At 37.9% G+C, this 144,179-nt stretch overlaps 1 protein-coding gene across 1 annotated transcript; it reads left to right on the top strand.

Annotated features, from left to right (window-relative positions):
- The first annotated feature begins 47,597 nt into the window (after positions 1 to 47,597).
- Positions 47,598 to 93,823, top strand: TMEM161B (transmembrane protein 161B). The gene is made up of 12 exons (XM_081319348.1): positions 47,598 to 47,744; positions 61,215 to 61,318; positions 62,967 to 63,050; positions 65,489 to 65,586; positions 67,866 to 68,022; positions 76,017 to 76,168; positions 76,511 to 76,571; positions 78,194 to 78,334; positions 84,949 to 85,062; positions 85,426 to 85,600; positions 86,896 to 86,992; positions 89,755 to 93,823. Exons 1-12 carry the CDS (start codon positions 47,742 to 47,744, stop codon positions 90,018 to 90,020), a joined length of 1,452 nt encoding a protein of 483 aa, XP_081175474.1. The 5' UTR covers positions 47,598 to 47,741; the 3' UTR covers positions 90,021 to 93,823.
- The last annotated feature ends 50,356 nt before the right edge of the window (positions 93,824 to 144,179 follow it).

Genomic DNA, 144,179 nt, shown 5'->3' with positions numbered 1-144,179 from the left:
TTGCAGTATGTGCCTACACATGATCAGATTGCTGATATGCTGAACAAGCCACTTCCTGCAGCCCAGCACGAGTATCTGCGTAAGAAAATGTGTCTTATCTGAGTTCTGCCTTACTGACAAAAGTAGGGGATGTCACTGCGTTCTTTAGTTTTTGTCAGTAAGCTCCTTGCAGTCTGTTTCTTTGCAAGGGAATTATCTTATCATTGTAACCAGGGTGAGTGTCACGTGGTCAGCCATGTATTTTGTTTGGTTTTTTATTTATTACTGTGTGCGCAAGTCCAAAGCAAAAAGTTACTTTTTTCCCTTTCCTTTGTGCTTTCTGGGGAGATAGACATGTAGCCATGAGTCTTTCTGTGTTTTTACAAGTTTCTTTGTAATTAAAAGGTTAATAGTAGAATATATGCTTCGGGTTTTCTTTGTTTCTCATGCATCAAAACGAACCACGATTCATCACCCTCTGATAGGGTTTGTTTACTCTTTTTGTCATCCAGAAGCTATGGAAGAGCATTCTCTGAATCTGCTTCAAGAATGAAATCCTCATGTGACGCAGAGCAGTTTCCGGTAGGCTGCAGAGGCCTGTTAGCAGAAAAAGAAAACTACCTGAAGGTCAGTATTGGGTGGCAGATTCTGTGAAGTGCTGGGCTATGGGAGTAATTGCAACATTCCCCCACTGCTTGTGTATATTCTGAATAGATAGAAACCTAGGGGGTAACAATTATCATGTGAACAAAAAAGAATTTTTATTCCAGTCTTTGACCAATAAAAATACATTCTACAAACAAAATTTCCTAACATTAATAACTGTTCTGTTCTGATTTACATGTGTTATTCTTGCATGTTCAAATTCCTTCCATTGGAATTTTATGGGGCCATGGTATTAATTTTCCTAAATATATTTACATTAAAACAAATCTCATTAATGCAGGATTTACTTCCAAGTAATACATTTGGGGAAAAACTGAACTGATGTGGGTGATCAATCAGCCTGCATGTCTTTTTCTTCAGATTAATGCATGTTGCTAAGGTTTGTTTCTTAGGGGTGTTTTTATTAGCAGTAAGCAAAGGGACAAGTGCTATCATAATTTAAATCTTAGTTCCCACTGAAAATAAGTTAGTATAGATTTCAGCATCTAGTTCATCAGTAAAACATGCTTGCTGGATAGGGCCACCAGGGCTGTTTATCTAGTTTTCATCCATTAATGCTGGGTGACCTTGTACTTACTCTACACTCAGCATGATGAAACCCTTCACTGTATTTTCCATGTATGTTATGAAGTAGAAAGATACTGCTATGGTCAGGGTCCTAAAACATTGCCAACAGGGATGCATGTTGATGAAATTACAATATGGCACCTTGAATTGCACTTCTGCTTCACATCCACATATGTCAACTCCCCTATGTACATTTAACATCTGCTACAGAAGTGCATTGCAGATGTGCATTTTATTTTCATATAATAGCCATATCATCACTGATTTAAAAAAATATTGCAACAAGGTTGTCTCAGTACACATTACTAAAATATACAATGTTTCAGCTGAACTTTAATATATACTAATATATCATTTATTATTATTGAAAAGCAAAAATATTTGAAGTAATAAACAAGAGGACATTCATTACAAAATCTGATAAAACTAGAGGGTAAGTGGATTTTTTATTTACAGTAGAAATGAATAAAAATGCATAGAATCGAGTGCATAGAATTAAGCAATAAACCCAGTTTGGCTGGGATAATAAATCTATAGAATAAGAGTTACTCACTAGTTATTCCATCAAGAATTCTGATTTAAATAAATACTGTAACTCCATTAACACTGGAATGGCTAAAAATATTGTCTACAGACCATTATTCCAGATGGATGTATATATTTGATGTAAATAGTATTGCATATAAGAAAAGATGGATCCTGTATTTTGAAAGGAAGCACCTCCTCTTTAGCTTGTGTGTAAATGCCATAGGCTCAATGCTTTTGTAGCTCCAGGCAGGAATAAAAAATCAGCCACCTAGAAAAAAAATGGTATTGTTGCTTGTTAATGTTGGGTAAATGGACCACCATTAATACAAATTATTTTATTTTTATGTATCATATTCCAGTGGTGGTTTTATCAAAATATCTATTCCGATTACAGTAGGCGTAAACAAAATATGATCTTTTTTGGAAAACTGCTTAAAAGTGAGTCCAGCTATAAACCCATGAAAACATGGTACTGGTAGAAGTTTTTGATTTTCCCGAGAATTGTGACATTTTATTTTGCTTTGAGAGTATCTTATGATCTCAGGGCCAGTTCTCAAGTGGCTTTCAGCAAGTCGTTTCCAAAGCATAGGTCAAAATCCACAATAGAATGGCATTCAAACTCTATGTCAGGCAACAAGGTACTATGGACCACAAAACGAATGTTTTATTTCTATGAATGTTTTAAGCATAATCTTCTAATGGAATAAAACCTGATGCGGTGATACATCCAAATAAATTCCATATGAAATATATTACATCTTTGGACAGCTACACTGACATTTATCTTAAAGTCAGATCCAAACTGCTTATAGATTGTAACATAATCATAATCATAACAGTAAAGTTGGAAGGGACCTTGGAGGTCATCTAGTCCAACCCCCCCGCTCAGGCAGGAAACCCTATATCATTTCAGGCAAATGGCTGTCCAGTCTCTTCTTTAAAACTTCCAGTGTTGGAGCATTCACAGCTTCTGGAGGCAGATTGTTCTACTGGTTAATTGTTCTTAACTGTCAGGAAGTTTCTCCTTAATTCTAGGTAGCTTCTCTCCTTGACTAGTTTCCATCCATTGCTTCTTGTCCTGCTTTCAGGTGCTTTGGAGAATAGCTTGGCTCCCTCTGCTTTGTGGCAGCCCCTGAGATATTGGATCACTGCTATCATGTCACCCCTAGTCCTTCTCTTCATTAAACTAGACATACCCAATTCCAGCAGCCTTTCCTTATATGTTTTAGCCTCCAGACCTCTAATCATCTTTGTTACTATTCTCTGTACTCATACTATACAAGCTAATGGATAATGGCTAAGCAAATACATAAAAATGATGGGGAGCCAACCTCTGACAGCAATGGAAAGTGGACAGCAACATTTTATATCAATGTTACATTCTACAAATGTGAAAGAAATACAGAGACTAAAATTGAAGGTTTCACCAATCCCCAACTTCACTTCAATAGACAGATATAGGAAACCTGGACTTTGTCACAGATAGGGGTTTTTTTCTCTCTACTAAACAAAATATGAAATATATACAATAGGGACAGACAGAGAATAGGTTTTGCTTATTTTCATTTGCTAGTTAGCTAACCCCCTTCATGGATTACTGCCTTGTCGTGGCGAAGGGGCTTGCGTAATTCAATGAAGCTATGAGCTATGCCGTGCAGGGCCACCCAAGATGGACAGGTCATAGCAGAGAGTTCTGACAAAACGTGATCCACTGGAGAAGGAAATGGCAACCCACTCCAGTATCTTTGCCATGAAAACCCTATGGACAGTACCAAAAGGCAAAACGATATGACGCTGGAAGATGAGCCCCTCACGTCGGAAGGCGTCCAATATGCTACTGGGGAAGAGCAGACGGCTAGTACTAGTAGCACCAGAAAGAATGAAGCGACTGGGCCAAAGCCGAAAGGACGCTCAGCTGTGGATGTGTCTGGTGGTGAAAGGAAAGTCCGATGCTGTAAAGATTTTTTCTCCATAGGAACCTGGAATGTAAGATCCATGAATCAAGGAAAGCTGGACGTGGTCAAACAAGAGATGACAAGACTGAACATCGACATCTTAGGTATCAGCGAACTAAAATGGACAGAAATGGGTGAATTTAATTCAGATGACCATCAGGTATACTACTGCGGGCAAGAATCCCTCAGAAGAAATGGAGTAGCCTTCATAGTCAATAAAAGAATAGGAAAAGCAATACTGGGATACAATCCTCAAAATGACAGAATGATCTCTGTTCGAATCCAAGGCAAACCATTCAATATCACAGTAGTCCAAGTCTATGCCCCAACCACCAGTGCTGAAGAGGATGAAATTGACCGGTTCTATGAAGCCCTACAGCACCTTATAGAACTAATACCAAAAAATGATGTCCTTATCATAATGGGGGATTGGAATGCTAAAGTAGGAAGCCAAAAGATAACCGAAATAACAGGCAAGTTTGGCCTTGGAGTGCAAAATGAAGCAGGGCACAGGCTCATAGAATTCTGTCAAGAGAATATGATGGTCATAGCAAAAGCTCTTTTCCAACAACCCAAGAGACGGCTCTACACAAGGACATCACCAGATGGTCAACACAGAAATCAGATTGACTATATGCTCTGCAGCCAAAGATGGAGAAGCTCTATACAGTCAGTAAAAACAAGACCAGGAGCTGACTGTGGCTCAGACCATGAGCTTCTCGTTGCAAAGTTTAGGCTTAAACTGAAGAAAGTAGGGAAAAGCGCTAGGCCACTCAGGTATGAATTAAATCATATCCCACTTGAATATACAGTAGAGGTGACAAATAGATTTAAGGAATTAAATCTGATAGACAGAGTGCCTGAAGAACTATGGACAGAGGTTCGCAACATTGTACAACAGGTAGCAACTAAAACCATCCCAAAGAAAAAGAAATGCAAGAAAGCAAAATGGCTGTCTGAGGAAGCTTTGCAAATAGCTGAGGAAAGGAGAGAAGCGAAAGGCAAGGGAGAAAAAGAAAGATACACCCAATTGAATGCAGAATTCCAGAGAACAGCTAGAAGAGATAAAAATGCCTTCTTAAATGAACAGTGCAAAGAAATAGAAGAAAACAATAGAATAGGGAGGACTAGAGATCTTTTCAAAAAAATTGGAGAGATGAAGGGAACGTTTAATGCAAAAATGGGCATGATAAAGGACCAAGATGGCAGGGACCTAACAGAGGCAGAAGAGATTAAGAAGAGGTGGCAAAATTACACAGAGAAACTATACAAGAATGAGCTTAATGTCCCTGATAATCACAATGAGGTGGTCACTGACCTCGAGCCAGACATCCTAGAATGTGAAGTGAAGTGGGCCTTAGAAAAACTGAGCAACAACAAAGCTAGTGGAGGTTACAGTATTCCAGCTGAGCTATTCAAAATCTTAAAAGATGATGCAGTAAAAGTGCTACACTCAATTTGCCAGCAAATTTGGAAAACTCAACAGTGGCCACAGGATTGGAAAAGATCAGTTTACATTCCAATTCCAAAGAAAGGCAGTGCCAAAGAATGTTCAAACTATCGCACCATTGCACTCATTTCTCATGCTAGTAAAGTCATGCTTAAAATCCTACAAGCTAGACTCCAGCAGTATGTGGATCGAGAACTACCAGAAGTACAGGCAGGATTTCAAAGAGGCAGAAGAACTAAAGATCAAATTGCCAACATATGCTGGATCATAGAGAAAGCTAGGGAGTTCCAGAAAAACATCTACTTCTGCTTCATTGACTATGCTAAAGCCTTTGATTGTGTGGATCACAACAAACTGTGGCAAGTTCTTAAAGAGATAGGAGTACCAGACCATCTTATTTGTCTCTTGAGAAACCTATATGTGGGCCAAGAAGCAACAGTGAGAACTGGACACGGAACCACTGATTGGTTCAAAATTGGGAAAGGAGTCCGGCAAGGCTGTATACTGTCACCCTGCCTATTTAACTTATATGCAGAGCACATCATGAGAAAGGCAGGGCTAGATGAATCAAAAGTTGGAATTAAGATTGCCGGAAGAAATATCAACAACCTAAGATATGCAGATGATACCACTCTAATGGCAGAAAGTGAAGAAGAACTAAAGAGCCTCTTGTTGCGGGTGAAGAAGGAGAGTGCAAAAGTTGGGTTGAAACTTAACATTAAGAAAACCAAGATCATGGCATCCGGCCCTCTCAATTCCTGGCAAATAGATGGGGAAGAAATGGAGGTAGTGACAGATTTTATTTTCCTGGGCTCCAAGATCACTGCAGATGGGGACTGTAGCCAAGAAATTAAAAGACGCTTGCTCCTTAGGAGGAAAGCCATGGCAAATCTAGACAGCACACTAAAAAGCAGAGACATCACCCTGTCAACAAAGGTGCGTATAGTCAAGGCTATGGTCTTCCCAGTTGCAATGTATGGCAGTGAAAGTTGGACCATAAGAAAGGCTGAGCGCCAAAGAATTGAGGCCTTTGAACTATGGTGCTGGAGAAGACTCCTGCGAGTCCCTTGGACAGCAAGGCGATCAAACCGGTCAGTCCTAGAGGAGATCAACCCTGACTGCTCTTTAGAAGGCCAGATCCTGAAGCTAAAACTCAAATACTTTGGCCACCTAATGAGAAGGAAGGACTCACTGGAGAAGAGCCTAATGCTGGGAAAGATTGAGGGCAATAGAAGAAGGGGACGACAGAGAATGAGGTGGCTGGATGGAGTCACTGAAGCAGTAGGCGTGAGCTTAAATGGACTCCAGAAGATGGTAGAGGACAGGAAGGCCTGGAGGAACGTTGTCCATAGGGTCGCGACGGGTTGGACACGACTTCGCAGCTAACAACAACAAAGTTAGCTAACAGATTTTGCAAACTTTTTTTTAAACAAAAGACTCATTTCAACCTATTTGTGTATCACTTTGTCAAGTTTTACTTTTAAAGGATGTATGAAAATTTATAAGCCATTTAATATATTTCCATATCACACACGTTTATATCTACTTCTTCGTAATATATGCTTTTTGTGCACTTTTCCCATGTTTTTTACACATTTTCATATGCAATTTTTTAATTGCAAAATGCAATATAAAATCTAGACATGGCATGTAACTTTTATTTCATATACCTATCTATGGAGTGCAAATTGGATGAATTTACATTCCAATATGAACTGAACAAATTTTACCACCAGCACTTCTTCTTTACCTTTCTTCCTGCCTGCCTGCCTGCCTGCCTGCCTCCTTCCACATTTGAGCTATTGTTTTTTCCAAATTGAGGAAAAAAAGTCTATTGCTGGTTAGGTGACCAGGTACACTATATTATACCGGTATTATAAATTATTCTTCCAGTTCATATGTCTTTTTGAATTCTGGCCAAATAAAATGAATTTTCTTTCCTATTGCATCAAAATGAATAACATTCTAATTGTCCACTAATTGTCCACCAGAAGAGGGCAAAATGGGAAATCATAATTTTAAAACACACAGGTCAAATGTGTGCCCACAGATCCAATATAATGCAGAAAATCAAAATTTCCACACTGTTTTATATTTAGGAAACTTTATTCCCAATTAAACTGGTATTGTAATCTCAATGCTAATCTACAGGAGGCAATCTCTGTCAACTTAAAAAGCAAGGTTTGTTGTTTCATTTTTTCTCTTCTTACTATTGTTAGCAAATGATTAAATGAATGTGGGAATGGGATGGTCTTCAAGGAATGATGTTCCCCTGAGTTTGAATTGTTACTCCCTAATAGAAAATCTATCTGTATTTGGTTGAGACATATGGAAATTTGTTCATGTTTGAACTATTTTTAGACTAATTCCTAATAGATATCATAGTATGATAGTCGTAATTTCAGATGTGAGACCTCAGATATCCTTCCTCCTCCAAAGAGATGTTAACTAGCATGATGCTACTACTACACTATAGTTACTTTCTTATCACTGTAAAGTCAAGGAAGGAGAATTAAAGTAATGCTGCAGATGGAGCAATTGATGGGCCAAAGGCTCTGAATTCCAGTCTTCACTCATCCATGAAACCCACTACAGAACTTTTGGCATATTGTTGTCTATCAGCCTAATCTATTTTTCCAGACTGTTGTGAAGACCACACTTAGTGGTATTATTCCATGACACTAGCAAAATCCATTTCTTAACTAAAAACATTCCAGTCTTCTGCCTCAAAGTAATGTAAGAAGTACTACTTAAATCTAGGAATAGCTAAACTGGCATTGGTTGAGAAATAGCAGTGCTTCTGCTTGCTATAGCTCTATAACTTATCTGCTTAGCTTATATATTTCTAAGTGAACAGATTATTATAATCATGATTAGTTTAATGTGCTCTTTAAAAAAAAAGTCTGGCCTTGTCCTGAATAACTGGAGTTCTTGGTCAAATGGATCACTGCAGTATAGAAAACAAAATGACAAATAAGGCCATAAATGAATTAGTCATTCTTTGAAACACAAATAAATAAAAGCATGTTTCTGCTCAAGAAAGGAAGTGACAAGTAGAAAAATAAAATAGAGTTTTCCTTATTTTTCTCCAGTATGTATGACTCTCCCCCTTGTGCTTTCCATTTCCTGCCTAGAGATGTCATAGCATAATTTTTAAGAGTTTCATATTATGCAATGTAATTATTTTACACACTTTGTATTTTGGCATTGTCCACCTCTTTCAAAACAGATCGTCACATGGATGCGGGCCCTCTGTCTCTACACTCATTCTATATATACTATATTCATTTAAGCAGTGGAAAGAGAAACATTTGACCTGAATATACACTTTTTACTGTAAAAAAATCATCAAAAACCCAAGCAACTTTAATGGTCAGCCAGACCCCCTCATTCATCACTCTTATGACTATGGTATCTAAATCTAGCAAATCACATTTTAATTAATTAGAGAAAAAGAACCAGTCTTATCTTGCATATTATTTGTATGCTAAGTGCATAATATCAGAACATGCAATGTTGTCAGAACAGGATGGTCTTTTTATACTTGCTGCCAATGAAGATTTATAAAAGCAGACCATGGTTGTAAGGATGGCTACAGTGAGAATTCATATGCAGTTTTTATGTCATACATTAAATAAAGCAGCTGATACACAAAAGGGGCTGTCTAGACAGTACCCCATCAGTCTGGCTAAATTTGGTGTTGGCATTCCCAAAGGGATTGTAATATAATTGTTCTGGTGTCTGCATCCATTTCCCCTGTCAAACACCATCACAAACAATAAATATACATCCCCTTTCACAGAAAACAGGCCCAAATCATACAGCTGAGTATGGTTTAGAGCTTAGAGCACAACAATATGGAAGCAGTATTTAAAACAAGTAACAATAAAAGATAAAAAGCAAAGGATAGATAAGCACTTGAATAATTTCAGGGTTTAAAATCACATTGGTTTAAAATTAAACTAAATGGTTTAATTGACTTACAGAAAATATAAACTATTCAAAACTGATTTTTTTTTCAAACCTCATACTTTTAAAAAGGACTTCATACCTATCCCCATCCCATGCACATTTTATGTTTATTAACCTCCCAAAGAAAATTTAACACAAACTCAGAGATGTGAAAGTGTAATGATGGACATGGATCATAAATTCTAATGAAGGGGGAAAAATGAAGGAAAAGGAAAATGTGATAATAAGTGAAAGCGTGGCAAAAATGTAAATGTCATTTCATAGTTAAAATTACACTTTCCACCTTTCCTGAATTCCTTTTTTAAAAAAAACTACACTCATGTACAGAGCCTTACATAAATGTTAAAGAGGCAATACTTGGAAAAATAATACTAGGATCATGGAACAGAATGTTTTCAACAGCAGCACTGTACTAAATGAGAGTATTCCTCATTACTTAAAAACAAGAGATTCTAAATTAATCAGACTGTTTCAAATAGTAACATTTCTCATAACATTTGCATTAATATGTTTGCATATAGAAAGGACCACATTAAAAATAAGGAAATACAGCAGTAATGTAAAGATATTATTTGTATATCATGGTTCTAAGCATGAAATCATATTCCAATGATATAAGGAAAACTTATTTGGAAATTAGTAATCCTGACTGATTGATTTTTATGGCACCTAAATAATTATTCATTTTTTAAAACAATTCAACAGAAACAATTGAGTATAGACCTTTCTTTCAAAGTACTGGAAACAGTACTATTGATTATTTGTCAATAGATACAGCCTCTAATATATTTTATGATCGAAGTAAAAACAATTTAAAATTTGCTTTTGTAAACCTTTAAACAAACAACTTCCAACCATTATCTAAATTGGATCTTAAACAGGCAGTTTGAAATTCAGTTAAACCTAAAGTGATTTGGCTAGCTTTTCAGACTGGAGTGACTATGTCTCAGATTCTAAAAGAAGTAAAATGAGAACAATGTTGAGCAATGTTTAGGAAATTACCAAGCCATTTCACTCTATTTGGCTCAAATAATACAAGAAAACAACACTCAAAATCCAGTAAATTAAAGAGACATATATTACATTACAGATCTTAATAAAATGATAAACTAAAAGATGTCTGATTAAAATGTTCATTTCTATAACTTGGCCAGCCTTGAGCTTCTTCTGAAAGTTTGCCAGATTATGACACTATACGGTATTCCAAAACAGTTGCCTGGGGAACCATAACAGAAAATAAGTGTGTCAGGCCTTCTCCCAACCCCAATTAATTTGACTACTATACTAAGCAAGGTGGCTGGTGGGCTTTCTTTGCACAAGAAACAGAAACAAAGCCCTCCACACATTATTATGAACAGTAAGATATTCATATGAATTGGTAGCTTATTCTGCTATGACTGCCTTAATCTGTGAGTTAGGCCCACTGAATTCAGTAATGGTTCGGTGTGTTTAAAATAACTTAGAATAAATGGAGTTATAGTAAGGTCACTTTAGATTAAAATCTAAGGTATTAATGAAAAGAAGTGAGTTATAATTCTGTGTAGTATTGGACTCTATAAATCAGTGTTCAAATCCTTGCTGAATCACAGAGCTTCCTATATGGCCTTGTGAAAATGGATCCTATATAACCTCACGTCACAAACTTCAGGAGCACATAAAGAATGCAATAATCTTTTAGAAAAATGTGTTAGCATACTGAAAGAATTGCATCTTTTAAACAGTTATGTATTTTAGTTTGCTACTGAGATTTTCAAAAGTTACACGCAGTCCCCTTTTCATATGTTCTTGCCACAGCCAGATATTAAAATGCCTATTTAATTTAAAAAAATAATTTAAATAATGTCTTCCCACAAAACACAGAGAAATCACATATTTTCCAAATCTGGAGGGAAGACAGAAAAAGATCTCAGTGATTTCTGAAGGGAAATAGCTATCCTGTTTTTATCTATATTCCACCTATGGATGGGTTTTTTTTAAAAAAAACCTCAGTATCTTCAGTGGTCTCCATTTGAAATCAGTTCAAATCAGCTTTATGAAAATGGAATGTCTGAATTGTAATTTTAAAAAGCAGAAATAACATAATCTGCACATATGTGAAAAAGATTGATTTCCTCTGAGATCATTCAAGGCTGGATAAATCAAAGGATCACACTTGTCCACTTTCTATAGGAAAGGCAAGTCCTCAGAGGAATAGTATATTTAAAAATTAGAGAGAAGAGGAAGATAACTGATGCTTGGGACAGAACTGTTCTCACCTATCAATTATCCCTTTGTACTGACAGATTATGGATGAAAAAGAAAAAAGGTGGATTTTGTGATGGTGTTTAGAAGGAGGAGTGACATCTGAGGTTATTGCCTCAGTAGAATTGCATTCTTTTATTTTTTGTTTCCTTTTGTTTTGTTTTGTTTTGGCTGCCTGGGAGAAACATGTGTTGGGGTGGGGTAACCAGTCTGAAATTTCAGGTTCATGTTAGAGCACAAGAAAAAGGATTGTTGCTCTGTGTGTATGCATTTTGTAGACTTTCACTCTGGATGTTGCTCTTGAACACTGCAGTCAGGAGGGGGGTACAGGGTGGGGAGGGGGTCCTGTCTGCAGCTGCCCTTCTCACACTTGAATTTTAAAAAGAAGAGGGAGGAGAGTAAATCTGTGAATACTTCTCCCCAATAAGAGATGAGGCATATTGAAAACTATATTAAATTACCCTGATTAACAATTTAACCACGAAGAGGGGAGCTTTGGGTGATCTCTATAGGAAGGGCTGAGGGCTATTCAAGACTGCAGCTAAGAGGTCGAAAGGGTTCTGAAGTTCACAGGCTCGGAGCTTTTGTTATGCTAACAGACAATCTCAAATCAGCTGCCTAGTGGAGTGTGAAATATAAATGATTCCTTGAGAACTTCCAATAAGTTGTCATTCTTGCTCTTGCCAAATACCAGAACTGCCTGCAAATTCTAAATCGGCCCCTTTGGCAACGTCCCGATTCGCCCGGTGAACGAATGAATGAAGGCCTTTGTAGGCCTTCCCGCCTCCCTCCCCAAACCTGGCCTTGACACGATCCCCAGTGAAATTGGGCTTGGTCTGCTTCGCCGCGGGGTTGGGGACGGGAGGGAAGGCAGGCACGTTTCTCAGGCTTAACACGCCTCGCCTTTCCTCTGGTCTCCGCAACCTTAAATTAGCAAAATCTGCGGGAAATGGAGTAGCTCCGTGATATTAGAAGCAAGCGGCCCAAATCCGTTAACGACTAACCGGAGCCCCTCATCCCAGAACTGGAGAAATCCCGAGCGAGCGAAGGTGTAAGCGAGTTGAAAGTGTCTCTCCCCGCGCAGCCCCAGTTGGCGCACCCACCGCGACCTGCTGTAGGGCCACCTTGAAGCGAAGGAAAGTCGAAGCCAGCCCTGGCACTTCGTTCTTGCCGTGCAGCAGCCTAGCCTCCTTTTTTGGCTTCCCTCCTGGCCGTCTAAGTCAGGACTTTTTGGAAGAAAAGAAATCGGCGAGGCGAGGGGGGAGGCGACTTTGCATTCAGTTTACACAAGCTATTCGGTCTCCATTAAGGAGGATTAAGAAAAACCAGTAGACAACAATAACATATGGGAAGGGGAGTGAGCAAGTGAGCGGGAAAACGTGAAATAAAGAGACAGGTAACGAGTTAATTATCTTTCCAGAGAAGGGAATTAATCCGTGCTTGGGTGTGATCTCTCACACAAAGGTAGGAACGGGAGGAAAGCTTGACACGGGAATTAGCAAAGTAGCATGGATGAATGACACAGGCACCCAGGGTGCCAAGAAACACCTGTAAACCCAGAGCTTTGTTTCCCAGAGCTGAAACGCGTATAAACATTTTTTTTTAAAAAAAAGGGTGGAGTGGGAAGGTCGCCCTCTTTCCTGTATCTTCCATAGCTTCACCCAAACTAATACTGGAAAGAGGCAGGGAACAGAAGGCTGCCTTTGAAATGATAAAACCAATTGTGACCTACGAAGTTTGAGTGAATAAAAGGTAGAACTATGCCCAGCTTTGGCTTAAGTCTTTAAGGTTCAAATATGACTAGAGAAAAAAGGCTGAGTTTAAAAGATTATAAATGCCAATACTGTATGCATACAATACAGTATTACAATACAGAGTCGCTTTGGAACAAGATGGGCAGAAAATAATAATAAATCTAAACAAAATTCACAATTCCCTCTATTTCAATTGGTCAACTTTTCTCATTATTAGAGGAGAAAATTCTTTTCAAGCCAATAAACATGTTTTTAAATGTGTTCCTCAGACAATACACACATTTCCCTGTCTAATCAGTTATTCATAAAGATATTTTAATATGAAAAATATTCATTTTAATTAGCAGCCTATTTGATTATCAATTAGAAAAAAAATTAGATATGAATCCTTTTAAAAAGGGGGGAGAACTCTTTAAAATTATTATTTAGCATAGAGAAAAAATAGCTTCACTTTGTATAATTATACATTTTACCTAATAAAATACCATTTCAAATTTATTTAGAAATATCTGTCAAATATGCCCTTATCAATACCTAAACCACTATGCTCTTATATTTCATCCCAACATGTCTCTATATAATAATTATTCCATAATATTTGCTGATACAAGTTTGAGGCCTCCATTCCAGAATTTTAGCATGTGTAAAAATAATGGTCTAACACTAACCCTAACCCTTGAAATCTTTAAAAAACAGTACTGATAATTTCTTTTGCAAAGCTGTTGTGATGATATTTCCTCTTTAATCATTTCCAAACCAAGAGCGTGGACAATTGCTAGGAAGGATAAAACAGATATTCAGGCTTCATCTGCTAGGGAAGGAGTTCTACTAAACTTACATGCATCTTACAAATACATGTGTAAAGAAAGGTAATTCTGAGCAATTCATGTATTTATTTCACTTCTTCTCTAGAGAAACATAACCATACCAGTATATAAAGCATGGTGGAATAGCAGACAGCCCAAACTTTATTTGGAAGGAAAATGCATCCATGGGGAAAGGGTCATTGTGACTTATCTGAATTGGGGAATCCCCATATTTATGTAAGTAATATCCCGTGTTTATATAAGTAAGTAATAGGCCTTAGTATGCATCAGTTACAGCTTTTGTATTAACATTTTTGACAGGAACAGGAAGAAGCAAATACTTGCAAGAGAATATAAAAGGGCAAGTGACAGTGCCAAATGCAGTCTAATACCTCAAGGACTAGATGTTCTTAGGAAAGTCACAATGAAGAAAAAGCATTAGACAGATTCAGAGGAATAATGAGACACCCACAAGATGGCTACCTTTTCAAGCTCTTTCTCTAATTGTTCCTAAATTTTACATTTGAATTAATGTAAAGAAATCAATCAGAAAATTAAATGGAAGGGGGGAAGTGAGGTTATCTACTCTTATATCTGTTTCTGCTTGAGTAGAAAATATGTATTTTACATTATCATAACTGTATAATAAAAGATGCAATGCTACATATAGTACTGAATCTGTTAGCCTCTATCAATTTCTCTTGTCTGATGTTTATAGTGCCAAACTAGCAATAGAAGTACAAGTCTTATGTAGAACAGCAGGGCTTTAGGAAAGGAGCTTGAATAAAAGAAGATAGCAGGAAGATTACATCACCTCCCTCTTTTTGAAAGGGGAGGGAAAAAAGAGGGTTAATAGTACCACTTGGCTCTTTTGTTAAATATATATTTGCATATCTGATTTGAGGAACCCATCTCATCCTTGCTCAAACCTACAATTATGAAACATGCCTCTCCCCCATTTCTTTATTTCTTTCTTCTAAACTGCAGGAGTATCAAGCTACCGGCCCGTGGGCCGGTTGCATCATGCAGAGGCCGCGCCCAACCAGCTCTAGCAATTCAAAAAAAGTCAGGATACATCGCAACACATTAGGTGATGCAGTGAGTTTGACACCTGTGTTCTAAAGTATTCTGAGGTTTGTTGGTGGTGAATCTTTCCATAATACATTTTCCAAGCCAGGATAAGGGCTAAATACAAATGGATACATTTCAATGACTTCATATTAATCATCATCCACTCAAGAGCCATAGGTAACAACAGTAAATTGTGTGTGAGAGGAGAAGAGACAGAGATCACACATGTTCATAAAAACCTTTTCAAAAAAAGGTGAAAAGGTTACTCTCTGAGTTGACACTGCAAAGGAAAACAAAGGGAACAGTTTAGTTCCAATAGGAAATATAATAAAACCGCCTTTATCTAAAAGCCATCAGGGACAAGCACCCAATGCAAGTTAACAAGCAGGAACCGATAAGATAACATTTATATGAGGTCAGGAGTCAAATGCCAGTCAAAGGCGTTTAACCTCTTAGGTCATCAACAGGAAGAATTAAAACACAAAGATGGTTATTTATCGTGTTTTCAAAGTACCTGATTGTTGTCACAAGCTTAACAGGATGATTCAGCTGATGGGGATTTATACAAGGTGGATTTTGAGGTCACATAACAGTCAAACCCCATGCCTACAGTTCATCTTTAAAAATAGAGTTCTTTCTGACAGCTATAAATCTTAACTCCCAAGCAGGCAAATCGAATGACCAAAATGTTAAGGATTGTTTTAAGCCTACATTAGAGCACCATCATGATTTTAGGCTTTCTTAAAACTTAATGACTTGACCAATTTTACAAGAGACAATATGTGATTTTCAGAACAGCAGCCTTTTTTCTGCTGAAGAGTATGCAAAAACACATTTTCAAAAACAAAATTAAACAAAATCTTGCTACGCAGTAGCAATTATGGACAGTTCTAGCCAATAATCCTTTTCCATGCAAGTGTGACAAATTATTTAACATATTATTTAATAACTCGCCCTCCACATCTCAAAAGCCATTATTTTATATATCTTGTTCAAAGAATACAGTACTGGAACTCTTATCAGCATGAATAAATTTACTGTATGTTTAAACTAGTATTTGATCTCATTGGAAAATCAAACAAACAGGATATAGTCCATTTATCTCAGAGAAGGGCAGAATGAAAACAGGTTGCAGGACCTTTTTAAGGCCTTCTCTGAACCAAGGTTCTCACAGAACATCCTAGGTTGATTTCCAATGCTTTTAAATATTTATCAGAATTATCTTCTCACCAGATTCAAATGACACCTGAAGTGCACTCACCTTTATTGACAATTTCAGTTCTGGAAGTCCATTTTCCTCCTAAAAGCCCCCCAAGCAGAACAAAGGCTACAACCTGTTTTTATTCAGTTAATGTTTAGTGGGGGGAAGGGGGAGAAGAGAACCCACAGCAACCTTAATCAGCATGCTGATTGCATCGTCAACTAACAAATAATTTACTACTCTGAGCAATGCATTCCATTAAAAGCTCATTAAATTTCCTGTTCTCCAATGGGAGCTTTCGCTTCCTCAACTGCATCCTTTGGCTTGGAATTAGCACTTATTCAATTTTCACCAGAATCTCTCTCCCCTTCCAATTCCATCCCCCACCCCCAAATAAATGAACATTTCAGAACCTATAACTATCCAAGGCAGAACAGGAGTTGAGGGAAGTTGAGAATTTTATTTATTTATTTTATTTCCATTTATATCCCGCCCTTCTCCGAAAACTCAGGGCGGCTTACAAGAATGGTCTGAGCTGTACCATTTCTTAACAGACATAAGCAGTAACGTAAAAACTTCAAGGACAAAGAAGATGTAATCATGAGTGGAGCATTAGTTTGGTTGCATATGACTTCAAGGTCCTTTCTAAAGCTGGATTTTTTTTTTATTTTTTTCAAAACTGTTCTTGCATTTCACTGTTGGGAAGGCACCAGCATAGCCTACCTCCCACAATTTGAGCAAGAAAAAGGAGACCTTATGTCTGCAGGGATAAAGAGACAGGCATCCATATTTTACCCCCTCTAGTAAACTGCACGTAATAATTATATTTAATAAATGAAAGGCAAGGCAATGTCAGCTCCTAAATTAACACGCACTTGGGCCTTGCTAATTGTGCCGGTTGCAAATGTGGGTCATTTTGCATGAATGACTCTAATATAGGCTACGCTTGCCATTGAGCCGGGTGGATTCCTGATTCCCTTTGCTAATCTTGAAGTCCCTGATTGTGTCAGGTGCAGCCCTGAACGCTCCAGCAGCTGTCTCTTCCTCATCAATGCAAATAAGGCAACTCCTACAATCAAAGCCTCGGGAGCTGAAAGCCTGATTGCTGAGGTGAGCCGAAGGCGAGTAACACAGAGCGCGCGCGCCGGCGCGCGCGCAATCCCGCCAGCCAATCAGGCTAAATGACAGGGCCACGAGAATGTCCCGCCAGTTCAAAATTAACCCAAACAAAGGCAACAGAGCTTGGCTTATTGTGGCTGCGGAGATACGTACGCACGCTCTTGCCTTCATACAAGTGCGAACGTGTGGAAATACAGAGCCTGAACTTTTATGTTCACCGGGAGTGGGGAGCGGAAAAAGAGAATCTCCTACGTTTGGTGCCCCCTTTTCACCCCCTTTTCAGGCGCGCGCAGCCAGCAAGACCCTCTATGCAGAGGGAGACTTAAATGACCTCCTTCATTGGGTTTACCTCCCCCCACCCACCCCCGCTGCCGCTTTTCCTCCAAAATAAAAAAAAATCAAAACCAACCTTTATTGTCAAAGTACAACACGTGTACAATGAGATTGGCTGAGCCACAGAAAGCAAGCTTACACCTGCTGCTGAACAGGTGATTCAACTTCACTTGAGGACTCCGGCGGCATCAAAAAAGCTTACCAGAAAGCATTACGCTATCGGGGGCTGCGTGACAGACAGCAGAAGAGAACCTTATTCCCCGTAGAAGGGAAGCGAGATTCTTTGAGGAGCAAGGCCAGGCCAAAGCTATGCTATTCTGTCGGCGTGGAGTGTTTGAATAATTCTCATTAGGGCTCGTCCCCACCTCAGAGCAAAAGATTCTCTTTACTTGGGGACGCTGGCGCGCGTTGTTCCATCAGGCCACAAGCGCAACTTGCTTTCGTTTCCAAGCCCCGGAGCTTCTAAAAGGGGAGCAGCTCTCAGCTGCAGCGATTCCGCGAGCTCCCCTCGAAGGCGTTTCCGAAGGGCAGACTATGATGGGGCTCCTCACCCCTTCCCACGGCTTCCTTAACTATGGGTGACTCGGTCCATTTTTATGGTTTCTTACAACACACTAAATCATGCATGATCTGGCTCTTTTAACTGAGTTTGCATAACCCGCCGGGGTGAAAACATTGACAGTTCGACTATAGCTCAGTGTGTCGGTGGGATACGGCGGTTCGCTGTCTTTGTATAGAATCCCAGATGTTTGTTTTCTGCAGGAACAGACAGAACTACTGTCATAGTTCCATATTTTTCATTGGACAGAGATGCTTTGTTTTTAGTAGTACTTTCAGGCAGTAATTCGACAGATTCCACTTTCTCTTGTCTTGAGGGTGAGAAAAATACATTTGTTACATTTTTCTCCCAACTAATCCTAGCGCTCTTAAAATGCAGGAGCCCCAGGAGAGATTAAAGTACAAAACGTTCCCCTACACATACTAATCTCTTTGAAGTCTAATTCAGAATCCTTAGTGTGTTAGTAAAAAATAATTTAAGTGTTCCAATCTTCAGCAGAAATATAATTGCTATTGGTACTAAGCATCAGTAACAGTATGCTTGCAAAACACTGTGTAATATTTGCAAATAAGTTTTATGTTGATTCTGTAACACCAGTTCTTTATATTGGGCAACCAAACCACCAAATAAAAGGATGTAAACAAAGTGTACTGTATTCTGCTTTCTGTGGTTTGAAATGGCAGAGTTATTTTCTGAAATACGCAGTTCTCTGCTCGATACCTAAAGTTATGTAAACTTTCACCTCTACATTTTTTAAAAAAACAGGTGAGAGAATAAATGAGATTTCTGGGATTCTAATATGCCCACAACTCCCAGCAATTCTATTGTATTGAACAGGCTGCATTGTATGATAAGTAGTTATACTATTTGGGCTGCAAAATTTGGTCAATTAAAGAGTAATTTATTACCCTTTCATGATGAATTAGAAAAGTGTCTCCAATGTTCTTTAATATAATTTTACATATAAATATTTAGTAAAGATCTTAATTGACAGTTAAATGACTAATTGCATAGAATTTGCAAGATTTCAGTGAGTAATTGATTAATCTTTAGAAATAAAGTTGTGAAAAAATAAATGTTCTGATGGATGGAGTAAAAAATGAAAGTCTGTTTCCAGATTTTTAGAAAGATTATGCTAGGTAACATACAACAGGAGGACATTATAATTTTCAACAACTGAAATCAAGAGCAATGCAGTAGCACAAAGTAAGAATACTCCAAGTTAAAAAAAAACTACCTCTGATCATATGGTACAGACCAAGAACCTGTTTGTAGTGCCAGAAAATGATTCACAATGTTTTCATATGAGAATACATTCTCAATTCCTCCTAAGCTTCCTTCCTTTTTAGCACCACAAAAAAGATTTCATTACAGTATTGTTGCTTTTAAACTACTGGAAAGTATTCAAAGATTAGTTCCTAAGTTCTGGTCTATCTTATGTCCATCCAGCATCTTGTTTTAATACAAATTACCATAGGTTGGCATTCAGATAAGAAAGCAGTTTGTTTAGATTTTTCTCCAAAAAGGCAGAGTAGAAAAATAAGCCAATTTAGAAATGCTTATGCTGGTAATGATATCCAATAAGTTAAGCTTATTGTTGTGATTAAATGGTTGGGTTTGCACAGTATAGGCTATAATGGGACTGAATTGTGGCTCAGTGTGTTTAGCAAAACAGCTATTGTCTCAACACATTATGTAAGATATGTTCCAAATATCTAGACTATACCACTTATGAAGCCCTATCAATTTGATTTGGAATTGTCTTCCCTTCACTCTCTGCCCCTTCTTTAAAACTGGAGAAAATTCCTGGTCTCACAATATATGTATGAGTAACATCTGATTCATACAGACTATGTAAATAGTCTAGAGTTAACTTTGTTGTCCAGCTTCAGCTATTTGAGTTAATAGGTAATATATACTACTTTCTTTGACAGTTTTTATGTCTCATATTTGACAAAAATACTTAACAAAAATTGCATAAAATTGCCCCAGTCCACCTCAACAACAATAATTATAGCTGGACAGCACTTGGAATGTATTAAAGAAAATGCTGTGATAGAACAAACTGCATCACCTCAGACTGCAGGTGCAGAATCTCTTTTTCAAATGCTTCCATGGAAGGGCTTGTTCAGCTCTTTTGTAAGTAAAAGGAATTTTTGTTTCCATGGGAGAACATTAAAAAAAATGTTAAATATCAGCTGCAGTTTGAAATGGTCTATTCCATATTTTTTTTAAAAAAAATCATTGGTGCATAAAGTAGAAATTAGGTCTATACCAAGTGTTTGACATCTATTTGACATCTATTGTCATATGACTTATTCTAAATAGATATTAAAAACAGACCTTTGGTTTGACTTGATTTTTGACATTCATTACAACATTTATAAGCTGTGACTGGATCATATCATGATATGATATGTAATATTTCCTCAACCTTCTTTTTTGAATAAGAGACAAGTGGCTTTAGTCATAAAATGGGCTAAGCCATAAGGTGAATAATAAGCCACAATGGCTAACGTCATATGCAATTCCATGCTATGCTAGAATGTCAGAAGCAAATACATTGGATTATGATTTAGGGAAAAGTTGCACAACCTGAAGTCCACACATAGCTGCTGAAAACATGTGTTGAAGCCCCTAGAGACTTCCAAAAGCTGTTCCTAAATTGTCATTTTAAATTATGACAGAAAGAGAAAATGATTAAATATATGATTAGAGAATAATAATTTCAGTTATATTTAATTTTTTTAAAGTAAATTAAATCAAAAATATAGTTTTGTCCTTACCCTGTCCACTGCTTTGTGGAAGGCAGCTCCTAGAACACTAGTCAAAGATCGGCTTGTGTGCTATGCCTCAGCTTTTAAAAAAAATGCATTTTGTGGTATTCTCCATTGAATGTGCAAATACAGCCAGTATTGCCTTTCAGTACTATCCATAGTATCCATACTCCAAAAACACAGGTGTCAAGACAAACATTCCAACTTTGTTAAAGCAGGATAACAGAAGGAAGTACTGCAAGAAAGGCAATGATTATTAATACAGGAAAATGGCACATTTTTTCCAGCTTCCGAATGGTGGCATAGTGAGGGTGGAGAAGTGAGCAAGTGATGAGTACCGATGTAAAGGTAAAAATGGGGAAAAAATGGATATTCACCATATATTTTATCTTTTGGAAAGGAATGACATTTTTATTACGGTAAATTGAAATGTTTAAGATGAGCTACATATTAGAGAATTGGGTAATGTTCAGTGTTTCTGATATTTAAAATTACTGTAAATTTATTAAAATATGTTGCTAGACTTTAATCTGCAATTATTAGAACTGATTTTGTCTAAATAATGCAACTTTATTACATTTTTGTTTTTTATTTCAGCTTTTCCTTCTTATATTACAACATGAGATTGTATACTTAAGTAAAAAGTTCATAAAATGCAACTGTTGTCAACAATAATATATTCATAAATTTCCTTGTACACTATTAATAAGACATTCTATTGACATTGCAATAACATACATACTTTTCTGGAGGGAGTGTATCTTAGTATTGACTAAATATACATAGAATGGTTGTATGGGAAGTGAAATAGTCATGTGACATAGGGCTAGAAAAAAATTAAAATTTATAGATAAATTGCTAAGTTGCTATAATTCATCTTACATAATTGCAGTTATAAAATGAGTGTAAATTAGGAAAAAGAGTGGTATAGATTGAGGTGTTTTTTTTAAAAAAAATAGAAAGTACTGAGAAAGTTAAGACATATTTATATTTCCTCTTGTTGTTAGCCGCCCTGAGTCCTTCGGGAGATAGGGCGGCATATAAGTCCCAATAATAAATAAATAAATAATTTTTTCACCCTTTCCAGTATATATGTGTTTAAATAAACACACATGCACCACACACACACATACACACACAGTTTTCATTGTCAAAGTTCTGGAAATTTTATTCTTTTGCATATGACATTGTGGAAAATGAAGAGGAACTGGGCAAGAAAATTATGCTTTTAATAGTGACTAAAGGGTCTTAAGGAAGAAATATGGAAAATGTGAAATGTTGGGGGGAGGAGGGGGAAAATCCTATGGATAATTGATTAAAATGTACTTCAGATATCAACTCTTCTATGGAGAGAATTTTGTAGAAAAATTAACATATGATTGTTAATCCTGCATGGCCATCAATCAATTAAAAACAAACTGTAAGAATTTCTTCAAACTGTATTTTTTGTCTTTTTCACATGCATGACAGTAACTGAAGAAAGATTCAGAAGCATTTCTGGTTGCACATTTGATACAGTTCCAAACTGTTCCCCCTCTAGCTTCTTGGCAATAGCATCTGATGAAAATAACTTTACCTTTGGAAGGAAATCTTTTGCCTTGTAGATATTAATGAACTTCAGCTAACTCATTACAATATTAGCATGTTATCTAGAGATAGAAGGTATAGCAGTTCTGCAACATCTGGAGGGCAAAAAGTTTTACACCCCAATGTGAATTTTCAGTAATCTAAATGTCTGGTTCACAAGATACTTGAATTTTGAAAAGCTTTCTGAAATGCTAATTGCAACTGTTTAAATCCTAATGAATATTCCATATTTTTATCTTTTATTCTTCAAAATTTTACTAGATTATTTTAAAGCAAAACAAAGCTGACCGACTCTTATGGCTGATTAAACTGAATTGTGCTGGGGTTTTTTTTTGCTTCATCTTCATTTTAAAAGTGTTTTCAGTGATTGCAATTAAAAAGTTTTAAATTGTCTAGGTGAGGATTTTACATAAATTAAATAGATATAGTAATTTATTAAATTGAGAAATGAAAACATTATAATGTATACTGATCTGAAGTGCCAACTGGTACAAAAACATATTTTGCTCAAGTTCTGTGGTGTACAAGCTTTTCAAAAGTGAAAGTTTCTGCATAAGCAGAGAATCCTCTCCTAATAGGAAATACCACATTTCATTCTTTCAACCCTTGTGGGATGTTGGAAAGAAATTAAACAGGTTCCAGATTCTCATTATTTTTCAGCAGCAAAAATATCTAAAAAAATAGAAAGAGGCCAAGTTTACTATGGCAAGAGAAACCAACCAAAGGACTGAGTTCAATAATAAGTCAGACCCAACCAGTTTGTGAGAGAAAAACAATCCACTGTGTACCTATGAAAAGAGGCAGTTGGATAGTGACTTGCAATGATGCTGACTGCTCACTCAGGGTCTAGAACAGGGGTAGGCAACCTCGGCTCTTTTATGACTCATGGACTTCAACTCCCAGAATTCCTGAGCCAGCTGGCAAGGCACCGGGAGCTGAAAGTTACAGAGACTGTTTAAGCAGGTTGCTAAGCAACCTGTTCACACTCGGCCCTTCTTACCCTCCCACTTTTAAATTAGCCTGTACGGATCGCATTTCCTTCGATTTGAGCCATCTGAAGGCCTGTCGCTGCGATGCATTCTGCTGCTCTGCAACCTGGCTGCCTGAGGAGAATTTGGCTCTCCAGAACAGTTTCCTTCAGCTTTTTGTGTGTGTGTGTGTGTGTGTGTGCAAAAAAAAGGTGCTGGAATGTCATTCTGAGCATTCTATAGGAAAAAAAGCCCTGGATATATCACATATAATTGAAGATTGTAATTAGTTGCGTGTGCAAGTTCAGCAAGTGTGATGTATTTGTGCTGGCATTTCTAGGCCTCTTTCCGACCACATCCAGAAAAATTTGTAACAAGGCCATCTTTGGTATTTCCCAGCAATCTGTTACTGGAAGGAAAAAGCAATCCCTCCTGCGTTACTAATCCCAGAGAAGCATTTGCATGTATGCAGGTATCCTTAGGCTGCCATAGTTATGGATGAGAAATATTGGTTGCAAAGTTGGCATTTCTGGATGTAATACAGATATTTTGGACTTATTTTTGTTTCTTTGCATGTTTGATATTTTTAAAAAGGCATATGCTACTGACTACACTTATGCACATATGTAACATCTTTTGCTAGGATACATGACCACTGCTTTTCCAGAATGTGAAAAGTGAAAGATTGTGACTAAACAAAATTTTAATGTACAGATAATACCACCAGAAATTATTTTAGCCTTTTTAATAAATGTTGTTATTGATGTTAAGCTCACCATGGAAAACATCATATATTGTTATGTATATGCTAGGTTAATTATTTAAAGACTGAAGTGCAACATAACTAGATTCTAAATAATCTATTTTTCAAAACACACAACAGTCCAAACAGTAAAAGTAAATTCCAAATTAAGAATATTTCATTCTTAAGAATTGTTTAATTTAAAGTGGTTTAGTTGTAATAGATGGTTAGATTCAAAATAGTTTTCAAGAGTATGTACAAAAGATACTATTTTTTTCTAGCATCAGCTAAATTAGACATATTACATTGAGAAAAATGTTTCTCATTTCTTTCCTGTTACCTTTATTGATTTCATTGCAGAGATGTTAACATAGGAAATAGATTATTTTGTTATCTAATTTTACCTTCCAAAAGACAGAAGCAGATGAAAAATGTAAGGTTCTTTCCTGTTGGCTTTTTTGAATTAGCTGTTTTAGATTCTAAAAGTTTAGTTCCTAAAGAAGTAACCCTGTAAATAATTTTAATGTCCTCCTCTAGTGCAGTCTCTTTTATGACTCAAGGACTTCAACTCCCAGAATTCCTGAGCCAGCTTGGCTCAGCTTGGAAACCTTTGCCTTTCCCCTCAGCATGGCTGGCTCAGGATTTCTGGCAGTTGAAGTCCACGAGTCATAAAAAAGGTCCAAGATTGCCTAGCCCTGCAATAGGCTTTCAGAGGGAGCATTTTTTTTGTGCAAAAAAGAAAAGGTGCCGGAACACCGTTCTGAGTGCTCTATGAGAAAAAAAGCCCTGACTATACCTGGAGGGACATGACCTAGAACTCGGGTGGCATGCCCTTCTATGGTATGCGAATAATAAAATACACAGATACCTTCAATATCATTATATAAGAAATGCACTTTTTTAGAATGGGAAAAACTAAAAGCAAAAATTTACATGAAAATACCTGGATGGCTCTCAACAATGGAAGTGTTTGTTCACCCAAACCTAACTATGAGAAAATTGTGACTTATAAAGACATTTTGAATAATGAAGGAAAATTAAAACACAGACAAGAATTAGAAAAATGGGGTATTGACCTACCATGGTGGCCATGTCTGCAAATCCAAACAAGATATGAAAATGATGTTAAAACATCTGGATTTTATAAAGAACAGACAGAATTTGACAAGATACTGCTGACATCAGATGAAAAAATGATTAAGAAACTTTATAAATACAGTATATGTTAAGTTTAAAGATGGAAGAGGAACAAGTTAAAGAAATGATAACATGGGCAAAGAGTTTTGAACATAACATACAACTGGAAACTGGCAAAGGCTTTGGGAAAGAAAGTCTAAAATAACAAAAGTGGTGGCGTACAAAGAAAATCTATACAAAATGTTCTATGGATGGCATTTAACACCGGTGAGGTTAGCAAAAATATATAAAAACATATCTAGCAACTGTTAGAAATGTAGACAAGAACCAGGCACTAATTACCATCTTTGGTGGACATGCCCCAAAGCCAAAAGATTCTGGTGAAGAATACACATATGGTTAGAGAAAATGACTAAAAACATAGATTTTAAGCCAGAATTATTTTTGTTAGGCATAATTGTAGACAATTATGAGAAAGAGTGTATATATCTAATTTTACATGTATTAACTGCAGTGAGAATTGTGTTCGCTCAACATTGGAAAAATGAGGATTTACCAATGGAAGAAGAGTTAATTAAAATTTTTTTAAATTGTGCAGAAATGGATAGATTGACATTGAAAATGAAAGAGAAAGAAGATTCAGTATTCTTTAGAACGTGGGATACCTTTTATCAATAGTTAGAAAAATGAGGTAGAGAGAAAAGAATTTAACATGTATTAGTAAGCTAAATGTTGGAACCCAGACAATGTGTTGCTGATAAAATATTAAGCATTTGTGATTATAAAAAAATAATAAAAATATATGTAATTTTTTTTCCATCATAGCTTGCTCTAATTTAGTTTTCTGTATTCATCTTTCATCTGTTTATTTATTAATATAAATATATGGACTACATAGCAATCACCTAGCTACAAATTTCTCTCTTGTGTATTCACACACATACACACAAACACACACACACAAGCAACAATATAATGATACTGGTTGGGAGTTCCTCTGACACTGTGAATTAATAGATGGAAAATAGAGATATCGTTTTGTATTTATCTATATGGTGACACTGCAAGAAAATTTTGGATGGCTTTTCCCAGTGGTTTTAGGCAAATTCTAAATAATATTGGATATTGTGCACATCTCATAAACTTCTGACTCAAGAAATCTATGTATCACCATGTTTTTTTGTAAGTGATATGAATTGTGGTTGGTTGCCAGGCAGCCAGATGTTTACACCGGGCTTAGCATTTTTGTCCACCTATGGAGTCCTTCCCAAAAGGACTGTGACCTGAGATTGGCATATGTTGTTTAATAATATTAAATATCATTTCAGGATGTAAGCTGTTCTAAATAAAGCTCCTCTTTGCAATTGACGGATGGTTTATTATTATGTTTTGTTGCACAGTCAGCCACATGTTCAGACTGGATTTGCCATTTTATGCACCTTTTAAGTCCTTCCCAAGGACCAAGGATATGCAGATATGAATGTTTGCTGTTAAAAGTATTGTCATTGCAGGATGTAAGCTGTTCCAAGTAAAGCTGCCTTTTGCAATCCCACTGTGATTTTGTCTATGCCAATGGTATTCAAGTGATGCTCCAGTTGTTTTGGGATTGCACCTAAGGTACCTATTACTATATATACAACAATGCAAATCACAGCTGTCAGTTCTTTAGCTAGGATAACAGGCAGATGTTGTTTGATGGTGTTAAAGGTATTAGCATGGGATGTATGCTGTTCCAAATAAAGCTGTCTTTTGCAAGTGACCGGTAGTGATTTTGTAAATGTCAGGAGTGTTCAAGTGGTGCTCCAGATGTTTTGTGACTGTGCTCAAGGCATCTATGACTATTGGTACCATCCTTGCTTTCTTTTGCCACAATTGTTCTACAATATTTGTAGATCCCCCTTGTCATGGTGAAGGGGCTTGCGTAATTCAATGAAGCTATGAGTTATGCCATGCAGGGCCACCCAAGACGGACAGGTCATAACAGAGAGTTCTGACAAAATGTGATCCATTGGAGAAGAAAATGGCAACCCATGCCAGTATCTTTGCCATGAAAACCCCATGGACAGTATCAAAAGGAAAAAAGATATGACGCTGGAAGATGAGCCCCTCAGGTCGGAAGGCGTCCAATATGCTACTGGGGAAGAGCAGAGGGCTAGTACTAGTAGCGCCAGAAATGAAGCGACTGGGCCAAAGCCGAAAGGACGCTCAGCTGTGGATGTGTCTGGTGGTGAAAGGAAAGTCCAATGCTGTAAAGATTTTTTTCTCCATAGGAACTTGGAATGTAAGAGCTATGAATCAAGGAAAGCTGGACGTGGTCAAGCAAGATGACAAGACTGAACATCAACATCTTAGGAATCAGTGAACTAAAATGGACAGAAATGGGTGAATTTAATTCAGATGACCATCAGGTATACTACTGCGGGCAAGAATCCCTCAGAAGAAATGGAGTAGCCTTCATAGTCAATAAAAGAGTAGGAAAATCAATAATGGGATACAATCCCCAAAATGACAGAATGATCTCAGTTCGAATCCAAGGCAAACCATTCAATATCACAGTAGTCCAAGTCTATGCCCCAACCACCTGTGCTGAAGAGGATGAAATTGACCGGTTCTATGAAGCCCTACAGCACCTTATAGAACTAACACCAAAAAATGATTTCTTTATCATCAGGGGGATTGGAATGCTAAAGTAGGAAACCAAAAGATAACCGGAATAACAGGCAAGTTTGGCCTTGGAGTACAAAATGAAGCAGGGCACAGGCTGACAGAATTTTGTCAAAAGAATACAATGGTCATAGCAAACACTCTTTTTCAACAACCCAAGAGACGGCTCTACACATGGACATCACCAGATGGTTAACACAGAAATCAGATTGACTATGTGCTCTGCAGCCAAAGATGGAGAAGCTCTATGCAGTCAGTAAAAATAAGACCATGAGCTTCTCATTGCAAAATTTAGGCTTAAACTGAAGAAAGTAGGGAAAAGCACTAGGCCACTCAGGTAAATCATATCCCTGATGAATATACAGTAGAGGTGACAAATAGATTTAAGGAATTAGATCTGATAGACAGAGTGCCTGAAGAACTATGGACGGAGGTTCACAACATTGTACAAGAGGTAGCAACTAAAACCATCCCAAAGAAAAAGAAATGCAAGAAAGCAAAATAGCTGTCTGAGGAAGCTTTGCAAATAGCTGAGGAAAGGAGGGAAGCGAAAGGCAAGGGAGAAAAAGAAAGATACACCCAATTGAATGCAGAATTCCAGAGAATCGCTAGAAGAGATAAGAATGCCTTCTTAAATGAACAGTGCAAAGAAATAGAAGAAAACAATAGAATAGGGAGGACCAGAGATCTCTTCAAGAAAATTGGAGAGATGCAGGGAACGTTTCATGCAAAAATGGGCATGATAAAGGACCAAAATGGCAGGGACCTAACAGAGGCAGAAGAGATTAAGAAGAGGTGGCAAAATTACACAGAAGAACTGTACAAGAACAAGCTTAATGTCCCTGATAAACACGATGAGGTTGTTACTGACCTTGAGCCAGACATCCTAAAATGTGAAGTGAAGTGGGCCTTAGGAAAGCTGAGCAACAACAAAGCTAGTGGAGGTGACAATATTCCAGCTGAGCTATTCAAAATCTTAAAAGATGATGCAGTAAAAGTGATACACTCAATTTGTAGCAAAGAAAGGCAGTGCCAAAGAATGTTCAAACTATTGCACCATTGCACTCATTTCACATGCTAGTAAAGTTATGCTTAAAATCCTACAAGCAGACTCTAGCAGTATGTGGATCAAGAAATACCAGAAGTACAGGCAGGATTTCGAAGAGGCAAAGGAACTAGAGATCAAATTGCCAACATACGCGGGATCATGGAGAAAGCTAGGGACTTCCAGAAAAACATCTACTGCTTCATTGATTATGCTAAAGCATTTGATTGTGTGGATCACAACAAACTGTGGCAAGTTCTTAAAGAGATAGGAGTAACAGACCATCTTATTTATCTCTTGAGAAACCTATATGCGGGTCAAGAAGCAACAGTGAGAACTGGACCCGGACCACTGATTGGTTCAAAATTGGGAAAGGAGTCCGGCAAGGCTGTACACTGCCGCCCTGCCTATTTAACTTATATGCAGAGCACACCATGAGAAAGGCAGGGCTAGATGAATCAAAAGTTGGAATTAAGATTGCTGGGAGAAATATCAACAACCTAAGATATACAGATGATACCTGTTCTGTACCAGCCTGCTACCGGCCCTGCAGAAAAGGCAGGGACAACCCCTTTTACAAGAAGGCAAGAGGCTGGAATTACGCCTGCCAAATTTATTGCTACAAAAACAAATAGAACAAGACACGAACCAAGAAACAGGAACTTTTCAAGCAGTTGCCTTCAGCAAACCAGCCCTCCCACGCATTCCCCCTTAAATACAGTTCAGGGCGTGGCTTCTCTCTGCCTCCTTCCGAGGAGCCCCATTGCCTTCCTCTGTTTACTCCTGATTGACTGCCTCCTGCGTCGGGCGTCCTTGAACAGGGCCAGCTGTGGGTCATTTTCATCCACGCTGTCAGGCTCACACAGCTGGGTCTGCGTCGTGACCAGATGAGAGGGGCCTGGCTGAGGGCTCTCATCAAACTGTCCAACCCCCTCAGCAAGCTCTTCAACACCCCCCTCCTCCTCCTCCTCTGAGTCGTCTGACCCAACTGCCGAACCCACAGGCTGACCCTGAATCACAACACTACCATCTAATGACAGAAAGTGAAGAGGAAGTAAAGAGCCTCTTGTTGCGGGTGAAGAAGGAGAGTGCAAAAGTTGGCTTGAAACTTAACATTAAGAAAACCAAGATCATGGCATCCGGCCCTCTCAATTCCTGGCAAATAGATGGGGGAGAAATGGAGGTAGTGACATATTTTATTTTCCTGGGCTCCAAGATCACCGCAGATGGGGACTGCAGCCAAGAAATTAAAAGACGCTTGCTCCTGGGGAGGAAAGCCATGGGAAATCTAGACAGCACACTAAAAAGCAGAGACATCACCCTGCCAACAAAAGTGCGTATAGTCAAGGCTATGGTCTTCCCAGTTGCAATGTATGGCAGTGAAAGTTGGACCATAAGAAAGGCTGAGTGCCAAAGAATTGAGGCCTTTGAACTATGGTGCTGGAGAAGACTCCTGTGAGTCCCTTGGACTGCAAGGCGATCAAACTGGTCAGTCCTAGAGGAGATCAACCCTGACTGCTCTTTTTAAAAGGCCAGATCCCACAACTCACAGTGACAACAAACCCACCATCTTGTTACACCATGTGAGCTAATTGCACAACACCAACCTCACAAGTTAATCATACACAGAGTTAGTTCCTGTTCAGGAGCCTAACAGCCCATGGATAGAAGCTGTTCTTCAGCAGCTGGCTATACTTCTATATCTCCTACCCGATGGTAGGAGAGTAAAGAGGTACCAACCAGGGTGTGAGTCGTCCCTGAGAATTTTCCTCACTCTTCCAAGGTAGCGAGCCCTGGCGATGTCATCCAGTGGTGTCAGGGGACAGCCCACGATGTTTTGTGCTGTGTTCACCACCCTCTGTAATATCTTCCTATCCGTGGCTGCCAGGCCAGCATACCAAACTACAATACAATGCAAGAGGACGCTCTCTATAGTAGACTGGTAGAAGAAGGTCATTAGTCGTTGTTCTACCCTGTTCTTCTGCAAGACCCTGAGGAAGTGGAGTCTCTGTTGGGCCTTTCTGGCCACCTGGGTTGTATTGACTTTCCAGGTAAGATCTTCACAGATGTACACTCCCAGGAATTTAAAGGAGGAGACTCTCTCCACACAGCCCCCCTCCCCGTGCAAAGTGGGGCAGGTTCCTCTTTTCCTCTGAAAGTCTAGCACCATCTCCTTTGTCTTGCCGATGTTCAGGTGCAAGTTGTTCTCTAAACATCATAAGGATAGTTCTTGCACCTCCCCCCCCGTACACTGTTTCATCTCCACCTGTAATAAGACCCACTATGGTGGTATCATCTGTGAACTTAATGATCGCAGTGGATGGGTCGGACGATACACAATCGTATGTGTACAGTGAATACAGGTAGGGGCTAAGCACGCAGCCCTGTGGCGCGCCAGTGCAAAGCTTCAGGGGGTGGTGGATGAAACAGACCCGACCCTCACTGTTTGTAGCCGGTCCCGCAGAAAATCTTTAATCCAATCACAGATGGAAGGGGGAAAATTCAAGTCAGTCAGCTTTTCAATAAAGATGCTCGGCAGAATAGTGTCGAAAGCCGAGCTATAATCAATGAAAAGCATCCTGACATAACTTCCAGGTTTCTCCAGATGGCTTGCTACAGAACGTAAAGCAGTAGCTATGGTATCGTCTGTCGACCTATTCCCCCTGTAGGCAAACTGATGTTTGTCGAAGTCCGGTGGGAGGCATGTCCTAAGATGTTGGAGAACCAGTCTTTTGAAGCATTTCATCACTACAGACGTTAATGCAATAGGCCTGTAGTCATTTAGGCACTCGACTGTTGTTTTCTTCAGCACTGGGATAATGGTAGCTGCTTTCAAACTGCTTTTATTAGGAGCTGATCTTTTGTTCTCCTATTGTTTAGGCAGTTTCCTTTCTGTTCAGGTGAAAAAAAGCTTGTTTTCAATCAGCTGCTGTTGGACTGCATCAGCTTCCACACCAGTTAGCAATTTGAAAGTGGTTGGTTGTTATTGTTATTTCTACTATTTTCAACATTACAAAATAATTATTTTCAGTTATTATTACAAACAAAAGATTTTGGTAATGCCTACATGTACTGGTTATCATTCCTCAGTTGGACTGCTATCATATACCTTTTGTGGGTTTGCCTTTGGCAATTATATGGAAGTGCTCCAAAATGCAGCAGGTCAACTCTTGTTGGGATAGTGCTGTAAGGATAGAATAACACTCAATATCATTGCATTGTTGCAAAGAGGTTTCCAGGCACAATTTAAAGTGCTGGTCAATACTTTTAAATTCTTGTACAGTGCACCACTGATATATTGTACAGTGCACCACTGATATATTGTATCAGGCAATGGAGCATGGACCAAGTAATAGGAATTCTTAGTAGCAAGCCCCATTCCATAGAATACTCTAATCAAGAAGTAAAAGTGACTGGGCATTTTGCAAGCTAGTCAATGCAATGTTGTTTCAGAGGAATTCGGTTCTTAGGATAATTCCTTTGTGTCTAAGAGGTTTTTTTTATTGTTTATTGGCATTTTTAATAATGGTACTTTTCTCTTTTTGTGTATGACTTTGTTTATTCTGTCTGGAATCCTTACCAAATGGAGCATGTTATAAATACTGTTAAGTCAATATATTGTGTTTGTGTTGCAAGTATAGTTTTGCAGAGATTTTACCATTTCTTAATACTTTGGAAAATGGGAAAGAACTATACGTATTTTAATTTTAGACATCATCCTGATAATGAAATTTTCTCAGGCTCTGAAATGACTCTTCCCACCTGAATTGACCAATTAGCTGGCCTTAGTAGCAGCTGTGAATAAATTTTCTTAGAGCAGGGGTGTCAAACTGCCGGCCCGCAGGCCGGATGCGTCATGGAAAAAAAAGTCGCAACACGTTGCAACACGTCATGTGACGTTGCAAGTTTGACACCCCTGTCTTAGAGTGAAGATGCAGTGCTATTTTTAAAAAAAAATCAGCAGTAAAAGTGAATTAAATCTGCTGGACTTAGTTCATGTATTTTTTTTTCAACCACTCCCAGCCAAATCAAGCTGAAAATTTCAGACACACCCACTTCAGTATAACCTCCAGAGACTCTTGGAAACAAGATATTTTGTGGACTCCAGCTACAAAGTATTGTTCTTGGGGAAAAATACATTTGAGAGTTCCAATAACTGAATTCACATGATAGCCTAATAGTAAAAACAGAAATGATACATCAGTGCTGAAATTTCTGTTTCAGCTATTTAGCATTTTTGCAGTGCTAAAATGTTATTGATAAAGAAATGTAATACAGTACTGATATAAGTGTTATTATATTTGTCTCCTTTCCAAAGAATTGATGTAATCCATTGCAGTTCTAATATTACAAACATGTGGATTTTCAGAAATGGGGCTGTTTTCCAACATATAAACTTCTCAATTCTTAGGGAAGGCCATATTTTTCCTTTCCTTTATATATTTTAAATTGCTTAAGTATAACATCTAGTCACCTTCCACTTTTATTGGTACTTTTTCAATTGCCTTCAGTTTTTCTAAGCATCAGAATCTTCTCCAATGATTCATGCCTTCACATGATGTATCCAAAATATTTAAGCTGTAACTTAATTATTGGTACTTCTGCTGAACAGGCTGGTTTTATTTATTCTAGTACTGAATGATTTGTTCTCATAGCTCAAGATATTTTGAACTGTTTTCTCCAGGACAGTTCAAAGGCATTTTTTTCATTCAAACTTGATATTTCTCTTTTAGTATGAATGATTAATTACGGTAACAAATGTGCAGCTGCTAGGCCATCAAAAATACTATTTGCTTTGCAGTTTGCTTTTACCAGATCCTCAGCTTAGGTCAGAGTCATATATAGTTATATGGGAAGGAAGGTGCTAAAAATGGTGGAAGAATTTCTCAGAAAATCAGTGCTATTAGTCAAGGTGGCCATATGATATCTATTAAGAGACTAACAATTGCCATTATCCTTTTCTCCTATCCTACTTATACTGCATACTGTACTTAGCAATTGTAAACAATAAGATATTGGGCTAGAGTTTAGGTCAGGGGTGTCAAACTCAATTTCATTGAGGGCCGCATCAGCATTGCGGTTGCCCTCAGGGGGCCGGGTGGGTGTGGCCAGGGTGGGCATGGCCTACTGGGTGGGCGTGGCTGGAGTGCGTGTGGCTTACTGGGTGGACATGGCCAGCTCTACATCATTTGTGTCAAGGGTACCTATGGGGGCCTGGGCAGGAGTGGGATAGATCTGAAGGTCTCTGGCAGAAGGAGATGGGACCAAGGCAAGTGCCAAGGCATGGTCCACTGGAGGAGCCTCACTGTTCCTCTCAGACCATGCGGAGGGGGGCCTGGACAGTGGCACGGAGGTCAAATGCCCAGCCCAACCCTCAAGCACCCGCGGCACTAAGCCCAGCCCCAATTCCCCAAGGGGGCACCCAGCTGCACTTACCTCAAGGCTGCTGTTGCTGTGCTTGCTCTCCTTAGCCAGCTTGCTTATGATGGGTATGAGGGCAAAGTCAAGAGGGAGGCCCACTCCCTCTCCATGTTTGTAGACCTGGCTTTGTATCCAAAACTTCCTTAGCAATAGGATGGGAGACCCCCCAGGATAGGCCAGGAGGAGGGGGCAAGGGGCTGATGAAAGGGCAGCAGGGAAGGACTAAGGCAGGACTTCCCTCAGACCCTCCCTCCTTCCTTCCTTCCTTCCTTCCTTCCTTCCTTCCTTCCTTCCTTCCTTCCTTCCTTCCTTCCTTCCTTCCTTCCCAAGAGTGGTGGGAAAATATTTGAGATGAGGGAGAAAAACAGGCAAGAAACGCAGCTGGGGAACTGGCATCCTTCGTGAGGAATGAGGAAATGCACCATTGCCTGGAAGTGGCCAGGACATGGCCCTCGCCTACTTCACATATCCGGCTTGGTGGGCTCTGGGTGTTGTGATTCAGGGTCAGCCTGTGGGTTCGGCAGTTGGGTCGGACGATGAGGAGGAGGGGTTTGGAGAGCCTGCAGAGGACAGTTCTGAGGCTTCACAGAGCTCTCAGCCAGGCCCCTCCCATCTGGTTACTATGCAGACCCAGCTGTGTGAGCCTGACAGTGTGGATGAAGATGACCCACAGCTGGCCCTGTTCAAGGACGCCCGACGCAGGAGGCAGTCAATCAGGAGTAAACAGAGGAAGGCAATGGAGCACCTCGGAAGGAGGCAGAGAGAAGCCATACCTTGAACTGTTTAAAAGGGGAATGTGTGGGAGGGCTGGTTTGCTGAAGGTAACCGTTTGAATAGCTCCTGTTTTAGTGGTTTGTGTTTTGCTCAGTTTGCTCTGTTTTGGATCTGTTTTGTGTAAATAAATTTGGCGGGTTTACTTCCAGCCTTTTGTAAAGGGGTTGTCCCTGCCTTTTCTGCAGGGCCGGTAGTAGGCTGGAACAGAACACTGGGGGAGGGGATGCCATGAGCAGCATGAGAGTCAATGTTACCTGCGCAGTGCTGCCCAGCCCCCAGCCTGCCCGGTTTTGGCAGTCAGCGGAGTGCTCTCCTCACAGTGCAGTGAGGCTGAGCCGGGTGGCATGAATCTAAAGAGAAGCGCAATGCTGCCCAGCCCCTAGCCTGTTTGAAGTAGGGAGGGCCATGTGCTCGCCGCTTCCAGGCAATGGTGCCTTTCTTCATTCCTCACAAAGGATGATACCTCCCCAGCGTGCACCCAGTGGGCGGGGCTGACACAGCAGGGGCTGGACCCTCGCTGTTTCCAGATGGCCTTATGGAGCTAAGACTGAATGTGTTTCAGCATAGATGGCCACCACGAAATTGTACACTGGCTTCTGGCCAGCCTGGGCCAAGGCCAAGGCAGTGGGGGCCGTTCCCTCACTGTTTCCAAGATGGGTTCATGGGCCACATGAAACCACTCCGTGGGCCGCATCCGGCCCCCGGGCCTTGTTTTTGACATGTCTGGTTTAGGTGATCTTTTAGTCTGATCCAGCATAACCTTTTCATTTTTTTCTTCAGTATATTTGTATAGGATTGCACTGTCAGTGAATTAACTGGTTGGATTACTTTTAAAAATGTGGATGTTTTTCTGCATTTCAAAATTATTCCAATTCCTGTTGCATTAATATTTAATACATAAATTGATTTTGCAAATTAATCAACAAATATTTAATAAGCCTCATTTGAAGAAATGAGCTTTTAGAGCCTATAAATTTTGAAATTTCAAGAATTATTGGAATACTGTCATAGCATATGTTACAAAACGTTAACTGAAAAATCAAAACCAATTGCTATTATAATCTTAGATACACAGAAATTTTATGCAAAAAAATTCATGGATAAATTAATATTTTGAGACTGATTTGAATTATGATTAATTTGTACTAATCTCCATAACCCAAAGGGCTCTGGATGTCGCTTGAGACAGGTCTAAAAATGGAGAAGAGATGTACTGCTTGAATAATGGTTAAACTTTAGGCCACACGGTTGTTCTGCTAACAATGGTCATCAGCAGTAAGGCCAAGTAGCACCTGTTAGCACCTATTACGAAATATCTTAAAGAAACGATGTACAGTACAGTGCAGTATAGGAAAGCTTAAGGTATTTCTGATAATCCTACTTGCCCATTTAAATGTCCACGAACTATCTTTTCAATCTACATTTCTACATAGCCCTTCTATAGTATTTATGTGTTGAGTAATGTAAGCCAACAGGGCTTAATAAATGGTAATAGGTTTGCCATGCCTCTCTTCCAATTTGAGGTTTCAACTCAAAGCTCATTAAATTAAAATGATAGCTTAAACCACTACTACCACCACCAGAAAATCCCAGTCACATATCCCTGTGGTCTTAGCCCGAGCTATGGTTTATGGTTCTGAAAAGTTGGGTTTAATATATATTTAATACCTGTAAAGGAGTGTTGTGCTGCCAGATGACTTGTATTCAAGGAGGATCTATGTGAAGTAACAATTGCAGAATAAGAAATCACACATTTTGCTATGTGCAGATGTGCCACTTTAAAAGCATACTTAATTGCAAGTGCCAATTCAGTGACCCCATTGGAATCCCACTGGATTACACAATCATTGTTAATATTATACATTCCTGCAGGTAGCCTAACCTCTCAGCCAGTTTAGAAAAGTACTTAAAACCTATGAGATCTCTATTCACCTCTCTAACTACTGAGTTACCTCCAGAATTGTAATCATCAGTACAATAGTAATTTGCCATTAAAAACTTTTTTCTCCCTAATACATCAGTCATTACTGTATTGCACATTTCATCTAATTTTCTTAAAGTCCTAGTTGTTTGAAAATCTTTGTTCAAACAATCGACTTCATTATCTTTTTATTCAAAGTTTTCCTCATTTAAGAGGGCCAATGAACCTAAGGCTGAAAAACTAGATGGGTGGTATTAACTTCATCCTCAAATAATATATTACGCTATCTTCAATTAACCACTAGTTTTGTGTATTCTATATGTTAAATTTTAAAATTATTTTCATTCTCTTATGCATATATTATTTAATAGATCTTTTCTGGAGTCCTAATTCATGGGAATATTCCATAATTCAATTTTTTTCTATCTTCCGTGTATAGTATTACATAGAACTAAACAGATGAGATTATATTTAGAAAGCAACTTAACTGGGTCTATGCCAAAATAAACAAAAATATTAAGATTGTTTTTAAAATCAGTTTATTCAAAAAGTAATAGTTCTGTTAAATGCCACTGAAAACTTAAATCAGCTGCATATATCTATTCTCTCTATATAAATGCTGTGCCTGATATGTAGAGCACAGATACTCAGTGTTTTACCTAAGTTTTACTTTTGACTCAACTTAAGGAACATCAAAGGTAAAGGGACGCGGTGGCTCAGTGGGTTAGGATGCTGAGCCTGTCGATCAGAAGGTTGGCAGTTTGGCGGGTCGAATCCCGAGTGCCGCGTAACAGAGTGAGCGCCTGTTACTCGTCCCAGCTTCTGCCAACCTAGCAGTTCGAAAGCATGTAAAAAATGCAAGTAGAAAAATAGGGACCACTACGGTGGGAAGGTAACAGCATTCCGTGCGCCTGTGGCGTCCAGTCATGCCGGCCACATGACCACGGAGACGTCCTCAGACAAACGCTGGCTCTTCGGCTTTGAAACGGACATGAGCACCGGCCCCTAGTCGGAAACGACTAGCACGCATGTGCGGGGGAACCTTTACCTTTACCTTTAAGGAACATCAGGACATAGTTCAAAGTGCAGAATACTTTTTTTATATTAACCTCACATTCTAAATAAACATCCTGCATGAAAACCTAAGCCATTTCATCACTGATGTAATTGCTGAAGTCAACAAATTTGCAGCAGGCTTGATTTTTCTTTCAGAATTAACAACCTTGTCTTCCCATTATCAGCATGCATCAAGAAATCTTCAAGGTTTCTTCTATTTCAACCAGAGCAAACTATCATTTAAATATGGCTCTCAAAAACAATAAGACAATAATAAGTACAAACAACAAAAATCCTCAACAGTTTTATTCTATGATCACACAACATTACTTTCAGATAATGCTACTGAAGCAATGACAGATTTTTACTATTAGGTATAAACAATACATAATGAGCATCTATGGGACACTGCACAACTCCCATCAGTAAAAGAGCTTCATAATTCACAGGTTGGTTTACCACTTCAGTTTATTTAACTCTGTTATTAGATAGCAATTGTGTCCTCTGCTGGAAGTGGCAAATACATGTTTCCAAGGCAGCAAAAACATAAAGGGATTCCACCTGGGTATTTTCAAAAGGGTTTTGGAAAATATAATACATTATGCATATGTGCAGGTACTCCAGCATTATTGTGGAATCAGAGGCCAGTACAGGTAAAAGTAAAAAACTGAGACTTTATGTTTGAATGACCCCTGAAATCTGGTGCTTTAATTAAGGAGCTAGTTTCACTTTAAAGACTGAGATGGAAAAGTAATATATTTATAACTGATACTCATCCTAGCGTCTGCCCTTCCTCATTCTGATTCAAAGCTTTTTATGCATACATCTGAATATAACAAAGATGATTACAAAAATGAAATACAGGGCTCACATAAAGAAGAATACAGGTTATATGCATAAGGGGTAAAATCGTTTGAAGTTTTTGCAGACCAGGGGAACAAAACAATACATTCCTGGCAATATAGCCTATAAGTTTCTACTTACTACTCAGTTTGTATCTGTGGCATTTTTGTAGAGCTATTGAAGAATATTGCTGTCATGTTAGCTTTTTCGTGACTCTCAAACCATATTGAAATTAATTTGTTCATTGCTTTAATTTTCTTTGAAGTAATGATTGATTTTCAGATTTGATTTTTGACCTTTGGGACTTGCAATGAAATTCTTGTACATAGGCACCTGTTTATACTTGTTTTGCTTACCAAAATCATTATTTTAATTGCCTTATCTCCAGGTATGAAAAAAATACATAATTCACATTTCAATTGGTATCTTCTATAATTCTTTATTTTCTCACAAATGAAAATACATGTTTACAACAAACATATTGTAATTAGTCAGATTCTGATAGTTATAATGACAATAGTGTTACATCATGGGATGTACACTATGAGTATCTTTAAAAGTCATAAAAGGACTTTACTGAATATGAAGAATTGCATAATGAAAATCAGTACAATACAATAACAAAGCTGAGCAACATCGTTGCTAGTTCCATAAAGTAAACAATGATTACAAAATACCGTATATACTGACAAACAAGGAGAAAAGAACACTGACTATATATTTTATCATAAAAACCAAGGTGTTATAATGTAGTCCTAAGGGTTCAATGTACTAAAGATTTCATATTTTATTTATATTGCAATTGCAACTGAATTTATACACTAAACCTCCAACTGTTTTGGCTGATCTGCACTGAACTCACTGGGATCTATTGCTGGAAAAATATCATAGTATCTGCAACTAGTGATATATTTCTTAGAAACAACTATACCGAGCTAAAAATTTTCACACAAAAAAGTTTGAAATAAATTTGAACTTAAATAATAGAAAAAAAGATTAGATTTTTTCAGTTGAAATCTGGCTAATCCCATGATGATAAAACTTGTTTCACAGAAAATACATTGATGAAATATATATAGAATCAAGATCACATGAAGTACAGTATTAATACCACTTTCCAATGCCTTGGTAAGGCCACACTTGGAATACTGCATCCAGTTTTGGTCACCATGATGTAAAAAAGATGTTGAGACTCTAGAAAAAGTACAGAGAAGAGCAACAAAGGTGATTAGGGGACTGGAGGCTAAAACATATAAGAAACGGTTGCTGGAATTTGGTATGTCTAGTTTAATGAAGAGAAAGGCGAGGGATGACATAATAGCAGTGTTCTAATATCTCAGGGGTTGCTACAAAGAAAAGGGAGTCAAGCTATTCTCCAAAGCACCTGAACGCAGGACAAGAAGCAACGGATGGAAACTAGTCAAGGAGAGAAGCAACCTAGAACTAAGGAAAAACTTCTTGACAGTTAGAACAATTAACCAGTGGAACAATCTACCTCCAGAGGTGGTGAATGCTCTAATACTGGAAGTTTTTAAGAAGAGACTGGACAGCCATATGTCTGAAATGGTATAGGGTTTCCTGCCTGAGCAGGGGGTTGGACTAGATGACCTCCAAGGTCCCTTCCAACATTATTATTATTATTAGTCAAATTCTGTGGCTCTTTTATGTGCAATTATATTCCTTCCTAGATGACTAATTTCAGTATATTTTACTAGCAAATTATTAAAAGTGAAATCAGGTATTTTTCTGTAAAAGCATCTAGTTATTTGTTCATAAGTCAAATCTATAACTATAGAATAATACCTGCTCCTCTGAAGTATTAGCTCATAAATGAGTAATTAAGAAAAAGTTGTTTTTAAATTACATGTTACTGCTCACCAATGATGCAGTATATGTTTGAGAACCTTTCAAAAGCATATAGGTCTCACAATTCTCACAAGAGATACAAAGCTTTTTTGAAAGGGGAAAATCCGGAATTTCATGCCGAGAGAGAAGCAAAAAAACAGGAAGAGATAGCAACAGGAGCATCCAAACCAAGGGAAGAAGAAGAAACAGAAAATACAAACATAGAAGGGGCAAAAGCAAGAGAACAAAGAAAAAGTTTTTTTTAAATTACATGTTACTGCTCACCAATGATGCAGTATATGTTTGAGAACCGTTCAAAAGCATATAGGTCTCACAATTCTGGAAAAAAAGTATTTGTTCCCTTTCATATTTTCTGAATCCATGCATATCTTCACGGCTGAGCCACTGAGCCACCCATTCCAAACATAGGTGTGGTTATTTCCACAATGGTTTTATGTCCATTTTTAATTTTAGCAATAGCAATAGAACTTATATTCCACTTCACAGTGCTTTACAGCCCTGTCTAAGCGGTTTACAGATTCAGCATATCGCCCCCAACAATCTGGGTCCTCATTTTACCAACCTTGGAAGGATGAGTCAAACTTGACCCAGTGATAATCGAACTGCCAAACTGCTGACAGTTCTAACTGCAGTCTAATCACTGCGCCACCAGGGCTCATTACTAATTACTGGTATGTTATACAATTTACATCAGATTACACAGGAGAAATGGTTAAATTAGCAGGGGGGAGTTCCACATTCTAAGCATTTTTTTAAACTTGGCAACTTTAAGATGTTTGGATTTCAAATCATAGAGTTCTTTGAAGTCTAAACATCTTAAAAGTTTTTTTATTCTACCATTCAATTGTGTCTGATTTTTGGAAACTGGCTGGAAACGTTCCTGCATATTCTTTGCAAGGTTATTAAGAAGAGATTTGTCATTGCCTCCTTCCTAAGGCTGAGAAAAAGTGACTAGCCCAAGGTCACTCGCCTAGCTTTGTGCCTAACAGAGAACTAGAGCTTATAGTCTTCAGGTTTCTGGCATGATGCCTTAATCAACGCACCAAATGGACTCTCTCTTAAAAGTTACTAAGCTTTTTTTAAACATTGTTCTAGTCCATCATCAGCCACAGAAGTGCAGTGATGATCTAAGACCAGCCATTCAATATCAGAGTTGCTGTGGGGAAAAAAATAAGTATTGTGCTGTGTTTAGATCTAAGTGCATAATAAATTAAATTATATACCATAATAAAACAATGATTGATCTCCCTCAACTTCTGAAAAGAACAGGCAAAAGCATTACCTGTTTCACATTTTATCCTGTGAATCCAAAACAGTGTGATTAGTTAATAATAATTCTTTAGAAATTTTAAAAATTTTAATGATCAAAGAGGGGAAAAAAGAGAGACAAGACACTTAAAACAGGGAAGCTGATGAATTTTTAAAGAACTATTGTAAACTGACACTTTGAAACACAGAGAATATTTAAATTTTAGACATTTTAATTTTTTTAGCAAACAAAGAAAAAAAAGTCATGGAGATGAGACTGACACTATGGCGACTTGCAAAGTGTGCCATATGATTCAGCATGCTCACAGAAGACCCAAACTATGTATGTATCAAATGTAATCTATTTGAATTACTAGAAGAAAAGGTAAAGGTTTAGAGGCAACTATAACCACTCTGAAAATCAATGAGTAAAGCAAGAAATCCCAACCTAAACAAGAAGAGTACAACAAAATAAAATACAGTAGGGAGCAAACAACTTCTAAAAAAATGATGACCCCCCCATATATAAAGAAGAAAACTGATACACCTGAACAAAATAGGGAACAAACAATTTCTGTAAAAAATGAGACTACATATGTACCTAAAGAGCAAGGCCAATGGAAACATGTCACTCTTCAGTATGAATTCCACACTGGAATTCAATATAATGCAAATACAAGCAATAGAATATAATCTAACCAGTGTCCTAAACTTTAAGAGAGATGGTTTTAACAAACTCAGGGAGTCTAAGCAAAATTTCATGGATAAAAATCCTAAAGGGGAAAACAACTAAAGAAGCATGGGAAACACTGAAAAACACAATCATAAAAGCCCAGTCCAACACAATACCACTGAAAAAGAAAAACAAGAAATCCAAGAAGAAACTAGCATGGTTACACAAAAATCTCTCTGATAAACTGAAAGACAAAAAGCATAAGTACAAAAAATGGAAAGAGGGACACATAACTAAGGCAGAAAATCAGCAGATAGCCCGAATCTGCAAAGATGAAGTCAGGAAAGCAAAGGCTCAGAATTAATAAAGACTTGCAACAAAAGTCAAAGATAATTTAAAAAAGTTTCTTTCATTATATAAAAAAGAAAAAAGTCAAGGAAACAGTTGGTGCACTAAAGAGAGAAGATGGCAAGGAAGTAACAGGTAGTCGAGAGAAAGCAGAGCTGCTTAACTTATTCTTTGCATCAATCTTCACACAAAAAAAACTATAGACCAACCTACCAAAAAGATAACTGTAAAAGATGAATTAGATAAAATAAAAAATAAAATAAGTAAGACCTTGATGAATCTGACCTTGATGAATCTAAATTACCAGGACCCGATGGATTACATCCCAGGGTTCTGAAAGAGCTGACAGAAGTTATCTCAGAACCATTGTATCATATCTTTAAAAAATCTTGGAGCACTGGGGAACAGATTGGAAAAGAGCTGATGTGGTTCCCATTTTCAAAAAAAGCGAGAGAAAAAAAAACAGATCCAGGAAACTACAGACCAATCAGCCTGACATCAATACATGGGAAGATCCTGGAAAAAATAATAAAAAACCAAATAAAGTTATAATTAATAGCCAGCATGGGTGAGTTAAAAACAGATCATGCCACACCAATCTTATCTCATTCTTTGAGAAAGTGACTAAATTAGTAGACCAGTGGAATGCTGTGGACACAGTATATTTAGACTTCAGCAAGGCATTTGACAAAGTACACAACTTACTTCGTGGTAAGATATAAAAATGTGGGATAGATGGCATCACCACCAGATGGATCTGTAACTGGCTGACAAACCATATTCAATGAATAGTCCTTAATGGTACTACATCTACATGGAGGGAAGTAAGCAGTGAGGTACCACAAGGCTGTCTTAAGCCCAGTAGTTTTCAATATCTTCATAAATGACTTAAATGAGGGAATAGAAGGGGATCTCATCAAATTTGCAGAAGACACCAAACTGACAGGAGTAGCCAACACCCCAGAAGACAAGCTCAGAATCCAAAAAGATCTTGTCAAACTTGAACAATGGGCCCTACCTAACAAAATGATGTTTAATGTGGAGAAAAGCAGGGTTTTACACGTGAGCAGGAAAAACCAAAGGTACAAGTACAGTTTAGGTGAAACCTGGCTCAAAAACAGTAACTGGGAAAGGAACCTTGGAGTCCTAGGTGGACAATTACTTAAACATGAGTCAACAGTGTGCAGTAGCAGCCAAAAAAGCTAATACAATCCTTGGTTGTATACAGAGGCATAGAATCAAATCATGTGAAGTATTTAGTACCACTTTATAAAGCCTTCATAAGGCCAAATCTGGAATACTGCATCCAGTTTTGGGCACATTACAGAAAGATGTTGAGACTTTGGAAAAAGTGCAAAGAGCAACTAAGATGATTAAAGGTCTGGAGACTAAAACATATGAAGAATGGATTTGGGAATGGCCAGTCTAGAGAAAAGAAGGACTAGGGGGGACATGATAGCAGTATTCCAGTATTTGAGAGGCTGCCACAAGGAAGAGGGGGTCAATTTATTTTCCAAAGCACCAGAAGGCAAGACAAGAAACAACAGATGGAAACTAATCAAGGAGAGAAGCAACCTGGAATTAAGGAGAAACTTCCTAAGTGAGAATAATTAACCAGTGGAACAGCTTTCCTTCAGACGTTGTGGGTACATCATCCCTCAAGGTTTTTAAGAAGAGATTGGACAGCCACTCATCTGAAATGTTATAGGGACTCCTGCTTGAGCAGGGGGCTGGACTAGAAGAACTCCAAGCTCCCTTCCAGATCTATTCTATTCTGATTGAATGTTGAAATCTTTTACCTTTGCAAAGAAACTTCTTTGCTCACCCAAAAGTACAAATCCTCAAGTAATTCAGACAAAGCAAAAAGCCCCTCTCAAATTCATGGATCAAGTTCCTATCAGCTCTACACCAAACACAGGATTTCTGAATTTGGAGGCAACAATGTGAACCCCCCAAATTGGCTTCATCCCATAAGTTAATTTTGTACTGTAATTCCAATCTTGTTTATGTTCAAAAGATCAGAGAAGAAACTGTCAGCAAAATGATCAGGAGGCAAATTAGCTTTATTTATGGTTGGATTCAGAAATGTTAAGCTCTTCTACATGGGGCTGCCCTTGAAGACCACCTGGAGGCTCCAGCTGGTGCAGAATGTGGCTGCGTGGTAGTGATGGGAGCATCCTGATACTCCCATATTACACCCCTCCTGCGTGAGCTGCATTGGTTACCGGCTGTCCTCCGGGTGAGATTTAAGGTGCTGGTACTTACCTTTAAAGCCCTACATGGCTTAGGCCTGGGATATTTGCAGGACTGTCCGCTACCGGGAACGACCTCCCATCGCCCTGTACGCTCACACAGAGAGGGCTTCCTCAGGGTGCCATCGGCTAGACAATGTCAGCTGGCAACCCCCAGGGGGAGGGCCTTCTCTGTGGGAGCGCCAGCCCTATGGAACCAACTTCCCCTTGAGCTCCGGATGGCCCCGGATCTCCGGTCCTTTCGCCGCGGCCTTAAAACATTCCTTTTCCATCAGGCTGACCTGGACTGACGACAGGGATTTTAAAATGTTTTTTAATTTTTAATTTCAATTTTAATTTATTTTATTGGGGCTGTTAATTTAATTCTTTTTAACATTTGTATTGCTGTATTTTATTGTTGTTAGCCACCCTGAGTCCTTCGGGAGATAGGGCGGCATATAAGTCCCAAAAATAAATAAATCTTCAGTGGGTAAAAATTAAATATATAAAATCTATTATTTACTGATAAATTCCACCCTGTGGCTAAACTGCACTATGTTTGATTAGTAAGATTAATAAGAAGCAAATGTAAAAATTATTACACATCAGCCAATGTATGATAGCTCAAATATAGGTAGTTCTTGACATACAACCACAATTGAGCCTAAAATTTATGTTGATAAGTGAGACAGTTGAGTTTTTTATGACCTTTCTTGCCACAATTGTTAAGTGAATCACTGTAGCTGTTAATTTTAACACAGTTGTTAAGTGACTCTAGCTTCCCCATTGACTTTGTTTGTCAAAAGGTTGCAAAAGGCGATTGATTATATGACCCTGGATTACCGCAAGCGCCATGAGTATGAACCAGTTGCCAGGTATCCAAATTTTGATCACATGACCATGGAGATGCTGCAATAGCCGTAAATGTGGAAAATGGTCTTTAGTTACTTATTTCAGTGATGTAACTTCAAGCAGTCGCTAAATGAAAGCGTGGTAAGTCAAGGACTACCTGTACAGCAAAAGCTACTTCGTCAGCATATTCCTAATAACACCACCGCAGATTCCTGCTTTTTCCTTTCTCGGATCAAAAGGGCCACCCGTCTTCTTCCTCCCGATTTCGAAGTTCCCTCTTCCACAGAAGGCCCCTAACCCTAACAGTCCTTAATAACGACGACTATTGAACGAGCGGAGAAGACGGGCTCTCTGAACCCCGTAACGAACCGTCCTCCAACTCGGCAACTCGCGCGAGACTCCTGGACGCCTTAGCACGCCTCCCTCGCGCTCCCACGAGACACGCCAGCCAAAACTTCCGGGTTCACGCCGTTTTACGTTAAGACGGGGCTTGGTTCAAATAAAAGCTTATGCGCCCGCGGGCTTTGAAAGCGACTCACAACCGACCTGTCGTCGTTTTCGTGGGTTCTGACATCTCTGTATTGCGTTTTTGTCATGCCCATTATTGTTTTTACGTGTTTGTTTTTTTTTACAGCTACCCATTAGTCTGCTGTCTGTGACCGATGAACAGTGCTCTAACGCAGCGTTTTCCAACCTTAGGAACTTGAAGATGCGTGGACTTCAACTCCCAGAATTCCCCAGCCAGCTATGCTGGCTGGGGAATTCTGGGAGTTGAAGTCCACGCATCTTCAAGTTCCTAAGGTTGGGAAACGCTGCTCTAACGTACGCGCAGTGAAACCTCAGCGCAACGCGTCCTCATTTCACCCAGTTTGTGTGTTTCCCCCCCCCGTCGGCTACAAAGAGTGACTTTAATGACCTCCAATGTCACGTGACAAAACCCCCCCATCGTTGTGTAGCCGTTCGCGCTTTTAACTTCCAAAAAAGCCGCGAAGGTTCCTAGTTGCGCCTGTTAAAAGCAAGGCTAGGGAATGCGTCTTGACGGACGAATTTCTTTCGCTTTTTCTCTTGGGAATTCTCTGCGAGGCAAGTTCCTCTCTCCCGCGCTGGGCTGAACAAAACCGTTCGGGCCTGCGGCGGAGAGACGAGTCTCTTTCTATTCAGGCGGATTCGGGGACAACCTACGCGGGGTCCTAAGTGGAGCTGGGTCCTGACGTGACCTTTGTAGGCTCGAAAGGCGTGAGCCGGGCAGTAGAAACCGGCGCTGGCGAGGGAATAAATAGGCTCTTGAGCACCGGCAAGATCCCGCTTTGAGGATTTATGAGCTGGGTGTGGGGAGCGCACGTGAGGAGGAGGCGGCGGTGGTGGAGGCGGCGGCCGTTGGGACAGCATGGTGAGTTTGGAGGGGAAGCTGGGGAAGCAGAAGGAAGAGGGAGTTTGGATTGGCTTCATCTAGTTCTGTGCTCGGTTAAAAAAGAGGATAATGCTTACAGAATTCTCGGTTTGTTCACATTAGGGGTATAGGACTCTTTCGGTTGCAAGGTATTTCTGAAATATTTGTAAACAGTGGGGACTCTAATGTTGATAGTTTAAATCAGGGGTCTTCAAACTTGGCCCTTTTATGACTTGTGGACTTCAACTCCCAGAATTCCTCAGCCAGCTTTGCTGGCTGCGGAATTCTGGGAGTTGAAGTCCACAAGTCATAAAAGGGCCAAGTTTGAAGACCCCTGGTTTATATGTTATTGATCACAAACATTTGCATCCTACTTTTCACGGCAGCATACTTTACAAGCAGTACAAGCGGTTGTAAAATAAAAATGCAATATGTATTACATAAAACAAGCTGATGGTCCTTCCCATAGGGCAGCTGGTGATGTTATAATTTACTTCGTAGGGAGGAAAAAGCCCAGCTGAACAGGCTTCCGTGTTTGTTGCTTGCCTTTCTTCCATCTCTTAAGGAATCTTACCCGTGTTTTTCTCTGTTAATAATATGATTGGCCTTGGTAAGTAGGCTGTGGCGTGTTTATACTTGTAAACAACAAAAAGGAATCCAGTGATTAATGATTAGCAGGTGTTATTACTCTATAAGGAATTTTGAATGATTCATTTAATCAGTAATAGTTTTGATGTAAATAATTCAGATCTGAATGTTCAGCAACACAGTTTAACTAGTTAAAACAAATATGAGAAGAGAAGACAAACTTTCTTGTTTAATACTCTAAATATTACTCCTGGTTATTCTTTTTTTCAAAGAAGATAATTCAGTCATTTGCTTGTTCAGTATTGATTAGTCAATATAATCCATTTGCCATAATGAAAGTTAAACCATACAAAAGGTTAAAGAACATAGGCTATATACTGACATTCTGCGGACATTAATGAAAACATGAATTTTTATTTACACAATTGCCCACATGGCCAAGCGCTACTATGATTAGTATTTTAAGTTGCTATGCCATCCAACTTCCAATGACCCTGGCTACCTCATAAAAATATTGAAAATAAGAAAAATTAATACAATAATAGAGAAAAGTAAAGGAATAAAACAGTAACAGTGGGATAGGAACAAAATAGAATGAAACCTCCCTAATCCAAAGAGGTTTTAACAAAGATGTGGTCAACTCTTTGAAACACCACCATCAGGATTTCAGGGAGAAGGAAACTTCATTGGATAGGTCATGGGTTACTACGGTGAAGGCACAGTTCTGGAGTCTCAGTAGATGACATTTGTAAATCAAAGGAACCCAGAGTGTGTCAACCCTGCCATATAGGCTGGGCAGGTACTAGGAGAGTTCCCCTCAACTAACCAGGCCCTATGCACAGCAACATTCCATGCTATTTTAACCTTACATAAGGAGGAAATCTTTGTTGATCAGAGAAGTATTTGATGTTAATTGAAGAACTAACTTAGTAAAGTTCAGTCTTATGAATGTTTATTTGTTTTTCTCCTAACTAAGTCAACTCTCAAACATTAGTTTGGTGTAGTGGTTCAAGCATCAAGCTAAAACTGAGAGACACTGAGTTCTTGTCTTGCCTTAGACACAAATCCAGTTGGGTAATCTTGAGCCAGGCAGTCTCTCTCAGTCCTAGGAAATAAGCAATGGTAAACCACTTCCTAAGAACCTTGGCAAGGGGCTGGTCCAAGCAATTGCCGGGAATAAACACTGAATTGAACCTAACCCCATCCCTCAAAAAAGCAAAAGCTAACTCTAATGAGACATCTGTAATCTACCAAAATCTTGATTTTAGTCTGCCTACCTCTACAGAAGAAAAAACGTTCCCATTATGTTAAATTTTAGATATCATGAAAAGCTAAATAGTTTTCTCATTTTAATACAGAATCTGGTTTGGTTCTTAATTTTTGTATTTTGGATTTTTAATTCCCTGTAAACCGCCCTGAGTCCTCAGGGAATAGGGCGGTATATAAATATAACTAAATAAATAAATAAATAAATAAATCTTTGCAAATGGTAATGTATTTGCATTTAATAGCTATATTAACTTATGAAGTTGCATTGACAGTGATGTTTGGGAATAATTGTCATATATATGTGTGTGTATGTATGTGTGTATATATATGTATGTATGTATGTAGATCTTTGGTCATTCGGGTTTTTTCCCCACGTAGAATTGAAGGTATCAGGGCAACGTTTCGACGAAATCTCATCTGTCATCCTCAGGCTGGTGACTTCAGCTTCATTCTTCTGGGAGAAGTGTGGGGGCTTAGCTGTGTTCTGATTGGGTGGGAGTGTGTTTTGAATGGGGGCTGTGTTCTGATTGGGTGGGGATGTGTTTTGAGTGAACAGCTAAGCCCCCCACCCAATCAGAGCACACCTCCACCCCATCAGAACACAGCCAAGCCGTCACCCACAGAACACACCCCCTCTGGCAGTTTAAAAAAGAAGAAAAAACAGCCACTATCACACACTTCTCCCAGAAGAACGAAGGTGAAGTCACCAGCCTGAGGATGACGGATGAGATTTCGTCGAAACGTTGCCCTGATACCTCCAATTCTACGTGGGAAAAACCCCGAATGACCAAAGATCTACATACAAACACCTGCGAAAACCTCCAAAAATATTTACACACACACACACACACACACACACACACATATATATATATGTATGTATGACTTAATTTTTTTGTGTCATGTATTTTATTTTTATAATGTATACTCCCAACATTATGGAAACTAAGCCTCAAACACAATATTCCAAATTCAAAATATTAAAATTAGATGGGAAGATTAAAATAAACCAGAAGTAAGTTAAAGGGCCATGCTAAGCATATTGTTGGGTAAGGGTGGATAACCTTTGGCCATACTGCCTGACACAAAAGAAACTAGTATTAAAACAGCTGTTGCTTGAGTAGAAGCACAAGCTCTGTATCAAATAAGGGCTGGACACATCATCAGGAAACCACGCCTACCCCATTGCTGGCAATGGGGGAAAATCTCCGATATGTTGCGTGACGTCATGCGATGTCGCGAGTTTGGCATGTCTGGTCTATACTGTATAATATAAATTTTGTGAACTAGAAATAAAGTTCTGTTTTCAAAAATATATTGATATGTCTTAAGGACTTGTTGCATATAGTAGAATTCTTTTAGTTTTTCTGGCCCTTTAGAATATATTGCTACTGATATTAAATCTCAAAAACAGCTTCTCTTGACCCAAGGATCTTTTTCTTCATAAAATAAAAATGGTAAATGTCTACAGAAACTGATTTACAGTCACGTTTCGTGGTTTATATATGTTGGCCAAATATGTTCACTGGCTCTCTCCCTTCCTCCCCCTTTTCCTTTCCCCCCTCCTAATCTTATTTTGTTATTTCATGCCCTTCATATTTAACCTGATCCATCAACCTAGACAAGGTACCTGGCATGATATGGTCCCTTACTGTTGACTTATAGATATTGCTTTAAAATTGTTGTTTCTTATTATCTAACATAAATAGTTGCTTAGGTTAATATGCGGCACAAAAATATGTAATCAGTTTTCATGTCCTTGAAAAAGTACAATTATTTCCTGTAAGAAGTTTAATGATACAACTGTGTTATTTTCCCTTTCTTTTTGTACTACGTCTGATGATGGTTTTTCTCAAAAAAGTATGATTAACAGATTTATTTAATGGTAAAAGCTTTGAAAAAGAGTACAGTTTATTGATAAATCATTGATTCACAACTGTTTTTACAAAATAAGTTCAATAGAATGAATAACAGATTTGGAAGAGACCTTGGAAGTCTTCTAGACCAGAGGTCCCCAACTTTTGGGCACCAGGAACCAGTTCCGTGGAGAGATGTTTTTCCGCGGACCAGAGGGTACATGGTTTTGTGTGCTGCCTGCATCTCACGGATGGGGCTTTGCTTGTTTGTGCAGACCGGTTGCTGGCATGCCATGGACCGGTACTGGTCCACAGACTGGGGTTTGGGGATCCCTGTTCTAGACCAATCCCCTGCTCAAGCAGGAGTCTATACCATTTCAGTTGTCCAAAAAAAAAAACCTCCAGTGATGGAATACCCATAATTTCTGAAGGCAAGCTGTTCCACTGATTAATTTTTCTAACTTTAAGGAAATTTCTCCTTATTTCTAGATTGGTTCTTTCCATTAGTTTTCATCCATTGTTTCTTGTTCTGCCCCCGGGTGTTTGGAGTGTAGCTTGACCCCCTCTTCTTTGTATCAGCCCCTTAGATATTGTAACACTGTTATCATGTCACCCCTTGTCCTTCTTTCCATTAAACTAGACATATCCAAATCTGCAATCGTTCTTAATGTGTTTAGCCTCCAGTCCCCTAATCCTTGATGCACTCTTTCTAGAATTTCAACATCTTTTTTATATTATGGTGACCAAAACTGGATGCAATATTTCAAATGTCTCACGAAGGCATTATAAAGAATATTCTTTCCTCATTCGAAATAGAGATTAATAGCAGCAAGGAGTGCTTTTTATTATACAAATATTTAAATTAGAAGAATATCAAAAAGCAAAAAAATATACATCAATATCATATACAGCGTAAATTGAAAAAACTTCAACTTTTACTGTTGTGTAGTTAAGTCGGAACTTTATGTGATAGCTGTCTGCTTCATGATCCTACATAATCCTCTTTATAAAACAGTGAAACGGTTTATTTGCTATCACATTCCTGTTTGTATAGTAAGAGTTTTGGACTAGCACTGGGAAAATCACAGTTCAAGTACTTCCTTAAACCATGGAAGCTTGCTGGGTGATTCTCATTCCTACTTTAAAAGAGTGTGTGTGCTAAGGAAATATATCTACTATGCTTTGATTTCTTGAATGAAAGGTGGGGTATAAATCCATCAAAAGTGATTTGAATATTATATTGCTCATGTTTGATATAGCTTAAGATTCTCTAATTGAAACATTCCAGTGGATAGCTAGAGTATCTTTGGTCAGGTTTCAGGGGATAATTTTTAGTTAAATCTAATGATGTGTACAATCTTCCTTGAGAAAGTTAACAGACCACTGTTGTAATAATTTTTGATATATAACAGTTAATTACAACTCCTTAATACATCTTATGAGAGTGGGGTATTTTTTGCTACCTTGAAAATTATCACTATTTAAAAAAATCTCTGTAGACTCTATTATAAGAATTATTGACGAGTTGCAAATTTTATTTATCAAAGAGGAAGACAACTCTGAATTTAAAAGTTGCCTTATTAATGGCATATTGGCATATAAAATAAATAAATAAATGTCTCCCCATTCCCTTGAAAGTTATGATTAAGAGAAACAACAATTATTAATTTATGTCCACTGCCGTAACTCAGTGGATCTCTTTTAAAGCTGAGTTATTTCAATGGAAAAAATCAATTTTCCTTTTAGATAGACTAGCTAAGATAATCTTAACACAGTGGGTAAGCAGCTTGAGAATTTCTTTGATGAAATAGATTTTGTAGGGCAATTTCAGTTGGATTCAGATCTAGACTTGCTCAATATAATGATCTCCCTTATCAAGAATTAATATAATTCTATTGATTCTCCTCAATCTTTTCACAGCATCACCACTGAGCATAGTAACATGTAGAATCATTTGAATGAAAAGACTTGGGAGCCATAATTTGAGTTTATTAATTGGCTGAAGTTTGCATAGGAAGGGAAAATTCAGTATGTTTTTGAGAGGAGTGTATTCTCCCTGAAATGGTTAGATTTATAGATTTTCAGTGGTCTTCAACTTAACAACTGTAATGGAGCTTGTCCATCACGGTGATAAGTCATGATGGTCATAAACTGGGCTAGTCATATGATCAACCCAATTTTACACCCTATTTTGTGGTCATTAGGCAAACATGGTGATCATAAAGTGAATGCAATAATCGTTAAGCAAAGCAATAGTTACTTGTAGGCGTGATTGTGCTGAAAACGAAGTAAATGCTGGTTTTCAACAAAACTGTGGTAAAACATGATCACATGGCCATGGGACACTGCAAACGGCCATAAATGTGGCCCAGTTGCCAAATGTCCGAGCTAAGCAACTGGTCGTAAGTTGAGAGCTATCTATAGGTCACTTGATAGCACAGAGGTAGTCTGATAATGGTAGTTTTGAAGATAGTTCAGAAGCTGCAATTAATTTAAAGCACATCCATTATTTTCGAACTGAGTAAATATTTTCCTAGGGTTTGAAATATTTGGAATGGTTATAAGATCAATTCTGAATGCATTTCCAAAACTAACAACAAAGCAAACCTTCACAAGTTTTGGGACTCATAATTTTAAAGTTGTTCTCTTACATCAACAATTTGTGTACTAATATATTTATCAGAGGACTTGTCAGAATGCTGTCAATTTCAAAGATTAAACTATGTGACTTCAATTTTTTAAAAAACTAATATTCTAGATTCTGCCTTCACTTCCTTGTTAACCACTTTATTATTTTTGATAATAATTTATTTATTTATTGTTTTGGATTTGTAAGTAGTGTTTAAAATGTATTATTATTTCTAAATACAGGTAGTCTTTGACTTACTACCATTCGTTTAGTGACTGTTCAGAGTTACAACAACATGGAAAAAAGTGACATGACCGTTTTTCATATCTATGACCATTGCAGCATCTCCATGATCAAAATTTGAGTGCTTGGTAACTGGCATGTATTTATGATGGTTGCAGTGTCCCGGAGTCATATGATCACCTTTTGTAACTTTCTGACAGCAAAGCCAATGGGGAAGCCAGATTCACTTAACCATGTTACTAACTTAATTGCAGGGATTCACTTAACAACTGTAGCAAGAAAAGTTGTAAAAATGGGACAAAACTCCCTTAAGAACTATCTTGCTTAGCAGCAGAAATTTTGGACTCAATTGTAGTTGTAAGTCGAGAGGTATCTGTATAACGATTCTCAATAAGATATGTCCATCTCGGTTTCTGATCCTTCAATGGCCCCAGTGCCATAGCTTGGATAGGAGGAGGCCTTTATCTATAATAACATATTACCTGTGACTGAGGACTGTGCTGCTTAGATAGTTTATGTGTTGCTTGTTACATTGGGCCACAGAGAAAAAAATGGTATTCAGCAGGACTCCACAGCATTCATAGTGACCATAAGTTGTTCTAACTAATCTTGGGACCTAATACATGAAGGCAGGCACATGTTAGACATTGTCTCTCTCAAATCAGATATCTAGATACAAAGGGCAGTTCCACAAACCCTTTGCTATGGTCAGATCATTTCTTGGTCCTGGTGAGATTCATTACCTTTTGGGATCCCCCAGAGAAAATGGGCTGATTAAGGTGACACATGCGTGGACATCTTATGGACCTTGATGGTTTATGTTGGGGCCTTGAAAGTTATCCCAGTAATTTTATGGGTGCACCTGGCCACTTGACTGGCCACTATCAAGTAGCCTTTCCCTTTTGGTCAGAGTGGTCCCTGGTTTTTCAAAGATCTGAGAGAGAAGTAGTGGAAGAAAAGTTGCCTGTAATGCCAATTGCTTTAAAGGCTGGCCAATTCTCTGTGGGAGAAGGGTCAGCAAGTAGATTTCCCTATGTAGCCTCTCTGACTATTAGCAAAATGCTGTGACAAAGTCTTGACTTTCTATGGATGGAGTCAATTGTGGTGACTGGGATTACAACTGATTGTGTTGCCTGAGACTGCTTCTGATCTGTGAACTCTAATGAAACGGATAGGACACTCTGTTGTTGTCTCTGACCATTGTAAAACCTGATCTCTGTCTCCTGTGGCTGTTTAATAGCTCTGGGGGGGAACTATTATAGATTGATCTAGGATGTGGTCAACGTCTCATTGAAAGACAGGATGATGCCAGCTGTTTTGAAAGAGGCTGTGATATGCCTTCTCATTAAAATACTCTCCTTGGATCCCACTAGGTTTGATAGCTATTGTCCACAACATCTATTTTTAGGGAAGGTTAGTGCCATTGTAGTTTTCTTATGGGGTGGTCAGTTTGTATAGCTATTTCTGCACTGGTGTTTGATGTTAAAATCTAAATTAGCAGCCTAGGGGATTCCATCCTGTTCCAGCCATATTTTCTGAGAAGAACCTCTGATTTAAAAGCCTGATGTAAAAAAGCAAAAAGGAAACCAAAATGCAGAGCAGGATAGAAAATTCTGGTCGGCAGTTGCCATAATTTCCTGCTCCAGAATTTATCATGGAAGCATTCTTGCTATAGTAAATTTAAAAACAGAAGCTATAAAACCTTGTAGAGAATACATCCTCACATCTAATTTATGGTCATAATCAGTTTTGTGAAGAAAAGTCTAAATTAAACTGTAGGATTTTTTTTATAAAGAGCTTGAATATAGATAATCAAATCCACTGTATCAGTGGAGAGTTATAAATGATGAAACATACAGACACACTTCCCCCTTTTTGTTTAGGAGTATCCTTTTGGATCAAACCCCAAGCCAGTCTAGTCCAGCAGTCTGTTCTCACAGTGGTCGATCAACCCTACAAAGAAGCTCGCTAGTTTCCCAACAGACTGTCTTCTGAGGCAGTCACACTGCCATCAAGGCTATTAGCTTTATGATGTGTATGTATTGTAGCATTACAATACTGCAAGTATATATAAAAAGCGAAGCTTGTGTTGCAGTATCATTATATGTTTTATTATTTTGAAGAAAACTCCAGATTCTGTTAATTTCTCTGATTACCTAATTAGGAAAAATAGAAGGAAATAAAATATGAATATGAATAAGTGTTATGCTTCACATACTATGACAACAGACAATACTTATTTTTGCTACAAGCTATACAGGGCAAAAATGAACTTTTCTTACCATAGTTTGATGATGAGATAAGAATAGATTTGTATTACCAACACAGTGCCCCAGTGTATACAGGGACAGGAAACTTTTCAATAGCTAAGGGTGCTTAACATTTGTCAAGTTTATTTTAGGGTCTACACGGCAGTATTAATATGATTCATAATATACAACTCACTGCCAAGGCTATTTCCCTATAATAAGCTTTAGGTTGTAAATAAAAATGTGAATATTCTTTTGTTTTTTACTTACACACAACCCATTGTAGTTGCTGAATCATAAAATATCATGGCTGAGTTAATATCTAAAACTAATATCTAATTGTTTCACTTAGACATGATGTGTGAACCAAGGCACTGTTCTTTGAAAAAACATAGAAATGAAGGTTACACTGTCTGATGGCACTATTAATGTTAGCTCTTTTGTTAGCTGATTTTCAAGTGTAATATTTTATAAGATGAGAGATAAAACTATTAAAAAGAAAAGGATATAAATGTAACATCAGAAATTAAAATTATAAAAAACAATGTTAACATTTAACTTCCCAGTATATGACATTCAAAAATTAATTATAGTGGTAAATAGCTGAACTAGAATTCATGAAGAAACTCAGCTTATATACTGTATACGTTACATAGCTAACCAATGCAGAAATGTCTGTTACCGTGTTTGCCCAAAAGTAAGACCAACTCCGAAAATAAGCCCTTGCTTGATTTTTGGGGGTGGGCCTAATATAAGTCCTATCCCAAAAATAAGCGAGGTGAGGCGCATGGCTAAAAATCAATCTGGGGTGGGGGAGTGGAACTTACAATTGCAGCCAGGTCCCCCTGGATCGACACTTGCCTCGCCAGCCCACTTCTGCGGCCAAAGGAGCAGCTTCAATCTGCGGTTTTCTGCAAAATGCAGGCCAGAGCTCCATTCTCAGTTGCAGAATGAAGCTGCAGCAGAAAAAGTGTGAGTTGGCTGGGTGGGGCTGTCGGTGTCGCTGCTGTGAGGTGAGTAAAACAGTCACCCCCTGAAAATAAGACCTGGTGCCTCTTTTGGAGGAAACCCCCCCCCACATAAGACCGGGTCTTATTTTGGGGGAAACACGATAATTCACTCATCTGTTTTATAAATAGTCAATATTAAATTATCACTGGATATTCTTTATACATTTAAATTCATCTTGATCACTGCTTATTATTTCACACCAACCTTGGGCATATGTGTAATTGAAGCTCAAAAGAATGCCTCCTACGTCTGATTAACAGGCTATAGCCTACAAAATCTTCCACTATACCATAATACTTTTGTCACTTTAAGTTTCCATTAAGATTTCTTGTTTCTAAAATAGATAATCACTGACTAACTTGAATTGTGGTTTTTTTTGAGTCCGTTGAAGGGTAAAATTCTCCTGGTTTAACACTTCCGTACAAGGCAGATCATATCTAGAATTCTTAACCAGGGTCAGGAACAGCTATTTTATCATTAATGATATTCCCTTTTTAATAGCAATGTATGTTTCCCATAAATAATATAGTATAGATAGGACTCTGTCTTCTTTTGAACTCAGGAGGCACTGACTTAGAACAGACATAGTCATTTGTACAGTCTAGTGATAGGTACATGGTGGTCAGATATTGATCTTACAGGATATGATGGAAACAGTTTGATTGCATGAAATAGGCTTAGAGAAGGAAAATAGGAATAAGAGGTATTTTGCAGCTAAACTTCTATTTTGTCCTGTGGGTAAACAATTGAAAAGCAATTACACTAACATATTACTCTGCCTTCGTAACGTGAAGTATATTAGAAAACGTTATTTTTAATTACAACTCTATATGTATTGTGAGAACATTTTTAAACGGATAGTATTATTGTGATGATTGGGTATGAGACTTGTCCCTCAAAGCAGAGCAGAGCAGATTTCAGAGGGGAAAAGGAAAATGAGGAAAGACAGATTTGAGAGATATGGGTAGAAGGAGAGACCTAAGGAAGCTTGGAATCCTGACCTAAGGAAAAAACATATCTTTCAGAATGACAAATTTATGTATATATTTTAACTGTCAGGGAAGGGAAGCATTTACAGTCTTTAGATACATTTTAATATCAAAACCATTTACAACAATTTCAATGTACTTTGTTGTTGTTGTTAGCTGCGAAGTCGTGTCCGACTCAACGCGACCCTATGGACAACGTTCCTCCAGGCCTTCCTGTCCTCTACCATCTTCTGGAGCCCATTTAAGCTCACGCCTACTGCTTCAGTGACTCCATCCAGCCACCTCATTCTCTGTCGTCCCCTTCTTCTCTTGCCCTCAATCTTTCCCAGCATTAGGCTCTTCTCCAGTGATCAATGTACTTAGTGAAAGTTAATTTGATTCCATGTTAAAGTGTGCTTCTGATCTATCCCAGTTTCATATTATATTACTGTGATAACTAAAAGTGGTGTGTGGCAATATGTACCAGAGATGCTCACATTCTTCTTAACTTTTAATGGAAATCGTTGGGTGGAATCCTACTGGCACAGAAAATAGGAAGTGGGAATTCAGTACTGTTCTGTCACCAGTATTCAGTCTAAAATATTTCTTACAAAGAGTGCTTTGATCTGAAGATACTAAGGGGAGACCATATGGGTTATTAAGTGAGGACCTCATGTAACTGCAACTTCTAATTTCCTGCTAGCTTGCCCATAAACCTTACTTTTGGGAAGCTAGCAGGAATATTGAAAATCACAGTCATATGATTGTCGGGAATGCTGTGACAGCCAGAACTTTGAGGATCAGTCATGAGTCCCTCTTGTTCTGTGCCATTGTAACTTTGAATGGTTGCTGAATGAATGGATATAATCTGAGGACTATCTGTACTTTGCAAACAGAGTAGGCACAAGTTACTGTATATTGACAGGAATAACAAGAGACACCTTGCAATGCTGGAAGTAAGGAACAGACTTAGAGAATGGCTTGAGTTACCTACCAGATGTTTTGCAATTTTAAATAATCATAATTGTTTTTCTTAATGTGCACTGAAATAGAATGATTTACATAATTTATATAATTTGCCATATATGTGTTTGTGTGTGTATGTATGTATTAACAGATTTGTACTTGATATATTTGGTATTTGGAGTTTAGTATCCCAGTTCTTAGCCTTTCAGTTTTCTGCCATCTGAACTTCAATTTATTTAGTCTTATGCTTAAATTTATATTTCACTGCTTTTAATTTTTTTTGTTCTTATTGTAATGGTTGAGTTAGCACCTCTTTATTTGAATCTCTTTGTCTTACTCTGAACTGGTAGTTTTATAAACCAAATGAAGCACTGGAAGGCTACTTTAAGATCCAGCTACTAAGATGCAGAGGGAATGGGAAATAGATTTTAAAGTAAGACTCAGAATGAATTTAATCACTGATATCTATGGAACATCTAAGCAATATTATCTGTGTCTGTGATTTCTGATTAAAAAGGTTATATACTGACTCTAATTTTGTTCACTAAGTTTAAAAAATTTAATGTGAAACATTTGCATTTGTTTTTTGTTTTCAAATTCATATGCCATTTTATCTGTCACATACATTTTCCAACAGCCCTTAGATAGAAAGATTTCTCATTTTTATGATGGAACTGGCCATGCACGTTTCAACTTCAAAAACCATAACTACAGCATATCACATATGACAGTAGAAAATTATAGACATGCTACTTCATTTTATCCAATAAAATGTTAGGCTTTTGAACGGGAAATAATTTTTATAAACTTTATGCATAATTGACTTGCGAGGCCGGTGTGTTGTGCAATTAGTTCACATGGTGTAATAAGATGGAGGGTTTGTGTCACTGTAAGCTGGGGGGTGGGGGCACGAAGGGAGGCTCAGCCAATCTCAATCTCAAGAAGAGCCTTGGTGGAGCAGTGGGCTAATGCCTCCTTAAGTAACACCAGCTGCCTGCAATTAGTGCAGGTTTGAGTCCCACCAGGCTCAAGGTTGACTCAGCCTTCCATCCTTCCGAGGTAGGTAAAATGAGGACCCAGATTGTTGGGGGCAATAAGCTGACTTTGTAATAATGCCGCTTGGGTGGGGCCGAAAGCCCTAATAAGCAGGCATATACATAGAATGAAGGCTATTGCTAAGCACATTGATTTGTGATTTAGATTGTAAGCCACCCTGAGTCTTTGGAGAAGTGCGGGATATAAATAGGATTAAAAAAAATGTATACATGGTTGTACTTTGACAATAAAGGTTCATTCATTCATAAAATAATGTATGTTTCACTATTGTCTCATTGGTTATACAAAGAAAGTTTTTCAAGTGGAATAAGCATGAATTTGAGAATTAATGGAAAGTACAGTTATTGAATGCATTGTTGATTTTATCCTTTTGCTTAAAAATGTACTCAATTTGGTACTTTACAGATGTAATAGATTATAAGGTTTGTTGTCCAACGTATTTGGGAAGTGTCAGAGCCAAGAGAGCTGTTATAAAGCCACATTTTAAAATGTCATTGTTTTAGCTTAAAGCTAATAATAATTAGAACTAATAATAATTCAGTTATAAGAAAATGATGCTATTTAAAGATTGGTTTTAGAGTAGCTGTGAAATAAAGTTTGTTCATGTTAACATGCATTGGTTTATTCTTCTACAGGGGGTGATAGGTGTGCAGCTGGTGGTTACCATGGTGATGACTAGCATTATACAGAAGATCATACCTCACTACTCTCTTGCCCGGTGGCTTCTTTGCAGTGGAAGGTAAGATAAGAAACCAGAATTAAACATCTGATAAAGTGGGTTCTTGTCCATGAAAGCTGATCCTGCAGTAAATTTGCTGCATCTGTAAGATGCCATTGGATATTTTGCTGGCTTATTCCATTGTGTACCAAGTTTGTCTGGAAATTGATTATAATTATAATGCGTCTGGATATGTTGATTCTAAAAATAATCATGTTAAATCTTTTCCAGTCTTATGTAAAAATGTGCATTATGCTGTAGCTTAGCATCTTCTTGAGAAATAAGTGCTATATACTTTATTGTTCTATTACATATGCTGTCCATGGATAGACACTTCTATCTCACCTTGCTTAATAATATGACCATATATTTTCTGCATAATTGTCTCAATAATTAAAATATGCCTCCTGTAAGAGGAAAATCAGATTTGAAATTTAAAACAAGAGGATGGCTTACTTAAAGACAATAGTCATTAGTGACAGTTATAGTACTTGTGACAAATTACTTAATAAATTACTTGCTAAAAACAATTAGGAAACACATTTGGGCTATCCCCAGGCTCCCTAAATCCTTTAGAATTACTTGTGAATTTCCATTTGAAATATTCTACCTTTTGTGATTTTCTTGCTAAAAAACTAGAATAATGGGTGATCTTCAGAAGATTAATTCTCTAGTTAGATATTATTTGGTTTTTATAAATGCATTCAAATTTCAGAAGGGATTACTCTAAAAATTAGAAAATAAGAAATAAGCCCAATTTCCTGATTAAATAATTAAGTATCAAGGACCCCACAATTCTATATATAGTTACAACAGTCAATGCACAATGTGTGCAGCCAGGTGTTCTTTTGGTTGGATTTACTAATAACTGATGATTTATCTACTCAACCTAAATCTTCTTCTCTGTCTTCATCAAGAGCTTAATTGATGGATGATTCTGAGACGTGTGGAAGGACTGTATAAGCCAGATGGCTTCATGACAAATAAAAGGGAGTCTAGCACTCATAATTGGCAGCTGCTTGCCACTGTAGAAATTTGTTCAAATACCTCACTAGAGAGGACAGGTGGAAGGACAAAGTAAGTAGATAGGGTAGCTTTGGCCTTGCTAAGTCTTAAAACAGCAGCCTCCTTATCGGTCCTCTAGAGATTCCTGTGGGATATTGAACAGCTGGCCGTGGACTATTGAGTTTGTCATAATTTATCTACAGAATTATCTGTAGATAATTATCTGGTGGAATTTCCATCACAAAGCAGTGGTTATTACATCACCAGTTCCAGTAGTTTTGGTTGTGGGTGTTAGGCAAGGACTATGCTTCTCTTATCCTGCTGCATTGTCCTTTGCTTCAACTCCCCTTCCTACCTATCCCTATCTCTGCTCTTTTGGCTGCCCTTCACTCTGTCACTTCCTACTCCTGCTGCCCTTTGCTGTCCTTTTCCTCCTGCTCTCTCTGTTTCTGTTTTTGTTTCACATGTCAACATCATATGTAAGATAATCACAAATGAAGAATACGGTTCTGTATTGCATAACTAGAAGCTTTCATGGGCAAGTATGGATATAATTAAAACTATTTTAACCTTACTATTTGAATTGCAAGGGCTTGCATTATATTTAGTAAAATGTCATTCCAATTGTTGTTAATGTTTTTCTGGGGGGGGGATTGTTTTTTAGTTTGCGGTGGTACCTGCATCCCACAGAAGAAGAATTACGTATTCTTGCAGGAAAACAACAAAAGGGAAAAAACAAGAAAGATAGGTATGAAAACAGTGTGGGTAACTAATTATTTTCCAATCTTTACATAGTTGTAAATTGTGATTGATTATTTGATTTCCTTAATTATGGAAATAAATTTTTAGAAGTGATTTTGCACAGAATGAAATTGTGCAGGTATGCAAATCTGCTTTTTAAAACGTTGATACCATACTAAAAATCAAAGGGTTAGGGTTAAGGTAGAGGAAATGGAGATAGGTAATCTCTATACTTGCCCTTGTCTCTATTATGCATTTTATTGGTTTAAAAGGATAAGAAAAGGTACAGAGTACAATTAGAACTGACTTTACGTTGCTGACTTCCTTGTTTAATTTAAATATGTATACATCATAGTTTATATGGAAGAATTTAAAATGAACAGGTATTACAATAAAAAGAGTAACACTAGGATAGAGTCAGGAATTACAACTTATTTGGTCAATTTTTTTAAAAAAAACTTATCCAGACGACAAGCCAAAATCAGTATTATGTGACCATCCAAGATGCAAGATCTAATGTTCTACTGACTAATCTCTTGTTCTACTGACACAAGGACATCTGTATAGATAATTTTAGAACATTAACATGGAAGTATTCTGTTTGTGTGATACTGATCCCACACTAATTATAGTTTAAAAGTTAAATATTCAAATAACCTATAAGATTTCTTCTACTAGAGCAGACATGTCAAACTCGCGATGTCACGTGATGTCGCACAATGTATCAGAGCTTTTTCGCCATTGCCTGCAATGGGGTGGGCGTGGCTTCCCGATGACGCGTCTGGCCCACGGCCCAGCAGTTTGACACCCCTGTACTAGAGGATTGAAGTCTACTAGGTCTGTCCACTGGTAAAACTATAAGCAAGACTGAGAAAAGTCTCTTTTAAAATTAATTATTTGTATGTTTTATTTAAAATTATTGTACAACAGTAAATGCCATCAAGTCAAACTTTACTTTTGATAATTACAAAGATGGGACTCTGCTGTTTTCTTGGCAGTTGTAGTTCAACAGTTTGCCTGTGTTGTCTTCTGTGAAGTTTTTACAAATTGAGTTTCAAGCTTTAATGCTACTCTTGAGAATGAAATGTACCACATGGTAAATTAATTAAAGTGCTCCATTGCAGAATAAAAGTTAAAATCTAAAAGTATTTATTTAAGGGCCTGAAAAATGCTGTCTGATACCAAAGTAATACACTGATCAAGGCATTCCAAATAAAAAGGACTGCCACTGAGAATAACTTAACCTTCAGGCAGCCATTTCTTACAACTTATTCTTTCACTTACTATGCCAAATTTTTACTTGAACAACAGTGTTTTCCATCTGAAAGGTTTATACAAATTGTGCATCAACTTTATTTCTCCATTAAATTATAAAGGCTAGAAATTAGGTTTTCCAAAGGAAAGTTCAGCAGCCAAATGCTCCTGAAGATTTAGTAGATCCTTCAGTACCTTGTTTTTTGTTTTATGGAACAGTTGTAAATGTATTACAAACAAATTAACAAAGGTAGAAGAGAACACATGAAGGATGCTTAGTATGCAAGGCGATTTCAGCTATTCTTCAGAAGAATTTGTTACAGAAAAATCATTGATAATAAAGCCTGTGAGCTTTAAGCTGTGACTCCAGGAGCATCTTTAGGAGCTTTTGTGTTCTTGATTCCTAGAACTTAAATTACTAAATTTCTCTTGCCTATTTTCATTTCTTGACATTCAGCAAAAGAGTTGCCAGAATTTTACAAGTTGGGTTTGTACGTGTACTTATGAAAAATTCTAGCATAAAAATGGAATGATATGATGCTCATTAGTTCAACTTGGTTCAAAAAACTCAAGTTCATTTGCACATGTCTGCACATATACCCAATTAGATTAAGCTGAGTAGCAGTTTCTAAGTTTTCAGCCTTTAGATTCACAGATAAATTTGATAAAACAGATAAAATAAATTTGATAGCATTTCTGTCTATTGAATAACATTGTAATATTGAAAGTAGCTTTATTAAAATCTATTAAGTACTCTTTGAGTTGTTTGTCATCCTTTTTTCTTATCTTAATTGATTCTTTTTGAGGGTGAGTGAGAAGAAAAAAGAACAAAAATATTCTTTTGCATTATTATATCCTAATTCCAAACTCCTCAACCTTTTCTTATTTTTTGTGGTTGCTGTATAATTGTGTGGGAGCACAAGAACTTAAGCGCCCAATGATGTATGTTTATCCCTTGTGGTAATTTTTTAGAAGAGAATGTTCTTAAGTTGGATAGATATGAGTTAGATGATCATATAATCATATTATTGTTAGCAGTAGCTGAACTGGAGATAGCTTGCACCTCATCCCATTATTTTTTTTTATGAATGAGGGTGTTTGTGTTTCATGCTACTTTTTAAGTAGCAATTTTAGAGTCTTAGTAAGAGTTGATGCGATATTGACAGTTTTAATATATGTTTATCTCATCAGGAAGTACAATGGTCACATTGAAAACAAACCATTAACCATTCCTAAAGATATTAATCTTCATCTGGAAACAAAATCTATCACTGAAATGGATGCATTGGGTAAGGGATTATAATAAATTGAATCACGATAAAATTTTGTGTTCCTAAGCATTTGTTGTTTTTGGAAAATATTTTTAAAATACCTTTTAAAAAAGGAGAAATGCTACAGCTTGAGGATCCATAGACTAGTATTTAGGCAGTCATAAAATAATCGAAAAACCCATTAGTATGCTTAATTCATCATGTGTTTAACTTTTTTATAAGCTATCCTTGGCTTCTTTGAACTTTCTATATAGAGGGAATATTTCAAATGTATATGTCAAGTTTTCCTTTTGAATTTCAAATATTTATTTATTTTACAATAAAACTTGCTCAATTCTAGCAGATTCTTGAAGGAATAGAAACATATCAAAAGGAATCATATTGATTCAATATTGTAACTGCTAGATTTAGTAGATGCATGTAAGTAAATTGTTACCATTATGCAAAATAGGTGGTATGTTTATAATTCATTTTAGTTTATGAGAATTAAGGATCTTTATTAGGATTTGTCTGAGTGAACGCACTTTGCTCTATGGAAGCAAAAATGTTCATCCCATAGAAATATGAAAGTGGTAACATTTTTCTCATTAAGGAGTTTTTAATTGTCACAAAGTGTCATCCAGCAAGTCCATTAACTGAATAAGATTATTGTACAAAAGTCTTTAACTATTGGATCCCAGAAGAGACCTCAGAAGGGAAGCAGAACAATGTGGAAGTTTACAGCAATGTTTCTTAACTTCAGCAACTTTAGGATGCCTGGACTTCATCTCCCAGAAGTCCATGCATTTTAAAGGTGCTGACGTTAAGAAAAAGTAGTTTAAAGAGATGTATATCTGTTATATTTATATTAGGAGGATATTACATAATATCTTAATAAATACTTAATAAACCAGCACCTTCAAGCTTTGCACTTGCCTAATGAGCTTTAATAAATCTTGGAAAACAGGTTTTTGAGTGCATATAAAAATAACTTGATGGAATGTGATATTTATGCAATACTTTGGTTAACGTTCGCATCCTTTCTCCACATTTATATGTGATGCTTGAATCTATATTTAAAACTTTCAATATATTTTTTGAGATCAAGTTATCTGATCATTCCATTTGTAATATTTTTGAAACATCTGGGAATATCTGAGACAAGGTTTTATTTCAACCACATTTGGTGGTTGAGAAAAGGACAAGTAACTAGGATTATTAATTATTAGTATACTTCCCTGTCTTCCCATTTTGCTCATATAAAGTGCTTCAGGAAAATGTACAAGTAGCCCTCATTTAGCAACTGCAGTCATTTAGCAAAGCAGTCACTAAGTGATAATCATATGACTGCAACTGTGATTATGATTTTACTTCAGATTTCCTTTGCTTTACAGTGTCAGAAAGATAGACCCCAAATAACTGGGTGAAACACTAGGAAAGTTTCGGAAACCTGGTTCACAAGGAAGTCATGTAAAAGGGCAAATTTTATTGCCCTTTTCTCCAATTCCCCTGCCCTTTTAAATGCTCACTCCAACACTCAGATAATTAGCAAGAAGAGAATATTTGTATTTACATTCATTGGAGAGAAAGGGATTGCAAAAGAATAAGGAGGCACACAATGGGAATACACATCAAAAGGAATGTGCTGGTGCAGGCTGTATGCCTACTATGCTCTGGGTTGTGAGCCACCAGTCGCTTAGGCTAGGGGTCTCTAACCCCTGGTTTGTGGACCAGCACTGGTCCATGGCATGCCAAAAAGCAAAGCCCCATCCTCTGGATGCAGACAGCAAACAAAACCATGCCCCCTCCGGTTCGCAGGAAAGCCTTTCTCCATAAAACTGATGCCCAAAAGATTGGGGACTGCTGGCTTAGGCAAACAAAAGCCTTTAATATGAAACTGATTAGGGTCTTGTCAGTGTCAAGCAGCAATACTAATGTGAGAACATCACATTAAAAATAATATAACAGAAACAATTAAAAACCACATGTGCTGCAAGAAACACGCATTCAGATTATTAAAGGGGGTTCATTTAGCATCTTGGCCCATGTCTTTGGAAAGAACCATGTCATCAAGACCTTTCTAAAGGTGGGCACAGACGGGTGATTTGAACTTGTGAGGAAATGTTATTCCATAGGGCAAGGCATACCTTCTTGGTCTAACGTGTCTATCACTTATTTGATGGGACCCATGCCAACCCTATCAGTTTTTGTTTGATGGAGGCTGATAGTCTCACAGATGTCCAGGTCTATGCTCTGAAGATGGTTTATAAATATGTGTATGTATATTTCAACTACTAAACTTCCACTTTTTATTTTAGCCCTGCATTATTTTCCTGAGTATCAGTGGTTGGTGGACTTCACAGTGGCAGCTACAGTTGTGTATTTGGTAACTGAAGCTTACTATACTTGGATGAAGCCTTCGCAAGAAATGAATATCAGCATAGTCTGGTGTTTTCTTGTTCTCGCTTTTGCAATGTATCCTTTTAAAGTGTTCTGGAACTTCTGTTAAACTTTCAAAAAGATGAATATTTTGTGAAATTCACGGTGGAATTTTTAAAAAAAAATAGTTCATAGGAAATACTTGGTGCTTTTTCTCTAATATAGCATTCCCCAATCCGATATTCTCTAAATACAGTATGTTAGATTACATCTTCTAGAATTTTCCTGCTGTCTAGGAACAGACATGGTATTTGATATCCATGGTATTTGGATAACACCATGCACTAATCATCACCAGGCATATTTTAGTTCATACCACAATATTTGTGTTAAGGCTAAGAAAAAAGTTTCTACAAATTGGGATTAGTTCATCAGAACTAAGTTAAAGCAGTTCAGACAATAATATTTTACGGTTACCTTTGTCCCTGATGTAAGTTGAATAAAACACTTTATAGCCACCTAGTTCAAAGTTACCTAAAGTGTGTTCAAAATGATTATGCTTGATTTTAATATATTATTAAAACAATTGTGGAAATTGTAATTACTTAAAGATATTTTATTATTATACCATAGCCAGAATTCTGTAGATGCTTGGCAATTGACTTATGATGGTTGCAGTGTCCTGGGGTCACATGATAACCTTTTGTGACCTTCTGATGAGAAAGTCAACATGGAAGCAAAATTCACTTAACAACCGTGTTACTAACTTAACAGCTGCAGTGATTGACTTAACATCTATGGCAAGAAAGGTTCTAAAATGGGGCAAAACTCACTTAACAAATGTCTCACTTAGCAACATAAATTTTGGGCTCAATTGTGATTGTAAGTTGAGGACTACCTGTATTGTGGTTCTTTTGTAGTTTGAAAGTAATTCTCATATCTCTACTATTAAATCATACTTCCTCTTACATAGCAAGAATTTGAAGTAATTTTATTTACTTCCCTTATTCTGAATATTAGAACATATGGGCCAATATTATTTTTATTATTCACTGAAAGATTTAGTACTTAGTACAGGAAAATGTATTCTTTCAAACCTAGAAGAGGCTGCTTATTTTCTTTTACAGCATATGGACAGACTCAACTATAGTTTCAACTGAAAAATTGAGCGTTGTAGACCAAGCTAAATCCAAAAACACAAGGGAATTTCTGGAAGCTGGTCACTCAGATTAGTCAGCCATTAATAGATACATAGAGATAAATCACATTTACGCAGCATTCAAAATTGTAAAAAAGCTAAGAAGGAAACAAAAAGACCATATCCTCTCCAGCAGCAAACACCCAGATAAGCAGGGATTAACAGCAGGAAAAGAAATGGAAAACAATATCCTAATCAAGGAACTACCAAGAAGACAAGGTAATAAAAAGGAGAAAACTACCATTAAAGGAACTACTAAGGAGAAAACCATACCCTCACCAACACTGGCAGAGCAAGCTATTGACTATAGAGAACAAGACCACCCACACACTAGCACTGGTTATGCAAGCAAACAAGTTCAGAGAACACCAAGGATGCAACAGTTCAACCCTGAGCTACACATATCCTTCTCTATTAGTTCCAGAACTCTTCCTAAAATGTCAAATTCCATATTTTGGGAGTGATAGTTCAGGATCCCATTTTAACCATTAGCAACTATACTTTTCCTCATAATTGTGTTAACTATAATGCTTTGAGACTAAAAATGAACCATAAAAGGATATGACCAAATCATATCAGTCAAAGACCCTTTAGGTATTTTACAGAGCCAACATAAATATATATGCTGTTTCTCCTTTTGAAGACATTATGGTGAGAATCAAGTAAAAAAAAATTTCATGAATGAATGAACTTTTTAAATTGTAAGAAATACTGTGTGTTCAATATTTCATAAGCCTTTCTATAATAATAATAATAATAATAATAAAATAATAATAATAATAATAATAATAATAATAATAATAATAATAATAATAAAATAATAATAATAATAATAATAATAATAATAATAATAATAATAATAATAATAATAATAATAATAATAAAGTTGGAAGGGACCTTGGAGGTCATCTAGTCCAACCCCTTGCTCAGGCAGGAAACCTTATACCATTTCAGGCAAATGGCTGTCCAGTCTCTTCTTAAAAACTTCCAGTGTTGGAGCATTCACCACTTCTGGAGGCAGGTTGTTCCACTGATTAATTGTTCTAACTGTCAGGAAGTTCCTCCTTAGTTCTAGGTTGCTTATTTCTTATTTTACAGATCACATACAGTATATTGCCAATATTAACTAGTATATTGATTAGTTTTGTGTAAAATTAAATTTGTTGATGTAACTTCAGATAAAGCATCTATTAAATATCTAAATACTTCAAGTGTATTTGAAGCTGCTAAAGCTTTCAGACCATATTTTTCTGATAAGACAAGTTTTAATTCCACGTACCGTACTTCAGAAAGGTTATATTCGAAATATAAGCACAAAATCCTTCAAACACCTGTTTCTAATCAAAGCTTCGGTAGATAGCATACTGCATGAATATGTTTCCATATATACCTGTAGTAGCAAGTCTTAAACCAATGTTTTTCTCTCTCTCTTTTTTGCCTGTGACCCCTTTACAAACTTCTTTTTCTTCTAGGTCCTCACCTATCCAGGTCCCATTACAAGATATGGATTATCTTATTTTCTGGCATTGGCAAAAGAGTATATGCAGCATAAAAAAAATCTTTTTGGGAGGGGGTGGGGGGGGCACGTGACATTTTTTTCATCTGTGGCCTTTGAAATAATCTAAATAGTCAAGGGGCCATATGGCCGCAGTTTGAGAACCATTATCTTAGACTTCTGTGATCATTTGTTTTTCAGGAAATTACTACATTCCCTCTACTCTTTAGGAACTGCTATTTTATATAGTATCATTTTTTTTTCTTCTGAATGTTTACGACCCATTTCTTCTGCAAAAGTTGTGGCTGGTTCTCAATTTCTATAATCCATATTCTGTTTCTATTTACCTCTTAGACACTGCTTTCTTTGTTGATGTATGTTCCTTATGGAAACGTGTCTTCTATGTCAGCTCTGGCTGACAGCAGATCATTCAGTAGTTGTCTTAAAATATGCTGCAAATAGAAGAAAGATAGGCCTAGATTTGACTTTAGTGTGTGTTTTTATAGCTGATAGATTCAGGAGGGATCACCAGTATTACTTTTGATTGCTCACTCAATTCTGACGATAAATAAAACAAATGCCCTAGTCTAAAACTTTTCCTACACTGAGGAAACCCCAATCCACAAAGCATGCAAGTATTTTTATGCATCTGTATTCAATCTTGGTGTATGGCAATAAAAAAATGTTACCGCTTTTGATGTCATACAGATTTATGTTGGAACTTGTTGAACAATTACTTTATATTTTAAAAACTATAACTTTAAAACAGTACCCATGTAACAGTAATTTCTAAATTTCTTATTTGTTTGAAAGGGTCGAGGATTTCTTCAATTATAATTTAAAACATTTAAAAATCTTCTAAAAAGGACCATATCATTATTAATAAAAGTAAAAATAAAAAAGACTGCTAAGTTTCATTTATATATTTCGCCCCCGATATTTTTAAATACTGTAGTTTCTAATAAGGAATCTAATTTTTAATCTAATAATCTATTCTTAAAGAGCTAATAGAGCTGTTTAATTTTCTTTTAAAAGAGTGTTGCTTAATTTTGAAAATATACAATAGTTTGCTGAGTTTTTAATGTTTCCATTAAACCTGAAGGGCCTAATTATAATTCTTAAATGAAAGAAAAGTCACTTATCTTATGATACATTTAATAATAATAATTTTTACTGAAGTTTAAAAACACAAGAATAAAACTAATGTAAACTAGGAGAAATATTGAAAAATGGAGGAGGGAAAAATATAAAATTAAAAAACAGAAAAAAATATAGAAATGAATTTCCCCTTCATTAAGACAAGTACATTTTCAGTAAAACTGAAAGACAAAAACGACAAATACAAAAAACAGAAAGAAGGACACATAACTAAGGCCGATTATCAGCAGACAGCCAGAACATGTAAAGATGAAGTCAGGAAAGCAAAGGCTCAGAACGAACAAAGACATGCAACAGAAATCATGGATTTAAAAAAAGGTTTCTTCCAACATATTAACAAGAAAAAAGTCAAGGAAACTGTAGGTCCACTAAAGAGAAAAGATGGCAAGGAAATAACAGGCAACGGAGAAAGCAGAGCTGCTTAACTCATACTTTACATCAGTCTTCACACAAAAAGAAACCATAGCCCAACATACCAAAAAAAGCCACTGCAAAAGACAAATTAGAAACAAAAATTAAAATAAGCAAGAAAATGGTAAGACAATACCTATCTGACCTTGACAAGTATAAATCACTGGGGCCTAACAGATTACATCCCAGAGTTCTGAAGGAGCTAACAGGTGTTATCTCAGAACTACTGCACCACATCTTTTAAAAATCCTGGAGCACAGGGGAAGTACTTGTAGATTGGAAAAGGGCTGATATGGTCCCCGTTTTCAAGAAAGGGAAAAAATCAGACTCGGGGAAACTAGATCAGTTTAACATCAATACCTGGGAAGATCCTAGAAAAGATAATCAAAAAACAGATCTGCGAACAACTAGTCGCCAGCACAGGTTTGTTAAAAACAGATCATGCCAAACCAATCTTACCTCATTTTTTCAATAAAGTGACTAAACTAGTAGACCAGCAAAATGCTATGCACGTAGTATACTTAGATTTCAGCAAGGCATTTGACAAAGTAGACCACAACCTACTCCTTGAAAACTAGGAAAAGGTGGAATAGACAACATCACCACCAGATGGATCTGTAGCTGGCTGACAAACTCTACTCAACAAGTAGTCCTCAATGGCACTACATCCACATGGAGAGAAGTAAGCGGTGGGGTACCACAAGGTTCCGTCTTAGGCCCTGCACTCTTCAATATCTTCATAAATGACTTAGAGGAGGGAGTTGAAGGGGAATTCATCAAACTTGCAGATGACACCAAACTGATAGGAGTAGCCAACACCCCAGAAGACAAACTCAGGATCCAAAAAGATCTTGACAAATTTGAACAATGGGTCCTATCCAACAAAATGAGTTTCAATGTGGAGAAAAGCAAAGTTTTACATTTAGGCAGGAAAAACCAAAGGTACAAATACAGATTGGACGAGACCAGGATTAAAAACAGTAACTGTGAAAGGGACCTTGGAGTCCTAGTGGACGATCACTTGACTATTAGCCAGCAGTGTGCAAATACAATCCTGGGTTGTATGAACAGGCATAGAATCAAGATCACGCAAAGTATTAGTACCGTTTTATAAAACCCTAGTAAGACCACACCTGGAATACTGCAGCCAATTTTTGTCACCATATCACAAAAAAGATGTTGAGAGTTTGGAGAAAAATCAGAGAAGATGATCAAAGGCCTGGAGACTAAAACATACGAAGAACGACTACGGGACTTGGGTTTGGATAGTCTAAAGAAAAGAAAAATAGGGGGAGACATGATAGCAGTGTTCCAGTATCTGAGGGGCTGCCACAAGGCAGAGTGGGCCAGGTTGTTCACCAAAGCACCAGAGGGAAGGACAAGAAACAATGGTTGGAAACTGATCAAAGAAAGAAGCAACCTGGAATTAAGGAGAAACTTCCTGACACTGAGGTCAATCAACCAGTGGAACAGCTTGCCTCCAGAAATCGTGGGCCTTCCATCACTGGAGATTTTTAAGAGGATACTGGACATTCACCTATCTGAGACGGTATAGGTTCTGCTTGAGCAGGGGGCTGGACTAGAAGACATCCAAGGTCCCCTCCAGCTCTATTCTATTCATTTCTCATCTTATTTATTAGTAAATAATAGAGTCTTATGATTCAAACAAAGGTCCATTAAGAAATCCAAAAATAAGTATATTTTAAGTTTAAACAAAACAGTGTAATATTTCTTTTCCTTACTTACACAGTACCTTGTTGTTTTTTATAAAAATATAAAGAAAAAAAAACTTTTTTTCTTATCTGTAAACAAATCTTTTAAAACCCATCAAACTTAAGGAAAAAAGTCATTACGCACTATCAGAAATAACATTTAAAATTTTAATCTTTAATCCCATCAAATGATATCCCACAAATTAATTCTTATCTTCATCTCTTCTCAATTTTAATACTATAGCTTATCATTTTCTTTTAAAAATGCAGCAAATTTTTCTCTTATTCTGACATCTAAAAATGAATTGTTAAAGCTTCATCATTCAGTTCTAGTCAAGAAAAAAACATGAAAACTTATAGGGAGGAAAAAGAATCACATATATCTTAATCTTGGTTGAATCAGCCAATTTGTAAAACTTAATTTTATTTTTAAAGATCTTGATGTTTATTCCTTTTAGGTCATATTCCAAATATTGATTTCTTTTCTTTCTCTCCTTGTCTTTTCACAGGAGTTCCTTCTTATCACATCTCTGTTGTAAATCCAAAATAAAATTGTTCAAGTCACTTCCCAGTTAAAATCGACATATCCAAGTAACACTGTTGGCTTATTGTCCCTTTTAAGTACTAAAACATCAACCACTTTCATCTATAAGTTATATAAAATGCCTACCAGTATCTTTCTTGTATCTTATCAGTTTTAAATCCATATCCAAAACAATCTAATCTTCATGTCCCAAAGGTGCTTTTCAAAAGACAACTGGACTTCCTTTGTTTTTTCTTTGAAAATGTTTCACTTCTCATGCAAGAAGCTTCTTCAGTTTGGGAAACCATGATCTGGATAGTTGAGAATCTTCATAGACATTCATTCTGATTTTCAATTATATTCTCTTCTCTCTCTTTCTTTTAAGCCCATTTTTATTGTATTAGATAGTCTAAAGAGAAGTTTGGGGGTACATTGTTACCAAATGTCCTTGACATTTCTGAGTTAAAATACTTTATCTCCATTCTGTAGCAGTGAATCTGCCTCTAGTTAACCAGCCTAAAGGGTTTCCTATTATCATGTGTTTTTTTCTCATCCAGCATATATTCCCAAGGGAATTTTTTTACAGTTAAAGTCAAAATTTGCATATATTTTACCAAACTACAGGAAGTATTTCAAAATTCATTTTCAATCAATCTGACTCCCTACTCCATTTAAAACTAAAACCAACATTTTAATAATCTTTTTGATGCTTATTTCCAAATAAAAAAGTTTTTCTTTAGGTTTTACACTTACCTAAAGTTTTTTTTTCTCTACAGGTGGAAGGAAAATCACCCAGTATAATGAAACTTTTTCTTCTGAAAATTTTTAATATCAAATTTTTAATTTTTAATTTTTAATATCAAAAAGCCATTTACAAGTCATTTCTACTAAAGAAATGAAGGGGACAAACCCAACCCACCAGAAACCACTATTTTACAGTTTCATCACAGGGAGCATCTGAAAGGAGCATTCAGTGATCCCAAGTCCTCTCCTTTATTGAGCTTGTGGCTTTATTTTCTCCTATGTTTGTTGTTGGCTTGGCTAAAAGCAAACTCACTTTCAGTCTGCCATTGCTTTAACAGAAGTCCATCTTATGATACATTTTGAGCAAATTGGGGCTAAGGTTTCTTTTCCAAAAGTATTCATTTTCCACATAATAGCTGGTTTCTGAAAACCTGCACATTATATTATTCTTCCTCCCCAACCCTACTGGTATTCCCCAAGAATGCAGTCTTTTTTTCCCCCTATAGGATCCAATTTTTAAAATTTGCCAAATGAAAAACAAGTTCCACAAAACACATTTGTGCTGTCAGGAATATTTCGATTGTTTTGCTGAAATTTAGCAATGTGATTTTCTATAGCATTTTTGCAAAAATGTGAGAAATTGGCATTAACCTTTTATGATGTCATTAATAAATTATTTGTCTGAACACATTTACCTTATCGCTTAAAAACTACTACTCCAGCTCCCTCCCTCCCCCCAAATAGGGCCAAAATTAATTTTTCCTACAGGCTAATCTCTGTAATGTTAGCACTTGGGTTCAAACATCTTTATTTAGAACTGCATGATTTTTTTCCTTGACACATATACAGCAAAATATTGTTCTCATTAACTACACACTACTTTAAAGTTGAAGAAGGAGGTGAAAAATCAGTCTGTGTAACCTTTGGCTTCTTTTTCTTTGTCAAAGCAATGGTAATTCTGATTGTAACAGAAAACTATTTGGAGTTTGGACTTGAATCAGGTAATATTTTGATGTTAATATGGACAAATACTTAACAGTAAATATTTTATAGATAATATTTTTTAAAAATATTCAGCAATATTTTTTGTTTTCAAATCTTCTATTTCATAATTTTTCCCCATTAGTATTACAGCCATGAAATATTTTTCTGCAAATTATAAATATTCTTAAGTTAGTGTTCAGAACTATTAAATTCAGTAATACTATATTCTTTTGTAATAATGTGCTATTTTCTAACAGTGTATTGCACTTTCAAATAGTGTTTAACTATTTAAAACTATTCTATTCTTTCTACATTAGCAACCTAATATTCTATGTTTACTTTCTACATTCTATCTGCAGGTTTCTCCAATTTTTCAGAAAGTGCAGTGCGATTTTTTGAAAAACAAGGGTTGGAATCCCAGTAAGTATAAAACACAATATTATAGAAGAATATATATTGTCATCAAAATGTTCTCCTTGTAAAATTTTTTCAGAATTATGGATCCTTTAATTCAGAATCACATCTGCAATATCTGAAAGTATACCAAAAACTTACATTTTGTTCAGGACAATAATTCTAGGTTCTTCTGTCTGAAATGCAGGAATCCTGTCATTGTATGCTTGGATGGAGACATAAATGTATCTTTTATATAAAAATTAATAATTCTGCATTTTATAATTACCTGTATAATGTAAACCAACAATTTCAATTATTGGGCAAATTAGAAATAGCATAAATAAGTAATAAAGTTATTATTAATTGGATGTTCAGATAAGTATCACAGTGCAATATAGTCTAGAATAGTCTAGAGTAGAATATGTGTCAATTAGTTCTGCCTTTTTCCCCCACATACACGTTTCTATTATATAGCCCATTTTATTTTATTCCCTTTCAAATTCTGCTAGTATTTTTTGTCCAGTTATGATCCGTTTTCTGATCCAAACATAGACTTCTGGTTTTTGTTCTTTGGCACATTAATATCTTCTTCTTATAGATAAGCACCAGTATTCCACAACTTTTTTAGTTCACAACAAAATTCGATACACCTGATTCTATGCTCAGTTATCCTGGCATAACACACAATAAGAAGGACTTTCGCATTTGAATTTGGCAAAAAAAAGCCTTCTTGATAATTTTCATCAGAGAATATGTAAGACACGTAATGGGGAAGAAACTGATGGGGAGCCCCTAACCCTGTCTCTTCAGTGTAAGATCTAAAAATAGTTTTATTTGAGTCTGTCTGTCTGTCTATCTAATATAATATCCACCCATCTTGCAGAATAAGTAACTGGCTGGCTTACAAGTTAAAACAATAAATACTTAATCATTACAATATTAACAATTAAAATATCAAAATCAATAGGAAAAGCTGAGCTAAAGCAAAAAGTAAATGAAAAGAAGTTACTACCTCAACCTGTCCCCTGGGTCCCCAATCCTCTTGCCACAACTAAGGGATTTTTGGAGGCTCAGAAGAGATGTGGCCAATTTCACCTTAGAGGGGAGAAGATTCCACCAAGTGGTGCCACTGCAGACAAACCTGCTGCCTAGGGCCATTAAATGTAGGCAGTGGAACCTTATAACAAGCCCTCTCTGCTAGATCTGGTGAGATGGGCAGGTAAAATGAGGCAGAGGTAGTCAGTCCTTCACATAACCTGCCATGAAAGGCTTTAAAGCTCAACACCAACACCTTGAATATAAGTAGAAGCCTCTTTATGATTGCAGGAACCATTTGTGGCCAAGAAGAAAATTCTGTTAGATTCAGATGAAATTTAGGAGGCAGGAGGCAGGCATACAGCTTGTTAGATGGAGCCAGTGTTGAAAGACTCCATGCAAATATGGCCTTTTTCTGCACTGTTATCGGTAGGCATAATTTGGTGTAATATTTCCAGTTTTCAATTATAACAACAAGCTTTTTAAAAGTTAGAATGTTCCTTAGGTGGGGTTTTTTGTTTATTTTGCTTCTCTTTCAATCACCTGTATTGTTAGTAGAAAAAAATGTTTTAAAATGTTATAAAAGCTAACTGTCACTCTTTCTCTTTTAGGGGTCCTGTTTCTAAGCTAACCTTCAAACTTTTCCTGGCTGTCCTCTGTTCACTTATTGGAGCTTTCTTGACATTCCCTGGTTTGAGGCTGGCTCAGATGCATCTAGATGCTTTGAGTTTAACAACCGAAAAAATCACCCAGTAAGCAAAAGTGTATAGATTTCAACTTAAATTGTATTCTCCACTCTTAGTAGTAGTATTCTTATAACATGGCTCTGTTTTTTTTCCTGTCAAATTTCAGAATGTATTTTCTAAAATTCAGTAAATTTAAGATCTTATTAAAATGCATTTAAAATTCATGAAGAATTTTCAAAGGAAACCCACTAATGGATTAAGAGAGTGGAGTAAAGTAGGACTATGTTCAGACAACTAAAATTTAAGAGCTAAACTGATGAGTTCCATCCAGATACTCATCTGTTCACCCCTCTACATTTTAGGTATCTGAATACAGTCCTATTTTTCTTTCATCTCCTATTATCCATTAATGTGTTTTCTTTGATTAATCTAATCTTTTTTTTTTTTTATTGAAAAGTTTTAACATACAATTTTTCTTTAAAACCCCCCCTCCCCCTCCCTTCACCCTCCCCCCTACCTCTCCCCCCTCCCCCCCTCCCCCCCCGACTTCCCAGAGCTAAATACAAGGTATATATAAAAAAAACCAATCATAAACAATCATATACTAACAACTATAAGCTCTAAAATCCATCACTCTCTAGCTTATATAGGATAAAACAAACCTTAGTAATATTAAATATATATATAAAAAAAAAGCTAAAAGAAAAAGAAAGAAGACTTATTCAAATGCTACATAAAACTTCTTAACCCTATACTTATTCTGGATAAACTCAATCCATTTTCTCCATTCCATAATATAGCGTTCTTGCGAGTGATCTTTCAAATAGGCCGAAATCTTCGCCATCTCTGCCAGGTCGGAAACCTTTAAAGTCCACTCTTCTATAGACGGCAATTCCTCTTTCTTCCAATACTGACCTATCAAGAGTCTTGCTGCCGTAATTAAATTCAACATCAACTTAGTGTCCACAACTGTAGCATCTGTAATTATTCCCAACAAAAAAAGTTGCGGACAAAACTTTATCCTCTGTTTAAAAATCTTCTGCATGTTCCACCAAACTTTTATCCAAAAGGCCTTAACCTTTTTACATGTCCACCATATATGAAAATATGTTGCATCTTCATCACCGCACCTCCAACATTTAGGCTGATAATTCGGATACATACTTGCGAGCTTTTTGGGATCTAAATGCCATCTATAAAACATTTTGTAAAAGTTTTCTCTTAAATTTTGAGCTTGTGTAAATTTTACGTTCCTCACCCAAATCTTTTCCCACGTGTCCATTGTAATAACTTCCTGGATGTTTTGGGCCCATTTTATCATACAATCCTTAACAAGTTCTGTTTCTGAATCAATCTCTATCAATGCAAGATATATCCGTTTAATATGTGCCGGTCCCTGATTTCTAATTTGCTTTATCAAATTTTCATCAGTCATTGTAAAACCATTTTTCTGATCTTCTTTCCACCTGGCCCGTAACTGAGTATATTGGAACCAGTTTTGAACAACCTTCTCTTCTCGCAAGAGACTATATGATTTCAAACACCATACATTTCTTTCCAAACTTAGGATCTCCTTGTACGTAGTCACATCATGTTTGAAACCAGCATGTATATTTTCTATTGCGTGTTTTGGAATTGCCCACAGTGGTATCTTGCAATCTAGCTTATGTCTGTACTTCTTCCAAACTCTCAGCAATGCCTGTCTTAAAATATGCACTCTAAACACATTGTCTACCTTCTTGTCATACAACAAATATGCATGCCAGCCAAACAACAAATCATGGCCCTCAAGATTTAATAATCTCTTCTGTGTCAAATTAATCCAATCACTTATTCCTACTAATGCAGCAGCTTCATAATATAGTTTAAGATTGGGCATTTTAAGCCCACCTCTCTCACGAGTATCCTGCATAATCTTAAGTTTAACTCGTGGCTTTTTCCCTGCCCACACAAATTTATTGATACCTCGCTGCCATTCCTCCAAATTAGAATCTTTCTTAAGAATCGGTATCATTTGAAATAGAAATAAAAATTTAGGCAGGACATTCATTTTCACTGCTGCAATCCGTCCCAACAAAGACAATTGCAATTTTTCCCAATTCTCCAATTCTTTTTGAATTTTCCCCCATAGTTTTTCATAATTATTTTTATATAACTTTGTATTAGAGGGCGACAAAAACACCCCCAAATATTTAACCCTTTTAACAATCTCAAATCCAGTTAGTCCTTCTAAAAGAGCCTTTTGCGAAACTGTCATATTTCTGACCAAAATTTTGGTTTTCTGTGTATTAACTTTAAATCCAGAAACCTTCCCATATTGTGTTATTATCTCCATCAGGTCCACAACAGAGTTCTCTGGCTGGGTCACTGTAACAACCAGATCATCTGCGAATGCTCTCAATCTATAATCCTGATCTCTAATTTGTATCCCCTTAATTTTTTCCGAATTCCGTATTTTAACCAATAATATCTCTAATGTTAACACAAATAACAAGGGCGATAACGGACACCCTTGCCTTGTGCCCTTCTCAATATTACATGCTTCTGTCAAGCTATTATTAACTATAATTCGGGCAGTTTGTTTTTGATATAATGCCCTAATCGGTTGCAAAAAATTTTCCCCAAAATCCATTTTATCTAAAACTTTCAACAAAAATTGCCAATTCAATTGATCAAAAGCTTTTTCAGCATCTAAAAAAATTAGCGCCGTAGAGATCTGGTTGTTCCTTTCCAAAAACTCTAACACATCAACTATATGCCTCACATTATTTTTCATTTGCCTACCACTAATAAACCCCGTTTGGTCCCCATGAATCACCTGTTGCAGAACCCTCATCAATCTATTAGCCAAAACCTTAGCAAATATCTTGTAATCTGTATTTAAAAGCGATATCGGTCTATAATTTTTAACTTGAGTAGCATCTTGGTCTTCCTTCGGAATCAAGGAAATAAAAGCTGTTCTCCAAGACGGTGGCACCTTTCCCCCCCTCTGGATTGTCTGGAACAGTTCCTTTAATGGTTTTATCATCTCTATTTGTAGATTTTTGTAATAGGCCGCAGTCAAACCATCCGTACCTGGTGCTTTATCCACCTTCAATTCCTTAATTGCTGTAACAATTTCTTCTTCTGTAATCAATTGATTAATCCCTTCTTTTTGTACTTGTGTAAGAACCGGGATGCTAGCATTTTCCAAATATATATCAATGTCTTTTTCATTAATTTTCTCCTTAGCATATAATTTAGAATAAAAATCCACAAAAGCGTCCTTGATAAGGTCCTGTTGAAACACAACCCTTCCTTTATGCTCAGTCTTGTCTATATTAGAAGCCCTTTGTTTTTTCCTCAATCTATAAGCTAACCATCTACCTGGTTTATTAGCGTTGCAAAAAGTATTATGCCTGGCAAACCGCAAATTGGTTGCCACTTGGTCAGCCATTAATTTATCAAATTGTCCTCTTAACAATTTAATAGCCTCCTTAGTTTTCACATCCTCTGAGTTCAAAATCAAAGCCTTTTCTTTTTCCTTTATTTCATTCTCCAGTTCTTTCCTCCTAGCTTCCACAGCACGTCTATGTTTATTATTCATATATATCAACACCCCTCTCATGTAGGCCTTGCTAGCATCCCACACCATATCCATAGAGGTACCTTTGTTCATATTAGTTTCAAAAAAATCCTTCATCCACTGTTTACATTCTTCCACATTTCTCTGATTTCTAAACAAATTCTCATTTACGCGCCACGAGCGCCTGTCTCTTTTCTCCTTATCAATCTCTAACCAAACTGGACTATGATCAGAGATAGTTCTTGCACAAATCTTCACCTTTTTAGTCCTCAAAAAAAAGTCATTAGTCACCAAAATAAAATCAATCCTCGAAAAAGATTGATGTCTATCAGAATAAAAAGTATAATCCTTTTCCTGCAAGTGTCTCTCACGCCAAATATCTCGCAGTTCCAAGTCATCCTTCATTTCAAAAAAAGATTTAGGCAGTCTAGCATGACTTGGAATGCGCTTAAAAGCTCCAGCCTTATCCATCTGTACATCCAAAACACCATTCCAATCCCCCATAAAAATAAAAGATTTATAATCCAACTGGGTAAGCTTTGTATGAAGTAAACTAAAAAAGTCAGCCTGTTGTTGTTGTTGATTAGGGGCGTACAGTCCAACTAAAAGCGTCTTTTTGCCTTCTAGCAACAAGTCTATCAGTACATATCTTCCATGCTTGTCTGCTTCAATTAAGTCCGCTGTTATGGCACTTTTAATATAAACAACCACTCCATTTTTCTTATTCATTGCAGAGGCAACAAAGTGCGTACCCAGTCTTGAGTTCAATAAAAGCTTTTGGTCCATAGCCCTAATATGCGTTTCTTGCAAACATATAACATCTATCTTGAATTGTTTTAAATATTGAAAAATTTTCTTTCTCTTCTGTGGTGAATTTAGTCCATTAACGTTCCAAGTCAAAAATTTAGTTGCCATGCATATCCTCCCAAAGCTCTTGAAGCACTGCTTTGATAGGACTATCTTCTTTAGGCCGTGCTCCTCCCACTGCTTGGCTATGAGTACGTTGTGAAGATTCCGAAGACTGCTGGTCTTGTTCTTTTATTTTCTTTGCTCGTTTTAAAGCAGCACGCGTTACCCTTTGCTCTCTAGGATCATCCAAAGAAGCTATAGCTTGATCTCCTCCAGCACCGTTTTCCTCTACTTCAACCTCTTGATGTTCTCCCTCTCCAGATCCCTTTGCAGCTTCCAGAAGTGTTAATGGGGTTGCTTTTAAAACGTTATTATAGAAATCACGCGCTTGCTTCACAGTAATCAGCCGGTACCTTTTGCCTTCATACATCACCATCAACCCATCTGGAATCTCCCATCTGAACCTTATATCTCGTTGCTTGAGCTCTTGCACAAGAAATGTGAAGTCTTTCCTTTTCCTTAAAATCTTTGGAGGAATTTCTTTTAAAACCAAGACTTCTTGATCAGCAATCACAACTTTAGCATCATAGGCAGCTTGTATAACTTCATCTCTAATTTCTCTTTTTGCAAAGTAGACCACCACATCTCTAGGCAGCTTTCTCTGTCTAGCAATCCATGAATTCACACGGAACACTTTATCCATAGCTCCTCTTATTTCAGATGCTGGCTGATTCAATACCACTTCGAGAGCCTCAGAAATCAGCTGCTTTAAATCTTCCTTAATATTCTCTTTTAAGCCTCTGATTCTAACAGCAAACTGCATCTGGTAATATTGAGCAAGACTTAATTCCCTTTCCATTTTATCTCTTAAATCTTCATTCTCCCGTACTTTTGCTTCTAATATGGCATTCTTTTGAGTCAAATCATCCACTTTTTCATCCAAATCATCCACACATTCCGCCACTTTATGCACTGAAGACAAAATGTCTACCTTCATCACGCTGAACTTCTGTTCCATCCTCTCTTCTATTCTCTCCTCCAGTTTCTGCAATTTCTCCTCCATCTGTGCAAATTTATCACCCATTGATTGATTAATTGATTCCAAAAGTTTATCCAGAGCATCTCGTAAGTCCTTCGGTGTCAATACATCAGGAGGGTGCAACGCCTGTAATGATGATTGTTGCACCGGAGAAGATCCACCACTCCGAAGAGTTTTAGGGGGAGGTTTAGCCGCCATCTTTTACTTTCACTTGTGACGCACTTTCACTTAAAGTTTAAAAAATCCATCAAGCTCGAGAGTAAAATAAAATAATCCTCTTCACCTTTTCCTCTTGTACCGCTCTGCCTGCTCCTTTTAATCCATAGTCCTTTCTTCAGGCAGGGGTGGTCGCAGACGCCTGGCTCTGCTCCAAGAAATCCGGAGCAGAGACGCCAGCCAGCTGGGAGCAACCCAGGCTTCGGGGGAGTTCAATCCTTCAGCCGCCCAAGGTCCAAGCTCAGGCGGCCCCGGAGAACTCTACCCCTACCTGGGGCCTCACCCCCTCCTCTTCTCCCGAGGAGGGGGCTTCAAATTCGCCCGAACAGCTGATCGGCGCTGTTTCGGGTGAAAAAACACTCAGCTGAGCTGCGGGCAGCCCGGGAAGGCTGTCTCCGTCGCCGCGGAGCCACCGGAAGTCTGATTAATCTAATCTTGGGGGGGATGATGTTCCAAAGGATCGGTGCCATGGCAGAAGCTGCTGTTCTGCCTTTCCCAGATGATATTCCTTAAAGGATGTGACCCTTAACATGCCATTCCTGCCAAACCTGATAGGACAGATAGATGTAACTTAGATTAATCCCTCAAATAATCTGCCATGTAGGGTTTTAAATGTCATTACCAGCACCTTGAATTGACTTGAATTTCGGACTCAGTTGTGGTCATAAACTGAGAACAACCTATATATGTAACGACTCTCAGTATTCCCTCGTTCAAAGGTACAAGCTTCCAAACTTTCTTGCAGTTGTATGTGTTAGGGAATATTTGTAATGGCAAACAAATTAGGCTTGGGGAATTAATTTTTATTATTCATTTTACACAAGAATACTTGATAAGCTTGCAATGAATTCCAAGGTTTTTTCAAGCTTTTTAGAAACCATAAATAATTTAACGTAACAGAAATCAGTTAGACTAATATTTATTTCTCTTGCTTTCAATATAGAAAAGTTTAGAAATATCTTTTTTTTGTAATAATACAATGTATTTATTTTTGTTTTCTATTTCTTCCAGAACTCTGCTACATATAAACTTCCTGGCACCTCTGCTTATGGTGTTATTATGGGTAAAGCCAATTACCAAGGATTATATTATGAACCCACCATTAGGAAAAGAAAATGTGCCTTTGTAAGCTGCTTTGGAAATCTTTATTTTTAAACCTTATAATAAGTATACGGTATATTTAAAATGTAATATTTTTGTAGATATATTCTTATTCATAACCTTAGTGTTTAGGACAAACATTTTCATCTTTTCTGAGGGGAAAGCAAAGGCCTCCTCTCTATCCATTCAATCCCTCATGGAGGCACAAGCAGTTCTCCTTTCTTTGATTTCTTTTAATCCATATTTCTCTCCCCTCATTTATTCTTTCTCATAGGAACACGTTCCCATCTCCCATTCCCATCTTCTCCCCAGTGTTTGCTTGTGGGGGTTGTGGGTGTGTGAGGAATGATATTTAGAAAATTATTGTGTTCATTCTTTAATCTACAGAATGTCAGAAGCTACATTTGATACTCTAAGATTGTGGATTATAATTCTCCTATGTGCTTTGAGGTTAGCCATGATGCGAAGCCATCTCCAAGCCTATCTGAATTTAGCACAGAAATGTGTGGATCAGATGAAAAAAGAAGTGGGAAGAATAAGTACTGTTGAATTGCAGAAAATGGTAAGCCTAAGGTTACTATAATCAAATATATAAATTAACAAGCCACTTAAGTTTTAATTAATGAGCATGATGCTGTTTTTAAAAATTAGACTAAGGCAGAATTTGATGTGTTTTTCTAGAAACCACGACAATATATATATATATATATATATATATATATATATATATATATATATATATATATATATATATATATATATATATATATATATATATATATATATATATATATATATATATATATATATATATATATATATATATATATATATATATATATATATGAAACAGCAAATACAAGAGCATTCTGAAATATCCTTTTTAGAATAAAAGTAAATGCTTTGGGAGAAGTTAAAAGGGTTTTTTAAATATTGAGAGTACCTCCTTAGCTATTAATTGTTTTCCTTTGATTTGAGGGATTATTTATCTCCTATAGTTTCTGCTTCTCCCATACGGTCAGACAGTTCCATTAAATAATATTGCCTGTTGGATAGCAGGAAGCGGGTGCATGCCATGGCACCTACCCTCTTCAAACAATCTAAAGTGTACCCTTCAAATCTAGCTTTATCCCCAGACATTTTGTGGGAAGTTTCAGTTATTTAATTGATTGTTTGGTAGACTTTCTTTTGAATTATATGATCTGTTTTGTATTGTTTTTACTGTTGTAAACTGCCCAGAGTTAACCAGATTGGGCTGGACTTTAATAATTAAATAACAGGACAAAGTGTCAAAACAGTTTGCTTTCCGGGAGTTAGCCATTTGTGTTCATGAGCAGCAAATATATTCTTAATGTAAATCACTCACTCACTTTTCAGACTATAGAACAAGATTGTTTTTATAATAGCACTGCTATAAAAACTTATGTGGGATTGGATTCAGTCAAAAGAGGAATCAGAAAAAACTTTCCAGTTTTTTTCAGGATTAGAAATGCATGCTTAATGGAGAGGGAATTGAAAAGAAAATGGGAGACTATTTGGATTAGTGTGGCATTACCTTCTGCTTATTCATTCTGTTAACTGCTGTTTGAGTCCACATTTTAGATCTTTAGTTGTTGAGAGAATTGATTATTCATGGCTCTGTGGGCTGACAGGGCAGGGAATGAAAAATGTAGGCTTTGCTCCCTTTGCAACAGATGAGTATTGGGATCTCTCTCTTGCGTGGTTGATTGTCAACACATTCTGTAAAAGTGTTTAATGTGGTTATACCATTATATAGTGTGTTGTTGGCTATGATAATTTATATGGTAGTATAAATTCTCTTGTACCCCTAATTGTGCAATATTTTGTTGACTTCAGGTGGCCAGAGTGTTTTATTATCTTTGTATAATTGCTCTTCAATATGTGGCACCTCTGGTTATGTTGCTGCACATGACTCTTCTATTAAAAACTTTAGGTAAGAAATATTCAATAAATGAAATAAAATGCTTATGGGCAGTTACTGGAAAAAATATATGAGGTGCAAAAATCATTTACAGGGGGTTTGTTTTGAAAGTAGACAAAGGTAGATGCAAAAAGTTAATTTCTTGGTTATTCATTTCTCTATTCCCATCCCACCAGTCATCTTTTAATTTGCAAATCAATATATGTCATAAATATCACTGTGCAACAGGAAACAAAATGCTGCTGTCTGTAGTCATACATGTACAAAAATGCAGTTAACATGCTCAGAAACAAACTTGCTTTCTTTTTTCAAACTGTGTCCATCAGTCCCAAAAGAAAAACATTGTCTCAATTGCATATAAACCTTAAAATTGGTCTGAATCACTGTGTGTATGTCAATGCAGAGTTTTGTAGTTTTATTACATATCCAGCAAAAATGATAAAATGGCCCTTCTAGTTTTTCACATTTCCTACATAAATCTGAAATGCCTTTATATATTCTAGACAATTTTTCTGATGACATGTATCAACAGTACATCATTTTATAAAAATTCTGTTTAAGATTATAACACAATGTAAATTTCAATCCCTTCAGCCACATATTTTCCCATTTTTCCATTTCTAGATTGTTGCCAAAATATTTAGCTTATTTCATTATACGTTCTTTCACTTGTCCTTTTTTCTGTTTCAAAGTTTAATAAAAGTTTATACATTTTAGCAATTACATTTTCATCATTTGTACACAATTTTGTTTCAAACATTTGTGTTTGTGTATTCTCATCTATAAAATGCTTCTTGTGCTGAGAGCACAAAGGTGTTTCCAGCCCCAAGCTGAGTTTCTATTTATTCTGCATTCTCAATATGTCATTCTAACATAGTGATTTTTAAAGTACACATTAGCCTTAACTTTGTTATACTACAAATAACCATGCCACCGATATCTCAGGTTGTGTTCTTCTAACTCCATAAAGCCTATTATTTCTCAGCAGCATCCATTTCTTTATTCAAACAGCAAGTTGCAAAATATAAATTCAAATCAGGTTAACCTAATCATTCTCTTTCCTTTGCATCTTGCAACATCTTATATTTAACACATTTTTCCCTGGCACACCAATTTAGGTATTTCCTTCTGCCACAATTTCAGTGATAACATTAGTTCTCAATACAAATATTATCTGAAACAAAAATATCATTTTAGGCAAGACTTTTATTTTTCTATCACAAATTCTTCCCAGTGATGATAGTTGCAGTTTCTTCCATCTTATCATGTCTTTTTCAACTTCCTTCCATGCCTTAACATAGTTATTTTGAAATAACAGAGTTAATTTTTGTCACAGTGATACCCAGATATTTTACCTTCTTCTCAATCTTAAAACCATTATATTCATCAGTTCTGTTTGATCTTGTATTTTCATATTTTTGTTTACATCTTCATCTTCTATTTTTTAACCTTGAAACTAGCTAATTCACTAAATTCTTTTAATTCCCCATTAATATTTTAGTTCACCTTAATGGATCTTCCAGAACCAACACCAAGTCATCTGCAAAAGCCCTTATAAACTTATAAGTTTCTTTTTTAATCTTTATTTCATCTCTAATCAGTATTTCAAGAACCAAAATAAACGAGAGGAATGAATAGTGGGCCTTTCTTTTGTTCAATCTCCATTAATAATTATTTGTGCTTTCTGTGGAATATAAATTGATCTTCTCCATTTTCTTACCAAGTTCTCTCCAAAATTCACATCAATCAAAACCCTGTACAAGAAAGCTTAATTCAAAGGCCTTATCCAAGAAAATAAGTGTGGCTTGCTTTTCAAATATTCCAAAATGTCCAACACATTTCTAACTAGATTTTATGTAAAAAACCCACATTAATCCTCATCAGTAAATTCTTGCAAAATTATTTTCAGTTTATCAGCTAAAATCGTGAACAACCTAAGTCATGATTCTATCATGATACTGACTTATCATTTCTTGTTAAAAGACATTTTTTTTAGCTATTAATGCTGTATTGGCCTCTTCAATTGTCTGCAATCTTTCTTCCTTCTAGGATAGAATTCATTATATTTTGTGAAAGTTGTAAAGATATTTTATCACAACATTTATAAGAAACTAATAATTCATCTGGTTACAAGCATTTTCCCTACTTTAATCTTTTTATAGCTTCAGGAACTTATACTTATAGATGTTCAGAATCTGTCTCTGTTCCTTTGTAATCCTTGGTAAATTTTGTTTCTTTAGATATTCATCAGTTTTTTCTAGAAAGATGTCATTTTTATACAAATTGGAATAATAATGATGAGATGCTTTTTGCATGCCACATTGCTCATCAATACAATATCTCTTTTTTGTAATTTCAGTATTATTATTCTTTTTTCTTGTAATTTATATGCTAGCCACTTCCCTGGTTTACAGTATTTGCAAACTCAGGTTTTTTTACATAATTCATTTTTATTTCCATTTACTGTGCTATTAATATAGACAATTGTTGTAAAAGCTTAATTTGTTGAGAAATACCTATCTCTTCTGGAAATTTCTTTAATTCTTTTTCTTTCCAAATATTTCCAAATTAATATTTCGTCTTTTAAAAAATTAAGCCTGATTTAATACTGAGAAAAGTTTGCACCATGTGTCTCAGGTTTCAAATGGTTGTCTCTGTCTTTATAAAAATGTTGCTTGTCTTTTCTAATAAGTATGCAGTTTTATACTTAGAAGCATGTAATTAAAATGATATAAAAACTTAGCAATGTTCTTGCCTTAATTATTTTTCTGTAGGTAACTATTCGTGGGGCATTTATCCAGATTTACCCCCAGAGGACAGTCCACAGAGCAGTTCAATAAACACTGAATCGTCATCTGATGATAGAAAGATGAAGGTAACGGTAATACAGCTAACAATGGCTCTGGCTAGCCTGAAGAACATTTTCACTCCACTGTTATTCAGAGGACTTCTTTCATTTCTTACTTGGTGGATTGCTGCTTGTCTTTTTTCCACAAGCCTTTTTGGGCTGTTCTATCATCAATACTTGACAGTAGCATGATTTTAGAAAGCAGCTATTCAAAGAAGTCTGTGTTCCCCAACAAAGCAGAAGAATATTGGAAGAAATAACATAAAGTTTCATTCCTTTAATACCTCTTCTATCATCACAAGCAATGTAGTGTGTAATATCAAAAAAACTTGACTTCAAAACACTGTTACCCAAATTTGTAGTCAGAATTATGAGAGGGTTACTTTGAGATTTGTTTTAAGTATTTTTTGTTTTCATGAGTTCCATCCTACCCTGGGGAGCATGATGTATTCAGTCATTGATTGACTGATCTTAGTGGTGTTAAGATAAAAAGATAATATTAATGGTGACTGCTTAAAAGTGAACTTTTAACTGAGCCATATAATGAGTCAGAAACTTGGATAACTTTTCTTTTGAAAAGTAAACTAATTCCACAGGACAAATGAAATACTGTATATTACAGTAAAGGAAACATCATTCTGAATAGAGTTTGTTGTAAATAAAGTGCATGGAATAAAGAAGAAATGTCCTGCAGGAGGTGTTTTCATATTAGTACTGCATCACTTGTGTGAAAATTCAGGAACGTAAGTTTCTCAGATGTTACAGGCATGTGTCTCTGAGCACTCATGTATTTAAAATGAATGTTTAGTGTTTATAATCTGCAGGCAGTAAACTCATGAATTGTTTGAAAGCTTACTACATGTACTTTGCTTCTGCACATTCACAAATTATGTAAACTGGTATAATATGCTCATGCATTTCATTGTACCACATAATATAATGTGTCAAGAAGTTCTAAAAATTGGTATTATAAGAGTAATATAATTATATTGTTTCAGTCTCATCAGTCATTTTAAAAATAATGAATGCCCATAAGAATCATTGAATGTTTAGTATTGGTGCTGATAATTAACTAGAAATTTATTTAGCTTTTATGGGTTCCATAATTTAACAAATGTCATTATTATAACACTAGTCAATGATATTTGACACAAATCAATACTGAACTAATTTAACAAGTATAATTCAGTAAACACTCGCAGTGGAGCGTATGCTGCAGGGTGGGCAAATTTTGATAATTATAATGGTGACTATTCCAGCACAAATATTTTTAAGTTCTGTAATAATAATTGATTAAATTTGTAGGCCACCTGACTCTCAATGACTTGGGGTGGCTCACAACAATCAAAGAAATTGCAATAAAATAAATAAAAAATAAAGATAAAAGATGGCAAACATGATGAAGTGAAAGCTCTCCCTTAGCAAAGATCTGGGTGAAGACCCAGATCTTTACAGCTCTAAACAACAACATAGTGGAGCTATATGGGTCTGGGGTGAGGGTAGGGAGGGGCTTCATTCTAGAGGGTAGACCTGACTACAGAGAAAGTGTACTTCAGAAATAACATTGTTTAATTAAACGAACCCAAAAGAGGCCAACCTGCAGGATCAAATTGGCCGGGCAGTTGTTATGAGAGACAGGTGATCCCTCAAGTAATCTGGCCCTATGCCTTATATAGCCAAAGGTGACAGCCAGCACTTTGAATTGCACCCAGAAGTAAACCAGTAGTCAGTGCAGATCATGAAGCTGAGGCTTTCCATGGGCATACCAAGGCATGCCTGTTACTGGTCATGACACTGTTAATGCTTATATTTACTATATATTCCCATCTTTTTCAAGCTCTACATAGAACCACTAGGTGAAGTCATCTACTGGTTTGGAGTTCTGTATCATCAATGTCACACAATCATTTCTTTTGACCAGGCCAGCCAATGAACTACAATATTTTGTGAAGTGAAAAGTTATAATTTCACTTATATAAATTATCTTTGCAGTAAATTTCATCCTTTTTGGAGAGAACTATCATTCCATCTGGCTATTACAATCACTATATAAATGTATAGGTTAGCCGTCTTTAAAAAAAATATTTAAGTACATATTCTCTCAGCAGAAATAAATGGGTATATATGCTAGTGGTAGATGGGCAGGACAGTTACAAATAATTGTCCAAATGGGGGATCATGACCTATAATTACTTGATATAAAGTGAGTCACGTCCATGGCCCTTTTGTTATTTCCTACAACCTTAGATTGAAATATATCCGTTCAAAAATTAGAATTAGGTCTCATTATCTGTATGGATAAAAAGAGGAGTTCATGTCTGAAAAATTAAAGGTTAATATGCAGGTAGCTACAAAAATCAAAGTATTGAATGGAATAAATAAAAAATATTCAACTAGTGAACATTAAAACTACTAATAGAAACTACTCCAATTGACTCTTTGCCAATATTATACCTCACATTTTATAAGTTTTGCTTCAAGTCTAATACAATTTCAGATTTGACTATCATTTCAAAACTAAGTCTAAAATGTTCCTAATTTGTGCCCAATCAGACTAATATAGAGCAGTAATGTTGATTAGGTTTTAGCATTGTCAAACAGGCTTATTTTTATTATGCTCATTATATGAGGAAAACTACATACATACTTGATGTTGATTGCCAGCTTTGCATAAACCATTCAACACTCCAGATTTTTAGAGTCCTCAGAAAAGTAGCATATGATTTAAAAAAACAACTGCCAGAATATGGATTTTAAATTTTGAAGTTTGTGCTCCTTTCCCAAACAATGTTTTTTAACCAAAATTAAGTGCAGTTCAGTTTATTGATAGTGGCTTGAACTGTGAATGGATTTCATGGAATTCTGAAGGATACATTTTTTAAAAAAAATTGTGAATCTTCAGACATGCATGCAGTGGGGCTTTCCTGTATTCCTGTATCACTTCCCATCAAAGTTTCTTCTATCTTTTCCTAAAATCTGATGTTGTAGATTGGTGCATTCAAATGGTAAAGAGCTGCAGCTAGAGGGAGAAAATGGTAGAAATAATGCACATATCATTTTGTAAGTGCTTTTGCTATTCAAGTACTTTTCTTTCCAAACTATTTTTTGATTCAATATAACTTATTTTGTGACATTTCTGCACATCACTGATTATTCTTCTGTAAGAAACAAAACATTGATATTACAACGGTAATTTGGTTTGGTACTTTGATATTTTTTTCCACACCCTTATGTATGTTTGTATTCTTTCATTGATTTCTGAATTATCAATTGCTTTTGTACAAGAATTTTCTTACTTGGTGGAAAAGGCATGTGTACATATATAGCTTCATGTATTAAAATGAATATCAATACTTTCTTTTGAATATATACATAAAGATGGAAACATAAAACATGGGAAATGGCAAATGAAAGAAAGTTTAATGTTGAAAAAACCTTGTAGAAAATGGGTTGTAACTAGTGACTGAAATCCAGTGTTACCTGGACAAATGGAATAAATTATGTGGGAACAAGAAAGAAAAGTATAATCCATATTGAAAGTTAAATTTTCATGGAATGCTCTTTTTGGATTGCCACATACAATACTACTTGTGCAAATTTTATTTTAAAAATATTGGTTAATTGCAACCTATATTTTAATGAAATTAGGTTGTAACTCATAAGTTTGTGTTTCCTAAGTTTGAAATAAAATTGCTTGTTACAAGATTTTTCATAATTTGTTTTATAAAATCACATTCAAGTAAATTCATAATGCCTTAAAGTACTGAAATGTTTCTGAAGAATTACATCACTCTTTGATGGTGAATCTTGATGACTCTGTTACATGGGAACATTGCAACAACCATTACTTTCCAATTTAAATATGTTGTTTCAATCTTGTTTTAGTGCAAGAAAATATATGGCATTTGAATATGTTGAATATTTTTTCAAAATATTTTCCATCTCTGTGATTTATGATAAAAATGTCTCTTTAATAAATATGGGTCAAACACTCAGTTGGGTGTCACATTGACATTGGGTTTTAGAAAAGCTAGTTGCAGTTGGTAGGAAATATTTTTGCGCTAAATATTGGGAAATAATTTTATACAGTATATTCATAAGGATGAACAATCTATAAATGCAGTTTTAATTGGAACAATATGTTACACCGAATAACAGCCTATAGATTTAAGATTTAAGATTTAAGATTTATTGAGATTTTTATACCGCCCTTCTCCCAAAGGGACTCAGGGCGGTTCACAGGGCATAAATATAAACAACAGTACAAACATTAAAAGATAATTAAATTAATGCCCAAGTTAAAACCAGAATAATAAAACAAACCTATAAAAAACCCAAGTACCCCCATCAGGCCAGACCCGCTAGTTCGAATAAATGGGTCTTCAACCCGCGACGGAAAGATCGGAGGTCTGATGCCATCCGGAGCTCAACCGGCAGTTGGTTCCATAACGCCGGAGCACCCACAGAGAAGGCCCTCCCCCTGGGGGCCACCAGTCGACATTCCTTGACAGGAGGCACCCTGAGGAGGCCCTCTCTGTGGGCGCACACAGGGCGGAGGGGAGTCGACGCCGGCAGCAGGTGGTCCTCGAGGTATCGCGGACCCATGCCATGTAGGGACTTAAAGATCATAACCAAAACCTTGAACCTTACCCGGAAGACAACTGGTAACCAATGCAGCTCACGGAGCAAAGGTGTAACATGGGAGTACCGGGAAACTCCCAAGACAACTCTCGCGGCCGCATTCTGCACCAGTTGGAGCCTCCGAGTAGTCTTCAAGGGAAGTCCCATGTAGAGAGCGTTACAGTAGTCTAGGCGAGAGGTCACGAGCGCATGAGTGACCGTACACAAGGCCTCCCGGTCCAGATAGGGCCGCAACTGGCGCACCAGGCGAACCTGGGCAAAAGCCCCCCTAGTCACGGCCACTATGTGATCCTCCAAAGTGAGTCGTGAATCTAGGAGGACTCCCAAGTTGCGAGCCCTATCCACAGGGGGTAAAAGCTCACCCCCCATAGAAAGAGGTGGAACATCCCGGGTGTCTCGGGAAGCCGGAATGTACAGCCACTCAGTCTTGTCAGGGTTGAGTTGAAGTCTGTTCCTCCCCATCCAGACCCGAACCGCCTCCAGGCAACGGGACATCACAGCGAGGGCATCACTGGGGTGGTTTGGGGTCGAAATAAAAAGTTGGGTATCATCAGCATATTGATGATACCCAACTCCAAAACCACGAATGATCTCACCCAGCGGTTTCATATAGATGTTGAACAGGAGAGGCGAGAGGACCGACCCCTGAGGAACTCCACAAGCGAGAGTCCTAGGGGTCGACCTCTGCCCCCCTGCCAACACCGACTGCGAGCGTCCCAGGAGATAGGAGGAGAACCACTGAAAAACCGTGCCTCCCACTCCCAATCCCCTGAGACGCTGCAGCAGGATACCATGGTCGATGGTATCGAAAGCCGCCGAGAGGTCTAATAGGACTAGGACAGAGGAATACCCCCTATCCCGAGCCCTCCAGAGATCATTCACCAGAGCGACCAATGCCGTCTCCGTGCTGTGCCCGGGCCTGAAACCCGATTGGTAAGGGTCCAGATAATCCGCTTCATCCAGGACCAGAGGGAGCTGATGCGCCACCACACTCTCAACAACCTTCGCAAGAAAGCGAAGGTTGGAGACTGGACGAAAGTTGTTCAATACAGCTGGGTCCAAGGCAGGCTTCTTGAGGAGAGGTCTCACCACCGCCTCCTTCAAGATGGTGGGGAAACAACCCTCACTCAAAGAAGCAGATATAACCGCCTGGAGCCAGCCTCGTGTCCTCTCCCTAGCTGCATAAACCAGCCAAGAAGGGCACGGGTCCAATAAACATGTGGTGGAACTCAGCTTCCCCATAATCCTGTCCACTTCATCAGGGGTCACAGAATCAAACTCCTCCCAGATAACATTGACAAGACCGCCCGTGTCCTGATCGTCAGACTCTGCCCAGCTGGAGTCCAAACCGGTCCGAATCCGAGCGATTTTATCCGACAGATGTTGACCAAACTCCTCGGCACGACCCTGCAAGGGATCCTCCCTCACCTCCTGATTAAGAAGGGAGCGAGTCACCCTAAACAAGGCGGCCGGGCGATTATCTGCGGACGCGATGAGGGTGGAGAAGTAATTACACCTCGCCTCCCTCATCGCAGCGAGATAAGACCTAATGTAGGTTCTTAACCGCAATCGGTCGGGTTCAGATCGGCTGGACCTCCAGCAGCTCTCTAGGCCCCGTTTCCGACGTTTCATCTCCCGGAGCTCCGCGGAGAACCATGGAGCTCGCTGGGATCTGCGCCGGGTCAGGGGCCGCAAGGGTACAACCCGGTCGAGTGCCTCAGTGGCTGCCCTTTCCCAGGCTTCCACTAAGGCATCCGCCGAGCTGTGAGCAATGGAGGCAGGTGGAGACCCCAGCGCCGCTTGGAATCTCTCAGGATCCATTAGGCGTCTGGGGCGGTACCATCTAGTTGGCTCCGTACCTCCACGGCGGGGGGTGGCAAAATGGAAGACCAGCCGCAGGAGGTGATGATCGGTCCATGACAGGGGCATAATAAATGGAAAGCCCCCACCAAGATCATCCAACCACCGTCCAGATAAGAAAATCAGGTCAAGGGTGTGGCCTCCCTCATGAGTTGGCTCAGAAATTACCTGCGTCAGGTCCATGGCCGTCATGGAAGCCATGAACTCCCGAGCAAGCTCAGATGAACCTCCCAGGGATGGTAGGTTGACGTCTCCCAAAACTATAAGTTTGGGGAACTCAACCACCAACCCTGAGAGGACATCGAGCAGCTCGGGCAGGGCTGCCGCTACGCGACTAGGCGAAATGTACACGAGCAGCAAGCCCAACTGCGCCCCAGAGCCAAATCTCATGAAGAGAGACTCACACCCGACTATCTGAGGAACGGTGGTCTCCCGCGGACATAAGGTCTCCCTAACGATCACCGCCACACCCCCACCCCTACCCTGAGCTCGAGGCTGGTGCAGCACCCGGAAGCCTGGTGGGCAAAGATCAACCAAAGGGACCCCACCCTCTGGGCCCAACCAAGTCTCCGTGATGCAAGCCAGGTCCGCATGCTCACCCTCAACTAAATCCCTAATAAGGGGAGCCTTGTTGACCACGGACCTGGCATTCAAGTACACCAGCCGGAGCTCAGGAGGCTGCACATCATCGCTCCCGGAACCTCGGGAAAGAGGCAGAGGGTCGGAGCGCCCCACCGCTTGCAAATAGCGGAGACGGCGCTCCCGGTAACGATATGGCCCCCTGTCTATCCGCCTGCTGCCATTCCCCGTCGTGGGAATTGGTAATCCCACGACCCGCTCATGAGCCCCGGAGACAACGACCCCTCGTTCTCCCCCCGCGCGGTCAGACCCAAGTCTGGCCTGAACTATGGTTGATTGGCCGCCCCCCAAAGCCAGACAACCCCTATCTCCCACCCCCCTCCCCAACCCCGTAAAAAATTTTGATAAAAACAAAATCAGGGGCCTCTTATTACATTTATGTTGACGGCCCCTACCCCTGCCCAGCCATCTCTCAGAGACCCAAAACTCAGGCCCTTCATCGAGGTTAGAATTTAAAGAGGCGGGTCGCACCCAGGCGAGGGGGGCACCCCTGAGGGCGAGCAAGTCCGTGCTGGTATATTGTCGCATGTTAGTCCAGCAAGTCCAGAATAGGTAGTCCTGGAGATGATCAAGTCCATAGGAGGGTCGAAGGCCGGAAAAGAAAATATCTGGATCCACACCCAGCTGCACTGCCACTTAGCTGGGTGCCCCAGTAAACAGGTCCCCCCCGCCCTCTCACGGCAAGTTGCAACTCTGTACCTGGGGATGGTCAAAGATATACTCTGGGTAGGCATGCCCCATAGAGCTCCCACCTCTATGGGGCTGCAGATGTAAAAGTCAGCCACTCTCCCACCATGGCTGATACCCAGGACCGACCAAATCCAAAGGGGAGAGGGGGAGGCAGACAAAGTTATATATTCAGGCAAAAGAGTAGACGGGCCAAAATGGGCGAAATGGTCTAAAAGCGTCACCGCCGTTAGAACGGTCCAAAGGTGGTATAAAGACCGCCTGTTGCTCCATTGAAGCGGTCCAAAGACGCCGTTGCCAACACAAGCGGTCCGAGGCAGCACAGGAAACATCATCGCCGCTAGGATAACTCTCAGTCGCCCTCTCCGCCGCCAGAACGGCCCGAGGACGATAGCGTCACTAAAAGCAGCCTGATGCAGTCTGGGGTAAGATGGAAGCACCACCGCCGGCGAGAGGGGCCAAGAGCCCGAGAAACATCGCAGTCATTCTCCAATTGATATTTTTCTACTTTTAAATACTCTACCACACTGGTAAGATATTGGTATAAATTATTTGTTTAAATAGATAGATTGAAAGTATCTTTTAAAATAGATGAAATGAAATAAAAAAGAATTGTAAAATGAGAAGAAATAATCCTACTGTATATTGATCATTCTATTAAGAATAGTGTTAAGCTATTTAACTTAGACAAAGTTTCAGACACCCCATTGGCTCTAAAACTCACCAAATAACTTTAGATGGAGAATGACAGACTCCCCAATCTACCTCATAGGCTTGTGTCTATGAATGAAAGGAGCCCCCCCTTCCCCCATTACATTGCTTTGACGGGAGTCCCCACCTCTCTCCGTTATACTGCTTTGAGTTCCTAAAAAGAGCCAGATACACACATAATCATTGATTGACTATGGGCTATCAAGTCAGTGTCAGCTCTTAGTCATCATGTAGATAGATTTTCTTGGATGCATGTACTAAATATATTCAATAAAGTGACATCACATATATGCCAACAATTATCTATCAAAAGATTATAGCTAAAGTTGGATTTTGAAGAAGCAAGATAAAAATATTTAAGCTTTTCAATTTTGGTGATGGAGAAGACTCCTGAGAAAACAATGGACAGTTAGAAAATAAACAAATAGATCATCAAACAAAGCAATCCTTACTCGAGGTACAACTGAGCTAGCTCAAATTATCTTTCTTCGGACATATGATGTGAAGACATACAATAGTTTTCTAGAGAAAGCTCTAGTGCTGGGAAAGAGGGAGAGGATAACCAGCAGCAAGGTGGATAAAGAAAGTTACAATGGCATTGAGTGCCACTAAAAGATTTAAAAGCCAGGTTAGGGACAGATCATCATGGAGAAAATCTGTGTGTCCCTAAGAGTTGACATCAACTTGATGGTAAATAATCAGTAGCTATTGATGTAGACATCTCCTGAAAAGGAACTTAACAGGAATATGTTGCCAAAAGAGAATTTTGTTACTTTATTCAAGATGATATTAGGAAGATAAATCTAGTAGAATAGGAACTTTTAGATAAAATACATTGCACAATGTAATATATTTTCTATTTCTACTATCAGATACTCTAGATTCCTTTGTGTATTTGTGATAAGATAAAAATAATTAAGATGAACTTAATTCTGAGGTTAATTTAAGCATTGCTTTCATTCATATTGTTTCAAGTAAATTTATAGGATATTAAATTCTGTGGCAGGGTCATCTCAAGAGTTTCATTGCCAAGTAAAATTACTTGTTGAGAAAGGTGGATATGATTTTCCACATATGTGTATCTTGAACATTTATCTTTGGTCATTGGTTTGAATAAGATACATCAGAACTGAGCTTTTTTTTTGGAGATTAGTCTGAAAGCTATTATTTCACTCCATTGCAGTTGTAGCAAACATTTGGAAACATGTTTGTGTAGTAATATTATTTCAATACCTGCAGTTTATGCCATAAAATGCATAAGAAAAATATTGTATCACAGATGCACATTTGAGATTTTTTCTTCATAAAAAGCTCATGTGGGACAACTCAGTATAGAGGAATGCAAAGATAATCTTGAAGAAGCTATGTAGCAGTAGTTAAGATAAAATAAGAGGCTATTCATTTCTGGGAAAGTAAAATGTATGAAAGTAAAATGTATCTCAGAATCACCCTGCTTTGATGTTGTTGTAGAGTATAATAACAATAATCCTTTGTCTCGGCTAATTTGGTGTACCATGAAACGTGAAATTCCAAGTTGTGGTAGCCATTATTTTTTAAGTAGGTCTATTGTCAATTTCACATTATCATCACTTTGGATCAACTTAGTTCTAAAAAATAGATTGCAGAATTTTAAGCCAAGTTTACACAAAACTACTTCTTGACTGTTTAATTCAGCTATAACTCTTGTTATTTGGTTTCTTTGACCATTATTCCATTGCTGTATCTGAAGTTATTCAAAGTTGGTACAGATTTTGCGACATTAATTAATGCTAAATCTACAACCATTACTGATTGAAAAAACTGAAGGAAGTTTATCAAATTAATATTAGCTATTCCTACTAGACTTGATCTCAGCCAAAAGGTCAAGAAGCTGTTTTTACATTCTTGATATCAGGAGTATGTCCTGTTTGTGTAAATCAATAAGTTGCTTTAAAGAATGTGAAATTTATTTTTATCTTAAAATGACGTTCTTATAGTAGAAAAGTTTATTTTATGTTTATTTGACACAAAATGTTTAATAAGAGTTGATTGCAATCAACCTTTTGGTGGAAATGCATTTGCAATGTTTGAGCACTAATTTGCATGGTTCGGACTTGTCTGTATATTGTGGGCATAACTGTTAAGATTTGAAGCCAATTGTTATAGATAAGGATGCATATGTTTTGTCTTACTACACCTTTAATATTTATAACACATCAAGTATTGTGGACTTTTTCCACATGGGGGAATGCAGAAATAATTCCTTTACAACAAGGAAAAAACTTCTATTTTACAATAGACTACTTGATGTATGTGGTCTTTACATTTGAATTGCAGGGTATGTGTTTGTTCCTAACAAGTGAGCATCACAGAGGGCTTTCTCGCTCTCTTTATTTAAAGCAATCTAATCAAATGCCTTGGAGATGCCTGTCTATGTGATAATTTTCCATTTTTTTTCTTTTTCCTGTATTTTTTTAAAAAACAATGTTATTTTATTCTGTCATGTATGCAATTTTCCTCTTGTTAATGGGTTTGATGTGATAAAAATAAATTATAAAGAAGAATTAAGTGGGCTGTCTTTTCACTCTTTATTAATCAGCTAGTCTAAGTGACAGTACCTAACTGGCCTTGGCTGATACTGAAAAGCTAATCAGAATTGAATCTTGGTTATACTTAGATGGGAGACACCAGGAAATCTAGATTGAGTGCAGTGAAGATTTTGTTGATATTACCTTTCCTATGCATTTCACTGTCTCACTTCTCACCTGAACTTTAATGGACTGTATGCAATGGTGGGGGAGGTGGATGATGAGACTTATAATAAATATGGGAGAAGTTGAATCATTCGTCCATTTCCACCATTAAAAGTAGTACAAACACAACTCTGTTCAGACTGTTTCTGCTGGTGGAATCAAATCTTAGAAATAGATGTGGCTCCTGAAATCAGGCATTTGTATTCTAAAGTTTCTGTGAAATAGAGCTCAGCTCCTGGTGTTTTCATGGACACATCTATATAGTTTTAAAGCAGCAGCTTAGAAGTGATTTGCCATTGAGACTTTCTGGGAGGCATCTATTTCCTATTTTGCAATCTAGCCTACACTCCTGTCATTTCCTGAAGTTCTCTCATCCAAGTACAGGCCAGAACCAAGATCAGCCAAGGGCAGTTTTAAAATACTTAGCTGTTATCTGTGTCAGCTTTCTTCTTTTCAATCTAGGATCTCAAAAATCTATACTGTACTGAGATAATTCCAATAAAAGTGAGCCATTAAAGTTTATAAACTTTTGATATAGTCCTTGGAATCAGAAATGTGAAGAAAGCATTCAGACAATGTTGCTATTTTGGGTAATGAATATTGAGTAAATTTGGCTCTCGGCTCATTGCTTGCTGCAATGTATGTAATACTCATTTTACATAATGACTGGCAAATATTCAGACACAAAGTAGGCGATATGTTGAAATCAATAATGATAAAAAATGGGAGCTAAATATTTCTTCCGTTTATATTTTTATGGCATCTACAAAGTACGTAGCCCTATTACTGTGTGCTATGCCAAGAAGAAAAACTATATATTAATCTACAGTATTTTTGTATGACAGGCAGCACTTTACTAATAATGGTGGGAAGAGTAAGCGGTACAAGCCTTTCTACTCTTCAAGTGTTATAGAAATTACACAACCATCATTATGTAATACTAGTATAGTAAACATTGTTCCATAAGAATTCAGTGAAGTATTCTAGAAGAAACTAGATTCTTCAATCTTTAGTAACATTGGTTATTGGTAAAGCACCAGCCATAATTGATGTATATAACTTTTTATACCTGCTGTGTATAAAAGTCAGAAGCAATTGTGTATAAGTTACTTGTGCAAAAAGGACTCCTGTTGTTGCAAAGCCGTATCAATTGTGCTAATTTTTGCTAAACAATAGAAGATACTTCATGCTGTTATCTTGTGTATATTGTAAGCTGCTTCTGTAGCTGAAGTTTATATAATAGAAAACCTGAAAGCAATTTAAGCAAACACCAAAATGTTCCTGTGTAAATTTATACTTTCAGAATGCAAGTATTTACCTATTGTGCATTTCTGGTTAGAGACCAGTTATTTAGATAATTCTACTTGGTGTGTGTATTTGTAGATTACATATTGTTAAGAAAATACACTTAATTTCCTTTTTGAAGTATTTCTAAAAATGATATCAAAAGCTACTTGGCCTGTCAATAAATATCAAATTATTTTTTTTAATTATACAGTTGCTTTTTATGACAAGCTTATTCCAAATAATTCTCTGCCAGATAATCTGAACATCAAGTATAATTTATCTTATTGGGTTTTCTTTGGTAATTAACGCTGGAGTTAAATTAAGAGTAAAGTGTGAGCTGGTGATAGCATAAAATAATAGGAATTCTAAATATAATGGCATAAATACATTTGGAAAATATTATCCTAAAGAAATCTATATTTCATGAGAATGTAACTTTGCATCTATTAACTTTATGAGGTCACTATCATAACCAAATTAATTTTTCTTTTACAAAAAGGAGATTCCAGGAAGTAATAAACAAGGTAGACATATCTGACCTGAATTTTTTTTTTAGTCTTTGTTAAACATGTTTTTATGAATAATGTATTAAACCTTGCAACCTGAAAGTTCTACCTGAGTAACTACTTTCCACTGAAAGATCTCTGTAGTTTTAATATACTCAATTGTCAAAGAGCAGTTATTTTACTGTGCAAGCAGGCTAAAGCTGCTTTTACAATTGCATAAAAGTTGTATAAAGAAGCTAGTAATCAGTTATGAAAATTCACATTTTTTAATTTTTAGCAACAATTTTTAGTAACAATTTTAGAAATTGTTACATTGGGATGGATTGGCTTAAGATGAACAGTTCCTGACTGCAAAAATAAGCTCTTTGTTTTTTCTGCAAAAGCATCAAGAAAGGCACTGTTTTGTTGGGGAACAAGAAATAGAATAGCGACAAGAGTATTGCCATTGACCTTGGTACTATTTGTGTGCTATTTCATTTTATGTTAAAATTGGCAGGCTGTTAACATCCTGAGGTGTTTGACCATTTGTACAGTATGTGGTAACTATGGGGACATTGGGCCTAGTTGAATAGCATATTTCGTTCAGATTGGAAATTTGAGAATTATGTCAGGCATAATTCAACTTAACTTTGTGATTAAAGTTCCAGTGGAAACTCAGCTGAATTTGAGCCATTTAAATATTCCGTTAAAAATAAATTATAACGGGGAACATTCAAAAGTGGAAAGAGGGGCACATAACTAAGTCAGAATATCAGCAAATAGCCCATGCCTGCAAAGATGAAGTAAGGAAAGCTAAGGCTCAAAATGAAAAAAACAAGAAAAAAGTTAAGGAAATGATTGGTCCATTAGTGGGGGAAAGTGGCAAGAAGGTGACAAGCAACAGGGAGAAAGTAGAACTATTTAACTCGTTTTTTGCATCTGTCTTTGCACAAAGGGAAAAACCAGTCCAACCTATCAAAAACAGTGCCATAAAAAACAGAAGTTAAGATAGGCAAGAAAATGGTAAGTGGGCACATGTCCACCCTAGACGAGTTCAAATCACCAGGACCAGATGGATTGCACCCCAAGGTTCTCAAGGAACTGGCAGATGTGATCTCAGAACCACTGAACTATATTTTTCAAAGATCCTGGAACACTGGGGAACTACCAGAGGAATGGAAAAGAGCTGATGTAGTTCCCATCTTCAGAAAAGGGGAAAAAATAGATCCTGGAAACTACAGACCTATCAGCCTGACCTCAATACCTGGGAAGATTCTGGAAAAGATAAACGACAAATCAGTGAACACCTAGAGGCAAACAAAGTCATTACTAAAAGCCAACATGGGTTTGTCAAAAACAGATCATGCCAGACAAATGTTATTGCATTCTTTGACCAAGTGACAAAATTAGTGGACCAGAGAAATGCTGTGGATATAATTTACTTGAACTTCAGTAAGGCATTTGATAAAGTAGATCACAACCTACTACTTGATAAGATAGAAAAATGTGGGTTAGACAGCATCACCACCAGATGGATTTGTAGCTGTCTGACCGGCCGTACTCATTGTGTGGTCCTCAGTGGAACTGCATCTACATGGAGGGAAGTGCGTAGTAGGGTGCCCCAGGGCTCTGTTCTGGACCTAGTGCTCTTCAACATCTTCATCAATGATTTGGATGAGGGGATAGATGGGGAACTCATCAAATTTGCAGATGACAGCAAGCTGGCAAGAATAGCCCAGAAGATAGGCTTAAGGTACAGGAGGATCTGGACAGACTTGCACACTGGGTGCTATGTAACAATGAAATTCAATGGTGAAAAAAGTAAGGTTCTAAGTTTAGGCAAGAAAAACCAAATGTAAAGGTATAGTATAGGTGGTACCTTGCTCAGTAGTAACTGTGAAAGGGATCTCGGAGTCCTAGTGGACAATCACTTAGATATGAGCCAGCAGTGTGCTGCAGCTGCCAAAAAAGCCAACACATGCTAGGCTGCATTAACAGAGGGATAGAATCAAGATCATGTGAAGTATTAATACCACTTTACAATGCCTTGGTAAGGCCACACTTGGAATACTGCATCCAGTTTTGGTCACCATGATGTAAAAAGGATGTTGAGACTCTAGAAAGAGTTCAGTGAAGAGCAACAAAGATGATTAGGGGACTGGAGGCTAAAACATATAAGGAACGGTTGCTGGAATTGGGTATGTCTAGTTTAATGAAGAGAAGGACGAGGGGGGACATGATAGCAGTGTTCCAATATCTCAGGGGCTTCCACAAAGAAGAGGGAGTCAAGCTATTCTCCAAAGCGCCTGAAGGCAGGACAAGAAGCAACGGATGGAAACTAACCAAAGAGAGAAGCAACCTAGAACTAAGGAGAAACTTCCTGACAGTTAGAACAATTAACCAGTGGAACAACCTGCTTCCAGAAGTGGTAAAAGCTTCAACACTGGAAGTTTTTAAGAAAAGACTGGACAGCCATTTGTCTGAAATGGTATAGGGTTTCCTGCCTGAATGGGATGAGACTAGGTGACCTCCAAGGTCTCTTCCATCATCATCATCATCATCATCATCATCATCATCATCATCATCATCATCATCATCATTATTATTATTATTATTATTATTATTATTATTATTATTATTATTATTATGCTACAATGAAGATGCTTCACTGACAGAATGAGGAATAGAGCAAGAGTGGTAAAAGTCATTAATTAGGTCAATTTGGATGGCTTTACTGTAATAGTACCTTTGAAACTATTTTAGACATGGATAAGTAATGGACAACACAACAACCTTCAAATTATGGAGCAAGCAGGCTGTAAAAAAGGTGGCTAGACCAATGAAAACATTTTACATCAGTTTGAAAAACAGAACTTCCAAAAACTTTTGCAAATGTTTTTCTTATTTTTCTAGTGCTCAGTTTGGCATGCAATGCAGAATGAAGACTGCTATGTTGTAAAGGAGTTGTTTGCCATTTATTGCCTCTGATCACGGGTCCACCTTCTCTGTGTCTTAAACAAGCAGCACCTTTTTGTTATATAGCATAAAAGAAATATGAACTTGAGTTCAAGAAGCATTACAGAGGCAATGACAGGATGTGACCACATGTTCCCATTCTGTTGTTTTATTAACATCTCCTGAGGCAAATGTGAATTTTTCTTAGCCTGTGCAGCTACTTTACAAACCCAGGAAAAGTTGTTGCTTCTTCAAAATATAGAAAAGGCACCTGTACTGGATCCAAAGGTCCTTCGTCCGTTTTTGATTCTGATATTGTACACCTCCAGTAAAGGGGGGCAGGATCATACCTGTCCATCAGCATCACTCAATTTTATTTGGGGAAAAATGGCAAAAGAAAGATGAAGTTTGAAAATGGCCCAGATCTAGCTAGGAACTATAACGTGTACTTTTAAAAAACGCTTCCAGGTAGTTGGGCGGCAGAATGGGAGGTGGGTGGCTGGGTGGTACTAGCCCTTTTGTATCTTCCTCCATCTTCTCTCATTTTCACTTTACCCACAGCAAAGATATTAAATATTGGGGGGGTGAATTAAAAAAACAACTGTTTATTCTTTCCCTGGCTGCTTTTAATTCAAAATGCTGGGAAATTGCAAGTACTGATTTTCAATAGCATTTTCTGAAGAGGTTAGGATCAATTTTGATTATTTCGTTGCAATCAGCTGTGAGCATGAGGGTGGGGAATTCTTCACTTGCTATTCACATCTTAAGTTAACTACTCCTAATTGCTGGTAACAATTGCATATAGTGTCCCAGAAAATATCAAGAATGGACTCTCCTTTATTTTATTTATTTATTTATTTATTTATTTATTTATTTATTTATTATTTATTTATTTATTTATTTATTTATTTTTATATACCACCCTTCTCCCGAGGGACTCGGGGCGGTGTACAGAGCAAGGTAGGTATACAGTTAAACAGTAGTAAAAATAAATGAAACCCCAAGCGCTATCAGGCCAGGCCGGACTGCTGGAACAGGTAGGTTTTTAAGTCGCGCCGGAAGGTGCGAAGGTCGGGGGCCATCCTGATTTTGGTAGGCAAGCAGTTCCAGAGGGTTGGTGCACCCACTGAGAATGCCCTCCCCCTGGGAGCCACCAGTCGGCATTCTCTGACCGGTGGCACCCTGAGGAGGCCCTCTCTGTGGGAGCGCACAGGACGTAGGGGTGTTGACGCTGGCAGTAGGTGCTCCCGCAGGTAATCCGGACCCATGCCATGTAGGGCTTTGTATGTCATCACTAGCACCTTGAATTTCACTCGGAAGACGACTGGAAGCCAGTGCAGCTCACGGAGGAGAGGTGTGATATGGGAGTATCAGGCGGCCCCCAAATGTGTGCGTGCAGCTGCACTCTGCACCAGCTGAAGCTTCTGAGTGGCTCTCAAGGGCAGCCCCATGTAGAGAGCGTTGCAGTAGTCAAGGCGAGAGGTCACAAGTGCATGGGTGACTGTACGTAAGGCATCCAGGTCCAGATAAGGTCGTAGTTGGCGCACCAGTCGAACCCGAGTGAAGGCCCCCCTGGTCACAGCTCCTATGTGATCTTCCAGGGATAGCTGTGAGTCTAGGAGGACACCCAGGTTGCGGGCCCTATCAACCGGGGGTAATACCGTATATACTTGAGTATAAGCCGACTCGAGTATAAGCCGAGACCCCCAATTTCACCCCCAAAAACTGGGAAAAGTTGTTGACTCGAGTATAAGCCGATCCGCCGTTCTGCAAGCCTCCGCCGCCGGCGGAGGCTGGATCCGCGCTCTGCAAGCCTCTGCCGCCAGCAGAGGCTCGATCCGCCATTTTGCAAGCCTGAATACACAGGAATACCCTGTGTGGCCGCGGCTCTCGGGGAAGCCCTGGCTGTCCGCTTCCTCGCTCCACGCTGCCATTCGGGGCCCGCGCGTTCCCCGGGCAAATCGCGGCACCCAGCAGGTGAGGAAACACGCCCGCTCCAGTCACCCCCCCTTCCCTCAGGAGACGCGAAGCAAGTGACCGCCCGGAGCTTACGAGGACTTGCGCGCGGCCGAAGTCTAGCCGTAGGAGGTGATGATCGGTCCATGACAGGGGCATAACGGTTAGGGAGCCCCCACCAATTTCATCACGCCACCGTCCAGATAAGAAAACCAAGTCGGGGGTGTGGCCTCCCTCATGAGTCGGTCCTGAAATTATTTGCGACAGGTCCATGGCCGTCATGGAAGCCATGAACTCCCGAGCTAGTTCGGATGATCCTCCTAGGGATGGTAGGTTGAAGTCGCCCAAGACCATGAGTTTGGGGAATTCAACCACCAACCCCGAGAGGATATCGAGTAGCTTACGCAGGGCTGCCGCTGCGCGATTAGGTGGAAGGTACGCCAGCAGCAGGCCCAACTGCGCCCCAGGACCGTATCTCAGAAAGAGAGACTCACACCCGACTATCTGAGGGACGGTGGTCTCCCGCGGGCTAAGGGTCTCCCTGATGATTACTGCCACTCCTCCTTTAGCATTCACCCTGACTGGAAAGTAGATTTGTTACTCCTTTAGATCAAATTCCAATCCCTCTACTGTACTACTTCTCCCCAGTTTGATATTGAGAAAAAAGAAGTTCAAGATTTACACATGCCCATTTTCTGTTTATGGAGTGCTTCAAAGTGCTGGGCTGTTTTGATTCTGGTCACTTCAGAACAGGGATGAAGTAAGAGCTATCTTACTTTTTGCAACAGATAGCAATAGACTCTATCTGGTAGGAGAGATTAGAATAATGTATTCTAGGAACACAATAGTAGCAAGATTTCTAGATCATTTTCTGGGGTAACCTTTCTCAATTTAGTGCCTTCAAATTATTTGAAATTCTGGGACTAGTAGGAATGGTATCGCCCCACTTCAAATAATGTCTTGCTTTTTTATTTGCATGTATCCAACAAGTTTTGGTGTGCAAAAGAAATCCAAAGTAGGCTGTAAAATAAAATCGAGAGAGCAATAATAACAGCAACAAGCATAAATTTAACAGGATTTTAAAAGATGGAATAAAACATCACCAATTAACCAGGGCTGGGAGAGGAGATAAGAATTCATTGAGGATAAAAGTCAGCAGCATGGCATCAGGCAGGTTTCCAATGGTGGGCATTACCTCTACACTGACCAGCTACCATGCTTCATAGAGTAGGCACTGCCTTTGCCTGCTTGCTGAACACACAGGGAAGAACATGGACCAGCACAGCACAGACGATATTCCTGCATAATGAGACTGCCCTGGAGCTGTTAAGGAAAATCTAGGCAATGCTGCTTCACTTAATCATTCCATCTACTACTGATGCCTAAAGTTAACTGCAGTTGAGACCACTGTATATTTTGTACCAACTATTTATAGGATCCTGTGGATTTTCTCTTACTGCCATATACATGAGATCCCAAAGGGGTTATTAAACAAGTAGGTATACTGCAACTTGTATGCCAAGGCAGAACTATGGAAATGTTGCTTCCCGACAAAGGAAAGGTTTTGAATAGATTTAATAAACTGGAAAGGGGAGCTTCAGTTGCAATATTTCCAAATTTAAGCAACAGGTTTAATGTGATGCCAGAAATATAATATTTATTGGAGTTCCATTGCAAAATTGGTGAAGAAATTAAGTATATTTAAATATGCATTAATGCTTGAGGAAGATGTTCCCTAGAGATTTGAACTTCTATGCATATACCTTCCAAGTTGCCCACTTAGTCTGTAGCTATCTCACCTTATTTATTTTTGCTAGGCTGACCTACATTATCTGATTCTTTTCTCTTGCAATCATAGAAAGCATTGAAGGAAAAGGAGAACCTTTCCTTACTGATCTAAGCTTTCAGCTTAGCTATTGTCACTAGTAATGGCTTCTCTAATTATGGGCCACTTTTATGGTCTGTGCAACAGGAAAAAATACCATCCTATTTATAAAAAGGCATGAAAAATGGTCTTTCAATAAAAAAAATTGTCTGATCTTTTAATTATACAAATAATGTACATTAATGTCAGTTTAAGACTTGAGGGTTTGATTTAATTCTAGAAATCTGTGGAAAATATTCTGAAGAAACCTGAAGTTAAGGTCAATCAGCATTATTAGCAGGCTGGATCCATTTCTGTACAGATAAAGATTAAAAGGTTTGGTCTATTTTTGTTCTCCACCTGTTCTTTGAAAGATCATTATGGACACTTATGAAATTATGCACAACTTTGAAAAAAAATAAGCAGTGCTTTTCTTTCTCTTGCTACCATGGGAAGATATTCAATGAAATTAAGCATCAAAATAGATAAAACAATTCCTTCACATGGAACAATATTGAATTAATAATTTATTTGTGTCTATAGCCAATGATTTAAATTACTTTAAACAGGTATTGGAAAAATCCATAGAATTTGAAACATAGCTCAAGGTATATGCAGCTTACACGTTAAGAATCAAAACAGTTCTACTGTTGTTGGCAAATCTTAACTAATTATAAAAACAATCTGTAGATGGTACCATCCCCTTATAAAATTGCAATATACTAAAGAAGGTCTTTCTAGTTTGTAATGATTTTGAATTCAGTTGTAGATATTTTGATCAATTGATATGTGTCATCAAGTTGATGTGTTTTTTTTAGTCACCACAGATATATATTTTTTCCTTGACCATCTGTTCCTAACCTGGTGTTCCAGGTCTTCCAATGGTTAGTAGATATTTCCATATTTGATAACTTGAGCTCAAAACTTGAAATCAAATTTGGTGACAATGATAATTTTGATTGACAGTCAACTAAATTCATTTAATCTGACTTAAAGATTTTGAGGAAATAACAGCCTTTATCAATTCTTGTAGTCCATTTTCTCCTTATTTTATAAAATGCTACAAAATAAGAAATTATTGCCTTCAAGATTTACTATAGCAAAACACTACAAAGCTAAAGTACATATTTAAGTCAACATGTAGTAAAAGATATTGGGTGAAAAATGTGAAATAAAGGTGAGTAAAAAGTATTATTTAAAGCTTATTTTTCTGTTAAGTATAGTTTTTTAATTTTTTATTCATCTTTAGTCAACATGTTTAAGATTACTTTATAATCAATTGTTATTGTTTTGAAGGCTCTTGATTGTTCCTTAGGAACTTTTACTTTGCTTTTGATTTCAATCATCCTGAAGATTTTCTCCACCAGATAGTACTTCATGCTACTTTAAGCTTGCTGAAATTAGCTCTCCTGAAATCCTTTGTGTCTGTGTACACAAGGTTATAATGAAAAGTAATGTTTCTACCTATATAACAAGGGACATTTTTATATATTAAACAGGAAATAATTCTTGAAATGAGCTCCTTTGTTACCTATATTTACTTATTTACACAATCACATCATCTACTGCAATGTCTGCCAGTGATGACTTCTTAAATGAGTGAATATGCAGCCAAAGGCAGAACCCAAAAACTAGCACAAAGGGAGAAATGGAGGCAAGGGTAGAGACCTGGTTTTACAAGAAAGTAAAACAAAGCCAAAAGTGAAATTTTTTACATCTATGCATAGAATATGGGAATTAAATGAGGAAAATGAGCGATCTTGACTCAGAAAGACAAGTGCATAGATATTTAGATAAATAGATACTAGATATTTGTATTTAATTATAGTATATATAAGGAGCCTTGGTGGAGCAGTGGGCTAATGCCTCCTTAAGTAACGCCAGCTGCCTGCAATTAGTGCAGGTTCGCATCCCACCAGGCTCAAGGTTGACTCAGCCTTCCGAGGTAGGTAAAATGAGGACCCAGATTGTTGGGGGCAATAAGCTGACTTTGTAATAATGCCACTTGGGGGGGGGCTAATAAGGCCTAATAAGCAGGCATATACATAGAATGAAGGCTATTGCTAAGCACATTGGTTTGTGCTTAAATTGTAAGCCGCCCTGAGTCTTCGGAGAAGGGAGGTATATAAATGGGATTAAAATAAAATAAATAAAAATAAATAAATATTTGTATGTATTTATAATGTATATACATATTATAATGTTTATATATAATTTAGCTGCACGGAGTCATTCACTGTAAGTTGGAATAATTTCAATAAGTAATAAAATGTTTAAATAAATACAGTAGATATTACTGTAAGTTGATATTGGCAATTGGCACATAGCACTATAAAACACTACAACTTACTCAAAAGGAATATTCAAAGCAACTGACCCAACAAAAAGTATGGGGGGAGGGGCATGTTGCATTTTTTTTTAAAGGAAAAAAATATACTTGCACAAAACTTGAACTGGAATGTAGAATTGCTGCTGGAAAGATTTGGGTAAGAATTAAAAAGGGAAATAAAATTGTTACTGTTGTTGGACTTTATTATAGACTACCTGTGAAATATGGAGATGAGCTCTTTCAAGCATCAGATGACTTATCTTTCAAAGAACCATGTAAATGCATAATTTCAATTATCTTAACATCTTCTGGGAATCTAACTCAGACAAGAGACAGAGATGCAAGAAATTATTTTCCTTTTTGCTGATTAAAGCAAAACCAGGACTCTGCTGTTGAAACCTAATCCTCACAAAGAATGAAGAATTGCTTGAAGAAGTAAGAATGACTGGTACCCTGGATGTCCTTGAGTTTATGGGGTCCAGAGGGGAAGAGTTGAGAAAAGTCAAACTTGTATATTAGACTTAGAAAAGTGTATTTTGATGAACTCTGATGAAAGTTAAATCAGATTAAATGGTTTGAAAAACTAAGAATAAAAATATTCAAGATGGATGAGGAAGTGTATGAAAGGAGCTACTGGAGTCTCCTGCCTCTTGTAGGAAGGCTCCTTCCTTCCTACTATAAGGAGAAAAAAAGCTACAGAAACTAAAGAGACCAGTGTGAAGATATACAAAGTTCTGAACAGAAAAAAGAGGCATGTACATGTAATTCTCAGACAAGAACCCTTGTCCAGAAACCAATCAAACTATGTAAAAAGTGGCACTTATGATCTGGTCCTCAAAGATCTGGCTATCTCAGCACCCCCATGGTCAAATGATTGCAATCTGGGTGTTTGGCAACCAGCTTGCATTTAAAATGGTTGCACTGTCCTGCAGTCATGATCACCATTTATGATCTTCTCTGCAATGTTCCACAAGGAAATTGTCTATAATAGTTTATTCAGTCAATGAACTTCCCACACCCAGCAGCAGCCACTTAACCTGCCTGCCAGCCTCCTTATGAGCTACTCGAGATCTAGAATTTCCTGCTGGTTTCCCCACTGACTTTGCTTCTGGGAAGCCGGCAGGAAGTTGCAAGGCTTAATGACCAGTGATCCTTGCTTCATGACAGTAATGGGGACTGCAGAGATTGTCATTGCTAAGTGATACAATCACATGATGTTGTGCTTTGCAACTTAGCATCACTTATCTACAGAAATTCTGGTTCCAATTACTGTTGTTAACTGAGGACTACCTGTATTGGAAATAGAAGGAGGGACACATTACTAAAAAAAAAGTATTTTAGTCTTCATTAACTGTAGGAACTAGAACAGGCTAAATGTTAGAAGGAGTTGATATTTATGTTGTTTATTTGAATTAGAAAAAAGAATACCAAGGAGGATCCATTGTGTGGAGAAAAAGGGATAAATTGGTAGTGGTGAGAAGGCAGAAATTTTCAACTTCTGTTTTGTCCATCTTCTCTTAAAAGATAAATGGGACTCCTCTTGGTTAACATATCAGGGAAGGAAAGTATAGATAACTAAGCTAATTTAAATGAATTCAAGTCTGCAGGGCCAGATATATTACATCCTAAGTTACAGAAAGGAATTTAGTGAGGTACTTCTAGAACAGCTTCTAAAAATCTTTGAGAAGTCCTAGAGATCTGGTGAAATAACATAGGAACCAATATCGTGCCCATTTTCAAAAGGCAAAGGAGATTCCAGAAATTACAAGCCAGTCATCTTGATCAGGTTAAGGACATATGAAATAACAGATTATTTCATAGCATATCTGTGAGCAGGTGTGTAGGCATGCTACAATTTAAAAAATCTGGCATGGGCTTGTCATAAATTGTATCAGATTACCTGTATCTCTTTTGATAGACTTCTAGCTTAATAGTTAGAGAATGCATAAATGTAGTATACCTGAACTGTGGAAAAATTTTCAATAGATCTCCCATGTGACTCCTCTATTTTGTGAACTGCGCTGGTTGCCAGTTTACTTCCAGGGGTAATATAAGTGGTATAAAGGCTTTCACTAGCCAATTCCATTACCTCTATATATGATGGTCCTAGACATACTGTTCTGATTTCGCATATTTTTGAATTATGGTTAGTGACTGTAACTAAAATGTGAAAGGCTGTATATATTCGTGACCAAATCAGATATATACAACATCACATCTGTACCCTTTGATTATTATTTTTATTCACATATTTAAATAATACATTTTACTAATACCAATAACCATGTAATTTGTTCTCAGATTGAAAACTATAGTTTTTAAGATCTACTGAAAAGGAAAAGCAGAAAAAATTAAGAGATGATATGATTGTGTAATAAATGTATATATCAAATATTTCCAAAACTACACAGCTGATCCAGCATCAGTAGCAGCAATCTGGACTTGTAGACTTAGTTCCAGACTTTAAAATTCAATAAGAAGCCTTCATTATAAGAATTCTAAAACTACTTTCCGGTTTGCGCATGCGGCGCTTCCGGGCATGCAGGAACAGTCCGCTCTCTGCTGTCCTATCTTTCTTTTTGGGAGGACCCTGAAAAGGGTCAAAAATCACCCTGGAGGGGCGACTACCATGAGGAGGCCCTCCCTGTAATTGTGGAATGGTGGCAGCCCTCCACTTGAATCTGGAGCAGCTCCTTTGGCCCGAAGAAGAAGAGACCGGCCATAAAGATGGCCGATCATTAAGCCGCTCTGTGCCGAAAGCCAAAAGCACTACCTAGCACTAAGAAGCAATCTGGAGGACCTGGGTGAGATTTTTCCTTTCTTACTCCTTTAAACATTTTCCTGTGGGACTTTTCTGAAAATTTCTTCCCCCATTTTTTGAAAGAACAGTGATTATTTACTTGGGGAACAAATTTTAAAGCCTTAAAAGAAAATGAAGTAATTCAGCAAAGAAATTAAGCAATTTTATCTGTATTTACTAAAAAGCTCCTATTTTTTTGGTGGGGATCTACTACCCTATTTTCTCTCTAAGCTGTGAATTAAGGAAAAAAATTGGACTAATGCTACAAAAGTTTTATATTAATTTGGGGGGGGAAAAGAAAATTTTACATTGCATTCTGTATGCTATTGATGACATCCTGTGGCAAAACCAGGTACAGCAAGTAAATCTTTTTCCTGTTGTTAGAGCTGACTGAATAACAGAGCTGTCCTTGACATTACCTTTAAAGATAAGTGTGGGAACACCTGGGAATGAAAACAACTCTTTTGGAGGTAGATAATCGTTGACTCTTATTAAAATAGCCTCCATGGAAGATTTAGCTTCAAACAACAACAAAAGGGATGAATATATCCCATCACTTGATTATAAACTGATACAGGAACGATTTTGGCAATGACAGAGCAAATTAAAGCCAAACTGCAAGAAAAATCTGACAACTTAAAACCACCAAATCAAACTCTGACCTTAAATGAGGAAATGACAATCCAAAAGCAAATAGAAGAAGTGGAAACTAACACTAAAATAGGAGATTTCAAAGAACAACACATTCAACCTACAGAGAACCTTAAAGTCCAAATTTCAATGTCAGCTACAAAACTTACAACTCAAAAAGCAATAGCACCTGAAGAAAGCAATACTAACAATGAAGACACTAAAGGCCTTCAAATACACTATATTGAGAATTTAGCTAATCAAATGACAACCATAACACCAGCTACTACTTTCTACCTAATCCAGATGGAATTGGAAGAAGAAAAAGACTTGACTGATCTAATGACAACTATATTACATCAATCATCAAAAACTGAACTATTAAAGCAAAACTTCAATGGTTGGTGTAATATATGTTGTTAAAGACATTTAACAGTTATAACACAAGTTCGCAGGTTTGACAGTTCTTTGACAACTGACAGCTCCACACGCGGCTACCGCTGACAGCTACCGATAACAGCTGCGACCTGACAGCTCCACACGCGGTCAGCACAGATTGGTCGAGCGGAAGCAGCGGGAGAATCCCCGAACAGGGATTGGCCAGGAGTCTTATCAGCGGGACTATATAAAGGGGTTTAAAATGCACTTAAGTTGTTCCTGAGGAGACGAATAAACAGCTGATCTCACTCAAACCTGCTGTCCCTTTTTGACCGGGAACCCGCCGCAAACAATACATCTACAAAGGGAAGCCTGATTGGCACAAAAGGAAGGCAAGAGTTAAATTTAAAAAATTGAACTTGTTTCTTTTTTGGGATTCCTAAAGATAGAGAATAAAAATATCTTTTAATGGATTAAGGGGAATCTCTAAAAAATATAACTGATTTTACATTTAGGTTTTAGATCTATAAGGGAAAACAAAATTAAGCTTTTAGAATATAATTCTGAACTATATTATAGAATTTGGAATGATATATCAAAATATAGTATTTTAACAATTGATGTATGGTTAAGATGACTTATAGAATATATTAGTTGTAATGACAAAGATAGAAACTTATTTTGTATTTAATTTTTAAAAGAAAGTTATTAGAATCGATATATATTATAGAATTTGGAAAGATATAATATATTTTGATATAAGTGGTGAATTGTTAAGATAATAAATAGATGATATTGGTAAAAAATAAGAATGTTTTGAAATGAATAATGTATAGACAGGATAATTACTTTTTATTGAAAGAGGGAAATGAGGGTCACCCAAGATAAGATTTCTTTCATTTAGTATAGGCTACCTTAGATTACTTCATTGCAATTAGGTAAAACCTAAAAACAGGATATTGATATGTATTAGTGAAAATATATTGAAAATTCTTTTAATTGACTAGGTCACAATTAGAAATGTATTAATTTGACTAATTTGACTTTGTTATAACTAAGGGAAGTGGAGAGGGAATTTTTGTTGATGTAACCTGAGCTATGTACAAATAACATGTTATTTGACATTGTTTACTTTTGATTACCCAACCACCGAATGTAAATAGTATAAAATTAATAAAACTTATAATAATAAAAAAAAGAATTCTGAAACTACAACTGACTGCCTTGACAGGTACCTTCAGGCTAAAATTTATTGTGCTCTCCTAATTTTCTGCACCTTGCAATTTCTCCTATGCTGTGTACTTACAATTAAACATGACCTTAGTGTGGCCTCTTTCAGGGAAAAATTGGCTGAGAATGATTTCTGGCTATAAGTTCCCATAAAATAGTAAGTAAGAGAAAGATATATCTAATTTGTTAATATTTAGATGCTGGCCTTCAAAATAGGTAAAACATGGATGCCAAAAGAAAACATTTCTTTCAAGGTGGTCCTTCTTAATCCTTTTGATATTATTCAGAGTGCGTCTTTAATGGCATGAGGGCTACCTAATGATTAGATAGTGGGTTTTTTTCTTTTATATTGTCTGTTTCTATTTTGTGAATTGAACTCATTTAAATTTCTTTGTATTTTTTAAAAAATTAGTGCTCAGAATTTGAGTTTGACCAGTATAGAATGTAGATTTATGAAAATCTATTTTTATGTATGTAGCCTAAAATTGCTTCTGTCATTTTAATAAATTTCAAATATTCCACCCTTTAAGTTACATAGAATTATTTTATGTTTTAATTCTAAACCTATAATATTATATTATTCTCTTTTGGAAGATCTTTGTCATTGTCTCCTATTTGCCAAGCCTCAGTGATGTTCCTTATCTCAAAATCCAATCACCCATAAATTTGAATATTCGTCTAATATACAAATATAATATATTTATTTGGATAACTGTGCACGTGTGCATATTGATCAGCATATATGAAAATAAACTACAGAAATAATATCTTGATGCACATTCATCATCTCATTTTGGAAGCATTAGTATGTTCTAAAAATATTACTCAAATATCTTTCTATTATTCTGTTCTGCATTTTCATCAAAACTAGTGCTGTCCAGATCCATTGGACTACAATTTCCATAATTGTCAGGTGGAATTCTAACAATGCCATGATATAAATAGATATGCATACATGAGGACATGAGTATGTGCCATTTACCCTTTGTGACGAAAACAAGAGTGTCTAGGGACAGTTCCTGTCTTTGTATAAAGAGCCATTTAATTTCTGAAGTAAGGTATCTGTTATCTGTAATTCTGATGATGTGCCTTCAGAGTAGTTACATAGTGGCACATAAAGATCATGTTATAGCTCAAGAAGTATAATTGAGAAACGTATAATTAGCAGTACAAATTTCAAAGGATTCTGCTTTGTATCTGCTTCAATAAGGAATGAAAGAGGAGATCCACAGGATCTCTCAATATTTTGAAACTGAATATCTTGCTGCAACACAATCTCTCTGGACCAATCTTTAGGCTCCAGCATAACTGTATAGAGGGTCTTTGATCAGCTGGGTGATTATTTAATTTTAGACTCAGGATATATTGTCTACACACTCCATAATGTGCATGATTTCATTTTTATTTTAAATGGAGTAAATCAGTTACCTGCTTTTGGGGCTCCTCTTTTAGTAGCAGATAGACTTGGTTCTCTGAATCCAAGTCTTGCTCAATACTTTGTTTTCAACCTACACTTAATCATTTAATACCACCAGTGAAGTAACACAATGCATATGAAAGTTTGATCAAACATTTGGATTGTTTCAGCATCTGTTTACATTGGTTAGCTGCAGCTATAGGACATTGTTTAAAAAAAATAGTTCATACTTTAACATTTGGGGAAAATGAGCATTGAAAGACTTCCAGTTTCAAGCAAAATAGTACTGCTTTGGTCATTTGAGATTGAATTCAAAGCACCTTTGCTTTTACTTCATATTTACAGTCAATTTAGCATCTTAACTCATGTACTGTTTAATCTATACAAGACATGATTATGTAAATTAAAGTTGAGAAATGACTTAATTACAATTTAGCTAGGTTTAAACAGCATATAAAGGGACACGGTGGCTCAGTGGGTTAGGACGCTGAGCTTGTCAATCAGAAGGTCGGCAGTTTGGCGGGTCGAATCCTGAGTGCCGCGTAACAGAGTGAGCGCCTGTTACTCATCCCAGCTTCTGCCAGCCTAGCAGTTCGAAAGCACGTAAAAATGCAAGTAGAAAAATAGGGACCACTATGGTGGGAAGGTAACAACGCTCCGTGCACCCTTGGCGTCTAGCCATGCCGGCCACATGACCACGGAGACGTCCTCAGACAAGCCCTGGCTCTTCGGCTTTGAAACTGAGATGAGCACCGGCCCCAGAGTCGGAAACGACTAGCACGCATGTGCAGGGGAACCTTTACCTTTACCTTTTAAACAGCATATAAAACAAAACCACAATATATCTTAACTGCTGTGATTCTAAATTTTGCAGTTCTGTGACCCCTTATGATAAATCAGTATGAGTTAACCCTCCATAAATAACATTAATCATTTTATTGCTGTTAGGATCGGTCAAGAAAAATGTGTATGTATATGTATGTATTAATCACAGAGTTCTTAAACTTGTGGTCTCTGCAGGAAAAAAGAGAGGGGTGTGAACTTTAAACTGGAGTCAACAATTCAGAAATAGTTGTCAAAGGAGTTCAAGGGAAAAGGATAGTGAAAATAAAAATATAGAACAAGGTAGCACTCACTTTAAAGCATACTAATGTTTAAGCTGTTTTGTGCTTTCTTTTCCTCCTAGCTATTATAAAGCTATTTGTTTACTATTTCACTTCTTGTCTTGAATTCACATGAATAAAGATGCAAAATGTTTGCCCATCTTTTCATCCATATTCCATGCCAGAACTTGTATAATAGTGCTTAAGGTATACCATTATCTTTCTTTCTTTCTTTCTTTCTTTCTTTCTTTCTTTCTTTCTTTCTTTCTTTCTTTCTTTCTTTCTTTCTTTCTTTCTTTCTTTCTTTCTTTCTTTCTTTCTTTCTTTCTTTCTTTCTTTCTTTCTTCTTCTTTCTTTCTTCCTCTTCCTCTTCCTCTTCTTCTTGCTTTGCTCCTATAGAAACATTTTTAAGACTGCCTGAAGGGCTGTGAGTGGAGTAGTTGAAAATATCTCAGGCAATCAGTATTCATTATTCACTCATTATTCAATTTTCTCCAGCTTAATTTGTATAGGATAAATCTGAAATATCTTTAAAATAAAAGGCAGAAGCAATTGCAATCCAATATGACATCATCACCATCATAACTACCATCATCATCAGCAGCATCTTATTGGTAAAATTTTGAGTGGGGAAATTAAGTTATATTTTGCGATGATGTTGTCAGTTGTATTTTTTTCACTGTGTTCTTGTTAGATTAATATCCTACCTTTTCTTCAGGAGTTTAAGGCCAGATATGTAACACAATTTCCATCCCAGAAACATTAGGAGATCTCTGGGGCTGAGGGATAGCGATCAATCTCAGCTCATTCAGGAAGCTTTTGCAGCTGAGCAGAAAGTCAAAACTGAAGCTCTAATCTTAGTGTCACATGATAACCACTAGACATCACTGATACTGTATCAATGTGGTATGTTCACCTCTTTCTATTGGCTTCAGTAATGTAAGGAAAAGAGAATGTGGATGGGGCAGATGTTTCATTCCCAACAAAGCTAATGTTGTAGCCAACATGACTATGAGGTTTTTTCACATATTTTGCCCTTTATTGGCATTTTGTTATTCCACAGAAGATAGGAGCAGCAGCAATCTAGCTGCAAGTCATAACAGAAATGCTGTCTAGATGGCATGTAGTAGAATTAGTAACTAGATGGAGAAAACACAAGTCAGTCTTTCTTATCCTAGAGGATCCCCAGGAATTAGGATTCTGGTTTCTCAACTCTAGCAATGGCCCAGTGCCCATTGAAGGAAAGCTAACTTTACTTTGTTTCAACTCTAATTATGATTTTGTGTGATTACTTATTTATTCTGCAAATGTATGTGGTGGACTATCTTAATCAAATAACTCTGGAAATGAACAAAGACATAAAATGAAACCAGACATACAGAAGCAGTAACAATGAGCAATAAAAGACAGCAGATATTTATTATTTGAAGGACTCTAGAAATTATTTCCTGGACATGGCAGATCAGTAGCCATGTTCTGGAAGGAGAGCACTTTGGCCAAGGAAGCATGTCTTTCTTCCTCCAACATTTTTCTCCCCCAGTCTCTAGCTGAGAATAAAGTCATGCTGGGTATGAGTGAAGAAAAAAACACACCATCTATTTCTATTCAGAAAGAGAGAAGTGGTTAAAGTATGAATTTTCACAGAATCTTGGGAAAGCTGGATCTTAAAAATCTGATGAAATTTAAAGTAATGAACTTTGGAATATCTGTTTAAGAATAATAGTAACATAGATAGTCCTTGATTTATGACTACAATTGGGACAAGAATTTTTGTTTCTAAGCAAGGTGGTTGTTAAGCAGAACCAGATTTCCCAACTGACTTTGTTTGTTGGAAGTTGGCTGGGAAGGTTGCAAATGGTGATCACGAGACACTACAACCATCGTAAATACGTATTGGTTGCCAGGCACCCAAATATTGATCATATGACCATGGGGATGCTGTAATGGTTGAAAGTCCAAGGGCTGGTCATAAGTCACTTATTTCAGTGCTGTTATAACTTCAAACAGCAACCCAATGTGCCTTGGTTCAAAACCTCTGGCAATTTGGATCAAACAAAATGTTCATGCCTTTTTCTAAGAATGACTTTCACTAGCAGATAAAAATGATAGGTATGTGTGTGTGTAAAGTTGGGGAAATAATTTATGCATGAGCATTTGTAGATGCATTTACAAGGTAGTCCACCACAACTTTTCTGTCTGCAGAAGTGTTTATCAGCCCAGTCAAATAAGAAGGAAATACTAAATAGCTAGGTTATTTAGTGCACTTGTCTGTTCTGCTTGCACAAGATGTCTACCAAGGGGAAGAGAAAGCTTTTACAGAAAATGACTGCCATTTATGTAATTTAGTGCATTCCCAAACCAAAAATACATTTTGTTTTTCTGAAATGCCTTTTACAATTGTCTGAGAATAAAAACCATTCATTAGAAACTTTCAGCTTGAAACTAAAGCTGATGAATTCACTCTAGTTTTGAAACTACTGAAGAAATACTAACACAGGGTTGAGCTCATGAATTAGAAAGGGAGAAGAGCCTTTTAAAGCTATAGTGCTGCAGTGGACAGGTGATTGTCCTAGACCAAGGCTCTACATTCTGCATTCAATCTCCGAAGCCTTAACTGAGGCCTCCAGAACAGGGCACCTGACCCCATGACTCAAGCCTCATAATTTTTCTTTTTCTTTTTTTTTTAACATTTGTTGTTGTTAGTTGCGAAGTCGTGTCCGACCCATCGCGACCCTATGGACAACGTTCCTCCAGGCCGTCCTGTCCTCTACCATCTTCTGGAGTCCATTTAGGCTCACACCTACTGCTTCAGTGACTCCATCCAGCCACCTCATTCTCTGTCATCCCCTTCTTCTATTGCCCTCAATCTTTCCCAGCATTAGGCTCTTCTCCAGTGAGTCCTTCCTTCTCATTAGGTGGCCAAAGTATTTGAGGTTTAGCTTCAGGATCTGGCCTTCTAAAGAGCAGTCAGGGTTGATCTCCTCTAGGCCTGACCGGTTTGATCGCCTTGCAGTCCAAGGCACTTGCAGGAGTCTTCTCCAGCACCACAGTTCAAAGGCCTCAATTCTTTGGCGCTCAGCCTTTTTTATGGTCCAACTTTCACTGCCATACATTGCAACTGGGAAGACCATAGCCTTGACTATATGCACTTTTGTTGACAGGGTGATGTCTCTGCTTTTTAGTGTGTTGTCTAGATTTGCCATGGCTTTCCTCCCGAGGAGCAAGCGTCTTTTAATTTCTTGGCTACAGTCCCCATCTGCAGTGATCTTGGAGCCCAGGAAAATAAAATCTGTCACTACCTCCATTTCTTCCCCATCTATTTGCCAGGAATTGTGAGGGCCGGATGCCATGATCTTGGTTTTCTTAATGTTTAGTTACAACCCAAGTTTTGCACTCTCCTTCTTCACTCGCAGCAAGAGGCTCTTTAGTTCCTCTTCACTTTCTGCCATTAGAGTGGTATCATCTGCATATCTTAGGTTGTTTATATTTCTTCCGGCAATCTTAATTCCAACTTTTGATTCATCTAGCCCTGCCTTTCTCATGATGTGCTCTGCATATAAGTTAAATAGGCAAGGCGACAGTATACAGCCTTGCCGGACTCCTTTCCCAATTTTGAACCAATCAGTGGTTCCGTGTCCAGTTCTCACTGTTGCTTCTTGACCCACATATAGATTTCTTAAGAGAAAAATAAGATGGTCTGGTATTCCCATCTCTTTAAGAACTTGCCACAATTTGTTGTGATCCACCCAATCAAAGGCTTTAGCATAGTAAATGAAGCAGAAGTAGATGTTTTTCTGGAACTCCCTAGCTTTCTCCATGATCCAGCATATGTTGGCAATTTGATCTCTAGTTCCTCTGCCTCTTTGAAATCCTGCCTGTACTTCTGGTAGTTCTCGATCCACATACTGCTGTAGTCTAGCTTGTAGGATTTTAAGCATAACTTTACTAGCATGTGAAATGAGTGCAATGATGCGATAGTTTGAACATTCTTTGGCATTGGCTTTCTTTGGAATTGGAATGTAAACTGACCTTTTCCAATCCTGTAGCCACTGTTGAGTTTTCCAAATTTGCTGGCAAATTGAGTGTAGCACTTTTACTGCATCGTCTTTTAAGATTTTGAATAGCTCAGCTGGAATACTGTCATTCTTATCTCTTCTAGCTATTCTCTGGAATTCTGCATTCAATTGGGCATATCTTTCTTTTTCTCCCTTGCCTTTCGCTTCCCTCCTTTCCTCAGCTATTTGCAAAGCTTCCTCAGACAGCCATTTTGCTTTCTTGCATTTCTTTTTCTTTGGGATGGTTTTAGTTGCTACCTCTTGTACAATGTTGCGAACCTCTGTCCATAGTTCTTCAGGCACTCTGTCTATCAGATCTAATTCCTTAAATCTATTTGTCACCTCTACTGTATATTCAACAGGGATATGATTTAATTCATACCTGAGTGGCCTAGCGCTTTTCTCTACTTTCTTCAGTTTAAGCCTAAACTTTGCAATGAGAAGCTCATGGTCTGAGCCACAGTCAGCTCCTGGTCTTGTTTTTACTGACTGTATAGAGCTTCTCCATCTTTGGCTGCAGAGCATATAGTCAATCTGCTTTCTGTGTTGACCGTCTGGTGATGTCCATGTGTAGAGCCATCTCTTGGGTTGTTGGAAAAGAGTGTTTGCTATGACCATCGTATTCTCTTGACAAAATTCTATCAGCCTGTGCCCTGCTTCATTTTGTACTCCAAGGCCAAACTTGCCTGTTATTCCGGTTATCTTTTGGCTTCCTACTTTAGCATTCCAATCCCCCATGATAAGGACATCATTTTTTGGTGTTAGTTCTATAAGGTGCTGTAGGGCTTCATAGAACCGGTCAATTTCATCCTCTTCAGCACTGGTGGTTGGGGCATAGACTTGGACTACTGTGATATTGAATGGTTTGCCTTGGATTCGAACTGAGATCATTCTGTCATTTTGAGGATTGTATCCCAGTATTGCTTTTCCTACCCTTTTATTGACTATGAAAACTACTCCATTTCTTCTGAGGGATTCTTGCCCGCAGTAGTATACCTGATGGTCATCTGAATTAAATTCACCCATTCCTGTCCATTTTAGTTCGCTGATACCTAAGATGTCGATGTTCAGTCTTGACCACGTCCAGCTTTCCTTGATTCATGGTTCTTACATTCCAGGCTCCTATGGAGAAAAAAATCTTTATAGCATCGGACTTTCCTTTCACCACCAGACACATCCACAGCTGAGCGTCCTTTCGGCTTTGGCCCAGTTGCTTCATTCTTTCTGGTGCTACTAGTACTATCCCTCTGCTCTTCCCCAGTAGCATATTGGATGCCTTCCGACCTGAGGGGCTCAACTTCCAGCGTCATATCGTTTTGCCTTCTGGTACTGTCCATAGGGTTTTCATGGCAAAGATACTGGAGTGGGTTGCCATTTCCTTCTCCAGTGGATCACGTTTTATCAGAACTCTCTGCTAGGACCTTTCCGTCTTGGGTGGCCCTGCATGGCATAGCTCATAGCTTCATTGAATTACGCAAACCCCTTCGCCACGACAAGGCAGTAATCCATGAAGGTTTTTTTTAACATGCAATATCTTAAAAATGAATGTGTTTCCACTGGCACAGTTCTGACTGCTATTTCGACTTTGATCTCTCCTGTATGTACCTCTGCAACAGAGAGTTGCTAAAGGTTTTACCAAATTGTATGTATAATGTTACAGAAGGGGAAAATTAAAACACTATTGGGGGAGCAGTCATATTAGTTGTAATTTACTTAATTTTACTTTAGTTAAATTAAACTCATTTTAATTTCAATAATATCTAGTAGGGAAGGCGTCTTTTAAATCCCATCCTTTAGAAATTTCTGTCATCAGGGACTTAGAGTCCCTGCCTCTCTGCAGATGCCCCCCTTCTATGAAATAGTGTTCCATCCTAGGTCAGATCAGTACCAAATCTATTGGCTTTCAGAAAAACACCATGTTCTAGAAAGTAACTAATGATATGGTGTATATCCTCCTGCTTTCTCCTTCTTCCCAATCAGAATGTTCATATGGAAAGTTATATTGCATTTTTCCCATGAAAAACAAAACCCTTTTTCCTGCTGGATATAGTCAGCCTGCCTCATCTATGAGGACCCTTCATTGTGAGGAAAAGTACTCAACAAAACAGTCAGAAGTTATGTCAGAGCAATGCTAAAGAGTCTGCAGTAAGAACCTTGAAACATCGTGGAGAACCTTTGAAGAACTGGGTGACTGGAAGAGAGCAAATATCTCTGTTTTCCAAAATGTATAAAAGGAAGTTCTATGGAAATACAGACCAGACACTATGGGACTAATACTTGGGAAGATTCTTGAACTGATCATAAAGAGATCAATCTGTTAGCACATTGAAAACTATGCAGTAATTGCCAGAAATCAATATGACATGACTTGACAAGAAAAAACCTTGCTAGATTAGGGTGTTCCCCCTCCCCCAATTAAGTTCTTAAAAGATTGGGAGAATGCTGAAAACATAATATATCTGGTCAGCAAAGTAATTGACAAAGTACAATGTACTGCTTAGCAAACTAATTGTGGGGTGAATGACATGACAATTAAATGAATACATAGTTGGTGTAAAACTCATTCCCCAAAGTGTTCTTCAATGATGCTTTATCAAATTGGAGAGAGGTATTGGGTGGAATAAGCAAGATCAATATCAGTTTTGATATCAATGACTTGGATGATGAGATGGAAGAAATGTTTTCAGTTTTGCAGCTGAAACATATTTGGTTTTTTTTTAATTAAAGAGTTTTAGAAAAAAAATTTTTACAATACATATCCCCAAAACCCACCCGCCCCAAACCACCCCCCTTCCCCCCCCACTTCCCAGAGCTGAATACAGGGTTATAGATATAATAATCATATTCTAACTATTATCCATTATAAAATTAACCAAATTCATAATGTGCTTTAACTTTCCTTTAACATAGATACATTCAAATTATTAAAAACATAATAATAATAATAACTTAAACAAAAATATAATCAATACTAATACTAAAATTAATAACAATCTAAAATCTACTCATAAACTAAATGGAACTTTTTAGTCCCATATTTATTCTGAATATAATCTATCCATCTCCTCCAAACTGAAATATATCTTTCTTGTGAGTGATCCTTCAAATAAGCAGAAATCGTAGACATTTCTGCAAGATTCGATACCTTAAGTACCCATTCTTCTATAGTAGGCAAACTATCCTTCTTCCAATATTGTCCCACCAGTAACCTTGCTGCTGTTATCAAGTTCAACATCAAATTAATTTCTTTAGTATCACAATCTACAACAATACCCAATAAAAACAATTGTGGAGAAAACTTTATCTTTCTCTTAAAAATCTTTTGAATGTTCCACCAAATTTTAATCCAAAAAGCTTAAATTTGGTTGAGTTAGTAATACTGTACTTTAGACAAGAGAAATTAAATTAAAAATAATTTTAATAGGCCAGTGAAATAGGTTATAATTGGATGAAATTTAACAAGCAGAATTAATTACTTAGAAAACAATCTAAGGTATATACAGGGTGGGGGGGGGTATTTGCTTTGTGAAAAAGACCTTAGAATAATACCTGATTATAAACTGATTATAAACCATTAGTGTGAGGTAGCTGCAAAAAGGCAGATGCAATTTCAAATCATATCAACAGAAGTATAGTTTCCAAATAATGTAAATAATATTTTCATTATATTCTTGATTAAATCAAACTTTGACTATAAATTTTGGATTTATCTATTTTATTTATTTATGAAATATATAGGACACATGATTCCAAGGTATCTCTGGGCAGTTTACATTAAAAAGAGAAAACAGTAAAAAGCAACCAATGGAAAGGAAATCCCATGTGTCCAGGCATGAGATTAAAACAGTACATAATCTGACTTGCATTGGCAACTACATTTTGAACAATTGAAATCCAAAAGCATCCTTATATAGAATACAGAATAAGACTTTAGATGATGAATGGTTGGAACTACAAGTTATTAGTCTAGAATAAGTTGGTGAAGTAAAGTTACATCCTCCACAGATAATTTGGTTAGTCTCCCAGATTCCATGAATTGTTAATTTGCCTAAATAATTTAAGATCATAAACCCAGTTTCAGTCACTGTTCACCTGACTTTCACCTCCTGTCTGTGAATAGTCATTGAACCAGAATAAGAATCCAGAAAAGCTATTCTGAATCGTGTTTATAACTGAGAATTTCACACAGTTATCCCAGCCTTGGTCTCTGTATGCCTGCCGATGTACCCCTAGAGTGAATATTCCCAGCCATTTCTAAAAGCACCCAATTTTGACACTGTAGACCTTTCCCATGAACTTCTACAAGCCTCCGCATTTACTGAAACAAAACATTTTTCGATAGCCTAAAGAAGGCTGAATCGCTCTCCTTCATTTCACACAGTGCTTGCAGAGCTACAAAGAAGTCTCATTGCCCCATTTCATCTCTGTAAACCAATACTGCCATACCTGTAAGAATGGGTGGCTGTGAATAACCAGTTTTTCCATAATAGCTTGTTAAATCTTTTCTTTTAAAAACAATACAAAGAATGATAGCCAACCTACTGAACATGGAAACTTCTGATTATGTATATGGGTGAATACACATCACTAGGATCTTAATTCATTTTATACCAAAAATGAAAGAGAGTATATAAAGAATGTGCGTGATTTCCTGAATAAAGATTGGAGATTCAATCTAATGTTAAATCTATACCTCTGAACAGAAAGGAAATATTTTACAATATTAGCAGTTGTCATTTTCTGAAAGTGCTTTTAAAAAAATAATGCTAGAAGTTTTCAAAGTGGTTGAATTTGAATTAATCTGTTTCACTGTAAGCTTCCTTTTAATTGTAATTATCCTACTAATATTAGTGAAATATTCTTTCCTTTAACTCTAGCCTAGAACTATGAACTACAATTGTGTCACTGACTTCAGTTGAATATTGAAATAAGGTCAAACAGAAGTTATTGACACTGCCTAGAGAATACATTAGCATTTGGATGTTTGGTACAACTGAACAGAAATTGTTCAGTTTTTTGGCTTTAAAGTGGATTATTACAAAATGTTTGGATGGTTTTGTTTTATAATATCCAATTTAGGTTATTATCTGTTTGCTCATATGAAAATATGCTTAAATACTCTTCTCCAGTGAGTCAATCCAGTACATCTAGTTTTTTTCTTAATTGCACTTACCTTACCAAAAGCAAAATAATCAGTAGCAATATTCTAATTATCCTGCATATCAATCAATATTCCCTTTGGCATATCCTCTTGATGTAAGGTATTAGAGAAATTATTCTGATTGGCTTTTATTTTTTGCATTCTTATGGATTAATTCTCTAACAAGCAGCACTGTGGCAGAAAACAGAGTCCTTACATTACTCTTTTGATCATTGACCATTTTAAGCCAAATCACGTCTCCTATGCTGAAATACAAAGGGCAAACCTTTTATAATGGTCAAGTTGTTCAGTAGTGTTTATATCATATAGACAAGTTCTTTTTGGAAAGGTTATAAATTGACATTTCTTACTTAGGACTGCTGATTTCATCTGATTAAATCTTAATGGTGCTTCTCTCTAACTGTGATGAGATGGCTTAATTAATGTAGTTCTGTTTCCGATTGAGAGACATGAAAGCTCCAGCTGATGGACATTATAAGGCACTCTACTGTATTTTCAGAAGCCTTGCTCACAATAAACTCCAAAATGTGAAGGGAGGGGGGCGGCTATAATAAATCTTTTTTTTAAAAAAAAAAAGTAGTAGCTTTATCAGCATCATTTGATCAGTCTGAGCATCCTCTGAGCCATGGATGTCTCTAACCAGAAAAAGTTGATGAAAAGGGAAACATTTGAAATGAATCCTCCATGGTAAAACGTAGAACTCTTATGTAATTTAGTGTTACTTTCAGTGGTGGCCTTGAATTATTGGAATGGATAAATTATTGAAGTTTATTTTTGTAATTTGCTAATTTTAAAGTATTCTAACAAGCAGTTAAAGGTGCCACCAGAAGCTGAGGCAGAAAAATGAGCAAGATGCTCTCTATCAAAATTATTCAGAATGAAATTTAGTCTGAAAGCAGCTTGGTTTAGACAATTGTGATTGGTAGAACCCAGATAAAGCATTCTGGCTGCATTTTTTAAATTATGTGGTCTTTTGGAGTCATCAGCAACATTACATTAAAGAATAATGTTTGAATTAATTAGCTGAAATAAAAATCAGGTGCTGTTTGGCTTTGAAACCAAACTGATACCAAACTGACTCTTACGTATAGACAGGATATATAGATATTTTTGTGGATTAAAATCAAATTAAAACAAATCAAATTTTTATTATGGTTTTCAGGTTAGAAACTATGACAGTTTTATTGTGTGTGTGTGTGTGTGTGTGTCCCTAATAACTATATAGGGACAGGGGACGGGGGAAGGACACTGCAATGCGCGCACACGCCTGTGCGCAGAGAACAACTTGCCGAACACAGATGGTGCAGCAAGACGGGGAATGATCCAGCAGCCACTTTGAGCGCCCCGGTATGGATGAGGCAGGGGGGAAGGGCACCGCAATGTGCGCACACACCTATGCGTGAGGAATGACCAGAAGAGTCTTGGCTACGGAGTTGATCTGTGATGGGTGGTGGTGTGAGAGTGCGTTCAGATAGCGGTTTGTGTGTGTTTTTTTATGGTAGATAGTGTGTCCTAGGGAGCCGTTGGATTTCTTGTAGACTAAGACATCAAGGAAGGGAAGTTGATTGTTAGCTTCTGTTTCCATGGTGAATTGTATTTTGGGGTGTAGGCTATTGAGGTGTGTGAGGAAGTCATCCAGTTTTTCTTTGCCGTGTGGCCAGATTACGAAGGTGTCATCTACGTATCTGAGCCAGAGTTTGGGTTTGTGGTTGGATTTTTCTAGAGCGAGGGTATCAACTCCGTAGCCAAGACACTCATGTCCAGAACAAAACACCTAGCTGACGAACAACACCTAAAAACCGAACTACACACTCTCACTAATGTACTAACAGCCAATGGATTCCAAAGAAACATGATTACCAACTTAATCCGAAGAGAGACACCCACAAAAACCCAAGACAGAGAACAAGAAAATGGCAAAGCCCTCCTCCCATACTTAAAAGGGACCACAGACAGAATCAGCAAGATCCTCCAAAAACACAACATCAAAACAGCATTCTACACAGACAGAAAAATATCCACCATCCTAAGAAACCCCAAAGACATAATTGGGTTAGAAAACCAAGGAGTATACGAAATCCCATGCACCACCTGCCCCACCACATACATTGGACAGACCAACAGAAGAATAAGTGCACGCATTGAAGAGCACAAAAACTCACTCAGAAAGGGAGAACAAACTTCATCCCTGGTCCAACACTTTGAAGCCACGGGACATGAAATTAATTTTAAAAAAAACCAAAACTATCGCCAAAATTGAACATTTTAACAACAGAATAATCAGAGAAGCCATTGAGATAGAAAAATGCCCCCACAGCATGAACAAACGAGATGATACCTCTCGCCTACCAGCCATTTGGAAACCCGCCTTGATTGACAGACGAGTCCCAACCACCAAGAATGATACCAGACCCAAACTCATGATAACATCACATGACATCACCACCATACAACCATTCAAAAAGCAAATCCGAACCCACAATGATAACGACGCACAACCACAAAACAGAAACCTAACTACAGCTGCAACATCAGCCACTTTAAACCCCTCCAAACCACACAATAAGCAAACTGACACCCACTATAAAAACATGGCACCACCACAAACACGAAGCCGAACAAAAGCAGCACAACTCACCAGCTCAGGTCTAAAGCTGGCAGCTGAGACCAGCCCACCCACTCAAAACACACCCCACCCAATCAGAACACACCCACCATTCAAAACACACTCCCACCCAATCAGAACACACCTAATCCCCCACCCAATCAGAGCACACCTCCACCCACAGAACACACCCCCTCTGGCAGTTTAAAAAAGAGGAACAAACAGCCACTACCACATGCTTCTCCCAGAAGGAAGCTGAAGCCACCAGCCTGATGATGACGGATGGGATTCCGTCGAAACGTATATATATATATATATATATATATATATATATATATATATATATATATATATATATATATATATATATATATATATATATATATATATATATATATATATATATATATATATATATATATATATATATATATATATATATATATATATATATATATATATATATATATGTTTTCTGAGGTTTTCGCGGGTGCCTGTATGTGGATCCTTGGTTTTTCGGGTTTTTCCCCGCGTAGAACTAAAGGTGTAGGCGCCTACACCTTTAGTTCTACGCGGGGAAAAACCCGAAAAACCAAGGATCCACATATATATATATATATATATATATATATATATATATATATATATATATATATATATATATATATATATATATATATATATATATATATATAAACTTTTAAAATACAATAAAATTACATAAAATATATTATTATTATAGGAACTGTAGTGCAAACAACAATTGCAATCAATAACATTTGGGCTAAATGTCATCTGTAGTAGGTAGGGGAAATACAAAAAATTGGAGCACAAAATCGGGCAATTCGATATGTGTGTGTGTGTGTGTGTGTGTGTATGCATAATGAAAATCTTTATTAAATGTTAAATATCTTTTGTGCTTTATTACAATTTTGCACCTACACTCTGTCCCAACTTAATCCAACTTAACCCAACCTTCTATATTTAGACATTTTGATCTTATATTCTTCACACAATGCTATTTTGTATATGCAACAGATACTTTATGTGATTTCAGCATACTAATTTCTAAAGGTAAAGGTAAAGTTTCCCCCGCACATGCGTGCTAGTCGTTTCCGACTCTAGGGGCTGGTGCTCATCTCCGTTTCAAAGCCGAAGAGCCAGCGCTTGTCCGAGGACATCTCCGTGGTCATGTGGCCGGCATGACTAGACGCCAAAGGCGCACGGAACGCTGTTACCTTCCCACCGGAGTGGTCCCTATTTTTCTACTTGCATTTTTACGTGCTTTCGAACTGCTAGGTTGGCAGAAGCTGGGACGAGTAACAGGCGCTCACTCTGTTACGCGGCACTCGGGATTCGACCCACTGAGCCACCGCGTCCCTTACTAATTTCTAGACCAAGTCAATTTATACTAGAAGAAAAATATCAATTTCTGGTTTTAGTAAAAAACTGGAACAAAATGGAAGTTATAGTACCACTATGCTCAACACTGGTAAATACTTTTTATAGCTGGAAAAATGCTTTTCATTTAAAGCTTTACCATAAAATGTCCACTAATTGATCATACAATAATTAATTTATGATAGCCTGATGAAAAAATGCCTTCTGAAATCCCTGAAAAACAAATATGTGTCGCAAAGTTGGGTGCTCTTTGTTACTGACTTTTATGTCTGAAATGTCTTGTCTGAAATTTTATATACAAATCCCATTGAATTCAATGGAAATAAATTTCTAAAGGGATATGTTGTAGGTTACTTTGGTTTCATATATGGCCTTACTCTTAAGAAGGGAACTTATTCTTTATCTGATTCATTTTTAATCTTGGATAAAAGATTGAATATTTCACAACTTTCTCTAGTATAATATTCTGCAAGAGTTCTAGACTACAATCTACCCCATCCCTAGTTACCATGCTGCTCAAGAGATTATAGAATTTTTAAACGAAGGGATCTTGAAGTCACCAGGTTGTGGATTTTGTTAATTAGCAATATGTCAGGACTCAGAGCAGGAGAATCTGGGTGAAAGAACAGAAGTGAATATTTCAGATTCCTCTGCGTGAATGAACCACAGGCTCCTTCTGAAGATGCTGTTCTCTGTACCTAATTACCTGTGAATAAGAGCCTTTAAAACCACAAGAAGTATGTTTGGATAGACATGCATAAAGCTCATGCGGTTATATCATAAGCTTGCATAACATAACCTTCAGAAAAAGTAGATCAGCAATTCAAGATCCAAAATTATTTTAATTTTTTTAAGAATAGGTTTTGGTTTTATTTTGAACTAAACAAACTATGGTGATTTTTCTGTGTTGTAATTTGGGATGGGGGCTATATTATAGTTCACTTCACGGACATCTAAAGTTCTATTGATAGTAATTGGAGTAATGAAGACCTGAAAATTCAGGTCTTATATATATTTAATAGATCATGTCCACTCTTCTATCTCTTGACTATGGCTAAATTCCTAGTCTATTAGTTTCAATTGCAACAATAGGGTTTTCTTTTAACCTGTCAATAGCTTTCAGTTGTTGGGAATTAAAGATTTGTCATCATTCCTAAAGATCTTTGCCTTCTACTTTTATAATGATCAGCAATGCATTGTAATTTAGAGGCCATAGATTCTGTCATTTTTAAGGAGATGTCTTTGAAATAATGACTGCTAAAGGAGGTCACAAGATTGGGTATAGAAAGGATCCACAATTTTTTTTAAAAAAAGAACACGATTAGTAAGAGTGAATTTTTCAGCTGTAAAAAATTAATTTAGAAATGGGTTGTACTGATGGGTTGTACTGAGGGGTTTTAATTTTTAATTGGGTTTTAGTTTTAAATTTCGGGGACTTGAATTAATCAATTGTTTTAACTGATTTTAATTTTTGTATGTTATGCTTTTAATTTTCCCTGTAAACTGCCCTGAGTCCTACAGGAATAGGGCGATATATAAATTTAATACAATAAATAAATAAATTTACTCTGTCTGTCTGTCTGTCTGTCTCTATCTGTCTATCTGTCTGTCTATCTATCTATCTATCTATCTATCTATCTATCTATCTATCTATCTATCTATCTATCTATCATATACATATCCAGTTAGAAATGAACAAATCTATTACTAAAAGTCAACATGGGTTTCTTAAAAACAGATCATGCCAGACAAGCCTAATTGCATTATTTGACAAAGTGACTAAATTATTGAATCAGGGAAATACTGTGGACATAGTTTATTTAAACTTCAGTACAGCATTTGACAAAGTAGACTGCAGCCGGCTTCTTGGTATGATTCTAAAATCTGGGATAGACAGCATCACCACCGGATAGATTCATAACTGGATGACCAACCGAACTCAACATATAATTCTCAATGGAATTACATTTGATTGGAGGGAAGCATACAGTGCAGAACCTCAAGGTTCTTTTTTAGGCCCAGAGATCTTCAACATCTTCATAAATTATTTAAATGAGGGGATAGAAGGAGAAATCATCAAATCTGCAGACAATCCCAAGTTGGGGCAAAGAGCTCTAGAAGATAGATTCAAGATACAGAAGGACCTTGACAGACTTCAACACTGGGCCTTATAGAACAAAATGCAATTCAGTGGTGAGAAAGGTGGGGTCCTACACTTAGGCAAGAAAAATAAAATGCACAGATATAGAATAGGTAGTACCTGGCTCAACAGCAGTAACTGTGAGAGGGATCTAGGTATTCTAGTGGGCAACCACTTAAGTATGAGGGAGCAATGCGCTGTAGCTGCCAAAAAAAATGCCAATGCAGTCCTAGGCTGCATCAACAGAAGGATAGTATCAAGAAGAGCAACAAAGATGAAAGACTTGAAGAAATTAGGTATATCTAGTTAATTAAGAGAAGGCCTAGGGGTGACACAATAGCAGTCTTCCAATACTTGAAGGGTTCTCACAGAGAAAAGAGGGTTGGCCTATTCTTCAAAGCACCTGAAGGCAGGACATAAACTAATGAATGGAGGATGACTAAAGAGAGATCCAACCTAGAATTAAGAAAAAAAAATCTTGACAATGAGAACAATTAATCTTTGGAAAGGTTTGCCTTTCCAAAGGCAATGCTGCATCATTGGAGGTTTTCAAGAAGAGATTGGTCAACCATTTGTCCAGAATGGTATAGCATCTCCTGCTCAAACAGGGGATTGGACTAGAAGACTTCCAAATACCTTACAACTTTGTTATTCTATGATTCTATAATTTCAGGAAAACTTTTTCCTCAAAATTTGCTCTATAACCTACAGTTCTTAATAAATTGCTTCCTTGTGCTCTCAAGTAATAGGAGAGAAGATTGCCTTTATTGAATTTAATCTGTTTTCAAGATAAGCTATGACATTTGGGAGGTGGGAAATATTTTTCATTAATACTGTGGCTCTTCTGCTGGAGCATCCTCTGTGCCTAAATTATGGGACCATGATAGACTTTACTGGTATTTCAGTCTGATAAGATACCTCAGTCCCACTGATTGGGATGCCGCAATCAAATGATTTTTGGATATACTTAACTCAAGATATTTTCACAAACCACTTGTTCTTTGTCTGCATGTCTGCTTTGAATCAGGTGGTTTGTACATGGCCATAAATACTTATCCCTCTTTCTGCATGAAAGATCAATTGACTATCTATCTTCTTGATTCTGGCACCTTCAGTTTAATTATATTGCAATAAAAACCCATTTCTGAAAAACATAAAAAGGTGCGCATTGGTGGAGGCTACAGCTCACATTGCTTCTAACTGATTGTGAACCACTAAGCAAAAAATAGTCGGGCAGTAGGAACATGTTTTCCTGAAAAAACCTGTCCCTACACATGAATATGTAGAAGTGATTTTAATTTGATTTAATCCAAAATAAGTTTACGAATCAGCCTCCCCTAGTCTTCCTTCAGATAAGTAGAATCACAAAAGTAAGCCACGATGGATGGGAGTGATAGGATTTGTAGTCCACCCATTTGGAAATCACTATATTGGTGACGATTATTTTAGAAAACTGCAGTTAGACTGAACCAGCTGAAGTCTGAGCAACTGAAAGAGAGTTCAAAGTAGTCCTGTTTAAATCTGCCTGCAGTTCCTATCCCCCTATCTCCACAACCCAAGTCAGGCCAACTAATTTTGTAGAAAGGCATTCCAGAGGGAAGTGAAAGATTGTTTTCCTTTTCTGAGATGTCAGAATGTGCTTTGTATTACCGAAAGAACTTTGGCATAATTCCTACGACTTTAATAAAGTCCTTCACCTTTAGTAGGATGGTTTCTGCTGGCTACCAAGCAGCAGAAACTTAGAAGTTGTGGGTTTTGCCTGAAGACAGATAATTCCCCTTTTTGAAGTGATCATCTGGCCAGTCAGAGACGCTAGAAGAAAGACTGTCTCTCTCTCTCTCTCTCCCCCCCCCACCGGTCCTCCCCCATTTGCAGCACATTCAAATCGCGGGGGTTGTTAACGGGCCTCGAAGACAGAAGCAGATGGTTGTTGAAAGGGACAATAGCCGGGCGGTAAGTAAAAGTTGGGGCGCTCGAAATACGTCCAGTATCTCAGTGCGTGCTGGGCGCAATCTTGACACTGAACTTCAGGACTTCTGATGGTGACATCAACCTGCCTGACCGGCTGGAATCAGCTGATGCGAAACTCGAAATCTCGGGGTCTTTGGCCACATCGCAGTCCAAAAAACAGGTGGCTCTGCGCTAAGACCAGGGGAGGGGCGGGGGTGGGTGCACTTTTGGTCCCCTGCCTACGAAGGTCGCCTGAACTCCAGACAAAAACTTTTCCACCTCGTGAAAGCAGCCGGTTTGAAGGAAAAGTTTCAGAGAGGTCTGAATTCGGGTTAAAAATGCAATCGGAGTGAAAATGGCAGTGCCTGGAAAGTAACCTTGTATGCCTTCCTTGGCTTCAATTAATTGTCTTCCATTTCCCGCAAGTAATAAATTCGTATATACCCTTTATGTCTTGGCGGAGAAACGGGCACCCAGACATCATTTTGTGTGAGGTAATATCACCTAATCCTTCCATCCACCACTGTGTACCACTCTTGAGTTTTACTTGCGAGCAACTACAGTGGCGTTGCTGACGTTCTCTCCGGTTCTCTGAAAGTTCCACGAAGTTCCATAGGAATTATTACTCAGTCGAAGGTGGCAGAGACACACATTGATTGACTTCAGCCTGAAGCCCTTTTCAGACCTTTTTCTGAAGAAATGCTTAGGACTGCGTTATCACTAATAGCAATTAAGCCCAAATTTACCAATGATGGGGAAGGGGGGGGGCATACAGATTTCTGCAGATATAAATGCACAAATACTCTACAAGGATACACACCCCTTTTTCTTGCTGGACAAATAACGAACGTAATAACTGATTTGTTATCCATGATCAATTATTTTCGGGGGGGAAACTTATCAAACATTTTTTAAACAATTCCTTTGATAAAGATATTTTATTTAGTAAGCATTCGGTAAAAAATATTCATACTTTCGTTTATCTTCAATTCAAGCTGCTACCTACAAGAGATGCTTTAAAAAAGGAAGGGGGGAGGGAGAGAGAAAGATAATAGGAAACATTGTTTGAGGCTTTGATTTCCCCTTCGCACTCAAACTGTATTCACAGATATTTTTTTCAAACTGAAAAGGATATTTTTAACTAAATCGAGGTGCCCATGCCTTAAATAAGCGTCCAGCCATTCTAACTACATCTGGCTAGAACTATAAATTGTATCTCGTGATACAGTTGTGATCTCTCGTTTTCACAGAAGACGCTTTGCTATAAGGCGAAGGACTCAATTTCTTGGTAAGTACACGCTTGCCTCCGAAACGGTCTGACACCAAAAGTTGCACTTGTGTGGGACTAATAGCCAGAGAAATTAATGGGATTTACTGCCGTACAGGCATGACTAAAATCTGGCACTATTCTCGACCCCCCCCCCCTGGAACCAGCTCCCTTTTAAACTTCGCTGACGTCAGGCTCCTGCTCTTCAAATAGTTTTGCACCAAGTTTAGCCCAAGATAAAAACATTTACTTTATGGGGGCCACCATTCAATTTAATTCGATTGAACTGGGCAGTTTTCGGCAGTGTTCCCTTAATACAGAATGAAAACATGTGTTCCTTTGGCGATAATTAATAAAGTTTTTTTTAAAAAAAACCCAAAACAAAAAACAAACCTGAAAATACAGCTATACACAATAAGGGCAGAGACTAGTCCAAACCAAGCTTTTGTCTGTTCCATTCATTTTAATTTGGGAAAAAACTAAGCAGAGACTTAAATGCTTCATTGAAATCGATTAAACTTCAAAGGACTCAAATTTGACTGGATCGTTGCCCCCACCGACAACGCGTTCACTGTTCCTTCGTAATAAATGGTCCCGTTTCTTCGCCTCGTGGTCTAAAGGGAACTACTTAGATGGGTTGCGGGCGGTTGTTTTTTTACGAGAAGTCTCACGCTTAATGTGCGAAGCGGGACAACCACCACGCCAGGGCGCGCCTATTCCAAATAAGTGCAGTGAAAGTTTGACATTAAATAAGTTTCGGATCTCCGCCCGAGTTGAAATTTACACAGTAGGACTCCCCGTAGACAGTTCTCTAGGAGGGCTACGTGTGTGAGTAAACAGAAAGCAGAACAAAAGCAGTGTTTGCAAAGGTTCGGTAATAATGAGACGGTCCACGGAACTACTAAGAATGCAGCGCTTCCTCTCTACACGCGTTCCCAAGTGCAGTCAGCTGATCAGAGGCGTCGGTTTGCTGTGAGCAAATAAAACGAATCTTCCCGGGAAAGGAAGAACGCCTCTATGGCGCGGCCGAGATTGGTGCCTCCCGCTTTCTCCCTTCAATCTCTCTACCCACCCTGGACAAGTAGACAGTTCCGTGGAAAAGGGCAATCTGTTTTCCTAAATCTCCTCCAAACGTTATGCTCCATCAAAAGCATAAAGGAACCCAACGGTAAAACCAGCTCGGTCCACAAGGCTCGTCTTTAAAACGTTTGGTACGTTTGGGGGCATTCAGTGGGAGCCCAAGGAGCCTTTACTCAAGCGTGGATCACATTGGTCCTGAGGTCGACAGGATCTTAAAAGCCCATTTCTTGTCCTTGCTGGCTTTTCACCTTCGCAATACGCCCTTCCCGCAACCCCCGCTTTTCTATCGTCCATTCTAACGCATTTAAAATCAAATCAATTAACAAACGAGGTTCCCAGCAGTGCCTTGTAGGTGAAATCTTGAATAACGGTCTACGCATCTGGTGAAGCATCTTATTTGTAAACGCTGATGACCCTGAAATCCAAACTATATACATACGTATGCATGTATGTCAGTACACATTAAGCGGCTGACCTTCTGAACTGAAGATCTATGAGAGATATTTTTTTTCCTATTGTCAAGCGATTGCACTTTACTCTTGAATGTCAAGTACGTCCAGCTAATTGCAAAGGGTGCTCGTACTTAATTCACCTATCGAAATCAATGGAACTTGAAAATGTTAAGCAGTGGTTGGATCTCGCCTTGTCTGGTCCAATCCTAACTCCCACGCGGGCTTACTCAAATGTCCACTCCATTAAATTTAACGGGGCCTCACTTTCAAGCAAGAAACTACTGTACCCAATGAAGACGTGACAAGATTTAGCTTTATGATTCCCCCCTAATGTAATTTCCTGGAAAATCAAATACTTGAGGCGTCAGTTTACGCTTTTGCAACAAAACAAAACAAAAACGCGGTTCTTCCAAGTTTTCCCCCACGTGTTAATTGATGTGGACCTTTCTCCATCGTTATTTGTGACCAAAAAAGCTTGAAATTATTGTCTGTCTAGGACCTACCGGTATGCTAACATGAGTGTAAAAAGACCGCAATGGCCGACCGTACATTGAACCAAAGTTGATGCAGTCTGGGGAGTATTTTGACTTTTAATAACCCGTTAGACACGTCTAACGCTGCATCTCAAACGAAAAGGCTTCAGTCGCCTACTCAGTACGTGTCACGGTTGGCACTGGGATTCTTGCGCATGCCCGTTGCGCCGCTAGCAGGAGCTGTTTTGCGAGCGTGGCTGCAGATTCGTCTCCCTCGCCACCAGCTTTGGCAACTCTGACGCACACGCCAGATTTGCTGGTTCAGTCGATGGAAAATGATCCGCAATAGTGTGTGATCCACCCTTCGCCTGCGTGTGCTCACACGCACACGCTTTCGAACAAGGTGAAGGTGGTCCACAGGCTCGCTGTTTTATTAACATTGTCTGTAGGAAGAGGGAAAGGCGGGGAAAGGACAACAAAATTGGGGCACCGCACCCCCTAGCGGCGTAGGCGAGCATTGCTCGGTTTGCCGCTTTTGTGGTGAAAAACGCCTCTTCAAAGCGAAGGCAGACCAGAGATCTTGCGGACACGCCCTCCCATCAGCTAACCAATAATGAGGGAGGATGCACGTTAATTCATGAGTAATTCCGTGCACCTGACGCTCGGCTCCTGCTTTTGTCCCCGTTGAGTCTGCCTTAAGCTTAGCTCCAGGCTAGCTGGCTGGCTGGCTGGCTGTCGCGCAAATGTTCCGTAAAACCTTTCTTTCCGTCCCGGTACTCGGATAGGAATCAGCAGATTCTGCAGCCGGTTGCCTCGTAGAGGAATTGCGAGACTTTGAGAGAAAAAGTGCTTGCTATAGATGTTAGCAGGAAAGTCAAGTTTGTAGCATTGTGGCTAGGTGAAAGATGGAGGGGTCTGTAGATGTGCCCTGAGAATCTTTCTGCAGACATTTTGTTTTGGGAAAGGCCTTGTTGCTTTGTGTTCCTTGTCCCTTATTTTCAGAACTGCTGTGGTGTATTAGGTTATTGCATCCAGGAGGGGAGTCAAGAGGGTAGACACACAAAATTAAAAGTGGATTTATAATTTGGTCACAGTGTTATTGTTTATGTCAAGGGGATTTTTGCATTGGATGTTAAAAAGGTAAAGGTTCCCTCGCACATGCGTGCTAGTCGTTTCCGACTCTAGGGGCCAGTGCTCATCTCTGTTTCAAAGCCGAAGAGCCAGCGCTTGTCCGAGGACATCTCCGTGGTCATGTGGCCGGCATGACTAGATGCCAAAGGCGCACGGAACGCTGTTACATTCCCACCGTAGTGGTCCCTATTTTTCTACTTGCATTTTTACGTGCTTTCGAACTGCTAGGTTGGCAGAAGCTGGGACGAGTAACAGGCGCTCACTCTGTTACACGGCACTCGGGATTTGACCCGCCAAACTGCCGACCTTCTGATCGACAAGCTCAGCGTCCTAACCCACTGAGCCACTGCGTCCCTGTGCATTGGATGTTAGGAAGGGATATTCTAGCATGATTCCCAGTGCAATAGATGCCTAGTCATGGTGTACAATTTAAGATGACCTCTTCTGGGGTTGAAGAATGTCCTTACTGGGTAATCCATTCTGCCCTTAAGGCCAAATCCTCAGGAAGCATAATATTTACTAATATAGTAGAAATTATTATAAATACATTGAACAGGTTCCTTTGCTTGGCTTGAATAAAGCTCTTACATGTAGTCCTCAAGTTACTACCATTCATTCAGCAACCATTCAAAGTTAAGACAGCTCTGAACAAGTGTACCTATGACCAGTCCTTGAAGTTCCAGCAGTTGTGCCATTTGCACTGTCACATGATTGTGATTTTGGCACTTGTGAAGGTTGCAGCATCCTGTGGTTAACGATCACCATTTGCTATCTTCCTTGTCAGTTTCACACAAGCAAAGTCAATGGGGAAGCCAGCAAGAGAGCTGCAAGTTGCTTGCATAGATTGCTCCTGCTGCTTTTTCTCTGGAGGATCCCTACTGTAGAGAATGAGATCCCAGAGATTCTGTACTCTGTAGTACCTCCTTGTCTGCCTGCACTCTATAACACACATAGCAGACCCCAGTCACAGCATGCCCCATGAGATTGTGCTTCTACAAGCCAGCCCATACTCTTCAGTGCCACCCACGGTCCCCCTGCCAACCACCCACAGCCCTTGTCAACCCATCCGTGCTTTGTAGTGCACCTCTCTGCATAGCCTGCGACGCTTCCCCATACGGGATCGGAGCAGTTTTAAGCCATTTAGACAGCGATGGCACTCAAGCCCCGGTGGCTTATTATTCAAGAACTCTTTCCAAAACGGAAAGAAATTATGCCCAGATTGATAAGGAAGCCCTTGCAATAGTGGCGGGAATAAAAAAGTTTCACGACTACCTTTACGGCCGCCCTTTCGTGATCTACACTGATCACAAGCCACTGTTAGGACTGTTCACCTGGGACCGCCAAACCCCCCAAATTTTGTCACCTAGGATGTTGCGCTGGACAACATTCCTCGCAGCATATTCCTACCAACTGGTATACAAGCCGGGGAACCAAATGTGTCACGCTGACGCTCTCAGCAGATTGCCTCTGCCCCACTCGGAACCAGACCCTGCCCCAGCTAGCAACATCTTAGCTATCCAAGAACTCCTGGAATGCCCACTGACAGCGGACGATATCGCTGCCGCAACATCCCAAGACAAAACACTTAGCAGAGTGTTAGCGTGGGTACACACTGGCTGGCAATCCTCCTGTCCTGGCACAGAATTTCAACCATACTTCTCAAAGCAAAACGAATTAACTTCGCACTTGGGATGTTTACTCTGGGGGTGCAGGGTAATCGTGCCGCCCAAACACAGACCCAAGGTACTGCACACATTACACGAGGGCCACCCTGGCATCGTAAAAACAAAAGCCTTGGCCCGCAGCTACGTTTGGTGGCCGGGAATAGACCAGGACATAGAAAAACACATTGCTGGCTGTTATTTGTGCCAGGAATCCCGCCCACTCCAACCCAGAGCTCCAATCCACAAGTGGGAACTCACAAAAAACCCCTGGTCTCGCATCCACATCGATTATGCCGGACCTTTCCAAGGGCAGGTCTTCCTCATAGTTGTGGACAGTTATTCCAAGTGGCTGGAGGTTCTCCCGGTTCACAGCACAACGTCCGCCGCAACCATCCAAGCCCTCAGGGGAATCTTCGCAACACACGGTCTCCCCGACGTTATTATATCTGACAATGGCCCTCAATTTACTTCTCATGACTTTCAGATCTTCACGAGGAGCAATTGTATTAGGCACTCAACATCGGCTCCCTTCCACCCATCGTCCAATGGCCTTGCAGAGGTTATGGTGAGGACCACCAAAGACGCTCTCAAAAGAATCATCACAGGAAACTGGCACCGTCGCTTGGCACAATTCCTTTTAGCCCACCACGCAACGCCCTGCTCCTCCACCGGCAAAAGTCCGGCCGAACTCCGATGGGGTCGCCGCCTGGTAACAAGGCTCGACAGACTCCACCCCGACAGACCTGCAGCCGAATTATCACCCAAAACTCAGCCAAAAACATTCTCCAGGGGTCAAAATGTTTGGTCTCGAGATTATGGGGGAAGGGATAAGTGGGTTCAGGGGGTTATCCTGGACCAAACAGGACCGTTGTCATATACAGTGGACACTGGGACAGGACTTGCGCAACGCAGACACGCAGACCAGCTCCGACCCAGGTCACCCCCCAACCCCCTTCCGCAATCAAATCTAGGCGAGCCTGCGCCATCCGGCATTCACGAGCCCAACGAACCTTTCCCTCTCCAGGACCCGCAACCGCCTGCGGAATTCCCTTTGGAAACAACTCCACCGGCTCCGCAACCCGTAGAAAGCACCCCCTGCCTCCGACGGTCTAGCCGAGCCAGAAGACCCCCCGCATACCTCGCGGACTTTGAGTGGAAAGGAAACCCGCCAACAGCAAAAGACCCCGTTAATAATACTTGTTTAAAAAGTTTAAATGTTGTTACAAATAACGTACCAGTTCTGGGGGGGGGAAAGGGGGTGAATCATA

This window comes from Vipera berus (genome assembly GCF_964194415.1).
Source record: "Vipera berus genome assembly, chromosome: 2".
NCBI lineage: Eukaryota > Metazoa > Chordata > Lepidosauria > Squamata > Viperidae > Vipera > Vipera berus.
The sequence above is the reverse complement of the archived record's forward strand: the minus strand, read 5'-3'. Positions and strand labels throughout refer to the sequence as shown.

Coding starts and splice junctions, on each gene's coding strand:
- TMEM161B (XM_081319348.1), top strand. Junction 61,319..62,966: donor TGGCTTCTTTGCAGTGGAAG/GTAAGATAAGAA, acceptor ATTGTTTTTTAG/TTTGCGGTGGTACCTGCATC. Junction 68,023..76,016: donor CTTGTTCTCGCTTTTGCAAT/GTATCCTTTTAA, acceptor ACACATATACAG/CAAAATATTGTTCTCATTAA.